Raw genomic sequence first — 144,179 nt, forward strand, 5'->3', positions numbered from 1 at the left:
TCTATTAAATTTTTATTATAATACCACTCAAACCGCTATAAGTGGTATTTATTGCAAGTAGTTTCAATGTCGTTTTGAGAAAAATTGTACTTCACGTATTCTGAAAGTTGTGTCAGCTGCTGTAGCCTCCCGACGTCACTCAGAGTATATCTGTGGAGTAGTGGAAGTGAATTAATATCTGTCTCATGACGATTGATGGATATTGGTTTTAATATTTGTTATTCCCCTCATAGATTTGAACGTATAATACTATGTACCGTATGCAAAAGAGCTTGTCTGTTATCCGCAGCAATGCAGTTCGGCAACGTGGACTTTGTTTGCCCGCTCTCTGCTGCATCACATGCCCAGTTCTCATCCCCCCCCCCCTCGGTTCCTTTCCCACCACCTCCACGCGCGGAAGCGCCGGGGCGACGCGGGTCTCACCTTCCTGCAACAGACTTCATTGTCGAGTTACTGCGGCGCACGTAGCAACGTTGCAGATTTTCCAACAACGTAATGAAAGTAAGGAGAATGAATAACATTGACGCCGATATGTAGTGAGTTTTATGAACATTTATAGTGAACAACGATGACAGAGTTTGCGTTGTGTTCTACGGCAACCGCAGAACTTGCGTGATTACGCAGCACCGAAAAGTAGCAAACGAAATAAAACATTAATCTTTAGGAAAGGTCATTTCCCTTGGCTAAAAACTTAACGGATCTTGCAAATAAGTACAAAAAAACTTTAGCTGTGTATCTCTAAACTTGATTTCAAGAACGACAATTCTGTATTTTTAATCCCGTGCCGGTGAAATATGTCACTTGAGAGCTAGCGTATGGTTGGCTATACTGCGGTTGCGAGGTTGCAATAGCTGCCTCCGCATACGCTCACAACTCCTACATACGTTTTGTAAATGTAAGCTACAATCAACGTTTATACGTTAAGTGCAACAAAGTATGTTTTTCTAACAATGGAGAGAACGACGACGGAGACTAAGCATTTGATAGTATATGAAACCGGGAAATAAAAACACCCGAAGTTATTGACAATATCTATGAACAGTCGCTCCAAATTGTTACCGTAATAGCTTCACGTAAAATGTCGCATAATAATGTAAACGCAAGCATACCAGAGAACACGCTATCCACACTCATAGAATGAAATAAAGCAAAACATGCATAGCCTACTCGATTGCAGGGAGAAAGAATTAATTCTGTATAACTTTGCACTCACCAATTTACAATGTCAACGGCGCAATTCCATCAAGTTCTCCCCTATCATCGGAATCGGCGCCAAAACCGTTGTCTTCGTCATCATCATCATCCCTGCCGCCGTTGGATAAGCAGCTGCCAGCAGGAAGTCGCATGCTACTAGCTCACATATTTGTTACATAGTTTAATTCTTAATTTCTTTGCGTGTTTGGGTACTTGCATTGTTTAATCCATACATTTCGGGCATATTATAATATTTGAGAGTTGTAGCATCGCGCTTTAGTACATGAAAAGTGTAATTCGCGTAGTCGTCTGTCATCTGTTTTTGTTTTGCACGGCCAGTGTCGGATGGTCACAGCCAGTGTGCTCCCTGCCGCCGTTGGATAAGCAACTGCAAGCAGCAAGTCGTATACTCTTAGCTTACTTACTTGTTACATAGTTTAATTCTTAATTTCTTTGCAAGTTTTTGGGTACTTGCATTGTTTAATTCATAAATTTCGGGCGTATTATAGTATTTGAGAGTTGTAGCATCGCGCTTTAGTGTTTACTTCGTAGATTCTAACTTAAATTGCGTGTGAGTTTCGTATAGGAGGTGTAATTTTGAGTTTTAGTTACTGTAATCGTAAATTCAGGCAGACTGTAGCGCAGTCGTTAGGCATTTGTACAGGTTAGTTCATAGGTTCTTTGCGTGTTTCCCTTGCGTTATCTAGGCACGGACTCGTGTTTCAGTAACTGTTGTTCAACATCGACTAGAATGGACTGGGACTGTGATTGCTGTGTTCGGATGAGGGCTGAGTTGGCTGAGTTGGCATCCCTTCGCTCACAGCTACAAGAGGCGCTGACTTCGGTCGCGCAGCTTGAGGCTGTTGCCAATGGGCACCACTGTGGGGAGCCGGACTTGGGTGTCACGGAGATGTCAACCTCGTCCCGTCTGTCCCCAGATCAGTCTGCCGCTATGGTTTCCCCGGTTGCTGCCCGCAGTGGAGCTGAGCTCTCGCCTGTGGTTGATTGGGAGGTCGTTCCAAGGCGTGGCAGGCAGCGAAAGACGTCCCCGGAGGCTGATCAGAAAGCCTCCCCAGTGCGTCTGACAAACAGGTTTCAGGCACTGTCTCTGGCTGAGCCAGATGCAGCTGCCTGCCCTGTTTCAGAGGATCATTCTCAGCCTTCAAAGTCCGGGCAATCGCAGAGGTTGGGCTTATTGGTAGTTGGGAGCTCGAATGTTAGGCGCGTAATGGGGCCCCTTAGGGATATGGCGGCTAAGGAGGGGAAGAAATCCAGTGTGCACTCCGTGTGCATTCCGGGTGGAGTCATTCCTGATGTGGAAAGGTTCCTTCCGGATGCCATGAAGACCACAGGGTGCAGCCAGCTGCAGGTGGTGGCACATGTCGGCACTAATGACGTGTGTCGCTTTGGATCTGAGGAAATTCTCTCTTGATTCCAGCGGCTATCTGAACTGGTGAAGGCTGCCGGTCTTGCTTGCGAGATGAAGGCAGAACTCACCATCTGCAGCATCGTTGACAGAACCGACTGCGGACCTTTGGTGCAGAGCCGGGTGGAGGGTCTGAATCAGAGGCTCAGACGGTTTTGCGACCGTGTTGGCTGCAGATTCCTTGACTTGCGCCATAGGGTGGTGGGATTTCGGGTTCCGCTGAATAGGTCAGGAGTTCGCTAAACTCAGCTGGCGGCTACACGGGTAGCAGAGGCTGTGTGGCGTGGACTGGGCGGTTTTTTAGGTTAGAAGGCCTCGGGAAAGTACGGAGTGGGCTGCAATTTCAAAGGGTGCATGGCAAATACAGGACGTGCTTGGATCAAGGAACAGTCGGAATTGTAGTTGTAAATTGTTGTAGTTGTGCTGGGAAAGTCTCTGAGCTACAAGCGCTAATAGAAAGCACAGAAGCTGAAATCGTTATAGGTACAGAAAGGTGGCTAAAGCCTGAAATAAGTTCTGCAGAGATTTTTACGAAGTCTCAGACGGTGTTCAGGAAAGATATATTAGGCAGAATTGGTGGTGGAGTGTTTGTGTCTGTCAGTAGTGGTTTATCTTGTACTGAAGTCGAAGTAGATACTCAGTGCGAATTGGTATGGGTGGAGGTTATACTTAACAGCCGAACTAAGTTAATAATTGTCTCCTTCTACCGACCCCAAGACTCCGATGATATAGTTGCTGAACAGTTCAGAGAAAATTTGAGTCTCGTAACAAATAAATACCCCACTCACACGGTTATAGTTGATGGGGACTTCAACCTTCCCTCGATATGTTGGCAAAAATACTTGTTCAAAACCGGTGGTAGGCAGAAAACATCTTCCGAGATTGTCCTAAATGCTTTCTCCGAAAATTATTTCGAGCAGTTAGTCCACGAACCCACGCGAATTGTAAATGGTTGCGAAAACACACTTGACCTCTTAGCCACAAACAATCCAGAGCTGATAGAGAGCATCATGACTGATACAGGGATTAGTGATCACAAGGTCGTTGTAGCTAGGCTCAATATCGTTTATTCCAAATCCACCAGAAACAAACACAAAATAATATTATTTAAAAAAGCGGGTAAAGTGTCACTAGAAGCCTTCCTAAGAGACAATCTCCATTCCTTCCGAACTAACTATGCAAATGTCGACGACATGTGGCTCAAATTCAAAGATATAGTAGCAACAGCAATTGAGAGATTCATACCTCATAAACTGGTAAGAGATGGAACTAATCCCCCATGGTACACAAAAGGGGTCCGAACGCTGTTGCAGAGGCAACGGAAAAAGCATGCGAAGTTCAGAAGAACGCGAAATCTCGAAGATTGGCTAAAATTTACAGACGCGCGAAATTTGGCACGGACTTCAATGCGAGGTGCCTTTAATAGGTTCCACAACGAAACATTGTCTCGAAATTTGGTAGAAAATCCGAAGAAATTCTGGTTGTATGTAAAGTACACAAGCGGCAAGACGCAGTCAATACCTTCGCTGCGCAGTGCCGATGGTACTGTTACCGACGACTGTGCCGCTAAAGCGGAGTTATTGAACGCAGTTTTCCGAAATTCCTTCACCAGGGAAGACGAATGGAATATTCCAGAATTTGAAACACGAACAGCTAATAGCATGAGTTTCTTAGAAGTAGATACGTTAGTGGTTGCGAAGTAACTCTAATCGCTTGATACGGGCAAGTCTTCAGGTCCAGATTGTGTACCGATTAGGTCCCTTTCAGATTACGCTGATACAATAGCTCCCTACTTAGCAATCATATACAACCGCTCCCTCACCGATAGATCTGTACCTACAGACTGGAAAACTGCGCAGGTCGCACCAGTGTTTAAGAAGGGTAGTAGGAGTAATCCATCGAACTACAGAACTATATCATTGACATCTGTTTGCATTAGGGTTTTGGAGCATCTACTGTATTCAAACATTATGAATCACCTCGAACGGAACGATCTATTGATACGTAATCAGCATGGTTTCAGAAAACATCGTTCTTGTGCAGCGCAGCTAGCTCTTTATTCGCACGAAGTAATGGCCGCTATCGACAGGGGATCTCAGGTTGATTCCGTATTTCTGGATTTCCGGAAAGCTTTTGACACCGTTCCTCACAAGCGACTTCTAATCAAGCTGCGGGCCTATGGGGTATCGTCTCAGTTGTGCGACTGGATTCGTGATTTCCTGTCAGGAAAGTCGCAGTTCGTAGTAATAGACGGCAAATCATCGAGTAAAACTGAAGTGATATCAGGTGTTCCCCAGGGAAGTGTCCTGGGACCTCTGCTGTTCCTGATCTATATAAATGACCTGGGTGACAATCTGAGCAGTTCTCTTAGGTTGTTCGCAGATGATGCTGTAATTTACCGTCTAGTAAGGTCATCCTATGACCAGTATCAGTTGCAAAGCGATTTAGAAATGATTGTTATATGGTATAGCAGGTGGCAGTTGACGCTAAATAACGAAAAGTGTGAGGTAATCCACATGAGTTCCAAAAGAAATCCGTTGGAATTCGATTACTCGATAAATAGTACAATTCTCAAGGCTGTCAATGCAACTAAGTACCTGGGTGTTAAAATCACGAACAACTTCAGTTGCAAAGACCACATTGATCGTATTGTGGGGAAGGCGAGCCAAAGGTTGCGTTTCATTGGCATGACACTTAGAAGATGCAACAAGTCCACTAAAGAGACAGCTTACACTACACTCGTTCGTCCTCTGTTAGAATATTGCTGCACGGTGTGGGATCCTTACCAGGTGGGATTGGCGGAGGGCATCGAAAGGGTGCAAAAAATGGCAGCTCGTTTTGTATTATCACGTAATAGGGGAGAGAGTGTGGCAGATATGATACGCGAGTTGGGATGGTAGTCATTAAAGCAAAGACGTTTTTCGTCGCGGCGAGATATATTTACGAAATTTCAGTCACCAACTTTCTCTTCCGAATGCGAAAATATTTTGTTGAGCCCAACTTACATATGTAGGAATGATCATCAAAATAAAAGAAATCAGAGCTCCAACATAAAGGTTTTGGTGTTCGTTTTTCCCACGCGCTGTTCGGGAGTGGAATGGTAGAGAGAGAGTATGATTGTAGTTCGGTGAACGCTCTGCCAAGCACTTAAATGTGAATTGCAGAGTAATCATGTAGATGTAGATGTAGATCCCCATCATCATTAAGAGAAATCATTAATTGTTCGTCTCCATTTATAATGCCGTCTATAATCTGTGCTTCTTTTATGAGTTTAGCAACATGGTCTACTTTTTTCCTCCATGAGGTAGCGTATACAGCAGCAAGATATTCACGTAGCAGTCTTTCCACTTCTGTTATAGTAAAAGTATTATTGTTGCTACTAATGTACGCCTTGAGTTCACTGCAAACCAATTAAATTAAATTAAAACGGCAGTCATAAGGCGGTAGCCTACTTACCAAGTGACTCTGTTCGCTTGCAATTTCATCTACAACGTATTTAGGCGTCACAGGCTCATTTTGTTTGGCTCATATGAGAGCTGATTTAAATAACTTAAATTACAAACTCCAGAAACAAGGGCAGTTAATTCACGAATTATACAGCCATCTAAAAGCTTTTCAAACGAAGATGCGCTTGTGGGATATGCAATGAGAGCTGGAAAATTTTACCATTTTGCAAGGTAGTTTTCCCGAGTCACAGCGCCAGAGATTGCGCCAAAGATTACTATTCTGCCGCCTCCACTGGAGCAGTAGTAGTTCAGAGGATGTCGAGTGCAGTTGTTGTTCTGTTGCGCGAGAGAGTTGAGGCTATTCGATTGGTGTAATGTATATGTTGTGTCTAGACAAGACAGTCTAGACACAAGGCAAGGAAGCCGAAAGGGCACGCGCTTAATTCACGCAGGCTTGCTTAGGTCTGAAACAGGATACGTAATGAATGCTATAAAGAAAAGTACGTAGCTGCTGGAATACTTAACTTTAATCCATCATTTGTATACAGCATTCTTGATGATACAAGTGAGACTCTCTCTAGAAATGGTTAATGGCGCCTTGCTAGGTCGTAGCCATGGACTTAGCTGAAGGCTATTCTAACTATCTCTCGGCAAATGAGAGAAAGGCTTCGTCAGTGTAGTCGCTAGCAAAGTCGTCGTACAACTGGAGCGAGTCCTAGTACGTCTCTCTAGACCTGCCGTGTGGTGGCGCTCGGTCTGCAATTACTGACAGTGGCGACACGCGGGTCCGACATGTACTAATGGACCGCGGCCGATTTAAAGCTACCACCTAGCAAGTGTGGTGTCTGGCGGTGACACCACAGTATTGATGGAAGATGTTGCAATTATCACAGTGTATTTGAAAAGGAGATGGGCTTTTGATATTTTATGCTGGTGTAATGGAAAAATTTCGTCAATATGTAATGAGGTAAAAAGGTATTACTGTTTTCTTTAATGACAATGCCTCTTGGTCACAGGTACAGTCAACAAAGCATCTGGCTCCTGTTCATGTATTATGCTTGTAATTCTGGTTTCTATGTGCAATTATAGTATTTCTGGTTTTTCAGTTAGTTCATTGTAAATGGTGTTTAAAATATTTTGTCGTTTTGAGAAAGAACCGAGCCAGATACATGTACGTTGAGTCACACTACCACACACAGAACAGTTACACTTGTGCTTTGTTGTTTCGTAGCTTTTATAGTTGCAGGGGACTTAATTGATCAATTGTGTTAATGGAAATTCCTTGTCCTTCTTTATTTTTATTTTATGCAGTCAGATTGCGTGCTAATACAAGTCAGGGCCAACCGGTTACGAGACTTCGTAACCGGTCATACAGCTACTAAAATTATTGCATCTTATTCTTTTTAATTAAGCCCCCATGCACGTGGCAACCGGTGCTTCGGGTCAACTCTTGTAATTCTTTTGATAGTAAAAATAGTACACAGTAGTATTGTTGTAATAATTTGTAGTTTACTGATTGTACTCCATATTGCACGTGTAGATTTTTTAAGTGAACATTTGTAGTTGTCTTGTCATTCTTCTGATGGTATTTTTGTAGAAATTAATTTTTGATGTGTCGTATACGGGTTTGACAATTTTGTGCAATTGTGAAGGTTGTAATTGTTCGTTAATCGTGTTTGTCGAGAAGCATTTCGTGGGAATGGTGTTGTTGGTGATTAAGTGTTATACTCTGTGTAATTTTCGTATAGCGACAAGTTTTGCATGTTTTGTAAATGATTGCGCGATCGATGAAAAACGCAAGAATGATGGAGTGTCAGAATAACGAAATTGTTAACATGACGAATTCGCCAGTACAGGAGAACAGTATGGTGAATAATGGAGTAGAAAACAATTTAATAAGCAGGGAAAGTAGCCCGGAACCAGTTCAAATTTTTTCACAATCGGAAAATTTTCAGAATACGAGATTAACGATAGAAGATTCTGAAATAGTATCGAACATAGATAGCTTTACGGCTATGCCGAAGGAAGTTAGTTTTACGGGAAATGTTAGGGGCGAAAAAAATTTCGAACCAGTTTATATGGAGCTATTGATGAGTGCAATATTAAATTTGGGATCACAATTAGGATCTGAATTAAAAACAGAAATGGGAACATTGGCAACACGGTTAAACTCACGAATAGGGACATGTTTTGAAAACATGAAAGAGGAATTAAAGAAAGAAATTATAGATGAAGTACAACCGATTTGGAATGCTCACAATATCAGATTAACTTCAATAGAAATTAGACAAAAGGAACAGGATAGAGAACAGGAAGAAAGAGATCGCGTGATAGTACGAAAATTTTCAGAGTTAAATTTTCAACGTGCACACGATAAGGAAGAAATATTTGAAAGAATCGAGGAATTCGTACCAAAAGACAGAATAAATAACCTAACACAACAATATGAACAGTTAACTACTAAATGAGCCAATAATGAATCCCGAGTCGCGACACTTACGGAAGACGTAAATAAACAGAAAGAACAAAGAGGTGGTTTATCGGAAAGAGTTATATTTCAGATAAATTGACAAGTCTTAGTTTAAATGGGGACAGAGATGCAGATGATACAGCTCCATTGCCATTTGCAGAAACAGATGAGTACCAGTATCTAAATAAATATGTTGAAAATCAGGGAAAATTTAATGAACGCGTTAAAAGGGAATTTCAGGCTTTGCGAAAGCAAGTTAAGCAAATTGAAAGCGAAACTTTAGGAAAAGAGAGTAGAGGAAATTTAGAATCACCGATAGCGGGGGGTTTTGAAGAAAATAATTTATTTCATTTACGAGATGCAACAAGAGAGCGCCAGGGGCGCCAACTTGACAATAATCGACATTCGGACTGGGACAGACGCGGTAGGTCTTTGTCGCCACGAGGCGAAAACATTGACTATAAACACTTTTTAACTGTTCGGAAATTTAAGATCTTTCGCAATTCTAATAATGACATACATCCATGTTCATGCTTAGATCAATTTATGTACGCACTTCCGCCAAATTGCACACTAACTTACAAACTGGAATTTATGTGTGGATATTTAGAAAACGAACCGGCGACGTGCATGCGCGCACTTATTAGAGATTGTGATAACTTAAATGATTTTTATCATGCATTTCTATCGGCATATTGGTCCGAAAACACTCAAGACAGAGTCAAACATTGTCTTATTATGCAGCGTAATTTTAAACTGTCTGAGTTCCGCACGACGGCGGAATACTTTGAAGACATGATTCGAAAGAATCAATTCCTTTCCAGCCCTTATAGCCCGACTGAATTAATTCTCATTTGTTTAACTAAGCTGCCAAAATCGATAAGATACATTGCTTTAGCCGGAAGATGTAAAGATGACATTGAAACTTTTAAGACTTTGCTACAAGAACCTGAGTATGACAACGACGACGGAACTCCTTGTAATTTTTTCAGTAACGGTAAAACCACAATGGACTTTCAGAGAAAAGGGATAATGATCGGAACGGACGTTATAGCGGTAATTTTGAAAATGACACACGAAACAGACAGGACAATAGATACCAGCCTTATGACAATAATTACATTGACAAGTATAATAACAGAAAGTCTTACCGGAATGATCAATCATACAGAAACAGTAATCGGTATCATCAAGACAGAAATTATTCATACAATAATAGAAATTCTTACTACAGAACTAACGAGGTTAGTAGACCTAACAATAATTTCTGAAGTGACAGTCGAAATTACACAAGAAGTAGTCATGCAGATAGTCAGGAAAATAGAAATTTTAATAACAGACACAACCAAATTTACATGTAACAGACAGGAGGGACATAATTGGCATCTTCCACGTGACAGCAATACAGAGAGACAAGTGCAAATCGTAGAAATTGATCCGCGAAATGACGCGAATAATCAAAGACGTGACGCAAACAATCGACAATGACTTGTAGCTTCAGCTTCTGGCAGCAATATAAACGGTTCAGTAAGTAATGACACTAAGACTTTACACTACGTACGCTTGGAAGACATGAGAGATATTTTTCTAGGCGAAAAGGAAAATAATGTAGACGCATTTTTACATCCTATTATTGAAGTATGTGTGAGTAAGAATAAGTTCACTGCAGTTTTAGATTCTGGGAGCCCATTGAATGTTATTAGTGAATCAGTTTTTCGTGTATGTGTAAGAACTATTGCTTGTCCTGTGTTACCTGTTTCTAAAACTACAACTCGAGGAGCTATTTCTGGAAAAAAGTGTGGAAGTCAAACAACAGACCAACTTAAATTTCATTTGTCAAGGATATGAATTTGCTGCTAATTTTATTATTGTTCCATTACTCAGTACACAAATTATATTAGGTTTGGAGTTTCTTAACGCATATAAGGCAATTTTAAACATTAAGGAAGGAAGTGTGAACTTGACTGTTGCCGGAATGCCGAGATGTTTGAAATTTTTCGAGTATGTAACGAAATGTGAATCAGAGACAAATTGTTTAAGGTGTCTTACTACAGATGTTTTCGCTGAGTATTATGACGACAATGTGTTCATTCATGACAGCGACAATAAATACAGAGACGCGATGGATGATATGATTAATAGTGAAGAATTAATTAATGAAAGGTTAACAAAGCTGAAGTGACAGATGACGTTGCAAGAGAAGAATTGCACCAAATTTTGACTCCACATGCTACAGTATTTAGTCATCACACAGGAACTATAAAAGGCTTACAATACTTATTTAAAGTAAAAGAACACACACCATTTCGGGGTAAAACGTACGCTATTCCTTTGGCTTATAGAGACAAGGTTAAGGGTGAACTTCAATACATGTTAGATCAAGGCATTATTGAGCCAGCAGTCAGTCCTTTTACCAGCCCATTACATGTCGTTCTTAAAAAGGATGGGTCAATTCGTTTGGTTCTGGATTCCAGACAGATAAATAATATCATCAAATGGTTCAAATGGCTCTGAGCACTATGGAACTTAACATCTGAGGTCATCAGTCCCCTAGAACTTAGAACTACTTAAACCTAACTAACCTAAGGACATCACACACATCCATGCCCGAGGCAGGATTCGAACCTGCGACCGCAGGAGTCGCGCGGCTCCAGACTGAAGTGTCTAGAACCGTTCGGCCACCGCGGCCGGCAATAATATCATCATTCCTGAAACTGACCGTCCACAAAATTTAGATGAATTTCTTCAACGTTTACATGGAATTAAAGATTTATCCACAGTTGATATGCGCGCAAGTTTTTGGCAAATAGAACTGCACCCGGATTGTAGAAAATACACCGCCTTTTTAGTCTTTGGTAACTGTTATCAGTTTCGGAAATTACCGTTTGGACTTACTGTATCTTCAGCAGCATTCAATCGTGGTTTACACGAAATTTTACCTGTTTATCTTCGTAACAATATTACTTCATATGTTGACGATATTGTTATTCCTAAACGTTCTTGGAGTGAGCATAACAGAATTTTGGATTCATTATTACGTCTTTTTGCAAGAGTTGGCATTACAGTGAACTTGGAAAAATCTGAATTTGGTCGTTTTCAGGTGAAATTTCTTGGTCATATTTTTTCTACAGAAGGTATTCTTCTTGATCCAGAGAAATAAGTCGCCATTGGTAATTATGCTGTTCCTACTACTAAACGTGATGTTCGTAGTTTCCTTGGTGTCTGTAATTTTCTTAGACGCTTTGTTAGATTGGACAATTTGGCCGCACCTCGTTTATGTGAACATTCTGGAAAGAATTCTAATTGGTTTTGGCATGAGGAAGCTCAATTAGAATTTGAACAACTTCGTGATGCTTTAGTTGCTGCTCCACTTCTTTCACATCCGGATTTATCTAAAGATTTTTGTTTGGCGACGGACTCATCATACAAAGGCCTAGGTGCTCACTTATTTCAAGAGACAGAAGTAAACGGCGTTGTAGTACAGAAAACTATTGCATTTGGAAGTCGTGTTCTCTCTAAATCAGAAAAGAATTACTCGATTACGGAACTTGAAGCTTTGGCTGTTGTTTGGGCTTTCACAAAATTTCGCATCTTTTTGTATGGCAGACATACTAAGGTTTACACCGATCATCGGCTCTGGCATTTCTTATGTCAACAACATTAACATATGAAAGATTATCACGATGGGCACTGTATCTACAGTAATTTGATTTTAGTATTGTTCACATCCAGGGTTCTTCTAATATTATTGCTGATGCTTTATCACGTGCACCTATGGGTTTGAAACAAAGTGCTGATGAGGACTGCAAAGAAATCAATTATTGTTTGATGTATATTCAAGGTGTTGCATTTGAAAATTTTATTTCGTCTTCACTCCAGAACACCACTAAGGAGCAAAACAAGGATCCAATCTGGAAGGACATTAAGGAGAAGTGGAGGAGAAAGGAAAGCGTAGCGATTAGACAGTATTATTTAGTTCGCAATGATATTCTTTTTAAACGAAAATCGGTGGACAACTATGGTTAGTTGGCATTTCTAATAAGTGGGTTAATAAATTGATTTGGTATACACATTTCAGTTATGCACACTTTGGTCCCAAGAAATGCTTTCATAAATTGCGAGAAAATTTCTACTTTAGTAATATGGAAAAACGTATTCGATTTGTTCTTGCCAAATGCAAATTATGTCAAAAGGCTAAGCCGCCAACTATTTCTCACAGAGCACCGTTGTTTCCTATCATTCCAGCAAAATTAAAGGAGATGGCTGCAGTCGATTTGTTCGGTCCAGTGGTTCGTTCTACTAATGATTTTGCGTACATTTTGGTGTTTTACACCTTTACGCAAAGCGACAGCTCATTCAGTATCAGTTTCATTTTCTTAAAGAAGTGGGTTATGTTGATAAATTTATATCAGGTAATGGATCACAGTTTCACCCTAAAATTTGGCTTCGTACTCTACGGCGTCATAAGATTAAACCAATTTTCATTTCACTTTTTCACCCTCAATCCAACGCTTCAGAGAGATGGATGAGGGAAATCAATAAATTGTGTCATCTTTATTGTCATCATAATCACAGAACATGGGATCAGTATCTTCATATTTTTCAGAGCATTCTGACTGAACTCCTTAATGATTCAACTTCTTTACCCCCTATATTGATATTAAAAAAATAAAGCACCGACAAATCGCATTTCTGAAATGGTTTTCTTTCTGCCTACACAGAAACTGCGGCATTCTGAAGCTGTGAACCTGGCTCTGCAAAATATTGCATCTGCGGCTGTTAGAAGAGAGAAATCAGCTAAACGTCCTGGTCGTTTAAAAACTTTGTCAGTTGGTCAAAAGGTTGTTAATTAAGTCTCATCGTTTGTCTCACAAAGGAAAAGGCTTGTGTCGCAAATTTTTTCTGCTTTATAACGGTCCATATAGAGTTCGCAAAATTATTCATGATAACACTGTCGAAGTAGGAACTGTTAAATCACGGCGCTCTAAGGGAATACATCATATAACGAACGATAAAATTTTTGTGGCATGACATGCTTTTGAGAAATTAACAGTTACACGTAAACAAGCAGAGAATACAGGGATACCGAGCCGTGTCCTAGCTGTAGCACATACACAAGGCGACAATCAGTCCGCCCGCCGCACAAGGGAGCCGTTGACCGCAAACAATTACTTCCTACGGCACGCTTACCTACAGCTGATCGGGCGCTCAGTGCGAATGCACTGACAGCCATAGACAAATACACAGTTTAATTTCTCCGATTAAATTCAGTATAAAGCTATAGTGTCTTGATAACTTATGTCATTAACGATCAATTTTTCCAGGATACAGTTGTATAAAATATTTAAGAACTACGGGTAAATTCTCTGCGTGTCCGACGTTAAGATGACTTGCTATCGAGAAAATTTCAGGAAGAATGTAATTTCGAGGAATAAAGTAAAAGCAACTATTAATTGAATTTATTTCCAGTTAACATATTTCTACTTATGTGTGTACTTTATACGTAATTTGCTGCTCGCGATTACGTGATTTATACTTTGTGTTAAATTTTATGCTCGCGTACATTTGCTGATCTTGACAATGTTTTATTAATGAACAGGGTTGTTACTTGTGTATATTATGCATCGCTTGGCTGCTACGCTTTTTCACTGATGTCATATTTTTTATTACGTGCCTGCTGTGCCTATTTATTTAAATTATAATTGTCACCTGATTAGTTGTGCTGATATGGTTATGTACGTAAGTTATACTTTGTAGTTTATCTGCTTGCGCCTTGATGTTTACTTATTAAGATTACATACGAACATTTATTTGCTTATGCTGATATGATGCTAATGACCTATTTATTATGTAAGATATATACTTGCTGCTTTGTGTATGGGTTGCATATTTACACATTTCTGTTTTGTTGTCATAACTACTCTTTAATTTAGTATAGAGAAATACTTATATACTGTGTACGAACATAGAGTTCAGGTTACACTATGGTATTAATTATAGGTTGTTCGCTTGGCAGAGCCTCGTTGTAGGGTTTGAGCTGCATCCACTTGTTGACATTCTGTTCTCTACTGGTACTGCTGTAACTTCTTTGGTGGGGCAGTTATATTTCCGTGTCATGGTGTGTGCGGGCAGTTGGTCGGTTGCGGCGGAGCAGCTTGGAGGTCTCTTCAGGCCGGGGCCGCTGGCTGTGCTTACGCTCCGTCGGAGTCATGTGGCACTAGCTGCGAGGACTGTTAAGTTCGTCGCCAACCGTACTTGCATACTGGAGTTGAGTAATCAGTGAACCTGCTACGAAAGCTCAACCGTTGTGATATCTCTTCACTGATTGCTGGTTGTCGCATCCTGGGCTGTCGCCGCAAGCAACAACGTGATGGTGTGTTGGAATCGGCAAAATTTTGCAGCTGTCTCATGGTATGGTGTTTAACCTTTGAAATGATTATAATTTATTAGTGAAGTTCGCTGTAGCCGTTAACGTTCCGGTTACGTGCCCTGGGCGTTTGCGTAGGTTTGCGGCTGTGTGTTTACCTCGCCGTGTTGATGCTGTCTGGCACGGTGTGGAGTTCGAGAGCTTGGTGTTGTTCTCTTTTTTTTTTTTCTTTGAGTGTTTATTGTACCTTGACTGTGTTTGTACGCCAATTATCAAGACATAATCCTGCTGCTAGCCTCGTCTTCCTTGATACTTTTGGTTGTCGTGCTGTTGGTCGGGTGGAAGGAAATTGATTAGGCAGTTGGTTGGTTCGTCAGCTGTCCGTAGGTCGTGCTGCAACCCGATTGTTTAGTGTTACGCCTCGCTGTCTGTCACACTTAAATTGTGATTAGAGTTTCCTCCCCAGGCCGACCCTTGGAACACTTCTGAGCTCCACTGTTTGTTGTTTGTGATTGATATTTTATTTGGTAGTAGGTACTGTGCCACGACTTCAGCTGTGTATTAATATTGTCTGGGGGACTGATGACCTCAGATGTTAAGTCCCATAGTGCTCAGAGCCATTTGAGCCAATATTGTCTGTTTTATGTTTAGTATATGGCCTTCAGCCGAACTTCATAACAATTTTAAGATTATTCCTTCAGCCGTTTTTCATTTAAAATTTTTGTTGCTCTGTATTTAAGCCTTGAGCAGCGTTTGTTTCACAGTCTGTGGATTTAATATGTAAATCCTTGTCAGTAGGTTGCCTTCAGCCGTGTTCTGTAAATATTTATCTTAAGCTTGTCTTTAATTATTCTTGAATAATTGTTTGGAACTTCAGCCAACAGGATACTTCAAGTTTTCTTAAAATATTTTTCTGTTGTACTGTGTCAAAGTTTCTTTCATGCCTCTCCTTTAGTATGTAAGAAAAAATTTTTTATTGGACCTTCAGCCCCAGAATTAACTTGAATTTTCCTTAATATGGCCTTTAGCAGGAATTTGTAAATGCTTCGCTTTTGAAGAACTCCTTAGCTGATGTGAAATATTGTTTCCGCATTTAGCCTAGAAGACATTGTGATTCTGCTTAAGACCTTTAGCCGTTCCTTTAATCCTGATGTTTTAAATGCAATCATTTAAACTTATTCTCGAGAAGTTACTTGGGCCCCCAGCCGTGAATTTATCTTTGTTGTTTTAAAGAGAAAACTGTGCATTGGTTTGAGGTATAACGTTGTGTGTGCTCTTTTATAGCTAACAGTAATTGACCTTGGCCCCTTTCCACAGCCTGATCCGCTCTGTCCTGCGAAACCAGATTTCAGTAGTCAGTCTAGAAATATATTAAAATAGTAGAGTACCATAAGTAGTAGTTTTCAGAAAAGTTGAATTAACTAGTTCAATCAGAAGATTAGGAGACTCAAAAACAACCTATGAGTACATTTTATGGTTAGAAAATGTGAAAAGTTCTGAAGTGATTTACGTTCTGTGAATTTCTGAAGACCATGTAAGCTCAGGGATAGACAAGTAAAAGTTAACGGCTTGTAGAACAGCAATATTTTCATGTAGACTTCACTACATTCCATGTTGAGTTCTAACATATATACATGCACACAGTCAAAAACAATGAAAGAAGCTATTTTCGTTGAAGTACGTGCTTCAGATTTGTTACTGCGGAATATTTCTCTTGTGATTGTAACAGTCTACCGATCACCTCTAAGAAGAGTCTACTGTTTGTGAAAAATATAAATGCATTATTGAGTTACCTGTTAAACAAGCAGTAGTTAGTAATTTGCGGACAGTTTCGTGTATTTCTTAAAATATTATGCGAAAAAAAAGAATTGGAAGCATAACTTCTCTATTTGAATATAGTTTCAGTGGTAAATTTGGCATCCCAGTTGCATAATAATTAGAGGTTCGTGATTGATAAAATTTTTATATACAGAGCTCAGTTATAAACAATTCTTGTGTATCAAATTGCTAATGTGCTATCTGTTTATGATTCACAGTTATTGAAAATAAACAACGCATCACCTTCCAGCTCTGAGACATGATCATAAAGAGCAAGCGGATTATTAATGGAAACAGGTAACAGTATTTTAAGAATAAGTTAAAGAAAGAGATGTTAGATGAGAATGTGAAATTCATTACATTCCATTGGAAAATTGCTTCAATCCTAAATAGATATACAGAAATTCCACCAAAAAACATATGAGTGAAAGATAACTAAAGGGATTAAAGTTTCTCGTAAAATGAAAATAGAAATTTATTATAGGCTGTTTGCATTCTACACGAAATACCATAATACTTTAAGGAAACTCATTAAAATTCCCATAAACATGCAGGTCGTGGAAAATATTAGTAACACCGAAAATAAGATAAAGGTATATGGGATACTGTGAAACAGGACACACGACAATGTGTACAAGTATACAACCAAAGAAGTACTGCTATGAACACGAATGGCACCACAGACGATCACTCCTGGTTCTCAAGCCGTTTGGCAAGTGACAGCAAATTCAGTGTAGCACCACCATCCCAGACACATCTTCGCATTTCGTCGGGTCTCAGTTCGAAGCCCTACTCATCAATGAAGACACGTCTAGAATGAGATTTTCACTCTGCATCGGAGTGTGCGCTGATATGAAACTTCCTGGCAGGTTAAAACTGTGTGCCCGACCGAGACTCGAACTCGGGACCTTTGCCTTTCGTGGGCAAGTGCTCTATCATCTGAGCTACCGAAGCACGACTCATGTCCGGTACTCACAGCTTTACTTCTGCCAGTATCTCGTCTCCTACCTTCCCAACTTTACAGAAGCTCTCCTGCGAAACTTGCAGAACTAGCACTCCCGAAAGAAAGGATATTGCGGAGACATAGCTGTGAGTACCGGGCGTGAGTCGTGCTTCGGTAGCTCAGATGGTAGAGCACTTGCCCGCGAAAGGCAAAGATCCCGCGTTCGAGAATCGGTCGGGCACACAGTGTTAATCGGCCAGGAAGTTTCAAGACACGTCTACTTCAGTCAATGAGACCTCAGGCCAAAGACGTGTTTGCAGACGCCCCTCATAGCAGTGGCATACCAATGTATCGCCCGTAAGATGGCCCGACTACAGTATTTGGTGGTCTGAGAGGTCATTCCATTTCATAGCAACACCCTTTGGGTTTCTGCCGCGGAACCCTTGCAGCACAGCGCTACGTCGATGAAATTATACGCCCTTTTAAATTCCCCTTCACGCCCAGCCATCCTGGGCTTACATTTCAACAAATAATGCTCGGCCGGTCTCTACTGCTTGTCTTCATGCTTACCAAACCCTCCCTTGGCCAGTAAGGGGACTGGATGTCTCCGAAAATGAGAAGGTTTGGAGAATTATGAGAGGTTCCCTACTATCATCTCGGGATTATGACGATCTGATCCGCCGATTGGACAGAATCTGCAACGATATCCCTCAGGGAGACATAGAACAACTCTAGCAATGGGTGCCAAGCCGAATAACAGCTAGCTAAGACCAGAGGTGCACCCACACGTTCTTGATTTGTCAAATCTGCGAAGCTCTTTCTCTTGAACTAATCGCCCAATTCTTCTGAAACTGCAATCATTTGTTTGTCTGCACATGTAAATCACGTCAACCGATTTCAGCCGGACGCTGTGGCCTAGCGGTTCAAGGCTCTTTAGTCCGGAACCGCGCTGCTGCTACGGTCGAAGGTTCAAATCCATCCTCGGGCATGGACGTGTGTGATATCGTTCGGTTAGTTAGGTTTAAGTAGTTCTAATTCTAGGGGACTGATGACATCAGATGTTAAGCCCCATATTGCTTAGAGGCATTTAAACCATTTTTTGAACCTATTTCAGCCCAGTTCGGGTAAGGGACAGTATGATATGACATATGAAACATCAGAGAATAACCTCCATAGTATTGGAAGGACCCATAACGTGTACAATCTATAGCAGAAGACAGACATTCGAGTAGAACAAGCAAATATTTGAGGACGAAGTGTATAAGTACTATTCAGAGATGAGTAGTTGGTATAGGAGAAAAAGTCGTGGCTGGCCACATCAAACCAGCCAGAGGACTAATGAGCCAAACAAATATGTCAATTAGTGCTGCGTCCTGATCGGTTTTACAAACACTGCTCTTCGGCATTGGCATTTACTTTGGTTGCGCATGTCGCTAATCTCTCGTCCTGCTAGAAGTTGCAAATGACTGGAAAAAGCGCAAATAACTGTGGTATTTACGAATGGTAAAAGAACGAACCCGCAGAATTACAGACCAACGAACCTAATGTTGGTGTGCTGGAGAACTCGTAAACAAATTTGAAGTTCGGTTGTAATCAATAGAAAGAAAATTCTGCCCAAAATCAGGATAGATTTGAAGCGAATTTCAGCTTGCCCTTTTAACGCATGGCACCTTGCGAATCATGGATGAAGGACAAGAGGTGTATTCCACATTCATTTCTTTCCTTATAGCGTTTGACACAGAGCGCCACTGCATCGGTTAGCAAAGTTCTGTGCATACAGATACCTGAGTGTCTCTAAGACTTGGCGAGTTTTCATCAAGCTCAAGGAGTGCCCCAAGAAACTGTGATAAGACCGTTGTCTTTGTCTGAATACATAAACGATCTGACGTACAAGGTGAGCAACAGTCTGCTACAGTTTCCTGATGACGCTGTAAACCTCGGGATGTTTCGTACTTGAGAGACTGCAGGTGATACAGAATGACTTGGGCAGAAATTCTATTTGCTGTAATTAAAGACAGCTTGTCCTAAATGTGGCAAAATGTAAGCTAGTGCAGCTGAACAGGAAAAAAATTCATGTAATTTTCGACAAATGTATTAGTGGAGTGCTGCTTGACACAGTCACGTTGATTGCGTTTCCAGGCGTAACGCTAAAAAGCGCTATGAAATGAATCGAGCAGGTGCACAGTCGGTAACTGGGAAGGTGTAAGGTCGACTTCCGTTTACAGGGAGAATTCTAGCGACCTGTAGCTCATCTATAAAGGAGCGATTTTGTAGAACACTACTGCTATTGTGTCTGTGACCCACAACGGATGAGATTAAAGCCAATGTATTAAAAAAATCCAGCGGCATGCTGCTATATTTGTTACCAGTACATCCAGCCAACATGCGAGTGTTATGGAGATGCTTCATAAACTTCAAATTGTTACCCGTTGAAGGAAGACGACGTTATTTCCGCGAGACTCTATCGAGAACAGTGAACCGGCATTTGGCACTGACTGCAGAATTATTCCTCTGCCACTGACGTAACGACCGTGCAGACAGGAAACGAGAAATTAAGGATCGGGCGGAGGCATATGAACAATCGTTTCTCTCTCACTTTATTTGCTAGTGCAACAGAAAACGGTACAAGGTGTCATCAGCCATGCACCGTTTGGTGGGCTGCCGGGTATTTAAGTAGTAGTAGACATGCTGAACAGTAGTTTTGCAGATAATTAGCACTACTCTTGTTTTACGAGGATCGTTCAATAAGTAATTCCCAACATTTTTTTTTTAAAAAAGCTATTAATATACGTAGACAAACGTCCTTGTTGCTGCTTTCCATTTGATGTTTGTTCCATGCGCCGGTGGAGTTTCGAACCGTTCTCGCGGATGTTAGAGCCGTAGTAAAGCGTCAAAATGGCGTCTACATACGGCTGAGGTTACAAGGAGCGTGCTGTTATCGAATTCTTGTGTGCAGAAAAAGAAACTGCGCTGAACATCGACAAACGTTTGTGTGCAGTGTATGCCGATGCTGTAGTTGATAGGAGTACAATTGAGCGATGAGTAAACAAAGTTACAGCCTCAGGAAACGCAGGAACTGAGCTCCTTGATCAGCCACGCTCGGGACGTCCTATCATAGTGCTCTAGACATGCTGAATGGGGCGGATGCCATTATTCGTGCCGACCGGGGCATCAAAACTCAACAGTTATCGATCAGCTTTTGATGTGCTCCTACAATCATAGAGACCCTCCAATATCTCAAGAGGTATTCACGATGGGTTTCACGAATGCTCACGGTGGACCTTAAGATTCATAGAAATCCCATTTCATCTGAATTGTTGAAGTGCTTTCAGTCCGATGGAGAGGCTTTTCTGTCACGGATCTCTACGGGGAACGAAAGGTGGATGCACCAATTTGCGCTGTAAACAAAAAGACAGTCTATGGAGTGGCATCATCCTAATTCACCACAAGCGAAGAAATTCAAGATAACCCCTTCTGCTGCAAAAGTCATGGTGACAGTCTTCTGGAATTGTGATGGCGTCATCCTCGTGGATGTGATGCCAGGGGGGTGAACCATCAATTCAGAGGCATATGTGAAGACTGTGAATAAACTCAAGAACCGATTCGGACGTATCCGATCGGACAAGTATCCAACAGAAATCTTGCTACAACACGATAATGCACGCCCACGCACAAGTCTAAGAGCCCGGGAACACATCCCCAAATTGGCTTGGGAATCATTGCCCCATCCACCCTACAGTAGAGAACTGGCACCCTCAGACTTCCACCTACAGGGAACACACTTTGAAGATGACTAGAGCGTCAAATGGTTCAAATGGCTCTGAGCACTATGGGACTTAACTTCTGAGGTCATCAGTCCCCTAGAACTTAGAACTACTTAAACCTAACTAACCTATGGACATCACACACATCCATGCCCGAGGCAGGATTCGAACCTGCGTCCGTAGCGGTCGCGCGTTTACAGACTGTAGCGCCTACAACCGCTCGGCCACTCCGACCGGCACTAGAGCGTCAGTGACGCAGTGAAAACATGCCTACGCCTAAAGGACAAGAGCTTCTACGAGCAGGGAATACATGCTCTCCCACAACGTTGGCGTACGTCGATAGAAAGTGATGGAGGCTACGTAGAGCGGCTGGCTGGGCTGTTTTGAGGGAAGAGACCAAACTGCGAGGTCATCGGTCTCATCGGTTTAGGGAAGGACGGGGAAGGAAGTCGGCCGTGCCCTTTCAAAGGAACCATCCCGGCATTTGCCTGGAACGATTTAGGGAAATCACGGAAAACCTAAATCAGGATGGCCAGACGCGGGATTGAACCGTCGTCCTCCAGAATGCGAGTCCAGTGTGCTAACCACTGCGTCACCTCGCTCGGTGGAGGCTACGTAGAAAAACAGGACATGCAGAAGACATGTGGATGTATATTGTCGCCAAATTCTGACTCTTAACAATAAATAAGTTCTGATAAATAAAATGAACGACCCTCGTAGATGGATGTGATCAGCGATTTCTTCAAAATACTGGCACAATCTTTTGCTCGAGAAACTGATAACGTACTATAGTTAATTGAGGGCAAAGTCACCTGAAAATTCTGTATAGAATCTGCTAGGCATTCCTTAGGGTCTCTGAACGCAGTTCTGTTTTAGCGACTTCAGCTAAGGACCACTGAAACAAATATCAATTCGGATTTATTCATATGAATTAGACACAGTAAAGGCTAGTGTCAACACGAGACTGTAATAATAGAGAGAACCGATAGAGGTACTCAATGTACCCTCCGCCACACACCGTCAGGTGGCTTGGGGAGTATGGATGTAGATGTAGATGTAGAAAAGCCTTGTAAACTACAGTACTACCCTGTTGCTCTTAACGCATGTTTGCATTATTGCAGGTGTATAAGACTGTTAACTACAAACGCATTTGATGTGAACGCTATCCTTAGCTTCGCCCATATTGGCGTTCGATTACAGGCATCATTTACGTTTTCATGTTCGATAATTAGAGACGTAAATTCGTTTATGTATGTTGGTGTTCGTTAGTGTTTTGTATGATTTAAGTCGAACACGCGTAAGGCACGTCGTGGACTACTGATATACAGCTACTTCATGGTCACAGGAATAGATAACTTTCCAATAAACCGATCTCCCAGATTTACGGTACCATTACTGCCTTGACCTCCAGGTAATAACGTAATCGTGCGAGCATGCACTCGACGTCAGTTCCCGTCCACTTTCCTGAGCGCAGGGACGCCGCTCACTACTATGGAATACAGGATAGTGGGGTTCTTGTGTTTACTTTTCGCCTTGGTGGTACGTACTGCATCAAACTAACGTAAACCACTGTCGTACTGCGATGCCATGTCACACTCATAGACAAATTTGTCGATAGCATTTGTGTTCTAATTTTCTCTTTCACCTTATGGTCTATGAAAGGCAAAATTTATCATAACTTCCCACACAGTTATATCATCTTCTTGTAACACATACAGTTCACAAGTTCAAATTTGTGTGATTAACTTCAGCAGTTTAAAACGTTTGCTCATAGCGTGGAGGGCACTTGCTTACACTTAATACAATGCTGGAAAGTGTTACACCACGAAACACTATTCCAATAATTATTAAACGTTGTAGGGATCTTAAAGACACAAGCGATATTAAATAACGCAAGTTTCATTCCATTCGGAACAGATGTCCATAATAGGCGTCAGTATGAGATGTCACCCGACACGCACCTGTATTGAAGCAAACGCCCTCTGAACGTCTATTTGAAGGATAACATGCCGTGCCTGAGACTTCTGCTATGTAGGTTCACGTTAGAGTTAGCCTAAAGCCTAAAGTATACTTCCCGTCTCGTCCCAGGCTCTATGGTGACACTGTAATGGACTGTATGCCAGACAAGGATCTGTCCATTACTGACTGTATCGTTATGATGTGAACTGTAGTGTGGGGTCCGGCTTTATACTACCGCATGTGTCATTTCGTACTATGATCATGACGGTATGACAAAAGAGCTTACCATACTTCATACATACTGACAACTGTCAGTTGTCCTTCAGCAATTACCCAATCGGTCCCGTTGACACGCCCAATAGTTTCCTGGAGTTGGACAGGTGTGGGTCTCAAGGACCTCCCCTATATAAGACATTCCACCAGCTCGTCTATGGACGCGATGACGTCTGTCTCCCCACCCCACCACAGCTGACATGGCCCTGCGTCATGCACCCCCTTGTTGTGCGTGGGACCGCGCCCGCAGTAATCGATGTATGGTAACTCGCTATCTCACCAGTTTTTCCACTAACTTTACGCGATGGTGACTTTCTGCCCGTAACCTTTTCCCGAATTCGGCTGCTGCCATCCCTGTACTTGTCGGGGCAGCAGAAAAACCTTGGAAACATGGAAAGTCTGGAGTAAAAGTTTCGTGGTGCAGGTTCAGGTTTTTGGCAGTGTAACACATTCCACTGCCGCCGGCTTATGCTGCAAAGCTAGCTCCACCTCTACCACATATTCACTGAAACTATCTCTTTTAGTCAACAGTTCCGTGTAGATAAACAGCCACCGGTTACTTGCGCTTACAAAAATGCACATAACTACATACCAGTACCCGTCTCTGGCAGAATTCTGTAGCATATCTGGAAACCACTGGACTAGTTCCAACCACACAAGCTTCACCTATCACGCGCTGCGTGGAAAGAATCGTTGTTGTGGTAAGAACCAGCTGTCCATCAGAAGGATGGTGGTGGGAGTGAAAAAGTAGTGTAGCTCACGACACGCGAACACCCAGATTTTATTCATCCAGTATTTGAGACAGTGAGTACTTAGTGACTTCCAAAAAACCTTACACTCACAAAACCTTCACTCTCTGACAAGTGATAAAAGTAAAAAGTTTATCGCTGACAACCCTTTCGCTGTCGGTGCAGTAAACCTATTGCATCAGGCCTGATGCATTAATACATTATTTGTTTACTACCAACCGTATACAGACAGTATTCACATTTCTTTTTTCAATTTCAATACTTTGGTGATAGGTAACCGGCAACTTTATTAAATTTCTGAAACCGTTTATTAGAGATTCTGTCAACAGTTGCATTATTTATATTAGGCGACTAATTTCAAACCTTAGAGGTCAATTTTCAGGCCTTGCCTACTGAGGCAGGGCTGACAATGCTTGATCTTTATTACAAACATGAAAGTGGTAACTCATGCTTTATAAATGATTGCAAGATGATTGCCAAAATTTACACCTGCCCCTTACTAACACGGAGAGGCCCCCAGCGGTGGTATCGACTCTTTTGAAAATATCTATACGGTGATGTAGGTTAAGATCCTCTGTACCACACACTGCAGCCATTCACTCTGATGGTCCTGGGTTTCGGGTAGTTGAGGAAAAAAGAAAATCGGAATTTGGTGGGGCACTAAACATCGTTAAAAATGTTCCGCTATACATCGCCTGATAATACACTCCTGGAAATTGAAATAAGAACACCGTGAATTCATTGTCCCAGGAAGGGGAAACTTTATTGACACATTCCTGGGGTCAGATACATCACATGATCACACTGACAGAACCACAGGCAAATAGACACAGGCAACAGAGCATACACAATGTCGGCACTAGTACAGTGTATATCCACCTTTCGCAGCAATGCAGGCTGCTATTCTCCCATGGAGACGATCGTAGAGATGCTGGATGTAGTCCTGTGGAACGGCTTGCCATGCCATTTCCACCTAGCGCCTCAGTTGGACCAGCGTTCATGCTCGACGTGCAGACCGCGTGAGACGACGCTTCATCCCGTCCCATACATGCTCAATGGGGGACAGATCCGGAGATCTTGTTGGCCAGGGTAGTTGACTTACACCTTCTAGAGCACGTTGGGTGGCACGGGATACATGCGGACGTGCATTGTCCTGTTGGAACAGCAAGTTCCCTTGCCGGTCTAGGAATGGTAGAACGATGGGTTCGATGACGGTTTGGATGTACCGTGCACTATTCAGTGTCCCCTCAACGATCACCAGTGGTGTACGGCCAGTGTAGGAGATCGCTCCCCACACCATGATGCCGGGTGTTGGCCCTGTGTGCCTCGGTCGTATGCAGTCCTGTTTGTGGCGCTCACCTGCACGGCGCCAAACACGCATACGACCATCATTGGCACCAAGACAGAAGCGACTCTCATCGCTGAAGACGACACGTCTCCATTCGTCCCTCCATTCACGCCTGTCGCGACACCACTGGAGGCGGGCTGCACGATGTTGGGGCGTGAGCGGAAGACGGCCTAACGGTGTGCGGGACCGTAGCCTAGCTTCATGGAGACGGTTGCAAATGGTCCTCGCCGATACCCCAGGAGCAACAGTGTCCCTAATTTGCTGGGAAGTGGCGGTGCGGTCCCCTACGGCACTGCGTAGGATCCTACGGTCTTGGCGTGCATCCGTGCGTCGCTGCGGTCCGGTCCCAGGTCGACGGGCACGTGCACCTTCCGCCGACCACTGGCGACAACATCGATGTACTGTGGAGACCTCACGCCCCACGTGTTGAGCAATTCGGCGGTACGTCCACCCGGCCTCCCGCATGCCCACTATACGCCCTCGCTCAAAGTCCGTCAACTGCACATACGGTTCACGTCCACGCTGTCGCGACATGCTACCAGTGTTAAAGACTGCGATGGAGCTCCGTATGCCACGGCAAACTGGCCCACACTGACGGCGGCGGTGCACAAATGCTGCGCAGCTAGCGCCATTCGACGGCCAACACTGCGGTTCCTGGTGTGTCCGCTGTGCCGTGCGTGTGATCATTGCTTGTACAGACCTCTCGCAGTGTCCGGAGCAAGTATGGTGGGTCTGACACACCGGTGTCAATGTGTTCTTTTTTCCATTTCCAGGAGTGTAGTTTCACATGCAAGAGGCCGTGGATTCGTAATTAGTGAGGTGCAAAGACTCTTTTTAATTTTTAAAGCTTCACCGAAAAGACTTTGATCATCATTAATATTCAGGTAAGTGATTTAAATATAGTTTTTAATTCCATTGCTTTGTCACATATTTTTAATCATAACATTATCTTCATTTCCTCTCATTTTTCTTCCTATCAGACTTGAAATCTTTGTTCAAGAGGTTTTAATTAATTTTATGTATTATTTTCGATTTAATCTATTCTGTTTTATCAAGATGTTTCTTCAACCACATTAATGAGGTCAATATATCTACTTCTTATTTTGCTTAATTTCTTTTTACTCATAAACCCATCTTTCATTTAAATTTCCAACTGCGTTATTTTGTCCATAACTCAATAGGTATTTAGGTTACGTTTTAAATATTTGTGTGACAGTTACTGGGCAAAAAAATTGCAATCTGGTAACAAAAATACATTTTTCTCACCGCTACACAAATATAAACACATTATTTCGTATTTTGTCTTTTAAATGATAGATCGGAATTATCAGATAAATGAATATTTTAGTAGATAAATATAACTAAATTCATACTCAGTAAAATTCCGACTGGAAAAAGAATGACATGAGAAAATGAAACAAATTAAGAAATTGGCACGGTGATAAAAATGGTGTGACAAAGCAACTGAAATAAAAAATTGCATTTAAACAATTAAGTGAATAAAAATAGTTATTTCGAAAAATGTTTAAAAATAAAAGGAAGTCTTTCCATCTCACATGACTCAAACCCATAATCTCTTGCTGTACAGTTCTTATTCTTTCCATTGCAGCACACAACCAGGCCGTATACACAGTAGAGCTAAAGAAACTGGCATAGGCATGCGTATTCAAAATAAGAGGCCGAACACGGCGCTGCGGTAGACAGCGCCTATATAAGACAAAAAGTTCCCGGCAAAGTTGTTATATCGTCTACTGCTGGTACAATGGCAGATTATCAAGATTTAAGTGAGTCTCAGTGGTGATATAGCTGGCGCACGAGTGATGGGACACAGCGTCTCCGAGGTAGCGATGAAGTGGTGATTCTTCCGTACGGCCATTTCAAGAGTGTTCACCGGGGTGAACGGCTGCACTGTGTGATATCTGGGATTTTAACCTACATCACCGTATGGATAGTTTCAAAAGATCGATCGCACCCTTAGCGACCTCTCTCTGTAAGTCAAAATGAAATAAAATTACTGCAACTCTTGACAGAGTCATCAACAAATGCATTATGTAGTCACATATTCTACCGTTGTGCTTGGAAATTATATCATTTTGCGAGACATAATTGAGGCGACATGACGTAGCAAACATTCAGAACTACAAGACGATATTCGCAAGAGATACAGGTGCAATATACGCACCAACGTGCATCAAATATTTTAAATACACGTGAAACATATGTGGACAAAGCTCTGGATAAAAACATGACCCAGACCCCTGGATCGACTGCAGCCAAACCTTGTACTAATATTACTTGCTGTAGCAGTAACAACCAGGAACCTCCTTTTCGGAATGAGTAATAATAAGGAGAGAGAATGAGGAGATGGAGAGATGGACAAACAGAGAAGTTGGAGTAGCGCACAGATATTTGAGGAGGTACAGAGAGAATGAGAGCGGGAGAAAATAGACAGAGGAAGTGAAGAGGAGCAGAGAATGGAGGAAAGGAAGATATCGACATGGGAAGGAATAAGGAGTAGATGGACCACCAGGGGGGAGAGGGGGCGATAGACAGGGACATGATAAGAAGGAGATGGCGAGGAGGAAATGGGATGAGAGAGGGGGAGATAGAGGGGGCACGACGAGATGGAGTTAGAGTAGGAAGAGATGGGCACAGAGAGGGGTAGGAGGAGATGGGCAGGGTGTAGGATGAGGAGGAGGTGGACAGAGAGATGGGGCAGATGGAGATTAACCCAAAGAGGAGAGGAGGAGATGCCGAAAGAGGGGAGGGGAGAATGGGCAATAGACAGGGGATGAATACTTACCCGGAGGACACCAGGTGCTCAGTTACTTAAATAACAAATAAAACTGGAATATGCACGTGCCTAATGAAATCTACAGCAGGTAGTATGAGTTCTAATCTCTCATAGTTAAACATGTTTCCTTGCAGCCCTTGTCAGCTTAGTGGCAGTGCCCGAACAGAGTAGTTCAGACTCTCTATGTGGAGGCAAAAGTGGCGGAGATCGCATGTGGCCTCGCGTATACCTATGTACATAAAAATTTGATGACAGCAAGAAACGTAAATGGATGTAACACTGAAGACTAGAATCGCTTACTGTACATAAATGTTTGTACACATATGTTCACAATCGTTTTGTTTTCATTTATGCAATCACTCGTTCACTTCATTCCTCCGAAGGATACAAGAACATACACTCCTGGAAATGGAAAAAAGAACACATTGACACCGGTGTGTCAGACCCGCCATACTTGCTCCGGACACTGCGAGAGGGCTGTACAAGCAATGATCACACGCACGGCACAGCGGACACACCAGGAACCGCAGTGTTGGCCGTCGAATAGCGCTAGCTGCGCAGCATTTGTGCACCGCCGCCGTCAGTGTCAGCCAGTTTGCCGTGGCATACGGAGCTCCATCGCAGTCTTTAACACTGGTAGCATGCCGCGACAGCGTGGACGTGAACCGTATGTGCAGTTGACGGACTTTGAGCGAGGGCGTATAGTGGGCATGCGGGAGGCCGGGTGGACGTACCGCCGAATTGCTCAACACGTGAGGCGTGAGGTCTCCACAGTACATCGATGTTGTCGCCAGTGGTCGGCGGAAGGTGCACGTGCCCGTCGACCTGGACCGGACCACAGCGACGCACGGATGCACGCCAAGACCATAGGATCCTACGCAGTGCCGTAGGGGACCGCACCGCCACTTCCCAGCAAATTAGGGACACTGTTGCCCCTGGGGTATCGGCGAGGACCATTCGCAACCGTCTCCATGAAGCTGGGCTACGGTCCCGCACACCGTTAGGCCGTCTTCCGCTCACGCCCCAACATCGTGCAGCCCGCCTCCAGTGGTGTCGCGACAGGCGTGAATGGAGGGACGAATGGAGACGTGTCGTCTTCAGCGATGAGAGTCGCTTCTGCCTTGGTGCCAATGATGGTCGTATGCGTGTTTGGCGCCGTGCAGGTGAGCGCCACAATCAGGACTGCATACGACCGAGGCACACAGGGCCAACACCCGGCATCATGGTGTGGGGAGCGATCTCCTACACTGGCCGTACACCATTGGTGATCGTCGAGGGGACACTGAATAGTGCACGGTACATCCAAACCGTCATCGAACCCATCGTTCTACCATTCCTAGACCGGCAAGGGAACTTGCTGTTCCAACAGGACAATGCACGTCCGCATGTATCCCGTGCCACCCAACGTGCTCTAGAAGGTGTAAGTCAACTACCCTGGCCAGCAAGATCTCCGGATCTGTCCCCCATTGAGCATGTTTGGGACTGGATGAAGCGTCGTCTCACGCGGTCTGCACGTCCAGCACGAACGCTGGTCCAACTGAGGCGCCAGGTGGAAATGGCATGGCAAGCCGTTCCACAGGACTACATCCAGCATCTCTACGATCGTCTCCATGGGAGAATAGCAGCCTGCATTGCTGCGAAAGGTGGATATACACTGTACTAGTGCCGACATTGTGCATGCTCTGTTGCCTGTGTCTATGTGCCTGTGGTTCTGTCAGTGTGATCATGTGATGTATCTGACCCCAGGAATGTGTCAATAAAGTTTCCCCTTCCTGGGACAATGAATTCACGGTGTTCTTATTTCAATTTCCAGGAGTGTATTTGTAGTAAATAGCTCTTCCACTATCATTTCGTCATGAGTTTCGATACGCCTTTCTCAGGGACCCGAGACATTTCATTATTGACCCCCAGCTGCTCACGAAAAAGTGAAAAGTTTCACTGAGACAACCAGTACACCTAAAGACGCATTAGTCGCGTAAAACTGGATTCGCCACGTCTCCAAATGGTGTGTTGCAAATAGCAGTCACTATGTAAGTCGCCTACCCTCACTGCTGGATCTTAATCAGTATACGGTGGCACTGATAGCAGATATACAAAGATAATAGAAAGGAGCGAAATTGTACTTATTGTCTTCATACAGTACAGGATGTCCCACAATGTACGTTACCTTACAATTATCATAAAGAGAAAAGTAAAGTTTGTCTGACGCATCATTTCAGCAAGTTTTATTCTGGGTCTTTAATCAAGTTTTACAAGCGTTTCTTTTGTGGTAAGTACAGTATTTAGCCTATGAAGACGCTCATGTAGTAAGTGGTGCACCGTCGTAAAAGGGATCTGATGCTTTGCGGAAAGACGTCTGTGGTGAACGCTGATGTACCTGTCGAATTCTCTTCGTAACCTCGTCACTTCTATTTAGCCTTCTTCAGATCCATAATCCCTGTTTTCACGATTGTCCTGCTCCATTTTTTATGATGGCTGAGAAGTTGGTGGTTTCCTGTATCGCATTCCGAAATTTAATTGAATTTCGGTATCTGACATCGTTTCCATAAACCAAGCAACCTCTTGTAGCTTTTTTTGCACTGACTCCATTCGCCAACTCATTTATGGTGCTCCTATTGCCCTGCAACAACAAAGAATTTTATTCAATTATGTTGCTCTTTTCACCTGGAGAGCCAAATAGATTTACATAGTACCTCACATAAAAAGAACTTTTTGAGTTGGTGCATCAGACATACTTTACTTTTGTCCCTTAAGTTTTCATCAACTCGAGTTACATGACGCTGTAGCTGTAAAGTAATTTATTGACACCTGTGTAGTACGATGAATACGAATTATATTTGTTTACAGGGTGATTTAGATGCCCTTACTGATGGGTTTTATGCAACTCTCAACGCATTCAAACACTCTGGCACGCTTTGTCGAAACTGTTAGTCCTACAGAAAAGATGAACTGAAACTTAGCGTGTAACTGAATTTTGTAATGGAATACGTTTTGCGTTAGAGGCTGCAGTTTTCAAGTTATTCAGGAAAGGCATACAAAAGTAAACATACGCACCCCTGCTTCCACACTCAATCCCACTGTTCAGGATTTCTATTACGTTGTTCATGACACTCCATCCTACAAATGTACAAACATTTGCGACTACACGAGTTATTTCCCACATTCGAATGTTTCTTACCTTCATTGACTGGTCTTATTACATCACTGGGTTTGCCAAGCTCCTACAAATTGTAAAATTTAGCTTTGTGTAAATATTTATCTGACAATTTTGTGAATTTAAGCAGCACAAAGTGAACAGTTACATCGTTGTATTCGTCAGGAATCTGATTGCGATACATATGCTTGTAAAAGTTATGTTTGGGTCGGATTTTCGAGGGAACTAGTTTTACCTTGACGTTTACAGAAGATGTTTTTCTTTCATTACACCAATGGGTACTTTTAAATTAATAACATTATTGAACTATCTGACTATGCTGTTGGCATAATTGCACATTCAATAGATAACTAAAGACGTTAAATACTGGGAACAGTTCGTGTAGTCGGAAATTTTCGTAAGGTGGTAGGATGTACTGACATAAAAAAACACTATAAATCCTGAATTTTGAGGGATGAGGTGTATTTGAAATTCAGTTTTGTGCTTTGATCTTGAATAACATCTAAACCGTATACTCCAGTGAAATTGTATCGTAGTACAAAATTTAACTGAATTACATTTCCCAAGAAAAGATGGTTTTAATTTTTTTCTGTAAAACTAATAGTGCGAGAATTATCACACAATCAGCTTAACAGCTCATGCGCCGAAGCTGCTTACAACAATAATATACAGAAGAATGGAAAAGAAAATTGAGAATGCCCTAGGTGACGATCAGTTTGGCTTTAGGAAAAGTACAGGGACGAGAGAGGCCATTCTGACGTTACGGCTAATAATGGAAGCAAGGCTAACGAAAAATCAAGACAATTTCACAGGGTTTGTCGACCTGGAAAAAGCGTTCGACAATATAAAATGGTGCAAGCTGTTCGAGATTCTGAAATAAGTAGGGGTAAGCTATAGGGAGAGACGGGTCATATACAATATCTACAACAACCAAGAGGGAATAATAAGAGTGGACGATCAAGAACGAAGTGCTCGTATTAAGAAGGGTGTAACACAAGGCTGCAGCCTTTCGCCCCTACTCTTCAATCTGTACATCGAGGAAGCAATGATGGAAATAAAAGAAAGGTTCAGGAGTGGAATTAAAATACAAGGTGAAAGGATATCAATGATACGATTCGCTGATGACTTTGCTATCCTGAGTGAAAGTGAAGAAGAATTAAATGATCTGCTGAACGTAATGAACAGTCTAATGAGTACACAGTATGGTTTGAGAGTAAATCGGAGAAAGACGAAGGTAATGAGAAGTAGTAGAAATGAGAACAGCGAGAAACTTAACATCAGGATTGATGGTCACGAAGTCAATGAAGTTAAGGAATTCTGCGACCTAGGCAGTAAAATAACCAATGAAGGATGGAGCAAGGAGGACATCAAAACCAGACTCGCTATGGCAAAAAAGGCATTTCTGGCCAAGATAAGTCTACTAATATCAAATACGGGCCTTCATTTGAGGAAGAAATTTCTGAGGATGTACGTCTGGAGTACAGCATTGTTTGGTAGTGAAACATGGACTGTGGGAAAACCGGAACAGAAGAGAATTGAAGCATTTGAGATGTGGTGCTATAGACGAATGTTGAAAATTAGGTGGACTGATAAGGTAAGGAATGAGGAGGTTCTACGCAGAATCGGAGAGGAAAGGAATATGTGGAAAACACTGATAAGGAGAAGGGACAGGATGATAGGAAATCTGGTAAGACATGAGGGAATGACTTCCATGGTACTAGAGGGAGCTGTAGAGGGCAAAAACTGTAGAGGAAGACAGAGATTGGAATACGTGAAGCAAATAATTGAGGACGTAGGTTGCAAGTGCTACTCTGAGATGAAGAGGTTAGCACAGGGAAGGAATTCGTGGCGGGCAAGTGAGTATAAATATCTCATGTGTGGTTTTGAAGGCATTGGGGCTTGCATAAAACCCCTCAGTAGGGGCAGCTGAGTCAGTCTGTATAACATGAGAGAGAGGGGGGATGCGAAACCGAGTATCAGAACACAGATCTGTCCGCTCTAGGAAGAAGGTCAGCTGGAACCCAGCTGGGTATGGAGTGGAACTGAAAAAAAGATGTCCCATATGGGCACATGACCGTAACACAACATATAAAGCATTTTAGATTGCAAAAGGTGGAGTAATTTAGATTTTGAGAGATGTTGTATGGATTACCCCTTGTTGCACTATCTGCCCATTTTCAAAAACCGCTAAGGAATGCCACTTTTTCCTGTTTTTCTATGGCATCCTAGCACGCAATGCCAGTACCAAGTTGCAGAGCAAGTTTCAAATATATAACATGTTAGAAAATTTGAAACAGCTGCAGAGACACGAGACTGTGACAATCTGCAAAAATGTCGTGAAATTGCAAAATGTTGGGTACATCAGTGCTTTTACCTATATTACTTTTTAGTCCAATTTAGTACAAAGTGCATAAGGGCCAGTGGAGTAGTAGATTTATTTCCTTTAAGATTTATGCAAAATATGTGTAATTACTCATTTTACACGCTGGGAAATACTGCACTAACAATTTTAGTGAAAGTATACTTCAAAATACTATCCTTATCAAAAACATTATTCCAGAAAATATCATCTGTAAGCCACTATGTATGAAACCGAGCGAGGTGGCGCAGTGGTTAGACACTGGACTCGCATTCGGGAGGACGACGGTTCAATCCCGCGTCCGGCCATCCTGATTTAGGTTTTCCGTGACTTCCCTAAAATCGCTCCTGGCAAATGCCGGGATGGTTCTTTTCAAAGGGCACGGCCGACTTCCTTTCCCATCCTTCCCTATTCCGATGAGACCGATGACGTCGCTGTCTGGTCTCCTTCCCCAAACAACCCAACCCAACCCACTACGTATGCAACATAGTCAGTTTTTAATTCATAAGGTTCATGTAATTTCTCTGGGACAAGTATATTCAAAAACGAAAAACAGAAAATTTCAAAAATAAATCAAACATTGGAAACTCCAAGTAGGATGTCAACAATGCAGGGAAAGACAGAGTGCTACTTAAAGAAGACACGTCAAGTTGTAGACAAGTACAATTAAGACACTTACATAAAGCTTTCGGCCAGAGACTTCATCAGTAAAAGCGGGACACACACCATTCACAAACAAGCAAGCACACCTCCAGCACACACGACTGCCAACTCCAGCATCTCCAGCCGGAGACATGCTGGCCGAAAATGCTGGAGATGGCAGCCGTGTGTGCATTAGATGTGCTTGGTTGTGTGTGTGAACGGTGTGTGTCTCTCTCTTACTATCGAAGGCTGTGGCCGACAACCTAATGTGTCTTTTAATTGTACCTGGCTGCAATTTGACGTGTCTTCCCTACGAAAATTTTAAAACTTATAGACATAATTGTATTTCAATAAAATTTGTTATAAACATTGATATGAAATTTTAGTTTAATGGTACATGCAACATTTTAAATTAAAAATTAATCATTTTCCACTGTTTTGGCTCAGCTATGGTTGATGTGTAGAATTTCTATTTAATATGTAGGCAGTAGATCACATAACATGTCTTCTTCCAAGTTGAATTCCATGTCTGTTGCATTATTTCATTATTCGAATCAACAACGAACACACAACGGACCATCGAAGTCCTGCTTTTTTGTAGCTGCCTTTGTTGCCATGAGCGTCCTTGTACTGACATGAAATCATGTAAAGCACTGCCTGTAAAACTGGTTCTTTATTGACTGGATTGCAGTTAGACCACAACTATCCTTCTTCGAGCCCCTGTTTCATACCCAACCATGTTTGAGCTTACAAATAATTTGAATATGCATGATATGGAAGTGCATCCTTTCTTGGAGGCTGGTGTACCAAATCGAATTTGGTGTTAGTAGCAGCTGTAGAAAAGGAGAGATATCCTAACTCATCTATATAACTGTTCGAGACACCCCAATAACACGCTACAACGAAATTTTTAGTTGCTTCCATAATACTCTCTTTTGTTCAGCGAAATCTTCGAAAATTCACTGATAGAAACAATTGCAGTACCTAGAAGAAGTTGTGCGACACAAACGAAAGTTTGTAGAAGTGTTTCTACAAATTTATTATGATAGCTATTCAGATTTCGCATCAATCGCATGAGAATGGTGCTAGTAGCGTCAGTATAAGGATGCAAATCAGATTTGCTTTAAATGCACGCTGTATCGGTCGGTGAGTTGATGTTAGGCAAGGCTACCTTTAAGGCGACAAAGACGCCACTATCGACATCTCGTTGAGTTTGAACGAGATCGTGTAATAGGTCAACGAGAAGCTGGAATTTCCTTCTGTGATACCGCAGGAAGACTTGGCAAGAACGTAGCCACTGAATACGATTGCTGGCAACTATGGTCATGGAATGTATGGGCGCAAGAATACCTGATTCTGGACGGCCTCATGGCCCTACCGAGAGTGAAGATAATCGTGTTTGACATTTTGTTCTAGTGCATCTTACTGCATATTCAGCTTCAATTTGAGCACCAGTTCGTACAACTGTGATACAACGAACTATTACAAATAGGTTACGTCAAGGATAGCTTTAAGCCAGACGTCCTGTAGCGTGCATTCCACTGACTCCAAAGTACCGTCGTTTGGGTTCAGTGGTGTCAAATGGGAGCTCTTTGGGGGGGGGGGGGGGGGGGGAGGCAGGGTGGAAGTCAGTTTTTTCCTGATGAAAACTACGAGCTGCATTCAAGTTCTAAGGCCTCCGATTATTTTTCTAATTAACTACTCACCCGAAATCGATGAAACTGGCGTTACTTCTCGACGTAATCGCCCTGCAGACGTACATATTTTTCACAACGCTGACGCCATGATTCCATGGCAGCGGCGAAGGCTTCTTCAGGAGTCTGTTTTGACCACTGGAAAATCGCTGAGGCAATAGCAGCACGGCTGGTGAATGTGCGGCCACGGAGAGTGTCTTTCATTGTTGGAAAATGCCAAGTCACTAAGAGCCAGGTCAGGTGAGTAGGGAGCATGAGGAATCACTTCAAAGTTGTTATCACGAAGAAACTGTTACGTAACGTTAGCTCGATTTGTGGGTGCGTTGTCTTGGTGAAACAGCACACGCTCAGCCCTTCCCGGGCGTTTTTGTTGCAGTGCAGGAAGGAATTTGTTCATCAGAACATTTTCGTGGGATGCACCTTTTACCATAGTGCCCTTTGGAACGCAATGGGTAATGATAACGCCCTCGCTGTCCCAGAACATGGACACCATCATTTTTTAAGCACTGGCAGTTACCCGAAATTTTTTTGGTGGCAGTGAATCTGTGTGCTTCCATTGAGCTGACTGGCGCTTTGTTTCTGGATTGAAAAATGGCATCCACGTCTCATCCATTGTCACAACCGACGAAAAGAAAGTCCCATTCATGCTGTCGTTGCGCGTCAACATTGCTTGGCAACATGCCACACGGGCAGCCATGTGGTCGTCCGTCAGCATTCGTGGCACCCACCTGGATGACACTTTTAGCATTTTCAGGTCGTCATGCAGGATTGTGTGCACAGAACCCACAGAAATGCCAACTCTGGAGGCGATATGTTCAACAGTCATTCGGCAATCCCCCAAAACAATTCTCTCCCCTTTCTCGATCATGTCGTCAGACCGGCTTGTGCGAGCCCGAGGTTGTTTCGGTTTGTTGTCACACGATGTTCTGCCTTCATTAAACTGTCGCACCCACGAACGCACTTTCGACTCATCCATAAATCAATCACCACATGTCTCCTTCAACTGTCGATGAATTTCAGTTGGTTTCACACCACGCAAATTCAGAAAACGAATGATCGCACGCTGTCCAAGAAAGGAAAACGTCGCCATTTTAAGTATTTCTAACAGTTCTCATTCTCGCCGCTGGCGGTAAAATTCCATCTGCCGTACGGTGCTGCCATCTCTGGGACATATTGACAATGAACGCGTCCTCATTTTAAAACAATGCGCATGTTTCTATCTCTTTCCAGTCCGGAGAAAAAAAAATCGGAGGCCTTAGAACTTGAATGCACCTCGTAGTTCTGTCTCGGTGCCATTGATTACCGTGTGTTGGTTAGTAGGGGGCCAGTTCTGGGCCTGCAACCAACCTGTCTGGAGTTATCATCTGAGGTGCAATTTCATAGAATTGCATGCGCACTGTCGCGGCTATAGCACGCATCCCGACCGAAAATTTGTACGTCAATCTGGTAATTCGACCTGTTGTGCTGCCACTCATGACCAGCCTACCAAATAGTGATAGTGCTCGCCCAAATACTGCTGTTGTAACCCAACACGCGCTACAGAGTGTCGACATGCTGCCTTGGCTCTCACTAGCACCGGATCTGTCTGCAATCGAGCTCGTATTGGATAACATGGGACGACAAAACCAGCGTCGTCCATAAACAGCATTACAAGTCCCTGTATTGACCGACTGGGTACAACAAGCATGTAACAAACTGGTACCAGGAACTACTCAACACACTGCATTCACATTTGCACACCGGTATTCCACATTGTGGCAGTAACACTGTTTGTTGCTCTTCTCGCACCTTTATTAACTTGTCGGCTTGCCGTGTTAATTACTTGAATATGTTACCTAGACAAAAGTTTCCCGAGGTTTCACTGCACTACATCAATACTTTTTGGTGTTGCGATTGTTTTACATCGGTGTAGAAACAGTCTAACTGTGGGAAGCATCAGTATCAAGAGTGTGGAAAAATTTAGTTTCCCTCTGTTCAAAAGGAGCAGAGGTATAATGGTAATTAATTATCGCATGGAGGAAAAGAACTTTTCCCGCTATATCTTCATATCTGAATGATGCTGTGGAATACAGCGCCTCTCCTATATTACACCTTCTAGATTTGCCAAAGAAAATATTGTGTGGCGCTATAGCCGTCATGAAAGCCAATAGATCAATGTCTGCTCCAGCAACAACAAAATCGTCTTCGGAAGGCATCGAAAAGATACTTCTCACAGTTAACACACCTGCGTCTTATACTGCCTGCTTAGTGACCATTTGTGATCGCAGAAATTCCCTTTGATGCAATGAGATGAAGCGAGATTTGTTTTCTTTCTTTTTTGTCATTCGACAACAGTTTATCCTTCGGAATCTGCGGAAAAAATTAACCTAGCACGAGGAGCTCTTTCAGTGCTTTTCGTGCTCCTTTTATTTCCTTCTGTGGATTCTGTGGAGTATCCACCCAATACTACCACAGAATTTTGATGATGATGTCGCTGTACGTTGGTCACAGATCTTTTCAAAATAGCATACAAACATTCTCTGCAATTCCAGCGAACTCTGTGTAGGAGGTAGCCACCATTCATAAAATCAGCTTTGTTCTTTCCCATTTCTGTGTCTCTTGGTAAGGACGTGAAGGAAGTGTGAAATGTGGACTTTATCCCTTTGTGAATGACTTCCTCAGACAGCAGTGACAATGGAAATGGAGAAAATTCGTATTGGAACTACTTTTTCACGACATTATCAGTGTGCTTAGAGACGAACATACTGTGGAAAAGCATAAGCGGATCCAGAGCTACATTTTCTTCCTTCTGGCACTTTATGGAGCTGTCCCCAAGAGTTCTATAGATAGGTTGCGATATCTTCGCTTTCCTAAAGCTGCTACAAACATCAAATTCGATTTTGCCATGCATATCGTCATCAGCGAATGCAGTTCAGAATCATTCTCACTCAGCTTATCCGAAAGTTCGAAAGTTGAAGGGGCAAGAAAAACATCATTGTCAAGTGGAGTTGGAAGAAGTTTGGTTTAATTCTAGTCCCACTGATTAAAAAAATCAGCTCCACAGGCATCGCCGAGCACGGTTTCATGCCACTGAAGAAAACTGATCGCAACAAATGCAGCTACAAAAAAGCAGGACTTCAGTGTTCCATTGAATGTGTTCATTGTGGATTCGAATAATGCGGTGATGCACCACAGAGTGAATTCAACGTGGAGAAAGACGAGTTAGGTGATTCACTGCTTATTGACCGAAGTGATGAACTGTACACATCAGCCACATCTCAGACAGAAAAACAAAAATTGATGTATTTTTTTCTTAAAACTCCCTACATATCATTAAAATAAAATTTACAATCTATTTTCAATCTGTGTTTTGTTTGAATATAAGTACGTGTAAATGAGCTGAAAATTTGTGTTTTTGTTTTGCAAAAATACCTATTCCCTATAAACTGCACGACTCTCACAAACTACATGTATAATTAAGTACATAACGGTTTAAAGATGATGCAACGTTTCAGAGGACTGCTTTTCACTCTGGGTGGTATTTTGAGGTTTGGTGCCCTTTTCAATGAAAATGTTAATTTTAAATTTCTCTGTGTGTATAGTCAGTAATTACAAATACTTTGTAAGAATCTTGAAGAAAATTAAAAGCTCCACAGCAGTGGTTATTATGCGTTGTGCACAAATTACCCTAAATAATTTATAAAGACGAAACAACTGATACACCTAACTTTCGGCGATTTCTTGATTTTTTGCATATTTTTTCAGTCTCGTATCTCAGTAGGTGTTTGTTCAGCATTTCTTAACATGTTACATTTGAAAGTTGCAGCAAACTTAACGTCTTATAAAACTGATATTCGTATATTTTTGCCTAAAATGAGTCACATGCGAGTTACTGAGGTGAAACTGAAATAACTTTGATTTGTTACACTTGGTGGTTTCTTAAAGATGATGGATCACGCATAAGGGCGAGGAAGTCAGAAACTACGGCTTTTCTCGAGAGACGTTATCCATACATCATACCTGAAAATCAAAATTACTGCATCTTTAGCAACTCAACACCTATGTCAGAGCTACCTCTGCTGTGCTGTTAAATGGAAGTTGAATTTTATGGCAGAGTTCATCAGTCGCTGTGGCTGGCTAGCGGTGGCGTGCCAGGGCTTCGACGGGTCATAACCAGCTACTTTCAATGGATGAAACACGTTGAAAACATGCCGGACAGAGCAACAGTTCAACAACCTCTGTATAGGTCCTCCTAAACCACAAGACAGATTTCAGCCAACCTTGGTACACGTATCCCTTATAGTCACGCAACAATCACTTGGAAAATGGGAACCAAGAAAAAAGCCAGCAAAAGATCAAAACGAACTGCAGTAATATTGAAACATGCATTACCATACGAACGAGAAGCCTCAACAGAGAGAAGGGAAAACACTTTAAAGAGAAATACGGATGTTCTGCGTAAAACTATTTCCTAAAAGAAAGTGGCCATGATGAAGCTAAATCATACATAAATTTCTCAAACAAAACACAGAAAGTAAGCAGGTATTCTGAAGAAGGCTCTGCAAGGTGAAGTTCAAGATTCCCGGTATGTTAGATGTCTGAAACCATTCCCTCACAGCAATCCAGGATATGAGTGGATTAAATGAACAAGTTGTACGCAGTAGGCCCATCTGTCAAGCGTTAAAATTGAAATCAAAGCTGACTTTTTTATCAATGTTTCAACTTTGAAGATACTTTCGGGGACTCAGACGGAGACTGATAAAAATCCTGAACATACTTTCCTTTCATACTTTTTCCAACCACGCTAACACAATTTGTGATCGTAGTTTTTGTAATATATCTGTAGGAACTGATCTTAAAGTAAACTGTGAGTACGAAATTCGACATATTTTCAGTTAAATGACCAATATCGTAAGTAAATTAATGATACCATCATATGGGCCAACTTGCCACAAGCGCTAGGCCATCTTGCTATGTGGATAGGGTATGTTGTGCAGGTAGTATTGCTGTAGTAAATATATTTTTTATGATTAGGCAAACAGTCATACGCCTTAATTATCACTTGTTAATGCGCTGAAACAATGTACTAATGTTTCCACGAATAAAAATCAAATGAAACATTTATAATACAAACTGGAAAATATCAAGCAGAAAAAGTGGACCAACCTGTCCCGGTCTCCCCTACTGTACTTATACTTTTGCATGTTAAGCATATTACTTTCTACGAATGTTTCATAACTTCAAACGTGTTCGCACGAATACATGGGTTTTCCGATATTAACTACATACACATTTCATTTTTAGGGTTCCATACCTCAGTCGGTAGAAACGTAACCGTTGTGGGATCACTTTGTTGTTCCTCCGTCCATCTGTCTGTCCGACTATTATTGTCCTTTTTCTAAGGAATGGGTATTCATATCACGCTGAAACTTACGTCACATACTGAGGCCGATAGAAACTTGGCGGTGTAAAACAATTTAGTTTCTAAGCCAGTTCAGTGAACAAATACGTCCATTTATGTTACATATTTTAATACTCACAAACTCTCTCATCGAAACTTACAGGATATTTCCCGTCCGTCCAGGATCATGAAATTTGGCGTAAAGTAAAGTTTCACGGCACCACCAGGGAGCAAAAAATCCGAATACTGTACATCTGTAATGATATCAGACGAAAAAAAAATTTTTTTTGTCATTTCACACTTGACACACTGTTCGTCCGTCTGTTACGAGTCCTTTTTTTTAGGAAAGTGTAGGCGTCGAAGTACAAATTTCTGTCACATTCTGTGGCCTACGGTCCCCAGATTGGGTAAAAAATTTAAGATTCAGAGTCAATGCTGTCAAAAGGTGATTTATATAATTTATATCACATATTTTTATGTTCGCAAACTCACTCATCAGAGCTTCCCGTTGGACTAGCAGCATGAAATTTTGCAAGAAGAAAGGTTTTACAGTAAGTGCAGCTAAAGGGAAAAAAACCTGAAAAACGTAAATTTGTAATTATACCACACGAAGAAAGATGTTTTGCATCATTTGGTATCTGACTAACTGCCTCTCCGTCCGTCTGTTAAGACCTGTTTTTCTCAAGAAAAGGCAGAAGTTTCGCTTTGCAATTTATTTCACATACTAAAACCTATCGTCCCTCGGTGGCGTCAGAAACTGAAGCTTCCTAGCCAGTGCATCGAAGATAAGGCCACTTGTGTCACATATGGTACCTCACGCTGACCTGGAATCATGAAATTTAGTGAGAAGCAGGTTTGCTCAGTACAACAGAAGCAGAAAATCAGAAAATTTTTGATCTTTGTTTATATGGCACGATAAAAAATATTTTTCTATCATGTGTTATCCAACGTCAAACATAAAATTTAAACGATCAGTAGTTTTACATTCAGGCTGCCTAGGTCGCAGTAATAAAAGTCAAACATAAGGCAAGCAATGACTTTATTGGTCGTAAACGTGTTCCGGAATTTATCCATGATCAGATATCCCGAAGCGGTTACTGCACGTAATGCGGCGTTTGGTTACCGTACCGCCAGTGCGTAGCGCTCCACACGCCGTAGCATTGTCTGTGCGGACACAAGTACGTTAAACAAAGATTCTCAGACTATTAAAGCCAACTACTGGTTATTATAATAATGGCAGGCTGCCTCCGGCATCACTTTATGTCACATTTGTATTATTGAAATTAAAACATTCTCGATAATCTAGGAATCTCTGGGACCGATATCTTGCCAGTATCATTCTCGATAACAGGAAAAATGGTAGAGCTTCTAGATTCCAGAAGCCATCGAAGACCTTTCAAATTGTACATCATCTCATGGAAAATCGTAAACTCCATAACAGAAGTGAACATCAATTTTTAAAAGCAGTTTCGAAAGCTATTAATTTCCGAAGATTAGAAGTATGTTGCAGCCACATCAAATAGAGAAAAGTATCCCACAAGTTCTTTGATCTCTGCGGGACGAACTCGTTTCACGGAAGGATGATAACTGCCAGTGACATTTCACTACGATGAAATAACTAATTTCAAATGAGTAATAATTTTGAATGTGTTAATTTAGAATAAGAGATTGCTGTAGCGTGAACTGCAAATTTTTGTGGTAGATATTAAGAAAAGGAGGAGACATAAGTCGCCCAGTGGGAACTGAATGACTCAGAATGACAAAATAACTGTGTTGATTTTGTAACACTATCATAGCAAACAAAGGAATGAATGAAATATCGTCTGCTGCAATATGTAGACAGGTCGCACAGTGAAGCCACATTTGATTTACAGACAAAAGTCCAGTGCGTCCGTTCCCTACTTCTCGTGACTGAGTTGTGGTCAAATTGCTTATCACGCGCCTCGCAGACAGTCACAATTGGTTTCTTCTCCGTCGGTCACGAGATGTAACACCTATTCAATAAACAGTGCATAATAATGTCGCAAGAGGATAGATTTGATGCTAAGCATAAGAAGAATAGTAAAAGGTTAGAATATCAACTGATTTGACTTTATTTGGCCAACTGAAAAATTAGAGACGATCTGTCGATAACAGGATTCCCGGCCATTAATCACTTGCCGCGCAGTCCCGCAAAAGCCACGAAATGCGTCACATTATCCTATAATCCACATGAGACCAGACAAATACGTTTTCCGAGGCACCTTTACCAGTAACTTCCCTCTTTACTCGAAGCTGCACTTCATTCACTAGTTCGCGTGTTTCAGTGTCGAAAGATAATCGTAGACTGGCTTGGATTAACGCAACACCGCAGAAGTACGTAATCCGAGGCACTTTTCAACGAACTATTTTTACTTGATAGCAGATTTTATACACGGATCTGTGTATTATTTCCTTGGAATCCGATCGTAGACTGATAGTGAGCTATCTTAGAAGTATGGCGCCTGTCCTCTCACGCCGCACTTGTGATTTGTCCATCAGTAAGCACTAACAGTAACTAAAATTTGCAATTAACATTTCCTGGTGAATTGACTGGTACTGAATTTATTATTAACAAGTAACCTGTGCAAGGTAGGTCATCGGCTCGGTTGGAGCTGAATCTTAGTATTTAAGCAGTGAATATAAGTAACAGAAGATTTGCTCCTTGGCGCTCAGCGTTTTTGGTAGTCCCCATGTCCTCTCTCCACTACTAAGATGCGGCTCTTGCTAACCTGGCTTTTACCACGCTATGTGAGCAGCTGGCGAGTAGTCCGATGAGTCTGCTTTGTGATGCTGCCCACTTGCTAGCCTCCCTTAACGAAATATTCCTATAGTGTACATTAAATCCTAGCAGCAAAAATGTAATAAACGTGGGCAGGGATGTGGCAAAAACGCCACATATACCCCAGCATGAATGATTTTGAATACTATCTGGTTTTGAAGAAACTAGAAATTAAAAAAAAAGCATTGAACTCCAACCCTACTAGGACCTTTAGTTCGTTGATCCATCAAATTTCTCTACTATTTGTCTTTTCAGTATTTTAGATTTCCTTTAACTCCGAAGGTGCTCGTCCCCGGTGTCTGTATGATCTTGTTCAAACTTACGCCATTACACCCATTTATTGATTTTCTATGGCTAATTGCTGAATTATATGCTGATATGGTAGTGTCCTGATGTTGCTGGCGTACTCTCTGTATTCCACTTTGACAGATTATTTTTGATATAATGAAATTTTTTGACATTTATCTTATTCCGTGTAACAGCTTTCTAAATTTCATCGTTACTGCTTGACAAGTGTGTCAACACGACATGGTTTACGTTAGCATTAACCTCTTGTTCCCCATTTGCTTCAACATTATCATTATCGACTATAATATCAGTGTAATTTACTCTGCCAATGACATATTATACTCTTCCCATCTATCCGCTGTTTCCTCTGCATTTTACAGTGGAATTCTTAATTTTACATCATTGCTTTCAATTTCATCAATATTGTTTCAGGTTTTCTGTATGCTGAGTCACTCTATCCGACAGTCGGTTCTTTTTCCATTTCTTCACACTTTTCATGCAGCCATTTCACCTTAGCTTCCCTGTACTTCCTATTTATTTCATTTCTAAATTTGTCGTATTTCTGAATTCGTGAATTTACCAGAAAATTTTTGTACTCCCTTCCTTAGTCAATCCGCTTAAGTCCTTCTGCTGTTACCCATTATGCCCCTCAGTTACCTTCCTTGTAGTTACGTTTATCCTTCCTACTTCCCTGCCTGAAAACTAACAGTCTCAGTTGCAAAGTTTACCTAGCTTTACCTAGGTTTCAGTCGGGATAACCCAACCTTCTTCCGAATAAAAGTAACTATCGTTAGTCCGTAGAGGACATCGTCAAGCTAAAACTACAAATCCATAAATTATCGTCCAGTACAGCACTCGTGGCTGACGCATCACGGTCGCTAAGTGGGACCGAGGCAGTTTCTGGAAAGTTTTTACAGTCTCACGATATTTTGTGGATTTGTGGTTTTAGCTTGACGATATACACTATAGGCAAACGATAGTTACTTTTATTCTGAAGAAGGTTGAATTATCCCGACTGAAACCTAGGTGCCGGCCTGTGTGGCCGTGCAGTTCTAGGCGCTTCAGTCTGAAACCGCGTGACCGCTACGGTCGCGGGTTCGAATCCTGCCTCGGGAATAGATGTGTGTGATGTCCTTAAGTTAGTTAGGTTTAAGTAGTTCTAAGTTCTAGGGGACTGATAACATCTGTCGTTAAGTCCCATTCTGCTCAGATCCATTTTTTGAAACCTAGGTGAAGCTAGGTAAACATTGCAACTGAGGCTTTTGGTTTTTAAAATTACAATTAATACACTACTGGCCATTAAAATTGCTACTCCACGAATCTGATGTGCTACAGACGCGAAATTTAACCGACAGGAAGAAGATGCTGTGATATGCAAATGATTAGCTTTTCAGAGTTGGCGCCGGTGGCGACACCTACAACGTGCTGACATGAGGAAAGTTTCCAATCGATTTCTCATACACAAACAGCAGTTGACCGGCGTTGCCTGGTGAAACGTTGTTGTGATGTCTCGTATAAGGAGGAGAAATGCGTATCATCACGTTTCCGACTTTGATAAAGGTCGGATTGTAGCCTACCGCGATTGCGTTTTATCGTATCGCGACATTGCTGCTCGCGTTGGTCGAGATCCAATGCCTGTTAGCAGAATATGGAATCGGTGGGTTCAGGAGGGTAATACGGAACGCCGTGCTGGATCCCAACGGCCTCGTATCACTAGCAGTCGAGATGACAGGCATCTTATCCGCATGACTGCAACGGAACGTGCAGCCGAGTCACGATCCCTGAGTCAACAGATGAGGTCGTTTGCAAGACAACAACCATCTGCACGAACAGTTCGACGACGTTCGCAGCAGCAGGGACTATCAGCTCGGAGACCATGGCTGCGGTTACCCTTAACGCTGCATCACAGACAGAAGCGAGATGCGATGGTGTACTCAACGACGAACCTGGGTGTATGAATGGCAAAAGTCATTTTTTCGGATGAATCCAGGTTCTACTTACGGCATCATGATGGTCGCATCCGTGTTTGGCGACATCGCGGTGAACGACAATTGGAAGCGTATATTCAGCGCTTTACTGGCGTATCACCCGCTGTCATGGTACGGGGTGCCATTGGTTACACGTCTCAGTCACCTCTTTTTCGCATTGACGGCACTTTGAGCAGTGGACGTTATGTTTCAGATGTGTTAAGATCCGTGGCACTATCCTTCATTAGATCCCTGCGAAACCCTACATTTCTGCAGGATAATAAACGACCGCATGTTGCAGGTCCTGTACGGGCCTTTCTGGATACAGAAAATGTTCGACTGCTGCCCTGGCCAGCACATTCTCCAGATCATTTACAATTTGAAAATGGTGGCCGAGGAACTGGCTCATCACATTACACCATTCACTACTCTTGATGAACTGTGGCATCGTGTAGAAGCTACATTGACGGCTGTACTTGTTTGACCCAATGCCCAGGCGTATCAAGGCCGTTATTAGGGGCAGAGGTGGTTGTTCTGGGTACTGATTTTTTAGGATCTATGCATCTAAATTGCGTGAAAATGTAATCACATGTCAGTTCTAGTATAATATATTTTTCCAAAGAATACTCGTTTATCATCTGCATTTATTCTTGGTGTAGGAATTTTGATGGCCAGTAGTGTATTTATACAGTTGCTGACAGAGCCGCGAAATGTTGAAAATACTTCTTGCCCGACTTTTTGAGGGCTGTCAATTTCTCTCCAAATGAACTGCCTACCGACCTATTCATTATTGCTGTATCTGTAGGCTCTATTTCAAGAATATCTCGTCATTCCTTCAGATTTTCGTGTCTCGTCTCTTTGCACATTGGTATTTCCTGACTAGTTTCTTAAACTTCAGCCTACTCTTCATCATTACGGAATTGTGACCTGAGTATATATCTGCTCCTGGATACGCCTTACAATCCAAAATCTGGTTTACGAAGCTCTGCCTGACCATGACGTATTATATCTGAAATCTTTCCCTATTTCCTGGCATATCCCTATACTGCCTCTTCTAGGGATTCTTGAGCAGAGTGTTCGCTATTACTAGATGAAATTTATTGGAGAACTCAGTCAGTCTTTCTCCTCTCTCATTCCAATTTTTTTTCTTTTTTTTTTCGTCAAGAGTCTACTGACTGCTTTGATGCCGCCCACCACGAATTCCTTCCATGTGCTAACCTCTTCATCTCAGAGTAGCACTTGCAACCTACGTCCTCAATTATTTGCTTCCCGTGTTCCATCTCTGTCCTCCTCTACAGTTTTTGCCCTCTACAGCTCCCTCTAGTACCATGGAAGTCATTCCCTCATGTCTTAGCAGATGTCCTGTCATCCTGTCCCTTCTCCTTATCAGTGTTTTCCACGTATTCCTTTCCTCTCCGATTCTGCGTAGAACCTCCTCATTCCTTACCTTATCAGTCCACCTAATTTTCAACATTCGTCTATAGCACCACATTTCAAATGCTTCGATTCTCTTCTGTTCCGGTTTTCCCACGGTCCATGTTTCAATACCATACAATGCTGTACTCCAGACGTACATCCTCAGAAATTTCTTCCTCAAATTAAGACCGGTATTTGATATTAGTAGACTTCTCTTGGCCAGAAATGCCTTTTTTGCCATAGCGAGTCTGCTTTTGATGTCCTCCTTGCTCCGTCCGTCATTGGTTATTTTACTGCCTACGTAGCAGAATTCCTTAACTTCATTGACTTCGTGATCATCAATCCTGATGTTAAGTTTCTCGCTGTTCTCATTTCTACCACTTCTCATTACCTTCGTCTTTCTCCGATTTACTCTCAAACCATACTGTGTACTCATTAGACTGTTCATTCCGTTCAGCAGATCAATTAATTCTTCTTCACTTTCACTCAGGATAGCAATGTAATAAGCGAATCGTATCATTGATATCCTTTCACCTTGTATTTTAATTCCACTCCTGAACCTTTCTTTTATTTCCATCATTGCTTCCTCGATGTACAGATTGGAGAGTAGGGGCGAAAGGCTACAGCCTTGTCTTACACCCTTCTTAATACGAGCACTTCGTTCTTGATCGTCCACTCTTATTGTTCCCTCTTGGTTGTTGTACATATTGTATATGACCCGTCTCACCCTATACCTTACCCCTACTTTTTTCAGAATCTCGAACAGCTTGCACCATTTTATATTGTCGAACGCTTTTTCCAGGGCGACAAATCCTATGGAAGTGTCTTGATTTTTCTTTAGCCTTGCTTCCATTATTAGCCGTAACGTCAGAATTGCCTCTCTCGTTCGTTTGCTTTTCCTAAAGCCAAACTGATTGTCACCTAGCGCATTCTCAATTTTCTTTTCAATTCTTCTGTATATTATTGTTGTAAGCAGCTTCGATGCATGAGCTGTTAAGCTGATTGTGCGATAATTCTCGCACTTGTCAGCTCTTGCCGTCTTAGGATTTGTGTGGATGATGCTTTTCCGAAAGTCAGATGGAATATCGCCAGACTCATATATTCTACACACCAACGTGAATAGTCGTTTTGTTGCCACTTCCCCCAATGATTTTAGAAATTGTGATGGAATGTTATCTATCCCTTCTGCCTTATTTGACCGTAAGTCCTCCAAAGCTCTTTTAAATTCAGACTCTAAAGCTGGATCCCCTATCTCTTCTAAATCGGCTCCTGTTTCTTCTTCTATCACATCAGACAAATCTTCACCCTCATAGAGGCTTTCAATGTATTCTTTCCACCTATCTGCTCTCTCCTGTGCATTAAACAGTGGAATTCCCGTTGCACTCTTAATGTTACCACCGTTGCTTTTAATGTCACCAAAGGTTGTTTTGACTTTCCTGTATGCTGAGTCTGTCCTTCCGACAATCATATCTTTTTCGATGTCTTCACATTTTTCCTGCAGCCATTTTGTCTTAGGTTCCCTGCACTTCCTATTTATTTCATTCCTCAGCGACTTGTATTTCTGTATTCCTGATTTTCCCGGAATATGTTTGTACTTCCTCCTTTCATCAATCAACTGAAGTATTTCTTCTGTTACCCATGGTTCCTTCGCAGCTACCTTCTTTGTACCTTTTTTTTCCTTCACAACTTCTGTGGTGGCCCTTTTTAGAGACGTCCATTCCTCTTCAACTGTACTGCCTGCTGCGCTATTCCTTATTGCTGTATCTATATCGTTAGAGAACTTCAAACTTAACTCGTCATTTCTCAGTACTTCCGTATCCCACTTCTTTGCGTATTGATTCTTCCTGACTAATGTCTTGAACTTCAGCCTACTCTTCATCACTACTATATTGTGATCTGAGTCTATAACTGCTCCTGGGTACGCCTTACAATCCAGTATCTGATTTCGGAATCTCTGTCTGACCATGATGTAATCTAATTGAAATCTTCCCGTATCTCCCGGCCTTTTCCAAGTATACCTCCTCCTCTTATGATTCTTGAACAGGGTATTCGCTATTACTAGCTGAAACTTGTTACAGAACTCAATTAGTCTTTCTCCTCTTTCATTCCTTGTCCCAAGCCCATATTTTCCTGTAACCTTTTCTCCTACTCCTTCCCCTACAACTGCATTCCAGTCGCCCATGACTATTAGATTTTCGTCCCCCTTTACATACTGCATTACCCTTTCAATATCCTCATACACTTTCTCTATCTGTTCACCTTCAGCTTGCGACGTCGGCATGTATACCTGAACTATCGTTGTCGTTGTTGGTCTGCTGTCGATTCTGATTAGAACAACCCGGTCACTGAACTGTTCACAGTAACACACCCTCTGCCCTACCTTCCTATTCATAACGAATCCTACACCTGCTATACCATTTTCTGCTGCTGTTGATATTACCCGATACTCATCTGACCAGAAATTCTTGTCTTCCTTCCACTTCACTTCACTGACCCCTACTATATCTAGATTGAGCCTTTGTATTTCCCTTTTCTGATTTTCTAGTTTCCCTACCACGTTCAAGCTTCTGACATTCCACGCCCCGACTCGTAGAACGTTACCATTTCGTTGATTATTCAATCTTTTTCTCATGGTAACCTCCCCCTTGGCAGTCCCCTCCCGGAGATCCGAATGGGGGACTCTTCCGGAATCTTTTGCCAATGGAGAGATCATCATGACACTTCTTCAATTACAGGCCACATGTCCTGTGGATACACGTTACGTGTCTTTAATGCAGTGGCTTCCATTGCCTTCTGCATCCTCATGTCGTTGATCATTGCTGATTCTTCCGCCTTTAGGGGCAATTTCCCACCCCTAGGACAAGAGAGTGCCCTGAATCTCTATCCGCCCCTCCGCCCTCTTTGACAAGGCCGTTGGCAGAATGAGGCTGACTTCTTATGCCGGAAGTCTTCGGCCGCCAATGCTGATTATTTATCAAAATTTAGGCAGTGGCGGGGGATCGAACCCGGGACCGAAGAAGTTTTGATTATGTATCATAGACGCTACCCCTAGACCACGGTTACCTCTCATTCTTAGTACAGAGTACATATCCTCCCGTTACGCTTTCTTCTACTCCCTCCCCTGCAAGTGCCTTCCAGTAGCTATGCTTATTACATTTTCGTCTTCCTTTACATAATGAATTATTCTTTCAGAATCCTCATGTGCTTTCACTTCATCTTCTGCTTCTGATGTTGACATGTATACCTGAATTATTGTAGTTGTTGTTGACTTGCTGTCAGTTCTCATGAGAACAACCACATCATTGAACTGTTCACTGAAATTCATTCTTTGCCATACCTTCCTACTCACAACGAATCCTAGTACTTTTATGCCATTTTCTGACGCTTTGGTATTACCTTGTGCTCTTCTGACCAGAAGTCTTTACGTTCTTTCCATTTCACCAGACTGGTCCCCGCTGTATTTAGTTCGAACCGTAGTATTTCCATTTTGAGGTTTTCTGGCTTGCCTACCACGTTTACCCTTTTGATATTCCGCTCCCCGGTCCGTAGAGCATCATTCCTTCGTTCGTTATGCAACGTTTTTCTCATAGTTACCTACCCCTTGGCGGTCCCCTCCCATAGGTCAGAATGGTGGACTACTCCGTCATCTTTTTCCATTGGGTGGTTTTCAATTATAGGCCGCATGTCCTGTGGATACAAGTTCTGTGTATTTAACGAAATGATTTTTACTCCATTTTGCAGCTTCATTCTGATGACCATTGTTCACTCTTCCACATTTTAGTCGCAATTACCCACCTCAAAGGCAAGTGAGTGCGGTGAACCTCAGATCGATTCACTGCCCTCTTAGGCAAGGCCGCTTATGCCGAAAATCATCTGCCGCCATTGCTGATTATTTTTATTCAAAAATTTCAGCAGTGGCACGATTCGAGCTCGCGACCGATGACGTTTTGATTACATGTCACATACGCTACCCTCTCACCACGTGTCTACTATGTGGAACTTAGGCAAATACAGACAAACATTTTCATAACATGGATGGATGTCATTTGCAAAACCATTATTTCTGCCGACAAGTATGACCTTCCGTAATGATAAACTGCCATTCCACGCCCCGATGGGTAGAACGTTATTCTTTCGTTGGTTATTCAGTCCTTTTCTCTTGTCACCTCCCGGTTTGGAGTCCCTCCTGGAGATATAAATGGGGGAGTAGACTAGAATGTTTTGGCATTGGAGAGATCATTATGACTTTTTACAGTTACAGGCCGCATCTCCTGTGGATACACATAACGTGTTTTTAATGGATTTGTTTCCACTGCCTTCTGCATCCTCATGCCGTTAACTATTGCTGATTCTTTCGGGTTTTAGAAGCAGTTTCCTATTTCAAAGGTAACAGAGTGCCCTGAACCTCGGTCCGCTTTTCTGCCCTCTTTGATAGAGCCATTGACAGAACCAGAGTGACTTCTCATTCCGGAATTCCTATGCCGATTTTGCTGATGACTTTTATTCGAAAATTTAAGCAGTGGTGAAAGTCGAGCCCCAGCCCGAGAACATTTTGATAACTAGCCAAAGACGTTACCTCTAGACTTCGTATCTAATATGGGGAGAATACGCACATCCGTTAGTAGAGTTTTAGAGTATCTATGGATATCATTTGGAAAACTATTATCTGTGCTTAAATCAGATGATATGTTGCTGATGAATAAAACCACGAACAGCTGTTAACTTATAGTTTATTCACACTGTAACGTTCTTTAATAAAAATAACTGAGTATAACGTTCTCTATAATGATTTTGTGCTATCCAAATTTACTGTGTGATGTGTTGTTGAGCAATTGGTGTGCTTTATCAGTTTTACTGTGTTCCAAAGTTAAAATAAACAACTTAATCTGGAAAACCAGTATGTAATGTCTATAATGAAGTGAATCCCTCTGTAACTTGCTCAGTCTCGTGAGCACCGAGTTCTATGGCCCTGTGCAATAAACTGATCAAATCCCCTATTCAAATAAACAATGAAATACATTTTCCTTACCTCTTGAGTCAAAGGGATGTAAGCTAAGCATTCTGTACTCTCCACAGTAGGCATAGAAGATATTCAATCTTGGCACGGCGAAGTGCAATGCCGGCCGTAAAATAGCTTCATACAAATAATGTCACTAGATTAGTTGATAAATGAATAATCTTGATAATGTTCAGTGATAATTTAGGATATTTCTCAGAGCTGAGCAGTGCTGCCTGCATTGAAACTGTTATAAACATTAATAAGTTTCTCATTCCTGCACATTATTATTTTTCTGACTGTAATGCAAAAGTCAAGTCTTTTAAAAAACACTCATTGGATTTAAACAAACACGGCATGGAAGAGGATGAGCCACTGATAACGGGGTATGCTAAGACCGAATTCTTTAGTTAAACATTGTATTCAAAATAAAGTTTCTCCTTCACAAAATCTGACATGAAACATTTTACGTTATCTTCAAAATTAGTGAACTTCTCAACTATTCTACAATTCTCACTTACGGACGCAGTTACATGACAGAAGGTCTTACATCGTTTGACAAAATAGATTCCAAAAATTAACTTGTTAGAATCTATTCTGCCACTCAGGCAACATCTTTGGTTCAGTGTAATAGCGATTTCATGTCATTTTCATGAAATATATCACAAAACTGGGCTCCATGTACAAGTGGACGCCTCACAACATGATCGGTTTCGCTGCGTTAATACAGCATCTTCGGGTGAGACTACATAGAAAGGAAAGCATCCTTGTAACCGATGTACGTAAAATAATTAAGGATAGCCAGTATAAATAAACTTAAATTAAAAGTTCGCGGATACGTAATGCCTCTTATTATTTTTATTCATGGACACTGCAGGAGATAAATAAATCACAACCGCAGAGCAAACTTAAGCAACATTTCAGCTTTAGACTGCAATTTTTGCACATAGTTATCACCATTCGTTATCCACTTTTGCCAACGATGACCCACAGCGGCGCGTGTAAAAGTCGGAACCAGCTGAAACTAACCACTTCTGTACAGCTCAGAGAACCGCATCCCAGTCTTGAAAAATGTTCGTCACGTAGTCCATCTTTCAGAGGCCCAAAGAGATGGATCTCTGAAGGCGCTGAGTCGGGAGTGTACGGTGGATGTAGTAAGGGAGTTCTGTCCAATTTTTCAATGTCTTGGGTGGTCTCAAAACTGGTGTGGCACCTAGGGTTATTATGTTGCAGATGAAAGTTCGTCCTCTTCTCTGGCCTTACCCAGGAAATTCGGGCTTTGAGCTTAGTCAGTGTCGTCTTATAGATTTCTGAATTGCCAGTTTGTAGAGGTTAAAGGACATCCAAAAAATCACCCCTTGGCTATTCCAGAAGACTTTGAACATCACTTTGCCTGCAGACGGCTGTCTTGAATTTCTTATTTGACGTAGAATTTGCATGTCGCCATTCCAACGACTGTCTTTTGGTTTCCGGATCGCAATGGTGACACCGCGTCTCAACTCCAGTGAAGATACTAATCATAAAATTGTCACCTTCAAGGCAATACAGCCGACATTCAGCTTTGCACACAATTATCTGGTCGTTATCCGCCAATAAGCGCCGAATTGTTGATCAAGACGCTCTTCATTGCGAAGGATAACAACTGTCCATGGTCGACTGGGCCATGGCTTGTCATGAATACCCTTTTCACTACCTTGACTACGTCGTACTCATCGCCTCACATTGCTCATGTCTATTTTATCGTCTCCTTTCACTTTTAGCAAGCGCCGACGTATTTAAATCGGCGCAGTTTCTTCAGCAGTGAGAAATTCAATCACACATCGCTGTTTCATACGCGCATCCATATCAGACTCCATTTTGGAACACTCCTCTGCTGGCACCAACTACCGCAGAACAACGGAACCACTTGCAAATGAAAGAGGAAGGTACAAGCATTACCACTACACCAACGACATCTGGTGCGCTAACCCAAAGTCACCACAAAACAAAACAAATAACAAAAAGAAACAGGAGGCATAACTTTCGCAAAAATCCTCGTACTCTAAGCAGAGTCACACAAATTAGCATACAAAAGCGCCCTGAACGTTCGTTTTCATAGAATCCAACCCTATGAAGTTAGGAAGCAGTCAGTTAACATCAAACAGCAGAGCATGGGTCGAATAGTACATGCGATGAAACAATGTGACAGAAAGAACTGTAGTTAAATGTAATAAATTTGATTAAAATAAAAATTTTATTTAATAAAAGAAGCATAAAATACGAGCGCGTGTCTGAGCAACGTAACACATTAACCTGCCCGTTGCTTCACAAATAAGGATCCCTGGTATGGAAAAATTATGCAAGATTAAAAATCGGGAAGCGAGAAGTTAATTGAGCTATTGGTCCGACATGTACATTAATGTGCAAATAGAATGCAGATAAGGGACTAAATTCATAAACATTATTTAACACGCTCACAAATAACAAACTATTCACAACCGGAAATGAAGTTATCAGACAGTAGGAAACCCCATATTTCATGCAAACCCATGAAGGCAGATCGGATTAATAACTGTCTAATATAACCTGAATGTTCAAATATACTAATACACAAAATTTGCATACCCTTTAGTTGGTTATTATTTACTAGCGATTCATCAAGAGCATTAACGCAATATGTGAGCGTGGAAGTAGTTGCCAAGGAATAATTGATGTAAACAAATTAAATTTCAGCCAATGGAAATTTTATTCAGAAAAGCCTTTTCAAAAACAGATTTAAAATTTATAAGCAGAAAAGCACCGTCGAAATATCAAGTTATAATTTAACAAATGTGAACTTTCTTCCTAAAAGCCTTTTCAAAACAGTTTTAAAATTATAAGCAGAAAAACACCCTCGAAATATCAAGTTACATCTATTCAGAGGGAGGACAAAAATTTTTTTGTTACAGTAGGAGCCTTCGGGCTGAGAAGCTTCTGCTCCCTTAGTCACGACCGCTCAAACCAACCTCTGAAAAACTACACTGGTGCAAATCTGCAACACACCAGACTATTTTAAACTAAAATTTTGTAACAACTCACACAAACACATTAACTATGCACCCCGTAAGAGGGATGGAAATGGTACAAACACTCACACTAAGAATTTATTTTCCACCAAATGTGCAACTTGTTTTTAAATGGGCTCTTACGATGGAAGGGTGGCAACTTTATAAAAATGGCTATTTAAGTAAAACCCATGAAAGTCAGACTCACATAAAGTGTACAACATGCTCTACGTTACACATACACCGCCTCGCAAGATGATAGGCAAAAACATACTTCATGAATTTGGCCTTTACCTTAATTCTATAAATTCGTTAACACCGAATCCGACAAACATGACAGAGGCAGCTGTGAACGTACGGCAGACTGGCAGACAGACAGACAGACACTGCCTGCCCGACACTGAGCCGCCTGATCAACTGACTAGACTCAGACTGGATGACTGCAGAGCTCATAGCGCACCTTAAATACACGTGAACAGGTTACCTTTCCCCTTTCACACCAGAGGGAGACACCAAAGCTGCGATTGCTACAGCGGCGCCACCGCCAACAACGGAGGGCGACAGCTTTACACTTCCGCGCTGCGGCGCACTTTTCAAAAACAGCAAATTTTTACTACGGCTAAGCGCTGTTGCAACGATAAATCTTGAATGGACTGGAAATCTCTAAAAGGGTGTACTAATTTGTTTTCCAGCAGTGTTATAAGGGTCTTGTATCAAAACATCAGGATGCTACAGACCAAGTTTGCCGTGGAATTCGAGGTTTAGTATGTTGAGCGTAAAGACACATATAGCTTTGAATGTCACTATTGCCACCCTTTCACCAGTGTCTAGTGACTACTCGCACTTTACACCACGACAAATTTGTATGCTGTTGTAATATTGTGTGGTAGTGTGACACTGGAGCAATTTTGGTATTAGCTGTCTGGCCGTGTCATGCTCCTGCGCTTTGTACAACACCACTGTAACTGAAACATTCTGGAGTTTAAAACAGTGTGCCGGAGCGAGACTCGAACTGGGGCTCTTTACCCTTCGCGGACTAGTCGTCTACCATCTGAGCTACCCAAGCACGTCTCACGACCCGTCCTCACAGCTTTAATTCTGCCAGTACCTCGTTTCCTACTTTCCAATCTTCACAGAAGCTCTTCTGCGAACCTAGCAGAAGTAGCATTCCAGGAAGGAAGGATATTGCGGAGACATGGCTTAGCCGCAGCGTGGGTGATGTTTCCAGAATGAGAAGATTGGAAAGTAGGAGACGAGGTACAGGCTGAACTGAAGCTGTGAGGACATGTCGTGAGTCGTGCTTGGGTAGCTCAGATGGTAGAGCACTTGCCTGCGAAAGGCAAAGGTCCCGAGTTCGAGTTTCGGTCTGGCACACAGTTTCAATCTGCCAGAAAATTTCATATCAGCGCAGACTCCGCTGCAGAGTGAAAATCTCATTCTGGAACAACAGTAACTATCTCATCTGCCCTCGACACTTGAACTTTCTACCCATAGCTTCAGAATTTTTGTCAACTTTCCAGGCTTGTGCCATACTTCACGATCATATTCGCTAAATCGTATAGCCCACCGCATCTCTGGAACAACGTGAGGGCCGTTTAAAGAGAAACAGACTGATTTGTAAAATGAATAGGATCATAATTCCACAGCCTGCAACGGAATGACTGGTCTCTGTGAAAGTGCTAGCACCCCAACTGACCTTTAGAGGTACATGGGCCCAAAAACACATCTCAGTCGTCCACTACATACATCATTGTTGAAAACAGATCAATAGCTGGTTCAGAGAAAGTAGCGAAGGGGTTCATTGCGTTCCTTACTCTGGAAGGAGCTCAAGGAATGAATGTCATTGAACCATGGCACAGGTGTACAGAGAGCACTGACTATTGTTGCAATTCTGGTGCTCAGTTCACTATCCGGAACAATGGCTGCCACAATAGCTCACTGGTCCTTAACAATGAGGGTATCCATGTGTCCGGAAATGACATTGATAATGCCGTGTGGCGTTCCATGTAATATGTTCTTAGCAAACAACATCCCTCCATCCCTGAATGGCTTGCGTGATGCTTTTATCCTTGCAACAGACATTCAGTGCCCTTCGTACACTTCTTCCATTCTTCGATGAATTATGCGAGTAGTTATGATAGCACCAGGAAGTGCCCAACGGCTCGAGGAACACTGCATAACTGCAGCTTGTAATTGTTGCTGAATACCTTCTTCGTCAAATGATACGCAATCGGATGTGGGATTTGCACTAGCGTCTTCCCATTCCCTGTTGGGATTTCACGGTACACTTAATCTACGGCTGTAAAGAACTGCCTATCTTTAAAGAGCCATTTCTGTAACACTACATGTAACAGGCTTCTCTTTGATTCTTACAGACGATACAGCTTGTAACTCGTTTCTGAGGGGTGGTGTGACTGTGCAAACTTCCGTAAGTGGCGACGTCCTATGCTCTGATCTGCTCACAAATTGCATTGCACCCTTTGGAGGCGTTGTCCGCCTTCTTCTCCATCCATTATGTTCTGTATCCTGGTCAGGACTGTTACACGAGGAACCACATCTACTTTTCCAAAATTGTCTATGTAAACACAGACACATTTTACTAACCATGTTGTCGCCCCTAGAGAGGCCTCATTTGGCGTTAAGGGGCTCCGGAACGCCCTATACTTGCAAATGTTAAAATAACGCTTATAAATTACATCTTTCCTCACAAAGTATTTGAGGTAGGAAGTTGAACTTTTTACAGATTATTTATTAGAATATGGGCTACAACTTAACACAGGGATTTTACAAAATTTTAGTTCAGTTATTAAAGATGATTTTTTTTCAATTGTAATGAAAATTCACAACACTTTTTTGCAATTTTTTATTTATGTATTCAAAAATATACAGTTTTTTGGAAAAAGGCTGTGTTAAATTATGCAGAAGGTACTGTGTAACATTTACTGAAAGTTTGAAACAATTATGTTTGGAAGATCCTTAGAAAACATGTAATTAGTATGAGAAAATAAAAGTTTTGGGAATCGAGCGACAAAGATTGGATTAACTTTTTAGTGCATTCCAGGTCCATAGGATGGATTGTCTTCATCCTCTGCAAACTCCTCCTCCAGCTTCCTCTTGTTCCTCCTCCTGTTTACTCTTGCTTGTATTTCTAGACTCTTTACAGCCCTGTCTGCAGCCCGAAGGCGTTCCTTGTCTAAAGCAAGCATCGCTCTATCATATTTCTAAATACCTTGCACCTTACAATGTTGCCATCATTGAAAGTCGCAACAGCATCATACACACCAAAGTGAAGTGTTTCTATTCCAACAAATACAGTCTTGGGGATTCTCGACCATATACCACTATTTACACTTTCATTGGGGTTTTGAGTTTTTCCGTGAATACAATTTTTCAGCAGTTCAGGTGCTACTAAGTCTCTGAAAATAGGTTAGCCACAACACATACTTTATCTCACATCACTAAAATGTACCTGATGAACACGGACGTTAATAATAACACCATTTGGCAGCAGTTTAACAGCGCCACAGTGGGTCACGCCCATGTAGAACACATTTCAAAAAAAAATTAAAAATTGTTGTAGTCTTCGGAATTGAATAAATTATATATCTATTAAAAGGTAATAGTCTGGAGATTCAGAAAACGCAAAAAAGTTAAAATTGAACTTTTCATGATTTTGAGCCTTTCCGGAGCCCCTTAATCGTAGTCGACACAAAACTTCATTATAGTTGACCAGTATCTGTTGAACTTTTCATGATTTTGAGCCTTTCCGGAGCCCCTTAATCGTAGTCGACACAAAACTTCATTATAGTTGACAAGTATCTGTAGGCTTGCAGATTTTGGTTGCCACCCACGGCAAACTTCCCGTCCTGCCAAGTATGGTTTGTGATGTGCTGGCTTGTAACACTAAAATACGCAGTTCAGTGTAAATTCATGGGAAGTGTCAGTTTCTCAGAGTTTCTCCCATCTTTCAGTGTTGTCACTACCAACTCGCTGATTCAGATCACTGAGCTGACACCACGCCCCTGAACGGCAGTGGAACACGCAGCTTGAGGAGATGCGCCCATGCCCAGGACTGACGGACGCAGACAATACTTTGATTGACTGAGCTGCGGCCTCCTTCGCTCTTGGTCAGCATTTATGTTCAGATCATGGTAGTTATCCACAAAACTGTGGCCACCCGTACAGACTGAAAGCTGAAAGGTCTCACCCACACTTCTGACACCAGACTGTACCTGATAGTTGGTGGGCATCTTCAGACGTTCATGAGAAATACGTTGGGTGTAAGAAGTACAATGTCCGCTATGGTTTACATGGCCCTAATTCTGCTGTTTGTTCATGCTAATGTTTGCGCTCTTCGTCATCCATGTTTAGGGAATTCTATCAACATCGTATTTTTTTTTTCTAGATCATTGCCGCTCCCATCATTAAAATTTAAAAAAAATGATTTTTAAAATTTTAACTACCACTTTCACCAGATGACTGTATGTTGGACGTGAATGGTGGGGAGTGGCAACAGGGCAATGTTCAACGTTAACATGCTACAAATAGCGTATGTGAGTACTTTCTTGTCTCATTCAAAAAACTAGTGGTTTAAAAGTTCAGTTTATACCTCAGAATTTGGGGATCGAATAGTTTATATGAGCTTTTATTATATTATTTTTTGTACAGATTGCCTGAGGATGCACCGATAAGTGATGCGAAACCGGTCACCGATTTAATAAAACACACTTCTTCCAATAAGAGGCTCGTTTGTTGAAACTGTCACTGTAGAATGTTTGCCTTTGTTGGCGGAGCCACATCACCTCTGCTTCCACTGCTTCATCAGTATCAAAGATAAGTCAACGACATTGTTCTTTAAGTTCTGGAAACAGATGAACATCGCATGGGATCGAGTTGGGACTGTATGGTGGATGACCGTTGACAACGAAGCCTATGCGTCGGATTGTTGCAGGTGTCGCAATGTTTCTGCGTGTTCCGGCATTGTTATGATCATGCTCAAGGGGGGAGGGGATGGGGGGAGTGTAATAGAGATGGACGAGGATCATGTGTAGTTTGGGTGGGTGATCGAACACCACTTTAGGAAGGGTGGGAAGGATATTGGGTAAGACATTTCTCAGTTCCATGCACGGTGACACCTAATAAAAGCCCTGGCGAAGGATATGGTTCAGTTGTTCTAGTCCATGGTGATACTGAGTAATGAGAGGGCAATCCTCTGTGGCTGATAGTCGGGTGTGGTGGGAGGATTAGGGGTATGCGAGAATACGGCAGTGGAAACCCGTTTGCAGATTAGGATGGAGGGTAGCACCTGTCCATGAAGGCCCTCGTAGAGTCCTACAGCGTACTGGGCAAGGGGGCTCTCATCATTGCAGATACACTATCCACTGGTGACCAGGCTGTATGAGTGTGGAAATGATAAGAGCTGTTGAAATGCAGGTGGGAGAGTCATGGTTGAATACAGTGACACTATGAAATCCAAAAGGGGGGGGGGGGGGGGAGGCTTCAAGTGTGGACGAACTCTTCTAATTCGAAACTCAATTAGAGAACACTGTTTCTCACGCGCCGGCAAAGTTACGTTACACGACACTATGTTATACGCTACAATTCTGCGCCCTCAAGCGGCAAAGGTCTGCAAGTATGTAGCCACGAAGAACGAAGATCCAGGATGTTAACAACATTTGTTTTATTCAAAATGCTTTAACAGTTTTCATATAAAAGATTCGGAGGTGCTACTTTTCAACATCCCCTCGTTCATTATAAGGATAAAATGATTGGGGCAGACAGATTCGAGACTATGCCAAACAGATTGGGGAAGAAATTGGTGTAATATATATTTAAGGTTGAGAGAGATGTAGCACAAGATAGAGCTGGAGAAGGGCGGCGGCCATTTGATGTACTGATGACATACTACATACGGTAACTTGATATTGATGGATATAATCAAAGCAGTTGGCGGTCGAAGATTTCCAGTATAAGAAGTCACCCTCATTCAGCTAGTGGTCTTGTCAAAGAGGTACCCCATGCGGTAGGAAACTGCCCACAAAGGCTGGAGAATAAGCAATGATTAACAGTATGAGGATGTAGAAGGAAAAGGAAACCGCTGCATTAAAAACACATATTGTGTATTACCTGCAAATGCCGCCTATAATTGAGAAGATTCATTATGATCTCTCCATTGGCAAAAGATTCCGGAATAGCCCCCATTCCGATCTCCTGGATGGGACTGCCAAGGGGGAGGTGACCACGAGAAAAATGCTGAATAACCAACGAAAGGCTAACGTTCTACGAATCGGGACGTAGAATGTCAGAAGTTTGAACGCGGTAGGTAAGCTAGAAAATCTGAAAAAGGAGATGCTAAGGCACAATCCAGGTATAGTGGGGATCTAAAGTGAAATGGAAACAAGATAAGGGTTTCTGGACAGATGAGTATACTAAAAGAAAAACAGCAGCAGAAAATGGTATAACTGGAGGATTCGTGATGGATAGGAAGGTAGGGCAGAGAGTGAGTTTTTGAGAACAGTTCAGTGATAGCGTTATTCTCATAACAATCGACAGCAAGCCAACACCGACAATAACCGTTCAAGTATATATGCAGACTTCGCAAGCCGAAGATGAAGAGATAGAGAAAGTGTATGGAGATATTAAACGGGTACAGTATGCAAAGGAAGATGAAAGTGTAATAGTCATGGATGTTTGGAATGCGGTTGCATTGGATGGCCTAGAAGACAGGTTACGGAAGAGTATGGGCTTGGTAGCAGGTATGAGAGAGGAGAAAGGCTGAGTTCTGCAATTAATTTCAGCTACTACTAGCGAATTCTCTGTTCAGGAAATCACAAGGGCAAGCGATATTCTTGGAGGAGACCGGGTGATAAGGTGAGATTTCAGTTAGATTACATAATTGTCAGGCAAAGGTGCTGAATTTTAAGGCATACACAAGAGCAGATATAAACTCACATCACAATTTAGCAGTGATGAGGAGTAGGCTGCTTAAAAATATGACAATTTGTGGTAAGGTCTTACGGGGCAAAACTGCTGAGGTCATCGGTTCCTGAGCTACCGAGCGAGGTGGCGCAGTGGTTAGACACTGGACTCGCATTCGGGAGGACGACGGTTCAATCCCGCGTCCGGCCATCCTGATTTAGGTTTTCCGTGATTTCCCTAAATCGCTCCAGGCAAATGCCGGGATGGTTCCTTTCAAAGGGCACGGCCGACTTCCTTCCCCGTCCTTCCCTAATCCGATGAGACCGATGACCTCGCTGTCTGGTCTCCTTCCCCGAAACAACCAACCAAGGTTCCTGAGCTGACTCACTACTTAATCTAACTTAAACTAAGTTACGCTATCGACGACGCACACACCCATGCCCCAGAGAGGTACAGTGTTAATTCTAGGCACTTTCGAGTGAAGTACTCTTTCCACGGGGTGACGTTCCAAGAGACATTACAACGTGCAGGGTAGTTAAAACGAAAGTTCCAGGTTCAAAACGCAGTTAAATATAAACTGCCTCTCAGTTTGATGTCAAATTTGAATTTGATGTCAAATTTGAACCGAATGTTGTTTACATAATGTTGCCCTCTTCTCTGACAGTATTCCGTTCAGTTTTCACGTCATTCTGAGTAGTGTTTTTCTTTTTACAGAGTTTTGAAACAGGAACATCAATAACCATTACCCTGCATTTGTTACCAGCACGATATAGCTGAGACACAATCGCGATTCTAAGTTGACAAACCCAGTAGTTTGCTGTTAGCTGCATTTAAAGAGGCTAGCCTATGCGTTTTCTCTGTCTTCTGTTTCTGACTCTTCATCCAGATTTTTAAGCTATTCCTGAACTTCATTCTGTTTTATTTGTAAATCGTTCAACTCTTGGTACAGAAATGCTGCATAGCAACAATACCAAAACAAGCACACGTCTGCAGCCACTAGACTGCTTTGAAAACGGTAGTCTCTGTGTTTTGCAGGATTGTCAAGAGACGGTCGACTATGGACTACTGGAGCCTGATACTCCGGTACTGTCTCCAGAAGATCAGAGTGCTGTCTGTAAGTATATAGGAATCTTTGGCAGTAAGTACATGTCTCCATCTCACGCAGTGGAAGCTTCAATTCAAAATATTCGTAAACACCTCTGCACTTGCAAAAAACAGCTGCAAGAAAATTACAACACATGCTGGAACAGAAATTTATCAGTTGACAGAAAATCTCAACAAGTTTTTAATTCACACTCTACAACTTTTTTTGATGAAGTGGCAAACGTCGGTCAGTGCGTACTGGTAATTGTGATAGCTGCTGCTACTGCCCGGTAATACATATCAACAGCTCACTTTTGAAATTGTTCACTGGGTTGCTCGTATACAGGGTGCTAACTAGTTCAATGTGATGTTAAGAAGTGGATCTATATGTTCTGATAAATTTGCTCCGATGTGATGGGCTTTATAACTATGTCACGGTGTGTGTTACGAATCTAAACTTGGAAAGATTCTAGGTCAACAGATGTGTTATTTTCGTGCCGGGTTGCCGTAGTTTTAGCTCAGTCTTCTTCTGAAACTCTGGAAGTATTTATAAATAACTCTGCATATTTGTGTTACGTCAAAATTAACCAGTTTTTCTTACAAATGGGAACAGGAAGTGGACAAAAATATGGAAGCAACAAAAACCATTTAAAACTGTTTCCACTCCCCTCGTAATTGATAAGTACTGGTCGTTTATTAATTTCAAAGAAACCTTACACCATTCTTCCAGCCAAATAGTGGCAGCTCTTGCTGCGTATTTGTGAAGTTAGTTAACGGAAGAAATATCCCCTTTTAGCCTCCAAAATTTTGAGAAATGTTATCACTTGAGAGTAACGTACTGAGAAATATTTTTTTCAGCGATCGAGTTGGAGAACGCGAGTATGAACGGCTCTCAAAGGTAGCCTCTACATGCTGTATCACGCCCTGACATCAACTAAAATATCAAAAGGAAAAATACAAGAAGCATATTATTTCATCTCCTCTCGGGCGTAAGACTGTCACCCGAAATGTAGGAAGTACAGTTAATAATAACCCGCATTCACGCCCTAAAGACGATGAAAAATTCAAACTGTCGTGGAAAGTTTAGGAAACACAAGAAGCAAACTGTTTATTCTGCGAGAGAATTAAGAAAAGTTAAATTTATATTTTAATATGAATTCAGTCACAGATGTAAGCAAATGTTAAGGACTCCTAGCGCTTAAACACAAGGCGTATAAAATTTATTTTGGTTAGTAACAACACATGATTCTAGGAAATGCGGTAGGTTAGTGATACAGTTTCTGACGTTACGTCAATGAAAATGAAACAGAAACCATATCCGTGTAGCGAGGACACACTGGTAACGTAAAGTGTCGTGCAATATGCCCTCCTCGCGATGTGTTAAGTTACCGATCACATACCGGTGGTTATTACTGAGTATATATTTGAAACATACATTTGACTGTGGAGCTGGTACAGGATTCGAGAAGACAAACCCAGACAGTATTGTTCAGCAAGAAATAATAAACTATAGAATGCACCTTTATTTTCCTCCATTAGAATCGGACAGTATATTTGAATACGTGGAGCGCAAAACTTTTTTACTGCATACAGCTTCATTCATAATTATGGCTGTAATACTCTGCTTGAATAAATCACTATAGTAACGGCCTCCGTCCATTTGCGTAGGCTTCTTCCTATGGCTGACCAGAATTCTCGTTATACACTCGCTTTGTACAGACTGTTGATCAAGAAAGACTATTCAAGATAGATAATTCATAATTCCGTCTTCCATTATGGAAAGCAGAAACATAGGGAAGAAGGCAAACATATGTACTCTACCGTATCTGCGGCTAACAGCTTGACGAGCCGAGTTTAATCACTGAATTATTAATCTGACAGTTTATTAAAATTTTTGTCGCTATAAACCGTACCCACGATGAATGTAGGAAACCATAAGACATTTTACGAAAGCTTCTAGCAACTTTTCAAAAGTAATATTTATATTGAAGTGTATGATTTCTACCCTTCCATGGAGATCTTTTAATCCTCAACTAACAGCCTCCCGTTAACTTTTCTTTGGCCTTATGTGTGATTTTTTTTTTTGAGTCATCAGTCTCTAACACTTGAAACCTGCGTCCTCAATTATTTGCTGGATGTATTCTAATCTCTCTCTTCCTCTACAGTTTTTGTGTTCTACAGCATCTCTACCTCCATGGAGGTCGTTCCATGATGTCTTAACGGATGCCTACCATCCTGTCCCTTCTCCTTGTCAGTGTTTCCCTTTCCCCTCCGATTCTGCGCAGAACCTCCTCAATTCCTCACCTTATCACTCCACGTAATTTGCAACATTCATCTGTAGGGCTCATCTCAAACGCTTCTATTCTCTTCTGTTCCTGTTTTCCCACAGTCCATGCTACACTACCATACAATGCTGTGCTCCAAACGTACATTCTCAGACAGTTTATCCTCAAATTAAGGTCTATGATTAATACTAGTAGACTTCTCTCGGCCAGGAATGCCCTTTTTTCCAGTGCTAGTCTGCTTTTGATGTGCTCCTTGTTTCGGCAGTCATCAGTTATTTCACTACCTATGTAGTACAGATCTTCAACTTCATCTACTTCATGACCAATATTGATGGTAAATTTCTCGCTGTTTTCATTTCTGCTACTTCTAATGACTTTTGTCTTTCGTCGATTTTCTCTCAGTCCGTATTCTGTGCTCATTAAGCTGTTCATTCCATTCATAAGATCATGTAACTCTTCCACACTTTCACTGAGGATAGCGATGTCATCAGGGAAATGTATCATCGAAATCCTTTCACCTTGATTCTTAATTCTACTTCTCAACTTTTCTTTTATTTCCAACGTTGCTTTTTCGATGTGTAAGTAGGCTGTTTATGATTTCTTATTGGCAACGTTACGTAGCGCTCTATATGAAAACACTGGCTGTGCTGTGTGCAGTCTGTGGCTAGTTTGCATTGTTGGCAGCCATTGTAGTATTGGGCAGCTGGATGTTAACAGCGCGTAGCGTTGGGCAGTTGGAGGTGAGCCGCCAGCAGTGGTGGATGTGGGGAGAGAGATGGCGGAGTTTTGTAATTTGTCATGAACTGCTATATATATTATGACTATTAAGGTAAATACATTGTTTGTTCTCTATTAATATCTTTCATTTGCTAACTATCCCTATCACTAGTTAGTGCCTTCCGTAGTTTGATTCTTTTATTTAGCTGGCAGTAGTGGCGCTCGCTGTATTGCAGTAGTTCGAGTAACGAAGATTTTTGTGAGGTAAGTGATTTCTGAAAGGTATAGTTTAATGTTACTCAGGGCCATTCTTTTGCAGGGATCTTTGATAGTCAGATTGCGTTGCGCTAAAAACATTGTGTGTCAGTTTAAGCACTGTCTTGTATAATTGTTCAAAGGGGACGTTTCATATGTACAGATTGAACAACAGGGGCGAATGACTACATCCCAGTGTGATACCCTTTATAGCCCTACACATCGTTCTTGGCAGTCCACGCATATTATTTCCTCTTGGCTGTTGTACATACTGTATATCACCAGTGTCTTCATATAGATTATCAATATTTTTTCTCGGACTTTCCAACATCTTGCGCCAATTTACAGTGTCAAATGCCTTTTCCAGATCGACCAATCCTACGAACGTCTCTTGATTTTTCTTTACTCTTGCTTCCATTATCAACCGCATCGTCAGAATTCCCTCTCTGGCGCCTTTACTTTTCCTAAAGCCAAACTGATCGCCATCTAACACTTCCTCAATTTTCTTTCCATATTTTCAGTATAATATCCTTGTCAGCTACCTGGGTGCATGAGCTTCTCAGTGGATTTAATGAAAATTCTCGCACCTGACAACTCTTGCAGTCTTCGTAATTGTGTGGATATTTTCCAAAAGTGAGATGATATGTCGCCAGATACATACTTCTACACACCACTTCCCTCATTGATTTCATAAATTCTGATTGAATGTTATCTATCCTTTCTGCCTTATTTGATCTTAATTCCTCCAAACCTCTTTTAAATGCTGATTCTGATACTTGATCCATTATCTCTTCTAACTTGACACCTGTTTCTTCTTTTGTCACATCACAAAAATCTTCCCCCTCATGGGTTGCATGGTTAGGAAAAAATACTGGTGAGCAGGGATGTATGAGGAATTATGACAGTGACCATACGGGCCGCAATTCGGGACATCCACCGTCATAAGTGCCTTTAACAAAAGGCAGAATTTTATGGCCAGCCGCCTGCGAGGCTGGTGAGCTGTCTGCGTGCTGCAATCAGGAACAGCTGTAGAAACGAATCGGAGGACGATGGTTTCACGAGTAGGCGACAATGACTTGTCGTCCATGCCTCTTCACAGAGCTTGTTGGTAGGAGTCTTGTACATCAAGAACCGAAAGATCCACCGTGAGTGCATTCACAGAAGTGGAGTGGCAGACTAAACTAGAATTTGTACGTCAAGAAAACATTCTGACAGTAAATTTCGTGGTGGCCATCAAATTAATTACGGGTACAGGTTTTCTGTATGATAATCAAGCAGTATTAGATCTTGGATGTTGGGAGACGGTTTTACAGGTAATGGCGAAAGTACACATCTGTTTTGAGGAACAGGCTCTATGAGAGAGAGTTGCTTGAAGCTATGCTTTGAACATGGAGACTGTGCAGAAGTAAAATTTAGCAGTAACTGCGATCAAGGAAGACAATTTTAGGAAGAAGAGATGTGAAATCGCTCCAAAAAGTAATCAGCAGGTGGAACAACTCCAAAACATTGTTTTGTAAGAAAGGAAAGAACTATACAAAATATTATTTAGTAATGAAGGCGTCTTCTCACCAAATCCAAGAATGATCAAAAACTTCCAATAAGAATTTCAAGTAAAACATCATCAGAAATTTTCATATCCTTCTATCGTACCCCACTTGCTACAAACGTGAAGTGTTTCTGGAATTTCGGCTAACGTTAGAAAATGCAGTGATTGAAGCAGTTCTGTGGACTTATACTAATCTGTTGCAGGTTGTTGATAAGAAGGATGGATCTATTCACACATATCTATATCCCAAGCACCAGAAATAGACAGGCCAGTGGAACTCAAAAGATTACCAGGAAAGTTCCATGGAAAAATGACTTTTTCTCTCAAGAGTATTCAGATAAAATTTTTGGCAGATAGAGCTACATCCTATATCCTACATCCTATAACCTCTACTGCATTTCAAAGATTCTATCAGTTACGTCGCCTCACATCTGGTCTTAACGTATCTTCTGTAGTGGATTAGATGGGATCCTTGATGAGTCATGGGAACAACATGTGACGATCTATTAATATTAGACGTGTCTTGGAATAACCATAAAAGAGTTTTAAAAGTGCTGCTCAAAGCCTTAAGCTGTCATGGAGTAATCACCAACATACTAAACTCCCTGTTTTGTGACAACCAAGATAGAATTCTTGGGTCTCGTTATTCTGGAACAGGGCATAATGTGTGACAATTATTGAAGTATATGCAAAGAAACGTAAATTAGTTACAAACTACGGCGTACATGCGTTTTATTCAGCATGTAAACGTCACTACAGATATTAGGGTTTAGGTTATGACATGTTCGACATGCCTACCATCACTGGCGATGATGTAGCGCTGACGAATTACGAAATTCTGCATGACCCGATGACGTGTCGGAACACTTGTCAGTGACCTCCTGGACGGCTGTTTTCAGCTAAGCAATGGTTTTGGGTTATTGCTGTACACCTTGTTTTGAATGCAACCCCACAAAAAGGAGTCGTATATGTTCAGACCTGGATAATATGGTGGTAAATCGAGGCCCATACCAGTGCCCTTTAGGTGCCCCAGAGCCAGAAATTCAGTCCTCAAAGTGCTCCTCAATGATATCAAACACTTTCCTGCTTCGATGGGGTCGAGCTCCGTCTTGCATGAACCACATCTTGTCGACATCAGAAATCATCTTCCAAAACCTTCACATACCGTTCGGTACTCACTATGCCATGCACAGATTACGCCGTGACTGGACGTAGCATACCACACAGTCACCCATTGAGGGTGAAGAGACTTCTCGATCGCGAAATGCGGTTTCTCCGTCCCGCAAATGCTCCAGGTTTGCTTATTGCTTATTGCTCAATGACGAAAATATTCAAGTGAAAGTGGGCTTCGATGCTAAATCATGCTCCGCGGCGAACCGTGGAGTTTGAACGTCCTAACGCAAACTGTTCAGATATTACAACGATTTTATTTCATATAGTTCAATAATTTTCATCCTGTGTCATCCAGGCCGGATAATGTCGAGGACATTGAACAGTTCCTGTTACCAAGAACAAGGAAGAGACCAAGAGGATTCCTGGGTGCCCCTGCACGCACTCACTTCGCTATTGAGCTCACGAGTCATGCGTCGGTGGGAGGATGAGTGAATGGAAGTGACTGACAATAAGCTCCGTATAGTCAAGCCCACAACGTGTGTGTGGTGTACTTCCTTCCAGCCCCGTCGACGGGACGAGGTGTACTGCCGGTCCATATGACGCATGGCTTCCTGCTCCGGCGGGAGGACCCTCCAATTGGTGGTGCTTATGGCGTCCAGGTCACTGTGCGCCACGTTTTATTGGATTGCGTTTTATTTTCTGAGCAGCGGCCCGCGGCTGACTTGCCAGCGGACCTGCCATCTCTTTTATGCAACTCTCGGACGAATGTGGTTAATGTTTTAAAGTTCTGTGTCATGTCAAATGTTTTTACAAATATTTTAGGAAGAGGGTCTTAATTTGCTCACTGTGTGACAAGCTAGCCCATATTTTATGTAAGTGGCCAGCCAATGACTGTGGTATTCTTGTTGCTACGTTTTCCCTTTCCCTTTCCTTACGTTCTACTTTCTTATGTTGCATTTTCCATCTTTTCCTGCTTTCTTTGCGTGTGTGTTTCAGTTTTATTATGTCTGTCCACATTCGTTCCCTTTAATGTGTCTCAGGGCGCTGATGACCACGACGTTGAGCGCCCATGCGCCCCAACTCACACACACACACACACACACACACACACACACACACACACACACACACGATATTTGTAAGCATTTCGTAACGTTAGGCGCTCTGACAACACCATGGTTCGAACAGTCCTCGTGTGTACTGCCGGTCCATATTGTCCAACGGGCACAATATCTCGGCGATCAGACATGTCACCATCGTCAGGTGCGCTGACGACCTGAGCTCCTGAGGGCGGGCGGCCGTCCTAAATCCCCTTCCCCCGCGAGTCGTTCTCTCCGCGGTCCGCGCCCTCGGCCGCGCGTCGGCGGTCGGTGAGGCGCTGGCGTCGGCGTCTGTGGTGGCGTCGGTGTAACTGCCTCGTCCGGTCTGGTCACTCGTTCGTTTTCTTTGCCGAGCCTCTTTTTAATTAGACCCACTGCTGGTTCCCATGCCTTGCTGAGGTTATAGCCACAATCACTGTCGATGAGTCCGTCCTTGGTACGAATTTCGATAGAGTCTCTAACGACGCTGTCCTAATATTTAGATGTTTGGGCCAAGACTCTGGTATGTTGGTTGTCCATTTCGTGATTTTCGGACAATCAGTTCTCTGCGACAGCCGAATTGTTGCGGTACATAAGTCGAGTGTGCCTCTGATGTTCTCGGCAATGATCTTCGATGGTGCGCACTGTCTGTCCAACGACAGGGCGGCCGCCCGCCCTCAGGAGCTCAGTTCGTCAGCGCACCTGACGATGGCGATATGTCTGATCGCCGAAATATTGTGCCCCTTGGACACTATGGACCGGCAGTACACCCGTGGACTCTTCGAGCAAGAAATACGCCGGGAGAAGTGGAAGAATCACATGATATACCTCTACGGGGAGGAGATGTATCGCAGCATGAAGAAATTCGACAAGCTGCGCCACCGAAGGAGCCGTTTGCTGAGTGCTCTTGCTTTTCCGAAGAGATGTCGTGCCGATCAGGTTGTGCCAAACTTTGCTAAGGTCACGCATCACATCGACTCTGCAGCAGCTAAGAGAATCAAGAAGCGTGCTAGCCTCGCCTTGGTTCGTGAGAGGGTGCACTTTACTCTCCGCAGCCTTGAGTACAACTCCCAGGAACTACTTAAACTACATCTACAACTAGCCAATAATTTTAATTCCGGAACCTGGGACTGGATTGATGGTGTTACCTGGGTGACCGCCGATGCTGCACATAAGAAGGCCTCAGGACGTCAGATATCTAAATTTTCTCGTGTCTCTGACAAACCATCGCTGGAGGCCCCACGCAAGACGGTCATCCATCTCACAGTCATTGAGCTGACAGGTAATGCACTCTCTGTTCTGGAGACGGGACTTAATTTGGCGCCCACACTTTGTTCATGCCGGTAGCGGACATCGTCAGTGCAGTTGAACATGTTGCTGCGCGTCTGCCATCTGAAGCAACTGAAGAAGTGCGCCGGGAAACCTGCCTTGCTCTGACGAGAATTAAACCGATCAAGTCGAATATTACCAGCAGGGAGAGGGCAGCCATTCGAGACCTGAGCCCTGAGATTGTTGTCTACTAGCTGGCAAAGGCAATGCTACAGTTGTCCTTTCCCATAAGGACTACATTGAGAAGATGCAAAGCCTCCTAAGTGACGATTCTTACAGGAATATCAACGCTGACTCCACGAAGAAGGTGGAGAACAAGGCTAGGGCTCCTCCCAAGGACCCCAATTTAGCAGAGGGTGTCGCCAAGAAACTGACACCTCAAGGTCCTGTACCGCCAAGACTTTATGGACTCCCTTAAGTCCACAAAGGAAGGGTGCCGTTACGCCCAATTGTCAGCAACATTAGGGCACCTTCATATTTGCTGGCCAAATACCTGGCAGAACTACTAAGCTCTTACGTAGGTAAATGCCCTTATCACGTTCGGAATTCTATGGATTTCGTAAAACGTATCGAGAACTTCAAGCTGAAAGACTCCGATATCCTGGTGAGTTTTGGCGTTGTCTCGTTATTCACCAGGGTGCCTCTTCGAGAGTCAGTTGAGCTCATTGCACAGAAATTTAACGGGAAGACGACCGACCGTTTCAAGCACTTTCGGACCTGCACGTATTTTATGTTTAATGGAGAATACTATGAGTAATGGGGAGCCCACTTTCGCCTGTGGTCGCGAATTTCTATATGGAGTATTTCGAGGAGGGAGCTTTGGCGTCATCCAAATGGAAACCTACTTGTTTTCTACGTTACGTTGATGACACGTTCGTGATATGGCCCCATGGAAGGGTCAAACTCATAGACACCCTTACACACCTGAACTCCATACATCCGAACATCAAATTCACTATGGAGACCGAAGCAGAAGGAAGTTTACCATTCCTGGACGTCACGATCAATATAAGAGCGGATGGCACCCTGGGCCATGGGGTAAATAGGAAGAAAACGCACACCGACCTGTATTTGCATGCAAATAGCTGCCGCCACCATTCGCAGAGGAATTGGGTACTAAAAACACTGGTACACAGGGCGCTTACCATCTCGGACGCAGAGAGTCTGCCTCATGAGCTGGAACACCTCAAAACTGTATTTCGGAAAAACGGGTACTCTGAATCGCAGATCAGACGCGCTCTCCGCCCCACCTCTACAATAAGCGAGTGGAGATGGACGAAGTCACGTAGGAAGAGATACACATCGCCTATATACCGTATACTGGCGCACTATCGGGGAAAATAGGGCAAATATTGAGGAAACACCGAGTAGAAACTGTCTTTTGTCCGGCCAATAAAACACGAACATTATTGGGAAGTGTCAAAGACGATCTCGGTTTGCGGGAGACCACCATATACCAGATTACCTTTGAGCGTGGGAAGACTTACATTGGACAGAGAGTGCGCACCATCGAAGATCGTTGCCGAGAACATCAGAGGCACACTCGACTTATGTACCCCAACAAGTCGGCAGTCGCAGAGCACTGTTTGTCCGAAAATCACAAAATGGACTACCTACATACCAGAGTCTTGGCACAAACATCTAAATATTAGGACAGCGTCGTTAGAGACTCTATCGAAATTCGTACCAAGGACGGACTCATCGACAGTGATTGTGGCTATAACCTTAGCAAGGCATGGGAACCAGCAGTGGGTCTAATTAAAAAGAGGCTCGGCAAAGAAAACGAACGAGTGACCAGACCGGACGAGGCAGTTACACCGACGCCACCACAGACGCCGACGCCAGCGTCTCAGCGACCGCCGATGCGCGGCCGAGGGCGCGGACCGCGAAGAGAACGACTCGCGGGGGAAGGGGATTTGGGACGGCCGCCCGCCCTCAGGAGCTCAGTTCGTCAGCGCACCTGACGATGGCGACATGTCTGATCACCGAAATACTGTGCCCGTTGGACACTATGGACCGGCAGTACTCCCGTGGACTGTTCGAGCAAGAAATACGCCGGGAGAAGTTGAAGAATCACAACACAATGGTTGTGTGTACTTAAAGCAAAGAAAACACACTAAGTATGGGATGTATGACGAAAAAGCAAAAAGGGCTTGGTTGTATCATGTATTTCATTTACACACCTCATTATTGACTCTTACCCTATTTCGTAATTAATCATACATTAAAAAATATGTTTGAAACAAATATACATTCTTCTTTAGAAGTATCATATGTGATATTAAGTTGACATTACAGCTCTTTAAAGCGTTTTATTTCATAATCGCTGATTACCTTCAGTGGGTAATACTGTGCAAGCTTATTTGTAACCTTGTGAGGGTGCCTCAAACAAATTCCCTACAAGTATATGCTATAGGCCAATTCTTTCCGAAATGTGCCTGGCACACACCATAAATCATTCTCTTTCATAGATATGTGTATCCGACAATTTATTTTCATCTTCTTCTGATGCGAGATATTTTAAACTAATTGCACAGCATATCCTCAGCATTTCTCTTAGTTTTCTCCCTAGATCGGTTCCGACAGTTTCCATCACTTGATCGTACCCAGATATAAAAAAAAAAAATGTTTCAAATGGTTCTGAGCACTATGGGACTTAACAGCTGTGGTCATCAGTCCCCTAGAACTTAGAACTACTTAAACCTAACCAACCTAAGGACATCACACACGTCCATGCCCGAGGCAGGATTCGAACCTGCGACCGTAGCAGTCGCACGGTTCCGGACTGCGCGCCTAGAACGGCGAGACCACCGCGGCCGGCGTACCCAGATATCAACCTATACTCTTCCTCATTTCATATCTTACATATACTAATACTGTAATTACCTCCATTTAGTAAAAAAAAATCCACATATTTATAATTTTTTGTTAAATAAATACCTATCCGACATATTTAATTAAGGGTCAAAGATTTATGCCTGCCCTCGTATTACATACAAAAGCTTACGCTTTTCCCTACTCAACATTATTAACGACGTTATTCGTTACTACATGTGAGACACTGTTACTCTGTTTTCGTAATTAGTGTATGTATTGGGTGCATCTTAGCGTGCATCTTAGAGCGTATTCTGTACGTATTCTGCTTCGAGCCTGTCTATTTCTCCTAAAATTTTTCCCACGTGTAAACCTATGACCACCCAAATCGCTTGTCAAATTTGTCAGCGTTGTATGTCACGTGGGAGTCGAGCAATCTCGACTGTACTGTGAAAACAGATTAAACGTGTAAATAACTTAACGGGAATGCAACTAGGTGACGTCATCGATAGCCGCCGATATTTCGACAAGAGCACACACTGCCATTTTCTGTCCAAAACTGCAGCACGAAGGAGCTGTTCAAGCTCAGTTTTCAGAAAAAACTGTGTAGTTTCCAGAATGAGATTTTCACTCTGCTGCAGAGTGTGCGCTGATATGAAACTTCCTGACAGATTAAAACTGTGTGCCGGACTGAGACTTGAACTAAGGACCTTTGCCTTTCGCGGGCAAGTGCTCTACCAACTGAGCTACCTAAGCACGACTCACACCCCGTCCTCACAGCTTTACTTCTGCCAGTACCTCGGCTCCTACCTTCCAAACTAGTAGTTGAGGTGCTGGCAGAAGTAAAGCTGTGAGGATGGGGCGTGAGTCGTGCTTGGGTAGCTCAGTTGGTGGAACACTTGCCCGCGAAAGACAAAGGTCCCGAGTTCGAGGCTTGGTCTTGCACACAGTTTTAATCTGCCAGGAAGTTTCAACTGTGAAGTTAAACTCACTCACACATACACACACACACACACACACACACACACACACATAAACACACACACACACACACACACACACACACACTCTCTCTCTCTCTCTCTCTCTCTCTATGTAAACACGAGCCCCATCACAAACCAAAGATGACCGACGTCAAAAGTTATCGAAAGTGAAATAAATAATAATCAATGGATGAGGTAGCATAAACTCTGTCCCTGTGTATTTTGACAAGCGAAAGAGCAAGGTTCCATGCAGATTTTAAACAAAAACCACCATCTCAAGTTATGTTTCCTTGCTATTTTAATTTCAACAGCTTCCTTTAATAAAACCTGCATGTCAGAATGTCCATGTAGTTACCAGAATGAGATTTTCACTCTGCAGCGGAGTTTCATGTAGTTATATTCCATCGTATTCCCCGTGAAAGGGCATTTTTCTGCAACGGTCGATATGCATGGTTGTTGTAAGCGTGTGCGCCGCTTGTGCTCAGAATACCTGTGCTCCGCAGTCTTAATAGTCTGATCAGTGTATGACATGCCACAACTGCAAGGAATATGGCAGACACTCGCCTCAGCAAAAGATCATTCTTTACGGAACCTAAGAAAACCCTTATCTTAGATGTTGGTCAAGGCACATACCTCACATCATATTTCCGCAAAATACCATCAATCCTGTACATAGTGCTCCTATATAAGGCATACAGGCCGTAGACCTTGGTGCCACCTCGGTATTACCATTGCTCACACAGTGCGCAATGGTCGATAGCGCAACGCGGCTCTAATCTGTCTTTAATTATAACTATTTTGTCGAACGGTGACCTCGAGTTGAGCTAGCTCATTTGGCAAACTCTCAGGCTCCGAGATGACATGGGCCCCGTGAACCAAGGTAGGAAGGAACCCTGCACGTTGAGGCGATTGGTGACAAGTATCTGGTTACAGATAAAAGTCAGTGTGAGCAGACTTAATACAAACGGCGTGTCTCAACATACCATCCATCCTCCCACTGACCAACACGTCCAGGAAGAGAAATCAGCTATCGAGATCCATCGTGTTACGAATATTCGGATCAATTGAATTCAAGTGTTGTAGAAAGTCGTTCAGATTCTCATTGTAACGAGGCTAATCAACCAAAGTATAGTCTACATACCTGAAAAACCACGCAGGTTTCAACGCCGCAGACTCCAAGGAACAGTCCTCAAAATCTTCCATAAACAATTTGGCATTAATTGGTGACAACGGGCTTCCCATCGCACCTCCAACTCTCTGCTCGTGGTACTGGTCTTTGAATAAAAAAATAAATGGAAGTCTATACATGTCAAAATCGGTTCGTTAATTCAGAACCAACCGAACTTCAATCAACCGTAACGAATCAGACTGAGGAACACGAGTAAACAGATGGATCACATCAAAACATAGCCAGCCGGTGTGGCCGAGCGGTTCTAGGCGCTTCAGTCTGGAACCACGCGACCGCAACGGTCGCAGGTTCGAATCCTGCCTCGCGCATGGATGTGTGTGATGTCCGTAGGTTAGTTAGGTTTACGTAGTTCTAAGTTCCAGGGGACTGATGACCTCAGATGTTAAGTCCCATAGTGCTCAGAGCCATTTGAACCATTCAAAACATACTAGAACATCAGAGTCATTCTAAAAGACGTAAGAAATCCGCCAAGTCCTTAATGTGGTTCTCACATTTGCCTACTATAGGCTCAACAGAGTTGCAAGGTGTTTTGCTGCACAATATGTCAGATCAAAACGTTACTTACAATCAGACGAAGACGAACCCCTTTCTTATAGACGGTGGGGAGGCCATATAGTTTTGGGGAAACAGCATAATGAAAACTGGGACTCTCGGTAGTGTCCTGAGATAAGGTACTTTTCATCAAACGGTGTTAATCTTACAACACTTCTTCTTGTGTCAGCACCGAGCCTGACATACGCTGAATCAAACAGTAAACACAGCATCTTATCAACGTAATTCTGCTTGTCCCAAACAACGGCATCATTGTCCTTGTCCGCAGGTAAAATAACAATATCCGGGTCAACTCTAAGTGAACATAAAGCAGCTCTCTCAGCCGCTGTGACGATACTCTTGGGTCGACGCGCCCTAGCTAACGCACAACATGCCTTCCCCCTGTGCTCCTCTGTCAAATCAGGAGGTAGTTTAAAAACAGCCTGTTCGATACAACCAATAAAATCAGCCAATGGCAAACGCTTGTCAGTCGCTTCAAAGAAAGCGGTTGCAATTAAATAAGCAAGCATGTTTATACGTAGAGACGGTGGTTTTTGGTTAAATTCTGCATGTAATCCTGCTTTCTCACTTCTCAAATAACAGACGGATAGAGTTTATACAACCTCACCCGTTGCTTATTGATTTCACTTTCGATAACTTCTGATGTCAGTCATCTTTGGTTGTGATGGCGCTAGTATGTGTGTATGTTACCGTTACGGAGATATCTGAAAATGAAGCTTCAAACTTGTTTGAACAGCGCTTCACTGCTGCAGGTTTGCTTTGAAAATGGCAAGGTGTACTCCTGAGGAAATATCGGCGGTTATATAACCCGGTGACATTTCCGTAAGTTATTTGAACACTGGATACGCCAGGAGAAGCTAAGGTCTTACAGCTTGAAGACAAATGGAAACATGTAGGGTTCCACAATTGAGACTTCTGCTTACGGAAGGAGCGAAAATAATACCAAACCTCTTAAAGGAGAATAAAGGAAGGAAAGAGTAGAACAGATTTGTTGAAATCGAAGAAGTAAAGAAGACAGACCGCAAAACAGACTTCCATCCCAATCCCCACCCTAAAAAATGATGATGAGTCCTTCACTGCAACGCCAGAAGACGAAGAATGTTAATGTGCCTTACAGAATGGCCTTTATCGTATACACCCCAAAAATGAATTCAACAATCTCCTCTTGTGCGCCTGGAGAGAGTGGTCTAACACCAAATGTAAAAAAACCTTTGTAAACCATAATTCGTCAGCCGTAAATCGTTCTTGTCTCAAGTCATGTCCACCATCCAAGTCTTACCAGTATATTCCTACATTTTCTTCCAAAATAACCTCTTTCTCGTAATTCCTCTGCAATGTATTTGATTCACGTAATAACTGTTATAGGAGATTGGTCCCAGGCACCTGTTGTCAGAAAGGCCAGAAAGGATGCAGCAGTGAGGATTTAGTTAGACTAGTTATACTCGAGAGTGCCGAGAAAACATAACTGACAGTGACACATTTATTGGACAGCAACACAGCATTGTCTTCCAAAGCGTTGCACTTCAGCGAGGCAAGCGGAGTAGCGCCTTGTCAGCTGCAGAAGACTGGCATGTGCTCATCTCACAGTATGGGCAGCATAGCGAAGTGTGTGTGTGCTGGGGAGGGGGGGGGGGGGAAGGGGCAGCGGCTATGTCACGGGGTGGCCGTCGACCTATGGCTTCTGGCAGCCTCCAACTCTATGTATCGATCTGCAAAGTGCTCTCGTTGACGATGAATATTTACACTCAGAAGTCTCGCCCTAAGTCCACCTGAAATACTGGCTGGCTCACACCTGTCGGCTCTCACCCCCCCACTTAGGAAACAGAAGCCAGCAGCATTGGTGTCTGCCACAGGAACAGGATAACCAGCTGCAGCGACCCCATCTCGAAGGCGGATGATGTACATCATCCAGGTCATGCAGGTAAAGCCTCCAGGGGGCCTGAAGGGTGATGGCGGTCTCCACACCCTATCAGTGTTGCTTCAGAAACTGGCACTGCAGCTGGAACGTCCTCTCAGGCAGATTCATGGTTCCATACGATCTAAGACAGCTGGTGTGCCAACAGTCAACCTACATAGCCCTCCCTCTCACTGGATAATTACAACTGACACAGGGACTACACACTGGGCGGTCAGAATCACCACTCAGTAAACAGACCTTTGTTAATAAAGGTCATGTATTTATGTTGTCGCTTGCCAAGCTCTCTGCTTTAATGAAGGTGGCCATAGCATCGTGTGTTCTAGTTTTTCCTCTCCTCTCCTACGGACTACAGACTTTCGCTACTTCACTTTCCAGAGGCTCTTTTCTAATAGCTCGACGCCTGAACACTTAAAGTTGCCTTCCTGACGAAACTCAGCTTGGTCACTAGTATAACAGCATCTCACTATTTCCATGACGTCTACTATCTTCATCTAATGTATCCCAATTAATAATTAGTTTATGTTTCTTAATAATGACTGAGCTTTAAATGTACTGCAACGTTATATAAATTACACAGGAATGATGTGCTTAATTCCAAAATCACTTTGTACTTATGTAATTAGTCTAAACCAAACAGTATTTGCCTCTTCATACTAGGCTCTACAAGTAACATCTGTGTCGAACAGAATAGTCCTATATTTATGGTTGTTCTGATTTTCTTTCTAATTAATTTACCCCAAGTACCAGTAGTTCCTATTATCCGTGTTAATGGTAAAATTCTTCTGAGATCAAGGAAATCTCGCAACCTGAATCCCCATTCACTACACGTTTTGGTGTAATTTCTCTGTTTCCTGAGCTTCTTATAATAATCGTTCTCTCCAAGCAATCTGTAGATCAATGTTATACTCTCTCTCTTTCAGAAGGCTTTTATTTCTATCTGTTAGCTTCTTTTTTAGATGATGCATGTACTTCAGTTATTGTTGTAGTAATGATGAATGTTGTGTACTCAACACTTTTTGTTATGATACCACATGTTCCTAGCACTTTTAAATAAAGATTACGGACGGACGGCATTTTTCTATTTGCTCTCTTTTGTGGCTATACTAATTATTTATCATATTTTGGACTATCAGTGTATAGTTTACAAATAATAATAATAACAACAACACGGCATGCATAATGCCAGCTTATATTTTTTATAGTAATTGTCACAGCAAAATAATAGCACACGCAATGTTTTCACGTACTTTCTAGTTAGATTTCGATGTCTCATTAATTTTCTGGTGTTGCTGTTTGTTGCCACTAAGGGTTGCTTTATAAATAACATCAGCATGAAAAATTGGTAGCTCTAGGAGTATGACTGATTATTTTGTAAAATATAAGTTAAAGTATTTGTTTTGTTGGTTTCCAGCTGTTTTCTGTATGACAATATTAGTGTGTAGCATTATGTCACATTTCAGTTGTTTATTATTATAACAATATTTGATTAGTGTATTATAAGTAATCTTCGCTTACGTAGCACCATTATTTTTCGTAACAGTTTATCAGTATTGTGAAGCATGTATTCCTTTTAAAACTTTTATACAGCAATAGTGATCAATATTGTGTGTGACTGTTATGACTTGATCTTGAGTCAGTTGGTGATTAGCTGTATTAGTTACAGAATAATTAGACAACCACTGTTAAAGAAAGAGCAGAGTAACAAAATAACATTGTAAAATAATTTACGCTTTAGCCTAGGTAAAGGAGTGAATACTTACAACAGCTGGACATTTGACGTTCAATTTTTAAAGTTGTGGATGAAGCACAGTCTTCTGTAGCATCACCGAGTAGCTTTCAGCAACATGAACATCTTCAAGAACGAAAATGTCAGGAGGTGGTTTTCCTGAGGATTAATATGTGGTTTTTATTTGGGGTCGTTATTTCCGTGTTCTGGGTGGCGAAGATACCTTTTGTTTGTTATCCTCTTTCCAGATAATGACAATGGGAGTCATGTACTGAAACTTTTCCAAGTCGTTGAGGAATGCTCACTGAAGTTTTGGTTGTTTATGACGGGCTTTTCTTCAACGAGAAAACTTCTGAGCAAACTTTTTGTGCAATCTGGATGTCGTTAAAAGCGACAAGCTATTTGACTGATCTCATTTCATTCGTATTTGCTAAAATAATTGGACCATATGCGAGGTGAGCTAGAAATGTTCTGAATATATACATTTTAATATGGATTAGTACGATTAGATTGGTTTTATAAACTGATTTCATTTCCTTTTTTAACATTATTTTACAAAATCGGGTGTAGGCTATTTCTGTGGCTTTTGTGGGTGAGCCTTACAACTGAGAAGTGCTAAGGATGGGATAACAGATGAGTCGCAAGTGTGACACGACCAAACCGACCCACTGTGCAGAACTGTTAGTGAGTGACAGACAAGCAGAAGTTGGCTTTGTATTGTCGTCAAGGAATTCGCCGTGGTTAGCATCATAATGACGCCCGGCCAATTGTGCAGTTAATCGTACTTATCCGCTTAGTACGGCGAAGTTGAAAGCATTCATTTAGGAGGAAGGGACTCTGCCGGAAGGAGGTAGGCGTCCAGGCCATGCTAAAAAAAGTGCATAAATTTGATAATCATTTTCCGACTGTCTAAAAAGCATGACAAAACAACCCTGAGCTATTACAGATTCACAAGAAACCGGAGAGCTGCAGATAGCCTGGAGTATTGGTTTTTTAGCATTCCCCATGGTGTATACTTTTTGTCATAGTGAGGAGGAAATGTATATTATTGGCTTTTACCTTTAGCTTCTTATGTAAAGAGTTGTTGTTATTAGGGAACAATTACACCAGTGGCAGATGTGATATAAAATTAAGAGGATTGGTTGCCGAGATTCTTTGCAGGAATAAAGGAGCTGTCAGTTCTTTACTGACTAGAAATTAACTGAACTTGGAACTAAGTTCAACGATACTCCACGTACATGGCTCTTGAGTGGATCCGTTGACTCCATTAGTGCAGTGAGGTCGAATGTTCTAGTCCTCAGCAGAAATGTTCTAGCGGCATACTTGATTACAGGTGGAGACAGTGCCACCCATTTGATCATATCGGACTGTCCCTAATGGTAGGTATAACTTGCAGATGGGCATGTTAGGTCCGTCACAAACCAGAAGTCCCTAACCGTGTCCCTGCCATGCCGGCCGTAGCGGTTCTAGGCGCTACAGTCTGGAACCGCGCGACTGCTACGGTCGCAGGTTCGAATCCTGCCTCGTGTACGGATGTGTGTGATGTACTTAGGTTAGTTAGGTTTACGTAGTTCGGAGTTATAGGGGACTGATGACCTCAGCAGTTGAGTGCCATAGTGCTCAAAGCCATTCGAACCATTTTGTCCCTGCCATGTTTTAATATCTGATAGTGCCATGGCGTTTACGTCCGGAGTCTTCAAGGGAAATAATCCTTCGACCACCTCATCACACTACACTAATCTAGAAATCGCAGAGAGGGAGTTAATCATTTTCTGAGGGCAGCAACGAGTGCGTAGTGTCATATAGACCACGCTCGCCAGAAAATTGACAAACATTCGTTCTGTGTTACCAAGAGGTGAGTCTGCTGGAGGTAAAAGAGTTTCTAGGTTGCTCTACGAAACACAGTTTAAGGCACAACTGCAAGTGAAATTAATTACTATAAGCATCTATGATTTCATACTATTCTAAATGTCTGCAAAATTCTTGGCACTGCAAAATGTGTGATTTTTACATATATTGCAGATGATAAAATAGAGTTTAAGCACAATAAAAATCGCTATAACGCTCAAAGTATATATCTTACGTCATCTATGAGGTCACAATATTCTAAATTGCAACAAAAATTTTCTTTTTCTTTTTATGCAGTATTTCAGTATGTAAAGAAGCATGGTGGACTGTCACCGTGTGTTTACTTCGAATTTATCCTGCACACATTTTATTTCTGAAAGTAGGGTGGTTTTATTCAGTATTTCAGTACACCATGTTATTTCCCCATTCTTTCGCTGCAAAACACATTTTTTTTTTCGAAAGAATCTCCGTTCAGAACTACGGCCTCACACCACCGTAATGGGAGGTACCACTTTACTTATCGACGTCAGATCGAAGGCCTCTCGCTACATCTATAACCTCCCTATTACACATGTCTTGCTTACTACTGAGTACATCCTTCGTTGCCTTTTATGTTCGTCTGTTAGGAAGGGAGGAATCCAGCTGGTATATACCTTGCAGTAACCCAAATGACTGACGGTGTGTTAGCAATACCAACACATGCGCCCAGATGTGCTGCGAAGTGTATAGTTATGACCTGTCAGTCACCTCGAATGAGACTGTCTGCATGTTCCTATATTGCAGTGGTGACAGATGTGTGGGGGTGGCCGGGACGCAGGAGATAGTTTGCGCAACCTAGATGCGATGATGAAAGACGTCTCAGACAACGACTCCTCTTGCTTTTGTTCACTACCAGGTCTCTGTAGACATTTTGCAAGAGCCTATGAATATATTGCGATGCCCTGGGTTTTCGATATTTCAGTTACTGTGTTGCAGACATATGGTTGCCGAGAAACGGAGGTTTCTGTCTGGTAGTGATCTTTGCGCAGATACCCTGATGGTAGGTCGAGCGCTCATAATAAGCTGGGACTTGCAGTTCGAGTGACGGTCCGCCACAAATTTTCACTGTCTCTAATTCATTATACAGCTGACTCTTGTCCATGTTCGCAACTGCAAAGACATTTAATTCTTTGGTTTCCACCAAGAGAAACCTAACGCCAGTTCTCTGCTTCGAACGTATCTATATTACAGATGCCATTATGAAGACTACGTTCATTGTCTGCAGGTATCGGAAGTTTATGGAACTATAGAGGCTTAAGCGTGTATATTCCACTTTGTCCCAAAGGAAATTTCGTATTTTCCAAACTAAACTGGCCGTGAAAAAAATTAGTGACAATAGTTACAGAACCCCCATTGTATTTGCTGGGGGAGATGGAAGATAATGTATCGATAGAACTGTATAATGGGTAATAATTATCGCACAGTTTTTTGAACAGCTAGTTGAGGTCAAGTAGACGAAAAATATTGGAAGTATCAAATTAATTACTTTAATCTGCTATGATACGTACTCCAAAATGCGTCAGAAGATGTAAAGTACGTGTTGTAACAGTATCCGAATACATTTAATGTGTTGCAAACCGATAATGTGTGTGTGTACTGCCATCACTTATAGGATGTGGATAGAATAGATAATGGATCACAAGATAGAATACACTCACTGAAAAGTATTACTAAGAACTGCTACTAAATTTCAGGAGTGTATGGATCTCTAAATCAGAAACCATAATCAGCTACGTCAACATCCAAAGAAAGGTACCAGCACAAACAATCACCAACGACTTTGTTCGTGGAAGGAAGGTTTTCAGGTGTTCGATTTTAGGAACGAATAAAGTGTTTAATTATGATATGCCACCTAAACTGTAGAATGACGTGAATGGTTTAGAAACACACACAGAGACGGTAACAGTGAGAGATATACCAACTCCAAAGACAATGTCAAAGACGATATTTCGAAAATAAATCAAATTATTTATCATTTATTGTGAAATTTCTAACGCTTTGAAAGCTCAAGGAAGTTTCAAAAATTAAATATTTTCAGAATCTGCAGCGCTGTCCATTCTGGTTATTGAAATGCATGCTCGTAATAATATATACATATATATGTACATGCACCTGTACAAAAATACAAGCTAAATATAGTTGCATTAAATGTAAAATTTATCACATACTGCAAGCACAACGAAACTTCAGCGTACATATTTCTGCATCTAAACTTCGGTATTATTTATCAAAATGCACACAGTTGCACGCTAATCGTAATATATACAAGACCTCTAAGAAATTTCGAACGACAGTAAAGTTGTATTATATGTAAGTTTTTACTTACTAGATGGAAGCACGATGAAGCTTCAAATTAACTATTCCCGTACATAATATATCTGTCGTAAGGAAGCTAGTTATCACTTCAAAAACATATATGTTCCGTGATGTGTAACATCAATTGTATAACACAATTTGTGACATTTGTATTTCAATTTTTGGCTAAGATGATACAGTTACTACTGCCGTCGAAACACAATTTCTACCAATTCTATTCTAACTTCTTTAAACTATCAACTTTCCTGATGAAATCACACTGTCAAGTTCATTAACCTTACAGGACACCACTTGGTTGGAAGGTGACTAATGGCATCATAGGAAAAGTTCCCCCAGCATCAGGACATGAAGTGAGGACGTCTAGATCCAAACGCCTCCAGTTCTGAGGGATGTGCTGAACGCCCAATGCGCAGTGCATAACAAATAATGCATAACTCCTAAAAGCTCAGATACATTACATAACTCATAATGTGTAATAGCTAACAGATAATGCTTAGTGCCTAATGGCTAATTGTCTAATACCTGACAGCTAATGCCTAATGCCTAACATCTAATGGCTAACATGTAATTCCTAACAACAAACACCTAGTCCCTAATACATAATGATTAATACCTAATGTCTAAGGTCGAACTTTTAATGGATAGTGGCTAACAACTAAAAGCCATTGTGTAACATCTAATTTCCTACACATACTGTATAATGTAAACGCCTAGGGGCTAACATATAACGTAAGGCCTAAATCATAAGGCCAACTGATCATCATTTATCGCTGACCATCATTGATCACCAAGGAGCAGTTATCCTAGATAACTAGCCCATCACTGTATCAATGTGGCACTAGTAGAGTTAATACTCCCCAAAATACATCAAATTGTCCATCGAACTGTATTAACTTGCCTCTCAAACAATCTCAACTTTCCCCTCAAACTGTATCAACTTCCCCCATAAAATGTATCCTTTTATCATAAAATGTATCAGATTCCCCCAACCAACTGTGTCATTTTACCAAATAAACTTTGTCAAACTGTCTCTCAAGCTGCATCAGTTGGTCCCAGAAGTGTATTAAATTATCCTTCAAACTGTATCAAATTGCCCCATGCATTCTGTTGCATTTTTGCAGCTATTAACATCATGAGCTCCCGTGCAACCAAGTTCCACACTTTCCTAGTGTCAATAAGTGAGCTGCGAGAGTTGTAACGAGTAAAGTGGAGGAGTGGAAGTATTTAATTTGAAGCTTAGTTGTACTTGAGATGTTTGAGAAATCTTACATATAATGCAACATTATTTTGCTACAGTTTCTTGGAGATATGTCATAAATTATGATAAGTACGTGTTTTAGTAATTAATGCTACCAATGTAGAAGATGCTGAAGACATATATTTTCTGATACTTAATTGTGCTTAAAAATGTTAAATATCTCATAAGCTACAAACACTTTTATTTATTTTCGAAATATCAACTGTGAGATTATCTTTTGAGAGGTCAAGTCTCTCAGTGTTGTCGTCTTTGGTCATCTCTATTGTGAGTGTGTGTTTATAAGTGGTGTATGGCTTTCCGCAATTTCATTGATATATCATAATAGTTCCCTCCTATACATATGCACCGACTCGTTGGAAAGAGAAGAGTGTGTGGCATATAATGCACACAAATGGTCTACCATCACTTGCTTGGGTTCTTAATATCATTCTATGATTGTTTGGAGGTACAGCGAAAGGACTTGTTAAATTCCCATAAACACAGCTTGACTATTTCTGCTGTATCGTAATTTTTTAATACCACTCTGGAGATAAGAAGTACTTCAGTGTGTGGATGGTTGCAGATATGGCAAGGACAACATGGTTTTCAATTTTCCTCTAATGAAATTGGACTACGTTTCATTTCTACGATTTGTTGGAGACAGAGTGGGGTGAAGGGTAAGGGAGGGAGGTGGGAGTTGGCAATGGAGAGGGGTTTGATTACATCATGAGGTAAAGGTAAGGGTCAAGGTCAAGGGAAAGGTCATTGACCACTGCCCCAGTATGTAGGCAACCCACTCAAAGGTTTCCACTTTTCAAGATAATTCAAGTGTCGCAGTTCGCCAATGCCATTATTACGTTCAAGATATATCTCGAAGTGTTTCTTCCTAACTGTAATATAACTGTCCAGTGCCAGATTTATGCAAGGATTCGCTCTGTGCAGTATATAATCTATATACAGGGTGTTTCAAAAAGAATAACCTGATTTGAAAACCCCATATTTATTAGTAAAAAATACTACAAACGTAGGATAAGTGGCAAAATAGTCACAAAATCGTAAACTTCTAGCTATGCTTATACAAATTCTCCACCTGTCCATGAGCAGGAGCATGGACAACATCTAGACAATAGCTGCAGTCATCTTAAACTATGCACAAGATATCAGCTTTTACAGAAGTCACGGTGGCTGCTATTCTGTTAGTCACTTATTCTATGTCATGAGGTACAGGGCGGATGAATACACTTTCCTTCTCATACCGCCAGAAGATAAAATCGAATCTGGTCTCTTCTGACGACCTTGGAGACCAAGAATGCAGGACAATGTCTCGGTCCTTCGTGTGCCCTGTCGAGCATAGAGGCAAAGCGTCATTAACACACTGACATAAGTTGTTGTGTGAGTATGGTGGAGCTCCTTGCTGTTGGAAAATGAAGTCATCTGAGTCCTCTGGCAGTCCTGAAAGTAGCCTGTTCTGCAGTGGTTGAAGACCGTTCTATGTTCGATAGGGCGCATGGGACTCGGAAACCCTGCCCTGCATTCGTCGCCTCCAAGATCGCCATACATGACCCATTGCGATTTTTTCTTGTGGGGGTATGTTAAGCAATGTGTGTTCATCTGCTCTTTACCTCGTAGAAGAAGTGAAGAACAGAACATAAGCTGCCATAAGTTCTGGAAAAGCTGATACATTGTACAACGTGTGCTACGAAGTTGTCTATCGTCTAGATGTTGTTCGTGCTGTTGCTGCTGGACACGTAGAGCATAGCACGGCTGAAACCTTAAGATTATTTCACTATTTTGCAGTTCATCCGACGTTTTAATATATTTTTATCAACAAATATGAAGTCTTGAAATAAAGTCATTGTTTTTGGAACATCCAGTATTATTAATATTTAACATATGGTTCATGTTATTTAGATTGTGTGGAAATGTTTCTATCTGTAATATATATAGGTTTGGCAAAATAAAGTAATATGTGCACAACCCCTACCTCAGTCCCATAGTGCCTAGAGCCATTTGAACCATCAGTCCCCACTACTTGCAAACGCTACTCTACAGTGCTTTTTAACATACGTCCCATTAATATTTAACATATGGTTCATGTTATTTAGACTGTGTGAAAGGTTTATATCGTTAATATATATAGTTCTGTCAGAATAAGGTAATATGTGCACAACCCCTACCTCAGTCCCATAGCGCTTAGAGCCATTTGAACCATCAGTCCCCACTACACGCAAACTCTACCCTACAGTGCTTTTTAACATACGTCCCATCACAGGACCCCACTGTCGACTCAGCAGACAAATTCCACCACTCCTGGCACCTGTGCGTGAGCGTACGAGTAGGTAATGATGGAGCATGTCATCTATTTCTTTCTCGGAAGGGTACATATTTCAATCGATTTGACAGACAAATGCCATATATTTCAGAACCATCATATGCGTCTGTGACAGTCCAGCTTATTTCTTGATATCTTGTCTTCTATCATAGATTGTACTATAGTTTTTCATCAAAATTTTGCACACCTTATGGGTGACACGAAGTACGATGTCATCAACGCCGAAAGAGTGTTAGGTCAAGCCAGTTGCAAATGCCTCACCACTCAAAGAGCAGAACACAAGATAGATCTAGAGAAATTCAGCGTCATTCAGTTTCACTAAAGTAATCGAGTCAGGAGACGGCATTTCGTGAGTGTACGGAAAGTAAATAAGGTTAAGATTCTCGTACACCACAAGGTCACTGGAGACAGAATACAAGTACAAACTGGTGCTAAGGCAGGGAGGGTAGTGGACCCTGTAGTTTTCAAATGAACTATCCCTGTTACGGCCTCAAGCGATTTAGGGAATCACTGGAGACCCAAAATCTGGAGGCCAAATGGGGATTTGAAACGGGGATCTCTACGTTAGGATATTCCTACAAATTGCATTCTTTGTCTCGCTGACCTAGGTCAGTTAGATCAGACACTCCACTCAGTGCCACGTCATTGAGGGACTTACATACATCTTGTATGGGATTATAGCCCACTCATAGCTTTATCATCTCATTTTAGAATCTTCTGGGCTCAACTGACCTATGGTGACCTTTGTATCGTGCAGTATGTGAACAAGAATTATGTAAAAGACGGAACATGTGTAAAATGAACACACTTCATACGCTGAGGTCGTAGTGTACACACGTGTATTGCTCCAAGACGACCGGTTTCAACAGTGTTATGCTGCTATCATCTGGACTAAGGGAAAAACGAAAATAGTAGGCGGCGGAAGGGTGGTTGATCTGGGAGAGGGGCCAAACAGCGAGGTCATCGGTCCCATGGGATTAGGGAAGGAAGACAGCAGAGCCATTTCAAAGGAACCATGTATTTGCCTCAAGCGATTTCGGGAAATCACGGAAAACCTAAATCAGGATGGCCGGGCGCGGGTTTGAACCATCGTCCTCCCGAATGCGAGCCCAGTGCGCTCACCACTGTACCTTCTGGAACTTGCTATAAAATTGCCGTATTACATTACACGAAGTAAGGCGCTCCCGACTTATACTTCTTGATTTCCAGTTGGTGAAATACACACAGTTGGTAAAAAACTCACAGATTATAAAGGGCACACTGTTAAAATCGTCATGTCGTCCATGCGAACATGATTGTCACAAGCTTGCACCACAGCACCACACTTCCGGTAGACTATTGACTTAGAGGCGGCAGACTCGTTACCAATTATCTCCTCGCCGCTTGATAGCGTGTGTAACAGCTGTTACATCATCACATACAACCAATGAATAGCGGTGGACCATAAAGTGCTCAATTTAACAATTAGGAATACCATTTGGCCATACAGATATAACTAACGTGGGCCTATACCCGTACAAAGTCTGATGTAATCATACACTGTGTACTTACTGACAGTGGGAAAATAACAGTAAAAATCAAAAACTTGAACAACCGGTATCTTTAATTGACAATGTAATATGACGTAAAAAGAAGAAAACCGCTCTGGTGCCTGAGGAAATGCTAACTGACCAGATCTGGAATGGTCCCGTGAAGAATCCCCAGGGGCACAAAAAGGGGACGGGGGGTGCGCAGTGCCGAATGTATTTCAGAAGTCATCCAATCCAAGAGCAGATTCAAGCCTTACTGGGTGTTTACTACAGAATCAATCGAAATGATGTATAAACAATGGTTGAAATGGCTCTGAGCACTATGGGACTTAAGGTCTGAGGTCATGAGTCCCCTAGACCTGAGAACTACTTAAACCTAACTAACGTAAGGACGTTTCTAGAATGAAATTTTCACTCTACACCGGAGTGTGCGCTGATATGAAACTTCCTGGCAGATTAAAACTGTGTGCCGGACCGAGACTCGAACTCGGGACCTTTGCCTTTCGCGGGCAAGTGCTCAACCACTGAGCTACCCAAGCACGACTCACGGCCCGTCCTCACAGCTTTAATTCCGCCAGTAACGCGTCTCCTACTTTCCAAACTTCAGAGAAGCTCTCCTGCGAACCTTGCAGAACTAGCACTCCTGGAAGAAAGGATATTGCGGAGACATGGCTTAGCCACAGCCTGGGGGATGTTCCTAGAATGAGTCTCGGTCCGGCACACAATGTTAATGTGCCAGGAAGTTTCATAAACTAAGGACATCGCACACATCCATGCCCGAGGCAGGATTCGAGCCTGCGACCGTAGCGGTCGCGCGGTTCCAGACTGTAGCGCCTAGAACCGCTCGACCACATCGGCCGGGCGAGATGATGTATACCATAAAAATTATCTTAATGACAACAGCAATATCAAATGTATGAATGGGTCGTAATAGCATATGTGAATACATCATATAGAGCGTAGGTTGATTGGCTGTTTGATCTGGGGGAGGGGCCAAACAGCGAGATCTTTGGTCCCATCGGATTAGGGGGAAGGAAGACAGCCGTGCCCTTTCAAAGGAACCATCTATTTGCCTCACGCGACTTAGGGAAATCACGGAAAACCTAAATCATGATGGCCGGGCGCGGGTTTGAACCGTCCCTCCCGAATGCGTGTCCAGTGTGCTCACCACTGCGGGACCTCGCTCGCTCAGCACGTAGAGTTTGTCTGTATCCCATGCTGTGTGTCAAGCACTGCTGTAAATGGGGGCATTCAAGAAAGATAGCGGTAACGAAACTCAAGTAGATGAGATGAGTGTGAGGCCATAATTAATGTTATGGCTAAGGGATGTGACGGGGTCTGCAATATCTGCAACACCCAAGGTTATATGATAACCAGGCTTCAAAATAATTCAGTCGAGATGAAATAGTAAATGACTGCTACATGGGACACCCATTAATAACGGGCACTTTGAAAAATCCAGCTTTCTTCCTGGCGCAATGCTAATCTGTGCTTGTAGTCATTGTATGTGATCATTTAGCATGTACTACAGAAGGCATCCAGCGGCGAGATAGATAACTTTGTAGTGGGTCTGCTGCCTCTATGTCAACCTCTGCCGGCCAAGTGGTGCTGTGCGGCAAGCTTGTGAGAATCGTATTCGCCACCTGCTTACATGGCGATAAGAGGATTTTAACTGGGTGATTTTTATTATTTGTGTGCTTCTTATCAACTGCGTGTATTTTATCGTCAGGAATTTTGTCAAGACAAGCATGTATTGGGGAGTGAATTTTGTGCTTTGTTCATGTAATGAAACATGGCAGTTTTATAGCAAAGTTCCAAAAATTATTGTGGAATATTGTATATTTTATATATCCATCACGTGAATTCTAGTCTCCTTCAACAACCCGCTCCTTATTATCTTTGTTTTTCCCGCAGATCAAATGACAGTAGCATAAAACTGTTGAAACCGGTCACCTTGGAGCGACAAAAGTGTCTAAACTGCCCTCGCGACGTATGAAGTGATTTATTTTCAAACATACCGATCGTCCCACAGCACGTAATATGTACCTTGCAAAAGAAACATGAATAACTTAGCAGCTGCAAACGCCAGAACAATTCTCATATTTGTCCATCGTTCATGTTGCGTGGTATTAATAAAAAAAAATTTCTTTGCAGTGTATGACGGCAATGGGGAAGAAGATGCAAGTCTAACCGCGACCGTGCAAGGAGCAGGTTCCGAGACAGATCCGGAACAATTCAGCGTGAGTGAAGCCGTCTCGGGAAATGAACTCGACATCTACGTTACGCAGTCACCGCAACCAGATTTTGACCTTGCAGATCTCTTCATCAGTCTGATTCCGATCTTGTATGAAGCCATCGTCGGGCCGCCACAGGATTTTGGCAACAATTGCGACGTGGCGAATTTTGGTACTTACCAGCTTCTGGCAGAGTTGGCAGACCTGGCACAGCACGGGCAGGCCACAGGCTTATCATACGGTACTTCTGTTGCAGGTTCCACGGTCACCACTCCTCCGGCAGTACAGGGATTTGGCGACATGTCCCATCCTTTAAACCTCGATAGTTACCAACTTATGGACGAGTTGGAACAGTATCAGAAGCCTGATGACTTCTACATGGCCCCACAGTTTTCTAACTTGCCAACTTACACTGACCCACTCACAAGTCTTCCAAACTCTCAGGGTCTTGGCATCACGACTGACCCTTACATCCTCCAGAGTGCTGAGCTTCTGGATCAGGTGGAAGACTACCAGCGGCCCACAGGCTCATTCGACATCGCCATCCTGCTAAACAGCTTGTTGACGGACACCAGCGGAGTGGCCATTGCTCCAGCTATACCCACTGCATACAGTGCGCCACCGACCTATGCATGGCAACAGACATACGGAGCTCCATCTTTATTATTAGGCAAGCTCTCGGGTTATCCTCAAGTACTTGGCACTGGCGGGCTCGCCAATCCTCCAAGACCATCGACAATATCTGGTGGGCTCCAGACCTATCCTGTCCAACAGCTGTATGGAGCTCCATTTCCGCCATTTATTACGACGATGAGGTCTCCTCTAGTGGACCGCTTCTCTCCAGGGTTCCACAGTGCCGTTTCTACCACCGGGTGCCAGCGGCGTCAATAATATGCCGATTCCAGACCCAGGTATGTCAGGTAAGACAGTGCCCGCTCCCTTCCCGATTGCGAGTATACCAGTGGATGGTTGCCTCTGCTTCCCACAGGGTGCTGGAGGCGGCTGCTTCTGCGCAACAGACGCTATGGCCGCGACGCCGACAGCAGAAGAGGAAGCAGCATCGCCTGGTGCAACCGCTGATATGCTAAACCAACTGCTATTGGGACAAGGAGCCAGTGGCACTCGAAGAGGGATGAGGAAACCGTGTCTCTATGGCTGAGCAGCTTGTGGTTACAGTTAAATGACTTACAATAAATTAAATTTTTATATCTCATGATTATTTTTCTCTTATTTTTTGCCTGTGACACTTCCCCTTCCTCAAGCGTAACTACATGTTCCTCTACACTGCATAAACAGTCTTAAGGTGTGTGGTGAAGGGTACATTATGTACCAGTATTTAACTCATGATTTCACAGGATCTGTAAAATTTTGTTAAAATTAAAAGTTAAATAACATCACTTCAGAGAATAACAGCTACTAATTCCTTAACAAATGATACTTCCAGAAGCATATAGGTTCAACTCATTTCAGCAATGACCATTTTTTAGACTACCTCAGCGTATACATCAGATTCCGTATACTGACGGGCTACATGCCATTTCTACGTTGACATTCTGCAACTTTATCAGTTGTGTACGTTATACCCAAGTTGATACATGAACTGCAAAAGACGTTTCAAAAACAGTTAAGCTATCTCACAATACTTCATCCTCTACATCAATGTAGATTGAAGTGTCGGTTGAATTTTAACGTACCCATCGAAATTTATTAATTTATTTGTTTATTACGCTGCAGCCTGTCATCTGCACTGAACAACTGCAGAAAATGGTACATCTGCCTAATATCGTGTACGCCCCTCGCGAGCACGAAGAAGTGCCACAAGACCACTCCGCATGGACTCGATTAATATGTGAAGTATTTCTGGAAGGAATTGACACCATGAATCCTGCAGGGATGTCCATAAATCTTTAAGAGTACACGGGGGTGGACATCTTTTCTGAACAGCATGTTGCAAGGCATCCAAGATATGTTCAATAATGTTCATGTCTTGGAAGTTTGGTGTTCAGTGGAAGTGTTTAAGCTCAGAAGAGGGTTCCTGGATCCACTCTGTAGCCTGTGGGGTGTCGCGTTGCCCTATTGGAACTGCCCAAGTCTGTCGGAATGCACAATGAACAAGAATGGATGCAGGTGATCAGACAGGATTCTTACGTACATGTCACGTGTTAGAGTCGTATCTAGACGTATCAGGGGTCCCGTATCACTCCAACTGTCTATGTCCCATAGAGCTTCCACCAGGCTGAACAGTCCCCAGCTGACATGCAGCGTCCATGGATTCGTGAGTTTGTCTGCGTAACTATACACGTCTATCCGCTCGATGTAATCTGAAACAAGATTCGTCCGACCAGGTAACATGTTGCCGGTCATCAACAGTTCATTGCTGATTGACGGGCCCAGGCGAGGCGTAGTCGTGTAGTCATCAAGGGTACACGACTGTACCTTCCGCTCCGAAAGCCCGTATCGAAGATGTTTCGTTAAATGGTTCCCACAGTGATAGTTGCTGGTGGCCCAGCATTGAAATCTGCAGCAATTTGGGACAGAGTTTCACTTCTCGATTCTCTTCAGTCGTCGTTGGCCGCGTTCTTGCATTCCGGCGGCAGCGATGTCGGAGACTGGATGTTTCACCGGATTCCTCAAATTCATGGTTTTACGGGCAAACCCCACTTCATAGCTACCTCGGAGATGCTGTGTCATGTCACTCTTGAGCCGATTGTAACACCACGTTCACACTCACTCAAATCTTGATAATCTGTCATTGTAGCAGTAGTAAGTACAACTTATGGTCTTATCTAGGCGTTGCCGACCGCTGCGCCGTATTCTGCCTGTTTACATAACTCTGTATTTGAATACACATGCCTATACCAATTTCTTTGGTGCTTCAGTGTATAATGTAAACAAACGGGGTATTCAATCTCACTATACTTACTGCCATCAACAGTTTATGTTTTTCCTATGTTCTGATACGTAATACCGAAATATGCTCTATTACTGCTACCACAATATTATTTCCCATCACCGTAACTTTTTCCGCCTTTAATGAAAACTACATCGGTTAATATACCTAATTGTATGACTCTGAGCACTTTGGGACTTAACATCTATGGTCATCAGTCCCCTACAACTTAGAACTAATTAAACCTAAATAACCTAAGTACATCACACACATCCACGCCCGAGGCAGGATTCTAACCTGTGACCGTAGCGGTCACGCGGTTCCAGACTGAAGCGCTTAGAACCGCACGGCCACACCGGCCGGCATATACCTAATTATACCTAACACTAGTTATGTGCCGGCCGAAGTGGCCGTGCGGTTCTAGACGCTGCAGTCTGGAACCGAAAGACCGCTACGGTCGCAGGTTCGAATCCTGCCTCGGGCATGGATGTGTGTGATGTCCTTAGGTTAGTTAGGTTTAACTAGCTCTAAGTTCTAGGGGAAAAATGACCTCAGAAGTTGAGTCCCATAGTGCTCAGAGCTATTTGAACTAGTTACGTGCTGCAGCCTCTACCATTGTATCTGCCAATATGGTGCCCTGTAACTAGTTGAAATAATTTATAAACATTACAAACACCAGTTTTTTGCTAAAGACATACCACTATCATCTCCATCGGTTCCCCTCTCTGGGCAAACATTGCCGGTTTCTCAGGTGCTGCGAAGTTCTCTGAGGTCGCACGTGCCTCTTCTGTTGTCCGCCGGCTCCTTGGTTGCGAGCGACCACTCCCCTGTCCAGCCGGAGCGTCGCTGCGGCCAATGAGGAGCACAGCCACACTGCAGCTCACGTCGTCCCATTCCTACACTACTGGCCATTAAAATTGCTACACCAAGAAAAAATGCAGATGATAAACGGGTATTCATTGGACAAATATATTATATTATAACTGACAAGTGATTACATTTTCACGCAATTCGGGTGCATAGCTCCTGAGAAATCAGTACCCAGAACAACCACCGCTGGCCGTAATAACGGCCTTGATACGTCTGGGCATTGAATCAAACAGAGCTAGGATGGCGTGCACAGGTACAGCTGCCCGAGCAACTTCAACACGATACTACAGTTCATCAAGAGTAGTGACTGGCGTATTGTGACCAAGCAGTTGCTCGGCTAACATTGACCAGACGTTTTCAATTGGTGGGAGATCTGAAGAATGTGCTGGCCAGGGCCCATACAGCACCTGCAACATGCGGCCGTGCTGAAATGTAGGATTTCGCAGGGATCTAATGAAGGGTGGAGTCAAGGGTCGTAACACATCTGAAATGTAACGTCCAGTGTTCAAAGTGTCGTCAGTGCGAACAAGAGGTAACCGAGATGTGTAACCAATGGCACCCCATGCCGTCACGCCGGATGATACGTCAGTATGGCGATGACGAATACACGCTTCCAATGTGCGTTCACCGCGATGTTGCCAAACACGGATGCGACCATCATGATGTTGTAAACAGAACTTCGATTCATCCGAAAAAATGACGTTTTGTCATTTGTGCACCCATGTTCGTCGTTGATTACATCATCGCAAGCGCTCCTGTCTGTGATCCTGTGACGAGGGAAACCGCAGGCATGGTCTCCGAGCTGATAGTCTTTGCTGCTGCAAACGTCGTCGGACTGTTCGTGCAGGTGATTGGGTCTAATGGTTCAAATGGCTCAGAGCACTATCTGACTTAGCTTCTGAGGTCATTAGTCCCCTAGAACTTAGAACTACTGAAACCTAACTAACGTAAGTACATCACACACATCCATGTCCGAGTTAGGATTCAAACCTACGACCGCAGCGGTCGCGTGGTTCCAGAATGTAGCGCCTAGAACGGCTCGGCCAACACGGCCGGCGCAGATGGTTGTAGTCTTGCAAACGTCCCCATCTGTTGACTCAGTGATCGAGACGTGGCTGCACGATCTGATACAGCCATGCGGATCAGATGCCTGTCATCTCGACTGCTAGTGATACCAGGCCGTTGAGATCCAGCACGGCGTTCCGTGCTACCCTCCTGAACCCACCGATTCCATATTCTGCTAACAGTCATTGGATCTCGACCAGCCCGAACAGCTATGTCACGATACGATAAACCGCTATCACGATAGGCTACAAACCAACCTTCATCAAAGTCACCTCCTTACACGAGGCATCACAACGTTTCACCAGGCAACGCCGGTCAACTGCTGTTTGTGTATGAGAAATCGGTTTGAAACTTTACTCATGTCAGCACGTTGTAGGTGTCGCCATCGGCGCCAACCTTGTGTGAATGCGCTGAAAAGCTAATCATTTGCATATCACAGCATTTTCTTCCTGTCGAATTAATTTCGCGTCTGTAGCACGTCATCTTCGTGTTGTAGCAATTTTAATGACCAGTGGTGTAGTTGTTGATCCTTGGGTGTCGAGTCTCGGCCGAAGGCTGCACGTCCTTGTGGTGTTGTTACGATCGTCTTGCATGGCCTGTTGGCTGTTGGTGGCTCGTCTGCTGCAACGGTTGAGGCGTAGGAAACAGGAAGTCATCTCGGCTTCATTTGTAACGTTGTTGTTCATGTGGTGCGAGTAGAGCTTCTCTGCAGGAACAATCTCACTCTCATATTCATGTGGATTTTTTATACAGTTGCGAGAGCGTGCCGACGCTTCATTCTTCAAGTGTGTGGAGCTCCGATGTTCTTTAAACTCTGTGTTACAGACCTCCTTAACAGTAAGTTACCTCAGCCATGGATGAGCCCTAAGGAGAGCATTGATCTCGTGATGCACCCAGGCCACTTCATACCAACTGCGTCGGGAGATCTATCACGCGGCTTACAAACAGAAGTGATAAGTATATTTCGAAGCATACATGCAAGAGATGTTGTGACGAAGTTCCGAGGACATGGGTTAGGTTTCCAAATACGTGACTGGCTCGAACACTTACGATGTGGTGGAATCCAGTACTTTGTCCACGTGCGCGAGTGTTCAGTATGAACTAGGGTATCGTGCGAAGTGCCCCAGGGAAGTGAGATAGGATCGCTCTTATTCTCTAAGGACACAAATAATCAGTCGGACGGGATGAGCAGCAATTTACGACCGTTTGCAGATGAAGTTGTGATGTTCTGGAAGGAGACGTCGACAAGTAGTGTGAAGGACAAGACTGGATAAGTTACACTGAATTTATAGTTAGTGTGACGGTTGGTAGCCTGCTCTAAATGTACAAAAATGTAACGTAATGGAGACGAGCAGGGAGGAACTATCCAGCAAATTTCGAGGATAGTATTAACATCGTGCTGCTTAAGCCAGTCACATCTATTTACACTACTGGCCATTAAATTGGTACACCACGACGATGACGTGATACAGACGGGAAATTTAACCGACAGGAAGAAGATGCTGTGATATGCAAGTGATTAGCTTTTCAGAGCATTCACACAAGGCTGGCGTCGGTGGCGACAACATGCCGACAACATGCCGACATGAGGAAAGTTTCCAACCGATTTCTCATACACAAACAGCAGTTGACCGGCGTTGCCTGGTGAAACGTTGTTATGAAGCCTCGAGTAAGGAGGAGAAATGCGTACCATCACGTTTCCGACTTTGATAATGGTCGGATTGTAGCCTGTCGCGATTGCGTTTTATCGTATCGCGACATTACTAATCGCGTTGGTCGAGATCCAGTGACTGTTAGCAGAATATGGAATCGGTGAGTTCAGGAGGGTAATACGGAACGCCGTGCTGGATCCGAACGGCCTCGTATCACTAGCAGTCGAGATGACAGGCATCTTATCGGCATGGCTGTAACGGATCGTGCAGCCACGTCTCGATCCCTTAGTCAACAGATTGAGACGCTTCCAAGACAACAACCATCTGCACGAACAGTTCGACGACGTTTGCAGAAACTTGGACTATCAGGTCGGAGACCATCGGTGCGGTTATCCTTGACGCTGCACCACAGACAGGAGCGCTTGCGATGGTGTACTCAACGACGAACCTGGGTGCACAAATGGCAAAACGTCATTTTTTCGGATGAATCCAGGTTCTTTTACAGCATCATGATGGTCGCATCCGTGTTCGGCGACATCGCAATGAACGCACATTAGAAGCCTGTATTCGTCATCGCCATACTGGCGTATCACACGGCATGAAGGAATGGTGTGCCATTGGTTACACGTCTCGATCACCTCTTGTTCGCATTTACGGCACTTTGAAGAGTGGACGTTACATTTCACATGTGTTACGACCCGTGGCTCTACCCTTCATTCGATTCCTGCGAAACCCTACATTTCAGCAGGATAATGCACGACCGTATGTTGCAGGTCCTGTATGGGCCCTTCTGGATACAGAAAATGTTCGACTGCTGCCCTGGCCAGCACATTCTCCGTATCTCTCACCAATTGAAAACGTCTGGTCAATGGTGGCCGGGCGACTGGCTCGTCAAAATACGCCAGTCACTACTCATGATGAACTGTGGTATCGTGTTGAAGCTGCATGGGCAGCTGTACCTGTAGGCGCCATCTAAGCTCTGTTTGCCTCAATGCCCAGGCGTATAAAGGCCGTTATTACTGCCAGAAATGGTTGTACTGGGTACTGATTTCTCAGGATCTATGCACCCAAATTGCGTGAAAATGTAATCACATGTCAGTTCTAGTATAATATATTTCTCCAATGAATACCCGTTTATCATCTGATATCTTCTTGGTGTAGCAATATTAATGGCCAGTAATGTAGTTAGTTTTATGGTTGGTAGCGTGTTCTAAATATAGAAAAATGTAACGTAATGGTGGCGAGTAGGAAAAACTGGATCGTAACTTTCGAGGACAACATGAGTATTATGCTGCTTGACGCAGTCACATATATTAAATAACTAGGCGTAACGTTGCAAAGGCATACGAAGCGGAACGAACACGTCAGGTTGGTAATAGGGATGGCGAATGGTCGTCGTCCTTTTATTGGGAGAGTTTTGGGGAAGTTTAGCCCATCTGTAAAAGAGACGGCATATACAGGCGTAGTGCGACCCATTTTCCGCAGTGCTCTAGTGTTTGGGATCGCCGCCATCTCGGATTATAGGAAGTCGTCGGTGCAGTTCACAGCTGTTCTAGGTGTGTTAGTTGAGGGTGCGATCAGCACTCAAGTAGGGAGATGCTTCATTAACCAAAATGGCAATCTCTGGAAGGATGACGATGCTCTTTCCGCGAGGCACTGTTGGGGAAATTTAGTGAACTACCATTTGATGCCGACCGTGCAACGATTCTCCTGCCACCAAAGTACGTTTCGCGCAAGGACCACGAAGATAAAGTGACAGAAATTAGGGCTTGCAGCGAGGCTCATAGACAGACTTTTTCCCCTCGTTCTGATGGGAAGTGGAACGGAAATGAAAATGCCAGTAAATAGTACGTTGTGCCTTCCGCCATGCTCCACGCGGTGGCTTAAGGAGGATTTATCTGCAGGCAGATGTAGATATTGTACGTCTGATGTTTGATCCTAGAATGGAATAGATAAAGTATCCCAAAACTATAGGCGCATACATGTAAAAGTTATGTCATTGTCAAATTCTATAGTTCTTTTAGGAACATAAGTTTCCACTGCTTTGCGTAATTTAAAATTGGGTCTACGTTTTGGTGTTCCTTGGCGTAGAGGATCTAGTTTTGTGAAAAGGGAAGAATTTCTCTGAAACATGGTGTTTGAAAGATGTATTAGGGAACGTGTCAGTGCTCAGGCGTACTAAGTGGTCAGCGTAGATGTTGTTGATGCGCATTTGATAGATTAAAAGTAGCACTTTACAATAACTTAAAGTGTGAGTGCAGTGGATTTGTAGCACAACAGTAATGCTTAGAAAATGAAGTCACAGCTCCGATTGAATCAATCGACGAATAGTTCGAATCTGCCGAACTCTACGTTAAGGAAACTGCCAATGTTATGAGGGAACTTTGTGTATGAGCCCAAATGTATCTACTTTTAGGTCCTTCTCGGTGCGAGTGACGTATCGTGTGAGAAACAGCGTGCTTCTTGTCTCGCTTTGGAAACTGTGCCTTCGACATTTTGAGAGAGGTTCGTCCACGATGGACAATGTTTTAATGCCGTTTGTTCATTGTTTTCGTAAGGCCCGTATGCTGCGCGGAGAAACCAGTGCACTTAGTTTGCATTAGAATTTTTTCCTTTTTTCCCATTAATCAACACGTTTTGAGTCCCATCCCGGTGAGCAACAATCACAGATTACGGGTGCGAGGTCTCGTATATGTCGCCTTGCATGAGTGAACACATTTTCCCATGAGAACTTACAGTTATCTGACTTAAGAGTCTGTCTGTATTTTTGAATGGTTGTTCATCCCTCTTTCGCTGTGACAGGAACTATCATCCCACTTAAAGTTTGTGACCTATTGCAGTGTGCCGGCCGGAGTGGCCGAGCGGTTAAAGGCGCTACAGTCTGGAACCGCACGACCGCTACGGTCGCAGGTTCGAATCCTGCCTCGGACATGGATGTCTGTGATGTCCTTAGGTTAGTTAGGTTTAAGTAGTTCTAAGTTCTCGGGTACTTATGACCACAGCAGTTGAGTCTCATAGCGCTCAGAGCCATTTTTGCAGTATCTCAGAGCAGAGATTTTGGTCAAACGACACTAGAGGTTCCTGTAAATTAATGTCCAGTACATTACGCTTTTGGTGCTATTTTGTCAAACATCGAGAGTTAAGGAGAAACGCCGCTGTATATTGTTCACAGTATTTATAATATACACCAACAACCAGGAATTATAATTTTTAGCCTCGAAAAAAAAAGCTTCAAATGGATTACGCGCTTTTACGCTGAAAATATTGGTACGTTGATTTTCTTCTGACACAGCATCGATAAATTTGAGGAACTACGTCATTCTACCTAGCTGTATTTGAAAACAGTTTATTCCGCAGTTGGTAAGTTGTTTTATATAGGTCTTGTTCTACGAAGAACATAATTTAAGGATATGTCAAGATCCTCCCTGTAGACATATACACTGCCAAACAAAGGAGTGAAGCACCCGTAGAACGTGGTCGGATGTTAATAAAACTTCGTAAACGTACGAACCATCGGCTCTTGTCTAAACGACCGACGTTGCAGTCATCTGTGGCAGGTAGGAGGGCCACCTTAGTACCAGGCTTGGTACGGTATAGAAGCTGTGCGAACGGCATCATATATCGGATGATCAGTTCGAGGGGCAGGGAAATGCCGCGTGCTCTTCTCACACAGTATTATAAGCATCTGAAAAACCTGTGGCCACATCATGGACCTTCAATGCCCGGTTGGTTGAATACTTCAGTATCAAGATTTTTTCGGCACTTGTATGTGGCACTGTCCCGATTTTGGCCTGCGTGCGAACGTGTGGCCAGGCATACTCATCATGGTTTCGTTCGACTACATCTAACAAGGACGGATCGTCGTATTGTGCGCCAAGCACGTTCTAACCCCACCGAATCTGTGGCTGCCATCCGGGAACAAGTAATAGACCAACTCTAATATTCTGTCTCACCCAGCATCACTGGTTGGACGCTAGTAGAAGTAGGACTACGGAATTACCGTCCCGCTCTTAGGCTGCCACTAACACCACTACATAAGCGACTGCGTTCAGGGTGGTGCCCTGACGCAGAAGCATGTACAGCTAATGAATGCTGCCACACTGTGTACATCGCTGAATCCTCGAATAACAATCATCGTCGAATATGGTGACGACCTAATGTTTCGGTGAGGCACAGACGTGTTACTCCTGGTGCCATGCTATGAAGAGCCATCGAATATGATTTCAATACACGGCTGGTACCCACTGAGGGAAATCTCACGAGACTGGATGATGATGATGTTTGGTTTGTGGGGCGCTCAACTGCGTGGTTATCAGCGCCCGTACAATTACCCAACCTTTGCTCAGTACAATTTCGCCACTTTCCTGGATGATGATGAAATGATGGGGACAACACAAACACCCAGTCATCTCGAGGCAGGTGAAAATCCCTGACCCCGTCGGGAATCGAACCCGGGACCCCGTGCTCGGGACGCGAGAACGCTACCGCGAGACCACGAGCGGCGGACTCTCACGAGACTGTCACTTCATGCACTACCTGTGTCTTTTCCTCATGCAGCGGTATCTTGATGCCATTTTTCGATAGGACAATGGTCTTCCACACATGGAATGTGCCTCAGTGAACTGTCTGTGTGATGCTAATATACTCTCGACGCCAGCAATGTCTCCAGATCCGTCACCAATGGACCAAATCGACCATCAACTCTAACCCATGACAATTACCAAAGACGTGAAGGACCAATTACAGCAGTTGTGTGCTAGCTTTCCTCACAAGGGCAACAACCGATCTTTTGAGTTAGCACATCCATCCAGACCAGAGAGCATGCACCGTCATACTGATAATTTAGCTAATATTTCCAATTCCTCGTAAACTTGACTCAAATTTATTATCACAGAAATGCTATCAAAATGTTCAAATGTGTGTGAAATCTTATGGGACTTAACTGATAAGGTCAGCAGTCCCTAAGCTTACACACTACTTAACCTAAATTATCCTAAGGACAAACACACACACCCATGTCCGAGGGAGGACTCGAACCTCCGCCGGGACCAGCGCACAGTCCATGACTGCAGCGGCCCAGACCGCTCGGCTGATCCCGCGTGGCAAATACTATCACATACTATCTTCAATGCTGTATTTTAATTTCGTTACCTCATCTATTTTTCCGTGCTTCATCTTCTTTGACTGGCTGTGTCATATGAAGGACATGATATCATTAGAGCTGCATATCATTGGGCACAGGTACAAACATTTCCGCATAATTTTTTGCATTAATTCACTGAAAGAGAAGCAGATTAGGGTATTGGTGCAGCCATAATGGAATCAGTAACTGAATTTCACCTATCCTTGCGCTATGGATACCCAAATGATTGCCTTCTGGCGGAATAACTTTCCAAACATAGCAACACTAGACACCGACGCTTCGACAAATGAAGGTAGATGTGGTAGTGGTTAGTGAGTGTGATCGGCCGTTCCCGTTTTGGCAGCCACATACTTCCGCCAGTAGGAAAATTCCTTCTAGAACAGTCAATTTCCCTTGGATTCGCTACTGTCTGGCAGTGTGTCTAAGATTATTTTTCCTGTTTCCAAATGGATGAACTGTGGTACAGGGAGACATTTTATGCTTTCTGTCGACAAACTTACAATGTAAAGTTTCCAAGAAGACCTCCTCTTGATATAACGGTATGCCTTTCCTTCCCTCGAACTTCTGTTTCGGGCTGAAATGTACAGGGCGTATGTCAATGGGCGAAATATTGTCTCAGTGAAACAGAATCAGCCGCACATCAAATTACTATTTACCACCACATACCGAAATATCTGTCATCAGTGCTCTGTACTGTTACAAGATTGAAAGGTGTTGCAATGATAACGATTACAGCCGTTAGTGTCAAACATTTCAGACTCCTGCACCAATGCTGACTCGCTGGCCAGAGACTGGTCATGTTGCGAACATTTACCACCCGAGGACACAGCTGTCGCAAGCCCGTGGTAACGAAAATACCCTTTGAGTGTACTATTAGGCCGCCTCCCTTTGCTATCCGGCATAGAAATACGGACGTTCCAGGATGAAGGCCGGTAAGAAATTCACCCCATGGTGCCTGCACACTATAATGTCGCTAGCCGAGAAACTTTCGATTCGTCAGCAAAGCAACCTGTCACTAATTATGACTGAAACGGTCCTCGGCGAGCATTGGCAAGTAGACTTTCTGTTCATCTAACAGACTCTCTTTGACAGCCGCTGGTTCGTCTCCTCTTCCCAGTATATCTGAAACCGTAACCCAACCACATCCATTAATCACAGAAAAGCATTAGTATGTCAATTGAGCTGCACTTAAAGAGTGTACTATGCCATTGTACTGTCGTTATTGCAGCGCCCTGGGCTGCTACTGGTGCACGAGACGTACCGTCCCGACTAGAGATGCGAAACGAGCACTGTGAGTTCAATTTCAAATCGCCGTCTCCGTCTGATCGGAGGCTCTGCTCATGAGTACGATGGGATACTGTTTTTCAGAAGACATGCATGTCCGAAGGAACTGCGCAGCGTACTTCTGAACAAGACAGGCCCTACCAATATCGTATAGAAGGCGGTCCATTGACAGTAACCGGGCCAAATATCTCACGGAAAAAACATCAAACGAAAAAACTACAACGAACGAAACTCGTCTTGCTTGAAGGGTGAAACCAAATGGCGCTATGGTTGGCCCCCCTAGATGGCGGTGCCATAGGTCAAACGGATACCAACTGCGTTTTTTTTAAATAGGTACCCCCATTTTTATTACATATTCGTGTAGTACGTAAAGAAATATGAATGTTTTAGTTGGACCACTGTTTTCGCTTTGTGATAGATGCGCTGTAATAGTCACAAACATATGACTCACAATTTCAGACGAACAGTTGGTAACAGGTAGGTTTTTTAAATTAAAATACAGAACGTAGGTACGTTTGAACATTTTATAATTCAGTTGTTTCAATGTGACACATGTACCTTTGTGAACTTATCACTTCTGAGAACGCATGCTATTACAGCGTGATTACACACGACAATGCCCGAGTGAGGTCGCGATCCTCCGGCGGAAGGGGTGGCGAAATCCGTGACATGCAGAATCGCGCGGCGACTCTGCGCGGCATCACTCAGCTCGCAAGTGTCCTACGGTAGCCACAGTTCACTTGCGGACCTTGGGCAGACAACAATGAAGACGATTCTACGCCCACTGTGGTGGATGAGGAGAGCGGCCTCTCGTCACACACCTGGGCCCCTCCCAAATAGAAGCAGACGATGGCGTGAACGCGGTCTGCAGGTAACAGGCTGCAGATTTTACGGCGACGCTGACGGAGACCCTCATTGCAGTAGATGATCTACAGGCCTGTCGCTTAGCAACCGTTAACGTTAACACCATTCAGACATGTACGAAGTTATCGCTAGCAAACAAAGACATTGTCGTTCTCCAAGAGATCTTCGTCGACGATTTTCAGGGTATGCGTGATTGTTCAGCTAATGTGTCCCACGCCTCGCCGACCAACAGTGGTGTCGCAGTTCTCCTCAAGCAGGGGTGGGAGGAGGACGAAGTGCGATATCTCCCCGACGCTAGAGTAATGGCTGTAATCGTGTAGACGTCCAGTTTATCAATGTGTAGACTCCTTCCGGAAAGAATCGGAGTCTAGACCGATCACTCTTCCTCGTGGAAGGAATAGTGCCGCTTCTTCAGGGCAGGCACGACGAGTTAGGGTTATGGGATGATTTCAACAGCGCGCAGGCGCCTAAAGTTCAGTTGCCCCACCATTCACCATGCCCCGAACTTGGGACACTCATCAGCGATCTCCAGGTGGGAGATACAGGGGAACATGTCCAAGGAAGTCGACTTCAATTCACTCATTTCATGAGTCACTCGTCTAGTCACATCGATAGCATTTACGTCTCCCGTTCTCTCGCGGCAACAGTGAGCGACGCGGAGGCGTATCCAGTAGCCTTTCCTGACCACGCGGCCTCGATACGTGCCATCACGCTTCGAGGCCAACGGATGTGGCGCAGCTGACATCTCTGGAAGATAAACCTCGTACATTTCGCTTCTCCGGATTGTCGCCTTGCTGTTGAGGACACGTGGAATTCGTACATTCTCCACCTTCCGACGTACCCTACATCGATCAGTTGGTGCTTAAACTGCGTCGGCTTTACGGGGAACCTCCATTACGTATGCTCGTGAGACCGCTCCTTGGATGCGATGCACGCTCGATTTTTATTTCACCGTCCTTCGCCAGTGGGCCTCCTTGCCACCCACACCGGAACGACAGATGACAGTATGGCGTGCGAAGGCACATCCTGTAGCCCATATGCGCCTACACATCGAAGGGACGAATGTCGAAGAGCGAACACATGACAGACTAGCCACGGAATGACCCACCATGTACCACGTCATTCGAGAACGTAAACTGCAAAGAAGGACGCTGATACAGGCCATCACCATTGCACAAGCCATAATACTGTCACCTAATAACATGCACTATCGAATTATAATAGTGAAACAAGTTTTGTTGGTGTAAGTCTAAAGATCACGCAAAATAACACACAACTTCACAGCTGGGACAGGTCTCACTGCCACGTTTCTGCTGCAGTGACTGCTGTCGCTGGGAAACGAGAGGTTGTTTCTAGAAGGCTCCAGCTGTAAGCAGGCTGTTTAGGTTTTTATGTTGGTAATGCCACGTAGCGCTCTGTATGAAAATCACTGGCTGTGCTGCGTGCAGTCTGTCGCTATTTGGCATTGTTGGAATATTCGCTATTGTAGTGTTGGGCAGTTGGATGTGAACAGTACGTAGCGTTGCGCAGTTGGAGGTCAGCCGCCAGAAGTGGTGGATGTGGGAATGGAGATGGCAGAATTTTGAGAGCGGACGATCTGGACGTGTGTTCATCAGAAAGAGTGAATTTGTAATACTAGATATTATGAGCTCATATATATGATCATTTTTGATCATTATTAATGTAAATACATTGTTTGTTCTCTATCAAAATCTTTAATTTGCTAACTATGCTTATCAGTAGTTAGTGGCTTCGGTAGTCAGAATTTTTTATTTAGCTGGCAGTATTGGCGCTCGCTGTATTGCAGTAGTTCGAATAACGAAGATATTTGTGAGGTAAGTGATTCATGAACGGTATACGTTATTGTTAGTCAAGGCCATTCTTTTGTAGGGGTTATTGAAAGTCAGATTGCGTTGCGCTAAAAATATTGTGTGTCAGTTTAGTGATGATCAGAATAAGTAACGAGAGAAATGTCTGACTGCGTTCTGTTTCGGTCGGCTGTTTGAAAATAAAATAACTTAAGAGGTTTATCAGCACAGTAATTCAATAATTTTTCTAATGGGAAGTTTCACAGTGAACTATTACGCTTGATAGCATGCAGCCCGCAGTGAACTCTCAATTCGCCTATGGATCCAATGAAACTATAGATTTCAACGATTTGTTGTATTCCGTCACCAATCGTTAAGTTTTTTTCGAACTTTTGGACAAGGTAAGCCACAGAAGTATCTGCAGAGTTTCGCCTGTGTAATAAAAACTTAAACACTTCCACTAAAATGTTATTTTATGATGGGGTTATGACTCACATGATGTCCCTTCTGTTGGATCTGCGCCTGTAATGAAAAATGTAACGCGTCTGTTCAGATCAGAATTTAGACACGCGGATCAGTCACTGTCTGGTGTAAGCATGGGGAAAGTATGAAGGTACGAAAAGACGACGAGAGGAGAAACACAGGGCCGCAACAAGGCAACAGCACATCGTTAGCCTTTCAGCTAAGCCAGCAGGGAGGACGCAGCAGCAAAAATACGCTTCATGACTGTCTCTACAGCGGACGCCACCAACAAGTGAAATTAAATTAAAAAAGTCACAGTTATGTATATATTTATATTTCTCATTTTTCTGTATTATGACATCCATAATAATCTTTTATTAGGTGAACTATATATGATGATATTTCCTGATAATTTCCCATGTAAACTACTTGTTTGTTACTGATTTCGACGTGTGTGCATAGAACATTACCACCAATTAAAATGTAAAGATTAAAAGTCAAGTGAAGTCAAATTTTCTCCACTTCAACTGCGTCAAGCTTGGTAAAGTATTTTGCGTGGGTTCTTAATCATCTAGGAGAGGAATTCACTCATTTGAGAGATGCTTTTCCCCATATCACTGGGCCCTAGTTATGATAAGTTGTGTTCATTTGACCACAAATCAGGAAACTTTTGCTGACTGAGATCTTTGAAGCAAACAACACAAATGTATATTAGAAGGTTATACTTTTCTCAGAGTCAATGTTCATGGCTTTTTGGACAATAGCAGAGAAGGGAGTTATGTAGCTACAGTGAGTGAAGCCCTGGACAACTACAGAAAAGTAAGGTGTAGACTACAACTCATAATTCAGTGTTTACATTATTGCCTTGTTTTTCCCCTCAAAGCATTGGCGCTCTTAACGATGAATATAGTGAGTGGTTCAACCAAGAAATTCTTATCTCGGAACAGCGCTATCAAGGGCGCTGGATACCTTCAATTATCTGCAATTACTGTCACTTTTTATTTGGAGATATTGTTGAGAAATCCTCAGCAGAAAAGTACCATTATTCCATTGCTCCTAGTGAACTGATTTTAAACTTTGTAGTACATTAACACATTAAATAGTAATTACTGTTTTCATAGTACTGTGATTCTTGGTACTTTACGATGACTATTTGGATGTTTTATGCAGATTTTCTAATAGTGCTCGTGTAATTCACGACATACTTACGGTATATTGGAAATAAAATCAGTACTATTTTACTGATAGTTTGTGTCTCAGACGCGTGATGTGACACAGGACATCTGGTGCATGTCACAATTCAACACCTCAAAATTTGATAAAGTCAATTCATGAGACAACAGACGCAGAAAAATGTTTCATTTTATTGAATATTGTTATTGTTATTGATTTGGAAGCCAAACTATTCCCCGATCTCAACTTCGACTTTGTGCTCCTAACGGAAGAGGAGCACAACGATTATTAGTTTTGGAATGTGCATCAGTGTCGTAAGATAATATTTATAATTTTATGGGATCTACCTTCTTAAAAACTGAAACTTTAAAGTACACCTGAAAATTTCAATGAATTTTCCTGGGTTCGTGACCCCGTTGTCAATATACATAATACTACCGATGTTTCGGTCTTTGTTGCAACCGGCCTTCTTCAGCATGTTTTTGTTTACTACTGAATGAATTTTTTTTCCTGTATTGTAATTTTCATTCCTCATCAGGTGCAGACTCCCAGCAGCAAAAGCGCTGCTCTTTAACCAAGAGACATAAGCAGACAGGAAGACATCTGAAACAATGTAAAGAAGAAAAGATGGCGGAATACAGAAACAAAAATGGCGGAAATATAATAAAAGAATGCACTTAAAGTGGTGACTGCAAAATGAAGGTAAAAATGTAAATATATTTTACACAAAAAGCACACACTGGATTAAAGTGTACTACGCAAAGTAGGGTCAGAGCATAAAAACTCGTAGAACGATTAAAAGAGCCACGTCACGCACGGCATAGCACGGAACAAACATGGACGATATACAGGTCGACACATAATTAAAACCACATCATTAGATGACACTGCATAACACCACCGAAACACAACACTAATGCAGCACACTGATAAATGATAAAAATCTAGTAGGATCTGCTGGGGGAGGGAGAAGAGAAAAGGAGGCGAGGAGAAAGGGGGATGAGGTAAGGGCCACACAGAAGGATGGCCAAGGAGGGAAAGGGATGGGAGACGAAAACAGCTCAGGAGGGTATGCATGGACTCAGGGAGGGAAGGAGAAAAAACCATTCTGGGAAAAGGAGGGGAGAGGAAAAAGGAGGCTCTGTGAAAGGGGGCAATAAGGCCAGGATACAGCGATTTTCAACATCTGGGAGGTGGAGGTGCTGTAAATTGCCCTGATGAAGGAGATGGAGTGTGTGGAGGTGAAGAGAGGGAGGAAGGATACAGTGATAGAGGTGTGGCAAAGGGTGGGGATTGGAGAGAAATGATGAAACCTGGGGCTGGGTGGTTCAAGCCTGTTGACTGTGTAAAGGATGCAGAGATGGAGGAAAAGGAGGAGGTGGGGGAAGGGGATGAGGTCATACAGGAGTCATGTGGGGGAAGGAAGGTGGATATGGAAGGCAAGGCGGAGTTCATGGTGTTCGAGGATTTCAAGGGTCTTCTACAAGCAGGGTGAAGGTTTGGAGGCTACACTGGCTTAACAGAGGATAGGATGGATGAGGGATTTGTAGGTGCGGAGAATGGTAGAAGGATGCAATCCCTACGTCTGGCCAGACAGTAGTTTCAGGAGGAGGAGGTGGGAATAAGCTTTCTGCTAGATTGTCAGGAGCTGAGGGATCCAAGTGAGGTGCCGATCGAAGGTGAGGCCAAGGTATCTCAGAGTGGGGGTGAGCTGGATGGGACAACCATAAATGGTGACATAGAAATCGTAGAGACACAAGGAGTGGTTGGTGGAGCCTATGATGATTGCCTGGGTTTTGGAGGGATTCATACGAAGGAACCACTGGTTACACCAAGTGGTGAAATGGTCGAGGTGGGTTTGGAGGGTGCAATGGGACTGTTGAAAGGTTCTATAGAGAGCCAGAAAGGTGGTTTCATCAGCACGAGTTGGGCAGGTGGGGGTGGCTTGGGCATATCAGTGGTGTACAGGAGATAGAGGAGAGGGGAGAAGACATAGCCCTGTGGGATGCCAGCAGTGGGATAAAAGATACAGGAGGTAGTTTTGTGGTGGGTGACATAGAAACGACGGCGTGAGAGGAAGGAAGCGACCAGATAGACAATATTGATAGGCAGCTCGTAGGTTTGGAATATAAAGAAGGGACCGGGATGCCATAAATGGTCATAGGCATTGGAGGGAGAGAAGGTGGACCAGGTTAAGGAGCTGATCTATAACGGTGAAGTAGGGTCAGAAGCCACACTGAATAAGGGAGAGCAGGTGGTGGTGATTAAGGTGCTGATGGATATGACAGGAGTGGATGGATTCGAAGACCATACTGAAGATGGTGTCACAGTATAGGAAGAGGTGATGGTAGGGAGTTTGTTGGGTTTGAGGAATAAGATGGCATGGGAAGCTCAGGGTAGAAGCCGGTAGAGAGGATGACATTGTAGAGATTGGCAATGGCACTCAGGGAGGAGAAGGGGCTTTCTCTAATGTTGCAGTAGCATTAGGTGACACAGTCGTGACCATGGGCCATGTTGTGTTTGGACTGGAGGATACGTTTAATGTCTTGTGTCTTGATTGGAGTGTTGATGTCAGAGGGGGCCAACTGCCTGAAGTACTGAAGACTAGGAGCAAGTGGAGCAACCGAGGTATCAGCACATCCATGATGGTGGGGAAAAGAAAGTAATCAATGTGGGGATCATGAGTGATGGAGAAGACCTCAGAAAGGTGAAAACGAAAGTGGTTTGCTTCACTGAGGTTGTCAGGAAGGGGGTGGTCTTTGTGGAGAAGGGGGCGATGGAAGTACTTTCAACAGTTGATAGGGAGAGTGGTGTTGAGTCATGTACAGGTCTGGTTGTAATAAGGTTCTGTACATGTCGCTGTATTTGCTGGTGGCATTGGAGTGTATGCCTGTCACGAGTGCACAAGAAGGAGTAACAGAGGTGGTGGGATTTTCAGAGGATGAGTACAGCATGGGATGGTCGGGGTGGATGGTTTTACTAGGAATATGGGCCTCCACTGCATCAGTAATGGCCTTCTGAAGGAAAGACGAGGTGTGGATGATGTCATCAGGATGGTGATGGGTAAGGAGGTGCCTTTCGGCCTGGGTGGTGATATATTCCCAGTAGGCATCCCAGTTGGCACAAACAGTAGTCATCGACTACCTTGGGATGGAGTGCAGAGCAGGGAACCGGAGGAGAAGTGGTGAGCATATGTTATGGTGACAAGGACGGGGAGATGGCTGCTACCTGTCGGATCAAGGATGTCAATGGTAGTATGCCCAAGGAGGTCATCAGAGGCAATGACAACATCGGAGGTGGTGTCACTTTTGGGGCGGGTGTGCTGGGGCAGGGGAACAGGGTCACCTTGGATAATGGGAAGGAACTGATGCCACTGCCGAAGGGTGGCAGTGGAGTGGCTATGGATGTTGATGTCGGTGGCAGTCACAGAAATGGTGTGGTTAATGTGGGAGATGTTGTGAAAGAGAAGAGGAGCAGTGGAGTGGACATAGATGGTGGCGCAGGTAATGGTGAGGGAGGGGAACAAGACACTGAAGATATGGTGTCATTGAAGATGGATTTTGGCCAGACAGGGATAGCTCAAGGTGGCTGATGATGGCTCCACCCTCTGCTCAAGGTCCAGGAGCATCAGTGTGGTGGAGGTTATAGGGAGAGGTATGGATAGTATTGTGGGGCTGGAGAAAGGCTTCTTTCAGGAGGAAGGTGTTGGCCTGGTGGTGGGAGAGGGTGTTCATCAGTAGATATTTGTTGGCGCAGAAGGAGCATATGTTCTGGAATAGTATGCAACACTCATACTACTCCAAGATGGCAGAGAGGGGGGGGGGGGAAGAGAAGGAAGGGAAGAGGCTTTAACTCAGGTGTAGGGGCAGGTGAAAGTAAAGTGGGCTTGGTTGAGGCAAAGGTGTTAAGTGAAAAATGGAGCAGGCAGTGAGGGAGATCTGTAGGAGGATGTGAGGGAATTGAAAATGGATCCTCAGCCATAGGGGTGGACAGAGGGCTGTTGGGATGGATGGGGGATTGTTAGAACAGACAGGGACAGTAAGCTTGGGAGTGGCAGGAGGAGGGCTAGCATTACACTTGTGGGAGTAGGTGGGATAGCGTCATTGCAGGTATTACAGGAAGAATGGGTGGCGAGGTTGAGGCAGTTTTTGGGGAAGTGGAGGACTTGCAATGGGGACATGTTTGGGGGGAGGGGATTTTGCAGTTGGAGGTCAGGTGATCGTTGTACATGAGACAACACTGGCAGTGGTAGGATTCGGGAGGGAATTTAGAGGATTAACATGGTGGCAGCAGTGAAAAATCAGGGCAACCTGGTGGAGGAGTGGTCGATGGCGGGGAGAGACTCCGAAAAGTTCCACATGAGATAGATGGGACCAGAGGCACTGTGGATATGGCAGGTAGAGCGGATTTCCCGGTCCGAGTGGGAGTTCTGTTCCGGCAACACCTCATCATCCGTGATCATTGGGCTGAGCTTGGTGATCTTGGCAGTGTAGGTGGCGCAGCGACAGGGATTGTGGTGCTGATGTGGAGAAGCAGAGAAGAAGAAGGGTGTCAGGGACATGTGGGGGCCAAACATAATGTGTGTGAGTTTACAGAGGAGGTCTGTATGAAGGCTGGGGAGGGGGTATGGATGAAGGCTGAGTCCCTGTGGGGAATTAGTTGGGAGGTGGGAGCACCAAGTAGATAAATATCTCCATGGTGAGGGTACAGGCAGGAACTTGGGTTTTGGAGTGGACAGGACAAAGGAGGCGGAGTGGTGTCCATGGAGATGATGGTGGGAGGGGGAGGATGTGGTGACTTTTTTATGGGAAGTGGCGGGAGCAGAGTCAGTAACGATTTGCTTCTGGGGTTTTTTGGACATTGGGTCCTGGGCGGAGGGGAGAGAGATGTGGAGGAGATGGAGGTGGCAGGCAGCAGATCCTGTAGGTGGATGGAGCTGCTTGGAGGTGAGGTTGGTTAAGTTGGTGGCCTGGCGTGACGTGATGTGTGTGGGGGACGCAGATGATGGAGCTATGGGGGGGAGGGATGATAGAGGGGAAGCTGAGAAAGAGCAGCTGCGGGTATAGAGGCTGGGGGAAGGGTGCAGATGTGGGCTGGTAAACAGCAGTGGAGAAGATGGGGGATGGGTGAGTCAGGGGTGGAGAGGTGAGGTTTAAGGAGGGCAACCAGGGGCAGCACTCCAGGAAGGGACAGTGGAAGTGTGGGAGGGGGAGGTGTAGGTGACAGTGGAGGTGAAATGGCTCATGATGGACGGATGGCGACGGACAAATGGACGGACAGACGGATGGCGACGGACAGCAGGCGACGTCGATAATGGACGGCGTAAGACGGACAGCAGGCGGCGGCGAGACCAGGACGGCGGCGATGACCTCCGGGCGCCGCCTAACAAGCAAACGGGCGACAGCGGCACGCGGCGGCGAGCACCGGGCGGTGAACACAAGACGGAGCGACGGCGGACGGACGAAAATGGCCGGCTAGCACGCAGGCAGCTGAACAGGCAGGTAGGCAGAAGGACAGACAGGCAGCAGCAGCAAGAGCAACAGCAAGGCACGCTTCAAAACCGTTGATTGCTTGCTGAGTGTAGCCAACGCGCGGTAATCAGTCGACTTCGAAATGAGGGAATCGAACCCTCGAGATGCTGGATGCTGCCGAACGACAATACTTTATTTCTTAAATACCTGCTGACATGGCTATTATCTCATTCTGATAGGCTGTTTAGGATGAAGGGGAGGGATGTTAGAAGTCTTTATTGGTGTTTTCATTATTTGTTTTCATTAGTGGAAGCCGGAAGTTTTGATTCGTAATTGATGGAAATCGGTGAACGGAAAACCAGATGGCAGCTGTAATGTGGCGTTGTTTTACTGCTTTATAGCGCCGGCCGAGGCGCGCCCGTACTCTGTGTACCTCCGGCCGCTGCGGTCGCCTGCGCGCCTGTGTGTGTTGCTTCACGTGAGCTACAGTCCCGGGGCCCTGTTATTGCTGTCAGTCAAGACCTCGGAAGTCGGTAGCCGTCTTCTCTGTTCATGTTGGCCGGTCGGTTGGCTATTTATATTGCCTCTCTTTTCTTCCTCCTGAAAGTAAGAGGCTGTTTCGCCAGAATGCGAGCTTCACTAAAAGCAATGTTTGCAGTACTCGTCCTGGTGTTCTGCCATCGCTGACTTGGTGTGCTGTCTTAGTCGGATACGTCCTTTGTGTTCTGATATCAGTGTGCTGATTTTTCGCCCCGTCTCGCCTACATACACTAATACACACTCGCACCTGATTTCGCAAACGCCAGCAGCATATAGTTTGTGAATTCTATCTGCCTGAGCCGTGCGTGGCTCATGCCAGGATAATCAAATCGGCGCAAGCACTGCTAAAGAAAACTAGAATGAAGACTTGTTCAGAAGACTCATCCCACACGTTCCACAGGCACCAAGAATTATATTGTGTACCAAAGATCCATAAAGAGGCCTTTCCTTTACGACATATTGTGAGTACCATTAACTCACCGACGTACCGTCTAGCGACGGAGATGGCTCCAAAGCTCCGACATTTGCTGGGCCACACAAATTCAAACGTTAAGGACTCCACCAATTTTGTGGAACTTATGAAAGAAAAGTGTATCTCGTCCACAGAAATGATGGTTAGCTTCGACGTGAAGTCTTTATTCACGAATGTACCGGTACAAGACACTGTGAACATCTTAGAGGGCCGGCCGAGGTGGCCGAGCGGTTATAGGCGCTACAGTCCGGAACCGCGCGACCGCTACGGTCGCTGGTTCGAAACCTGCTTCGGGCATGGATATGTGTGATGTCCTTAGGTTAGTTAGGTTTAAGTAGTTCTAAGTTCTAGGGGACTGCTGACCTCAGAAGTTAAGTCCCATAGTGCTCAGAGCCATTTGAACCATCTTAGAGGAACGCATGGCACCCTATATCTGCGATTTAATGCGCCATTGTTTAGCGACCACCTATTTCAGGTGGAAGGGGGAATTTCCCGAACAGACAGATGATGAACCTATGGGTTCCCCTCTCTCACCAATTGCAGCAGATATCTTTATGTAAGTTTTCGAAGAAACAACCACCAGTCCGCAACATTACGCCCAGAATGTTGGCTCCGATATGTTGACGATACTTTCGTTATCTCGCCACAGAACTACAAACCTGAATTCCAATTATTTTCGCCAGTCGTTATGGGATGAAAGTAATAGATAAAACTGTGGCGACAAAGAATGAAGGCAATAGACAAGAGCAAAATGAAACACAAAATATCGCTCTTTTACCTTGTGTTCCTGGTGTCACTGAACGGGTGAGCAAAATTCTCCTCCGAGCAGGCATCAAACCGATAATCCGAAGCAGCAACAGAAAAAAAGACATTCTTCGCACAAAGAAAGACACAATTCACAAACTATATGCTGCTGGAGTTTACGAAATTAGATGCGAATGTGTATTAGTGTATGTAGACGAGACGGGCGACCAATCAGTACACGGATATCTGAACACATATCCGCCAAAGACAGCTCGCCAAGTCAGCGGTGGCAGAACACCGGGATGAGTGCGGCACACAGATTGCTTTTAGTGAAACTCGAGTTCTGGCGAAACAGACTCTTACTTTGAAGAGGAAGATTAGTCAATGGTTTTCCATTCGCCGATTTCCACCAGTTACAAGCAGTAATGCAAACACCAATCAAAAGTCGGGTTTCCACCAATGAAAAAAAAAACGCTACTAAAGACTTCTAACATCTTCATCGTAAACAGCCTATTTGAATGAGATAACTGCTATGTCTGCAGATATATAAGAAACAAAGTTTTCTCATTTAGCAGTTAACAAAGCACCCTGAAGATGGTTGCTTCCAACAGGGACCAAAACGTCGGTAGGGTGTTATACATATTAACTATGCGGTCACGAACACAGAAAAATTTTATCGACTGTGACAATGGCTGCGGAAGCCCACATTTATAACTGAAAATTCGTTCATTAATTTTCTCATTCGTAGACAGAAGAGTACACAATCGGCTAGAATATTACACTCCTGGAAATTGAAATAAGAACACCGTGAATTCATTGTCCCAGGAAGGGGAAACTTTATTGACACATTCCTGGGGTCAGATACATCACATGATCACACTGACAGAACCACAGGCACATAGACACAGGCAACAGAGCATGCACAATGTCGGCACTAGTACAGTGTATATCCACCTTTCGCAGCAATGCAGGCTGCTATTCTCCCATGGAGACGATCGTAGAGATGCTGGATGTAGTCCTGTGGAACGGCTTGCCATGCCATTTCCACCTGGCGCCTCAGTTGGACCAGCGCTCGTGCTGGACGTGCAGACCGCGTGAGACGACGCTTCATCCAGACCCAAACATGCTCAATGGGGGACAGATCCGGAGATCTTGCTGGCCAGGGTAGTTGACTTACACCTTCTAGAGCACGTAGGGTGGCACGGGATACATGCGGACGTGCATTGTCCTGTTGGAACAGCAAGTTCCCTTGCCGGTCTAGGAATGGTAGAACGATGGGTTCGATGACGGTTTGGATGTACCGTGCACTATTCAGTGTACCCTCGACGATCACCAGTGGTGTACGGCCAGTGTAGGAGATCGCTCCCCACACCATGATGCCGGGTGTTGGCCCTGTGTGCCTCGGTCGTATGCAGTCCTGATTGTGGCGCTCACCTGCACGGCGCCAAACACGCATACGACCATCATTGGCACCAAGGCAGAAGCGACTCTCATCGCTGAAGACGACACGTCTCCATTCGTCCCTCCATTCACGCCTGTCGCGACACCACTGGAGGCGGGCTGCACGATGTTGGGGCGTGAGCGGAAGACGGCCTAACGGTGTGCGGGACCGTAGCCCAGCTTCATGGAGACGGTTGCGAATGGTCCTCGCCGATACCCCAGGAGCAACAGTGTCTCTAATTGGCTGGGAAGTGGCGATACGGTCCCCTACGGCACTGCGTAGGATCCTACGGTCTTGGCGTGCATCCGTGCGTCGCTGCGGTCCGGTCCCAGGCCGACGGGCACGTGCACCTTCCGCCGACCACTGGCGACAACATCGATGTACTGTGGAGACCTCACGCCCCACGTGTTGAGCAATTCGGCGGTACGTCCACCCGGCCTCCCGCATGCCCACTATACGCCCTCGCTCAAAGTCCGTCAACTGCACATACGGTTCACGTCCACGCTGTCGCGGCATGCTACCAGTGTTAAGGACTGCGATGGAGCTCCGTATGCCACGGCAAACTGGCTGACACTGACGGCGGCGGTGCACAAATGCTGCGCAGCTAGCGCCATTCGACGGCCAATACCGCGGTTCCTGGTGTGTCCGCTGTGCCGTGCGTGTGATCATTGCTTCTACAGCCCTCTCGCAGTGTCCGGAGCAAGTATGGTGGGTCTGACACACCGGTGTCAATGTGTTCTTTTTTCCATTTCCAGGAGTGTATTTTTACACGGGATCAGTAAATGTTACACGTTAAGTAGATGTTCAGTAAGGTATAACGGGATTTTACGTAAATTTGCACATGTATAACTATCAGATAAGCTATGCACATTGTCACAACCAAACAACGGAACGCAAATTTATTTCTTATAGTTTCATCATACAGATGGCCCATAATTGGTGATATATTGCTGAAGACGTTCGCGAGTGGCCTTTATTGCGGCGGATTGTGGTTTTGCATTCCTAAGTACTGTTGAGTCACCGTGAAAAAAAAGCTTTGTTCTTGAGAATGCCATGGTGAAAATCACCAGGGTCTGAAAGGCCAGGTGATATTATAAATCGTGAGAGTAATCAATACAGAAATTGTTGCCTCAGCGTAGTCAATGAATTACAGGCAGTGCGGACTGTAGCTCCATGTTGTTGAAATCATATTCCGCTCAGACAGAAAAACTGCCCCTGCTTTGGAATGAAGAAACTATTAATCGATGTCGCGTACCGCTCCGAATACACTCAGTGGTTGGTCCTTGTTGTTCTCAAAGAGTGTCTTCCTAAGGCTGCAGTTGATTGTCCGATAGATAACCAGACGACGACCTGTGGGGCTACCAAGAGAAGCTTAATGAATGAGGTAAAGGGTTACGTCCGGGTAATATTGGAGGTTCTGTTAACTGACAAACATAATAAGACGAAGGTAAACCATATCAGATATCACAAGATTTGTCAGAAATGCTTAGACCAATTCTCTCAGGTGAAGTTTTGCAGAAATAACACCTTTTCACTTTATTTCTCGCTCGTAACCGTTAAGGCTCTTGCAGTTTGTTATGGATGAAACATTAAAACTTGTTTCACAATCCTCTGGAAACATGTACAAGAGAACAGTAATGTTGAGGATCGGTGACGGACAGACCGCCATGGTCTTCGTTGCAGAGTTACACGAAAATGTCGGATTCTTCCTGCGTTCCAACCATCATCTCAAGTCCCTTACCTCTCAAAATGTTTACAAAAGATGCCTAAGGCCATTCTTTTATTCAGTAGAGTATTGTCCTTCTCTTACATTAAGAAATGAAATGTGTGTAATATCTTATGGGACTTAACTGCTGAGGTCATCAGTCCCTAAATTATCCTAGGGACAAACACACACACCCATGCACGACGGAGGACTCGAACCTCCGCCGGGATCAGCGGCACAGTCCATGACTGCAACGTCTAAGACCGCTCGGCTGATCCTGTGCGGCTCTTACATTAAGAACTTCTTTTTCTACGTCATTTTCTCATTATTGTTGTATTGTGAAATTTTTAGTTGACATTCCACTGTTGTAAATACTGCTGGCTCTATGGTCATTGCTGCTCAAAGGGAAAACACACAAATAAATTAGGAAATTGTCCTCCTATGTGGAAGACGGGAACAGCTGTCTCTTCCACACTGTATTGCGCGTTGCATGGCTTTAACGCTCTGCACACGAAAGTAATCCTCCACTACCTCAGTACTCATCGACACTGACAAACTTTCCATTCTACACGGAATGGCATCACATGTGGGTCCGATTAGATGAAGTAGATGCCGCGAGAACATTAACGTCTTAGCAGGATATCCATTGAAAGCCTACTATTTTCCATGGTCACCACTCAAATACAAGGCGAGTCAAAAGTTTAGAAGTTATTAATGTGGTTGCGGCAACAACAGTTGTGCACTGCATGGGATGGACAACACGTGGAACTTGTGTTGTAACAGTCGGTATGAAGGTAATTTCCCAGCTTTGAACATTAATAACCTCTAAACTGTACAAGACAGACAAAAACAAATTACACCACTAAATTCCAGAGCTCAAACGAGTGTTATTTGATGTGTCATCACCCCCCTTCCCATTTAAAAAAAAAATGACTTGAATCCAAAATGGCGGATTTCAAGATGGCGGCCATAAATGACTTTCAAACCCAAAGTTGCGGCCCCACATCAAACCTATGTTTCCGTCATCACATTTCAATTTTCCCTTTATTCTTCCAACTTATGAAGGTGTCCAAGGATTTTTGACTCGCTCTGTATTATAAAGTCTCTGTATGGATGCGGAGATGTAAAGATCTTTGCAAGAAGATGTCGTGCATGTCTGGCGGAATAATCCCCCGGTACGTCTATTGGTTACCGCCAACGCATGCGTTATTACAGTGGTAATCACAGGTAGTAGACGTGAACTGCCACACTATAAGGGACAGTATGGTCTGTGCCTCGGCTTCATCACCTTCCTCCTCCGCCTCCCATTTCTCCTCCTCTCCGGCCCAAGGCTCCCCCCCCCCCCTTCCCTGTCACGGACGGCTCGTTACAAAGGTAGGTGTGGGGGTGGGGATGGTGGTAGGCGGTAGGCGGTCTCCGATAGCCGGCGCGGCGCCCATTGTTCCATCACGCACGGGCAGCACGTAGCTGTGAGACCCTGCAAATCGAAGCCCCCGGCGACCTGCTTAGCAGCTGGCAGGGCTTATTGAGATGTCTCGCGACGGTCCGCTCACTACCATCAGAGGGCACGACCTGAATGAGCCTGAAACGTTTCCGAAGCAGATGGCAGCACGTAGGCGTTGTTCTCGCGTCTGCCCATAGAGATGTAATATTTTGCTGGTCAGGCAACTGCCTCGTCCGCTACGCTACGTACGAATGAGTACAGGACCTAAAGGCAAGACCGTACCGAGCAGAACTGCGCCGAAGCAGAGCGGGCGGACAAGGCGCGACCATCTATTGTTTATATACAGTGGTACGACGCAGAACTCACTACGTGGCAGCGGAATTCGCGGGACTGCACTGCGAGGCAAAGTTGGCCTAGTCCCCAACTATCACGCGCCCCACGGCGTCGCTTGTTTTTGTTGTCGCTATCGCGGTATAGCAAGTGTCATTTCGGAAACTGCACGGATTATCAGCTGTTCGAGGTGTGCTGTGGTGACTTTCTCCAACACGTGCTGAAACCACGTGCTGAAACCACGTCCAGATGTCGTGAGGTTGGGCGGCCACCCCTCGTTACAGATGTCGGATGCTGGACAGACTAGTAAAACAGGACAGGCGTCGACTGTGAGAGAACCAATATCAGACTTTTATGCTGGCAGACTGCAAGTGTTTCTGAACACACAGTGCACCGAACACACCTAAAGATGGGCCTTCTTAACCAACGGCTCATCCATTTGTCAATTTTAACACCATGACATCGGCAACTAGGAACGAATTCTGATTCATTCGTTTTCATGGGAGGGTGCGAAACGTCTTCTTCCAGGGGAGACGCCCATTGACACCTGTATTGAGGGAATTTTCTGTGAAATATGAACTTCTGTAGTTTTAAGGATATTGAAGTATTGTTGTGTCATTGGATGTGTCTCATATTTCTGAGATCGCAGACGTATTCCATTTAATACGGAACTGTCGAAGTTCAGAAAGCTGTAATTTTGTCATCTTTAAGGATGTCTGAAACCTCGCCATTTTTTGGAGGAGTGTCTGTAAACATAACCAACCGTGCATGACCAGAATTCCCCGCACAGGTTTTAACTCACATCTGACGCTTCGTTGACACACCGGGCCCTCCTAGAGCGGCAATGGCTGCCCGCCCAGCCGTGACGTGCTCTCGGCTCTACCGCCACCTAGCTTTGGAAAAAAATTCACCTTGCAATGTGCCAATTCTAGGCTACCGATTACCTCGCCTACATACGCATAACGTTATTCTACTCTTCTTCTTCATCTTGTGCACACATCACTCAAACTATTTGTATCTCATATCTATGAAGAGATGTTTTTTCTCATTTAATGTCATAGAATCTGTGGCCCTATCGAGCAGCTGGGGATGGAAATCTCCAATATGAGGGAGACCCATTAACTTCTTCGTATCATGTTACAATATTTGAGAGAAACGATATAAATGAATCTATTAATGTGTATTCACTCAATAATCTGAGCACAAGTGAATGTCTACAGGAGAAGCAGAAGAGAAACATGAAGGAAGATTGTCTAAAAGAGTTCCACTGCATGTGTGAACATATCACAAACGGGAGAAGCGCGTGAAATTTTTAATGCTACATGTCGCATTTCTGCTACATCAACAACCTCTCGCGACTGGTACAAAGAGAAGTCGGTCAGCACATTTACTTAACTGTTAACAGTTCAGACCAGTGAAGAGCGAAATGCCTCAAGAAAAGATATAGTTTACTATATTCGAGTCCTCTAGCAAAAAATTAATATTGAACTATTCTCCTGACTGGTTTGTTGCGGCCCGCCAGGAATTCCCCCCCCCCCCCCCCCCCTTGAGCCAACCTCTTTACCTCAGAGAAGCACTTGCAGCTTGTGTCCTTACTTACTTGCTGGATGGATTCCAATCTCTGTCTTCTCTACAGTTTCTCTTCAGTTTCACACTCTACTGTTCCCTTTGGTATCATGGAAGTGACTTCGTGTCTTAGCCGACATCCTAAGTCCCTTCTTCATGTCACTGTTTTCCATACATTCCTTTCCTCACTCAACCTCCAGAGAACCTGATAATTCCATATCGTATCAGTCCACCTAATGTTCAACATTCTTCTGTAGCACCACATCTGAAATGCTTCGATTCTCTTCTCTTCAGGTTTTCCCACAGTCCATGTTTCACTACCACACTATGCTATACTCAAAACGTACATTCTCAGAAACTATTTCCTCAAATTAAGGCCTACTAGTAGACTTTTCTTGGCCAGGAATGTTCTGCCGTCTTAAGTTCTCCCTGCTCTGTCCGTGATAGGTTATTTTGCTGCCTAGGCAGCACCGTATACCTCGAGATCACCAATTCTGATGTTAAATTTCTCGCGGTTCACACTTCTGGTACTCTCAGTCCATATTCTGTACTCAACAGATTGTTCATTTCATTCAACAAATCCTGTAATTCTTCTTCACTTTCACTGAGTATGGCACTGTCATCAGCGAATCTTATAATTGACAATCCCTTCACCTTGAATTTTATTTCCACACACGAACTTTTCTTTTATTTCCGTCATTGCCTCTTTGATATATAGATTCAACAGTGGGGGCGAAAGGCTACACGCCTGTCTTGCAGCACTTTTCATCCGCTCTCTTTTGGTCCTCTGCTCTTGTTGTTCTCTCTCTGTTCCTGTAGATGTTGTATATCACCCTTCTTTCCCTATACCTTACCCATTTACTCAAAATTTCGAACGTCGTACACCATGTGACATTGTAGAATGCTTCTTCCAAGTCGACAAATCCTATTGACGTGTCTTGGTTTATCTGTAGCCTTGGTTCCATTATCGACCGCAACCTCGCAGTTGCCACTCTGATGACTTTCCCTTTCATGGAGCCAAACTGATAGTCATCGGACAGGTACTCAATATTCTTTTCCATATTTTTGTATGTTACCCTTGAGCTCATAAGCTGACTGTGCAACAACTCTCACACTTGTCGGCACTTGTAATATTCGTATTTGAGTGGGTGACGTTTCTCCGAAAGTCGGATGTTATTGCGCCAGATTCCTATATTTCACACACCGTCGTGATTAGTCATTTTGATGCCACCTCCCCCACTGATCTTAGAAATTCTGATAGAATGTCATCTATCCTTACTGCATTATTCGATTTTACGTCTTCAAAGCTGTTCTGATACTGGATCTCTTATCTCTTCTATATCGACTCCTGTTTCTTCTTCTATAATGTCATCCGACAAGTCTTAGGACTCATAGAAGTATTCAATGAACCCATTTCATCTGTCCGTTCTCTCCTCTGCATTTAACAGTAGAATTCTCATTGCACGCTCAGTGTTATCACCCTTGCTATTAAGTTCACCGAAGGTTGTTTTGACTTTTCTATACACTGAGTCAGTCCTTCCGACAATCGTTTCTTTTTCGATTTCTTCACATTTTTCATGCAACCCTTTTTCCAAATCTTCCTTGCACTTCCTATTTATTTCATTCCTAAGTGACTTGTATTTCTGTATTCCTGAATTCCTCCGAGCATTTTTGTGCTTCCTTCTCTCGTCTATCAATGAAATCATTTCGTCTGTTACGCAGGGTTACCTTTTTTGTACTTGTGTTTTTCCTTGCAATTTTTGTGGCTCCTCTTTTTAGAGATGTCCACTCCCCTTCCACCGAACTGCCTACTCAACTATTCCTTCTCGCAGTGCCAACATATTTGAGAACTTCAAGCGTCTATCATCATTCCTTAGTACTTCCGTAGCCAACTTCTTTGCGCATTGATTCTTCCTGACCAGCTTCTCGACCTTTAGTCTACTCTGCAACACTACCAAATTTTCATCTCAGTCTATATCTGCTGCCGGGAGGCCTTACAATCCAGTATCCGGACCTGTGTCTGATCATGATCATGATCATGATCTACCTGATCTACCTGAAGTCTTCCTGTACCTCCTGGTCTTTTCCAGTATACCTCCTCCAATTGTGATTCTTGAACAGAGTATTAGCTCTTACATACTGAAATTTATTGCGGAATTCAGTTAGTCTGTCTCCTTTCTGATTCCGAGTACCAAACCCACACTCTCATCTTCTACTCCTTCCCCTATAACCGCATTCTAGTCCCCCGTGATCATTAGATTTTCAAATCCCTTTGCGTACTGAATTACCTGTTCACCCCATCTTCATATAGTTTCTGTGTCTCATCGTCTTCGCCTTGCGATGTCGGTGTGAAAATTAACTACCGTTGTCGATGTTGGTTTGCATTATAATGACGAAAATTCAGATTTTCAGCTGTACCGATGTGCAGACCGCACAGAGTGGCTTAGCAGTGTCAGATTTCATCTCAAATAAAAAATTACCTTTTGCAGAGTAAGCAGATGATTGTTAGCTCCAAAGGGGAGAAAGTGTTTCAATAGCAAAAATTTGTGACATCTCCAAAGAACGCTTTACGACAACAGATGTGAGACACAGGGATCACTTACCATTATACAGGCACATTTCTTGGTGCCACACATGATTGATGCAATGTAAATATAGACCTAACTATACGGTGCCCGTTGTACTTCGCAATCTCACGAATTAATGACGCACATTTCTTAATCATAAGAATCTGTGAACGAGTGGAAGAAACAGCTTGAATGTATCGGTGAGGACAGTGAATATTAAATAATACACTGGAGAGCGAATATCGCGTAGGGCGCCCGCGAGCAGGCGGAAGTGCCGCAACACGACGTGACATGAACTCGACTTATATCTGAATTAACTGACACCATGAATCCTGCAGAGCTGTCCATAAAACCGTAAGAGTATGAGGATGTAGAGATCTGTTCTGAAGAGCAAGTGCAAGACATTCCAGATACGCTCACTAAGCTTCATGTATAGTGCATTTGGTGGCCAGCGGAAGTTTTTAAACTGAGAAGAGTGTCCTGTAGCATTTTTGGATGTGTGGGGTATCGCATTGTCCTGCTGGAACTGCCCAAGTCCGTAGGGATGCACAATGGACATGAGTGGATGCAGGTGAGCAGACAGGATGCTTTCGCAGTCGTATCTAGACGTATGAGGCGTCCAGTATCATTCCAACTGCACAAACTCCACATCATTACAGAGCCTCCACCAGCTCGACACAATTTGAAACGAGACTCGTCCGACCAGGCAACATGTATCCAGTCATCACCAGCCCTATGTCAATATTGATGGGCCCAGATGAGGCGTAAAGCTGTATGTCGTGCTACACGAGTGGGCCTTCGTCTCCGAAAGCCGATATCGATAATGTTTTGTTGACTGCTTCGCATGCTGACAGTTGTTGATGGCCCAGCAACTCAAATCTGCAACAATTTGCGGAAAGGTGTATTCTGTCCCGTTGAAAGATTCTCTTCAGTCGTTGTTGGTCCCGTTCTTACTGAATCTTTTTCCGGTCGCCGCGACGTTGGAGATTTGATTGTGTCCGGATTCCTGATATTTACGGTAAATTCATGACGTGTCCGTACGGGAAAACCCCACTTCATCGCTGCCTCCAATACGCTGTGTCCCATCGCTCGTGCGTCGGCTACATCACCACGTACAAACTCACTTAAATCTTAATAAACTGCCATTGTAGCAGGAGCAACCGGTCTAACAATCTTCCGATATTTTTTTTCTTATATAGGCTCAAATGGTTCAAATGGCTCTGAGTACTATGGGACTTAAACTCTGAGGTCATCAGTACCCGAGAACTTACAACTAATTAAATCTAACTAACGTAAGGACATCACACACACCCATGCCCGAGGCAGGATTCGAACCTGCGACCGTAGCGGTCGCGCGGTTCCAGACTGTAGCGCCTAGAACCGCTCGGCCACCCCGGCCGGCTTATACAGGCGATGCCGACAGCAGCGCCTTATTCAAAAAGTTAAATTGGCTCTGAGCACTATGGGACTTAATTTCTGAGGTCATCAGTCCCCTAGAACTTGGAACTATTTAAACCTAAGTAACCTAAGGACATCACACACATCCATGCCCGAGGCAGGATTCGAACCTGCGACCGTAGCTGTCGCGCGGTTCCAGACAGTAGCGCCTAGAACCGCTCGGCCACTCCTGCCGGCCGCAGTGCCTTATTCTTCCTGCTTACATATCCCTGTATTTTAATAAGCATACCTATACCACTTTCTTTGGAGCTTCAGTGTACAAAACATTCACTTAATCTATAGTTCAGGGATGTTGAAGTGAGGGAAAACTTTGCTTTGTGCAATCACTCAACTTTCAGCCTTGCTCTGTGGAAAAATAAATATTATATTAAAAGCAGGGAGAGTTAAAAACAACATGAGAGTATTTTCCCAATAGGGACCAGATTTATTTGATCAACAAGAAATGCGTCCCTCCCTACGAACACGTAACTAATGAGTCTGTTTTGTCGCAGGAATGATTACCACCAATTAAGGCACTTGAAAGCTGCTGAGCAGTGAGTTGTCGATCAAATAACAAGATAACCAAAGAGCGTGAAAATTGTGTATTCATTTGAAGGTGAAACATGGGAGGAAAACTCAAACATATAATTAAATAAAAACGATGTCTTGCTTCTGGACGACGTGTTTGAATTCTTCCACACACTGCGTAACACATACCAACTAGAAGCACCTATTATGTGTCTTCACGTTGCGTGGCGAGGTACACTTTGCTCAAAACCATCAAAGAAAAATTGCAACTTACTATCGATATTCATCAATAACAGTCTTTTAGGAGTTTTATCGCAGGTGGTATCACTCACTGCTAATACAGAAATGCAGTTACAAGCAACGTGTACGTGGTACGAAAAGATCAGTTGTACACTTCGATGTTAACAGCCCGTAAAACTTTGCCGTCATGCAACGCCTACCACACTCTCATTTTGCATGGATGCCTGTTGAGTGATTCGACACAGTGAGTGTACCCAATTATTGAAATGTACCGCATATTGGAGAAGAAAATCTAGAGTACCCAGAAAAGTTACAATTTGACCACTCATATCTTCATTTAAGTTTCGAAGAAAATTATAGAACCACTTAGCTCCAAAAACCCGGGCATTCCACAGAATTTCATTTACACATTCTACAACAAGGAAAGTTATGTAATTCATTACAGAAATTTAAAGCAGTGTCTTAACAGTAAACCAATTCTATGCAAGATAGACGCAAGCTGTCCTTCTGTGAATCAGCCATGATGAAATTGTATATAGATATTAATATTGGGAAACGTATGAATGGATAAAAACAATTTCTAAAAGAATTTCTTCGAACTTATAAACACAGCATTTTCGGGAAAGCTATCTAAAACGTGAGGAGAATGAGCAACTTGAAAATAGCAACGAATTGGGAAGGGAGTTGGAACTGCTGCTCCGATTTCAAGACCTAAATTCAAGTGCAGCATCACGTTTAATGAAAGGTATGGTTGCAACTGAAATGAGCAGGTCTAAAACCGATTTCAATAGTTTTATAGCTATATGAATGGTCTTCCTAGACATACGGCACACGTATCTCGTAGACTTTCATTATGACTACATATTCAAAAAAATGACACAATGAATGTTAAAATGTGTTACCCAGACACACATAGTGTAATATATATCAAGAAAGCACATCGGATATTTACGTACTGCTAAAAGCTACGTGCAGAGCTGATTTCATTCGTCGGCTTACGCTGACAAACTACATTTGTAACATCCAACGTGTAAACAAAAAGGAAGTGGGTCAAACGAAGGAGCAGTTATCAAAGGAGATAGTTACTGAATTCATCGAGCTGAGAGCAAAAATCTACGCTCTGGAATCTGAGATGCAATGCTTAGTGCGTAGAGCGAAAGGTATGAATCGCTCATCCGAAAAAGACCTTACCATCGATGACTATCGGGAATTTTCGTTAAACGACAGTGAAATATTCACTTTACAGTACATACTGAAATCGAACAACCTCCTGTTCCTGCTTTTATACAACATAAAGTTGTTTTATCTGCACAAGCTCTTCAAGTGATTCTTACTCCCTGAGTACTTATTTCCGCATCGTAGCTAACATGACTACCAAATTTGGTGGAAATCGTTGAAGTGGTTTATAATGAGCCTTTTACGCTTGGCTTTGCCTCCGTACACGCTTGTAAAACATATTTCGCACGTATTTAACACCTTTCACACGTATTTGCAAACTTATTTTACCTGCATCTCTAGCGAATTTCGCCCTGCAGCTCAATGTTTATTATGTTGTACCTCTTGAACTATGTGTCGCAAAATAATAAAATTTAGCAGGTACACTCAATGACATATGTGGCTACCGCCGACGAAACGTACGGTGAACACAGTTAATAATGAAGCAGTAATAAATTAAAACGTCATATATGATGCGGCAGGTTTTCACGTATCTCAGCATTTTATGCCATACCTTCTGAACGATGTGTCGCAGAATGTAGATATATTTAGTGACATATGTGTCCACTACCTCCAAAATGTGTTACGAATAGAGTTTGTAGCAAAAAGGACGTCAGTCATAATGTGGCTGTTTTTCACGTATCCAACTATATGTCGTACAGTTACATCATTTGGTTGATTTATCAAGTGGCATACTGGAATACTGTTTGCCAAATGTGTCACGAATACGCTTACTAGTAAGGGAACAGTAAATTTCAACGTCATGCTTGATGTAGCAGTTGTATTCCACGAACAACGAAAGCTTAGTAAGCGATAAACTGGCATTGTCGGCGATAAAAGTTTCTTAAAAGTTTCATATTATATGTGAAGTTTGTTGCAAGTCATAGAGTCCTCTCATTCTCAAATACTAGATGAATAAATTATGGCTATTCGCGCTTCATGGACTACATTTCTTTATCATCTCCACGCCGAGTCCTTTCATAGGTAGGTGTATGTAAGATAGCCTACGTGTTAATTCGGGGTATAAGCTATCTCAGTTCCGAATTTCATCCAAATCCATCCCGCCGTTGCTGCGTGAAGGAATAACATACACTCTAACTCACACACACACACACACACGCACACGCACACACACACACACACGCACACACACACACACAAACTTCACCATTTGTAATTATACAGGGTGAAGCAGCTAAGTCATAACACCCCTTGTATCTGCCCAACCGTAATAGATACAAAGATGCCGTTTGGACAGTGAATTCCAGGGACAGGTACTACGTGAATACATCACATTTCATATTTGTGCTATTCTAACAGAGATATGAGGCCATGTTTTGTTTTTTTAATTGAAACCCTATGTTAAATTTTAGCGTAACATGATGGTCTTAAAAAGACGATTTCAAAAAAGTGTATATCATAATATATAGGCGAAAAGATTTTGAGATACAGATATGTTCCTGTATCGTATAAGTCCTTTGAAGCGTCGTTGTCCAGTGCGGTTTTCCTGTTGTGTAGAGTACATGTTAAACGTTGCGAGTCCGTCCTTACACAAACCCGCCCATTTACCCGACAATAGTAATACATACTGCGATGTTTTGCGCAAAAATTAACTGATGAAGTCGCACGAATATTATTCAGGTCTTTGAAAACTGGGATACCAAAATAGTAGACATAATACTGTATTAAAATACTACAAGATGATATACATTTTAAGTAAGAAAAATACAAATTTAAAGAGGTCATTATTCGTCACAGTTATTTCGTACGTATTTGTTTTTTATTTGAAAATATTTACTATTTATTGATCACAATACGAAGCAAATAGACACAAAGATGCAAAATACATACTGTATATGATACAAACCTTTACTGAAGCATGTGCGCGTAATGCTTCCCCTCTGGTGCAACGCACATTTGTAGTCGCCGTTCGAATGATTTGTGAAAGGATGAGAGGGTGTCACGTGAGATAAAAGCGCACGCTTCGATGATACGTTGCTTCATATCGTCTGGCGTAGTTGGTATTTGAGCATACGCTTTATGTTTGATTGCTCCCCACAGAATAAAACGGGCTGGCCGCTTCACATCAGCACGTCGTCCTATCCGACAAGCCGGGAACTTTTCATTTAACAGCTCTGTAGCCACACGGGAAGAGTGAGCAGGGCAGCCGCCATGTTGGAACGACGTGCACTGACGCAAAGTTTGTGGTACCTCTTCCAGCAAAATGGGCAGAACGTTTCGCAGGAACCGTGCATAGTCATTGCAATTTAGTATATCCGGAATGACGTACGGCCCCACAATGACATTTCCGACGTTGCCGCACCACACGTTAACAAAATGGTTCAAATGGCTCTGAGCACTATGCGACTTAACTTCTGAGGTCATCAGTCGCCTAGAACTTAGAACTAGTTAAACCTAACTAACCTAAGGACATCACACACATCCATGCCCGAGGCAGGATTCGAACCTGCGACCGTAGCGGTCGCTTGGCTCCAGACTGTAGCGCCTAGAACCGCACGACCACTTCGGCCGGCCACACGTTAACAGTCCACGGTTCCTGATGCTGTACCTGTCGAAGCCAGTGAGGGTCCTCTGTTGACCAGTATATCATATTATGCAAATGCACAATACCTTGCTTAGTGAAAGTCGCTTCGCCAGTAAAAAGAATCCGTTGAAAAAAGGTGCTGAAGAGGAGACCGGCAAATTTCCTGGCGCCGTTCGAAATGTAATGAGAGGTGAAACTGGTGAAATTTATGCGTAGAACACTTCTCTGACTTATACCACATTCCGAGGCGATACGTCGCGACGAAACATTAGGGTCGTTATGCGCCAACGATAGACCGCCCTCTTCATGTACCTCGCCAGCAGCAGTTTTCTGCCTTGTCCCCTGTATCGCGTTCCATGATATCGAATCAAGTAGTATCCTGTAAATACGTGCAAGAAGCTGGTGCGTAGGACGCTCACGATGAGGAAACAGGTCTCCATACCGCTTTATTGCTCTAACAGCATTTGTTCTGCTTTCACCATACACTAGAAGCATATCTAACTTTTCTTCATAGGTGTACATGTATGCTCCAAGACGGAAATGCGATGTCTCATTACCCCAGGCAGTACATTTGTACCCTTCTTTCCAGCTACCTCGTTCGTCACCTTGCGGCGTTATCGAGAAGCACGAAAACAATGCCTTCCCTGTTAAGTTCCTCAGTGGTCAACAGGCAAAGTCGCATTGAACAACGCCACTTCGAAGGCGAATACGATACGGGAACATATCTGTGTCTGAAAAACTATTCGCCTCAATATTATGATATACACATAAAACGTCTTTTTAAGCCCGTCATGTTACGCTAAAATTTATCACAGGGTTCCATTTAAAAAAACAAAGATGTCCTCATATCTCCGGAAAAAAAAAAAACAGAATCATGTGCCTTGCAATTCACTGTCCAAACGGCATATTTGTATGGTTGGGGAGACACAAGGGGTGCTATTACTCAGCTGCCTCACGCTGTATATACACTGCCTAGTCACTTTCAAAACCCTGAATAACCACCTTTTGCAAGGCACACCCCTGTGCGACGTACGGTGTGAGAGTAAGTGAGTTTGTGGTGGGTGTTGGCAGGGATATGGACCTATGCTGACTCCAGTGCCATGGTCAGCTGCGCTAGGTTACTCGGTTGAGGATCCATCAGTCGAGCAGCCCGATCGAGGACATCCCACAGATTGTCGATTGGGTTTAAATCCTGGTGGGTTTGGAGGAACCGAGAGCACAGTAAACTCTTACTGATGCTTTTCGAACCACGCGTGTGCACTGTGACCTTCGTGACACGCTTCGTTGTCCTGCTGGTAGATACACTCCTGGAAATGGAAAAAAGAACACATTGACACCGGTGTGTCAGACCCACCATACTTGCTCCGTACACTGCGAGAGGGCTGTACAAGCAATGATCACACGCACGGCACAGCGGACACACCAGGAACCGCGGTGTTGGCCGTCGAATGGCGCTAGCTGCGCAGCATTTGTGCACCGCCGCCGTCAGTGTCAGCCAGTTTGCCGTGGCATACGGAGCTCCATCGCAGTCTTAAACACTGGTAGCATGCCGCGACAGCGTGGACGTGAACCGTATGTGCAGTTGACGGACTTTGAGCGAGGGCGTATAGTGGGCATGCGGGAGGCCGGGTGGACGTACCGCCGAATTGCTCAACACGTGGGGCGTGAGGTCTCCACAGTACATCGATGTTGTCGCCAGTGGTCGGCGGAAGGTGCACGTGCCCGTCGACCTGGGACCGGACCGCAGCGACGCACGGATGCACGCCAAGACCGTAGGATCCTACGCAAGGGCCGTAGGGGCCGCACTGCCACTTCCCAGCAAATCAGGGACACCGTTGCTCCTGGGATATCGGCGAGGACCATTCGCAACCGTCTCCATGAAGCTGGGCTACGGTCCCGCACACCGTTAGGCCGTCTTCCGCTCACGCCCCAACATCGTGCAGCCCGCCTCCAGTGGTGTCGCGATAGGCGTGAATGGAGGGACGAATGGAGACGTGTCGTCTTCAGCGATGAGAGTCGCTTCTGCCTTGGTGCCAATGATGGTCGTATGCGTGTTTGGCGCCGTGCAGGTGAGCGCCACAATCAGGACTGCATACGACCGAGGCACACAGGGCCAACACCCGGCATCATGGTGTGGGGAGCGATCTCCTACACTGGCCGTACACCACTGGTGATCGTCGAGGGGACACTGAATAGTGCACGGTACATCCAAACCGTCATCGAACCCATCGTTCTACCATTCCTAGACCGGCAAGGGAACTTGCTGTTCCAACAGGACAATGCACGTCCGCATGTATCCCGTGCCACCCAACGTGCTCTAGAAGGTGTAAGTCAACTACCCTGGCCAGCAAGATCTCCGGATCTGTCCCCCATTGAGCATGTTTGGGACTGGATGAAGCGTCGTCTCACGCGGTCTGCACGTCCAGCACGAACGCTGGTCCAACTGTGGCGCCAGGTGGAAATGGCATGGCAAGCCGTTCCACAGGACTACATCCAGCATCTCTACGATCGTCTCCATGGGAGAATAGCAGCCTGCATTGCTGCGAAAGGTGGATATACACTGTACTAGTGCCGACATTGTGCATGCTCTGTTGCCTGTGTCTATGTGCCTGTGGTTCTGTCAGTGTGATCATGTGATGTATCTGACCCCAGGAATGTGTCAATAAAGTTTCCCCTTCCTGGGACAATGAATTCACGGTGTTCTTATTTCAATTTCCAGGAGTGTATATTCGCCTGTGCACGTCTTCGCAGTCGTCGTTCAACCCTGTCATCTATGGCCTGCAGTACACGACTGTTACCTCGGTGCTGCTGTTGGATAGTGCCATTTTTCCAGGCATGGTATTCCTTAACCATGGGAGCACGTGAATAGTTTGCAAAAACTTAGCCGTTTCGGAAATGCTTCCACACTTGGCCCGAAAGCCAACGATAGTGACGTTTCGGACGTCAGATAAATCGCTCCTTTTCCGCATTACTATGACTGCCAGGTATTCCGCGTCCCTGCCCATTCCGTACCCTCCAATGCTAGTGGTGTTGTCTGGAGTTGTGAGTGGTTATTGCAAGTTGATTTCAAAGCTAAACGGTAGTCATGGTAATGTGACAGAGCAGAACATAAGATAATGTAACTTGACGTGGAGAACACCTTTTTCCGATGAAAAAATTTAATGATCTAGCGTAATTTGCTCTTTTGTAAATAACCTAAATTGCAGGTTATATCTGACGGAAAAATTGAGTGATCTATTGTAATTTGACTATACTGTATAACAAGTAAATAATTATAAAATGTATGTAAATTACTGCACAGTGATGGCGCTCGATCTTCCACCATAATCGAGTCCATCAACATGAGGTGGCGAATATGAGATAGCCAAGGTGGTGGAAACGTGGGTTCTACTATGCCAAGACTGCTTGGTAGCTACAACAGGAAAACACAATTAATTAGCAGGAGTACAAAATAAGAATGTATTTATTACTTAACTTTGCTGTAGTCCATGTCAGTTGGTTGATAATTATAGAAGACCCGACTAGACTAAGCGCATGTAATCTTGCAGTCACGAATAAATCTCTCGTAATCTTGAATGTCGAATCCGGTGAATTTGAAGACTAACTTGGAACGGAGCTACAAAGACTTGATGGCAGCAATGACTGAGCTGCAGACGATGACTAACATCGGCGCTGGCTGACCACTGAGCGCGGCTACGAACTGTAGACTGGCACAACTGCACTACTCTGCTACTGCACATGAACTGGCCCAGCGGCGAGCATAGCTACTACGACTGGCTGTGTACTCTTTGGCTAGCACAGCCGTCCTTCTTTTTCGTTTATCGAGAGAATCGCATCCGGCGGATCGATTTCTCAGGCGCCGGTGTGGTCGTATGACTGACGACATCACATTCATTATTTAATGTCAATGTTGTAAATAACTGATGAAAAAATATAATAATTTTCATATGCAGCGTTCAATTTTTCTTCCTACTCACTCTATTCTTTGTATTCTTCAAATGATGTTAGCGAATGTCTTTCACCTGGGTTGCGTCTCATCAGTATAGTAGAGACGTACAGAGATGATTTTCCCTGTCTCTGCGCTACAGCTCTCTCTCCTCCGCCTTCCAGAAGTAAGAGTAGTCCCCACTGACAAAACTATGAGTGACTGACGAGATCGAAGTGTTTATAGTTTTTTGCAGGAAATCACGAGAGATGAGATTTCATAACACAGATGTATAGATAGATACAAAAACGTCTGTGACATTAAACTAATGAGGGAATATTCTAATTTAAATGATGAGACAGTACGTAGGGAAATTTCATGGAATAGTTGCTACAATTTCTGAAGAGGTGCGTCTTTAAGGATTACATAGTACATTTGACACACGAAATGTCGTGTTGGGTGAGTGTGTTTGTGGATGAGTGAGTGTGAGGGTACATGTACGAGTGAGCGAATGTGTGTGTGTGTATGTATGTGTGTGTGTGTGTGTGTGTGTGTGTGTGTGTGTGTGTGTGTGTTTGTGTGCGACACACACACACACACACACACACACAAACACACTGAGAGAGAGAGAGAGAGAGAGAGAGAGAGAGAGAGAGAGAGAGAGAGAGCATATTTACAGGGATCACCAAAACTGACGTAATAAATACAGAGATATGTATATATGTACACATTATCTTACTCCTATGATGTATATCTTTGACCTAGGAGTCACATTAGTATTAAGCCCCAAGTACTTACCTGTAGGTAAGTAATGCATAATACACCATAGACGTAACTTTAATATTATGTCAGAGTTTATGTAAGTGTACATAAATTATGTAACATGACACCATTTTATGCCAGAAATAAGGCATATCTTTGACATTGAAGGAAATAATGTCTATCTGACTTTCAAGTGGAGGTCATGTAATTGCAGCTTTTGATTGGTTGACGGTAAGGAGAGGGAGAGGCCAGAAGGGACGTCGCATGATGAGTACACTGGAAATAATGTAATTTGACACAACTTTTAAGCTTCATATAAATATTACACTCTGATTGGTTGGAGATAGAGAGTGAATGTGTGGGATATAATGCTTTATCATGCTGGGTTTTTGTTATTGGACTATGACTGGCTGCAATTAAGGAGGGGATGCGAGCGAGAGAAGATGTTTTTCAGTCTACCACTTTACCACAATTGGCATATGTACAGAAAATTGGAATAGAGATCTACATAAACATCATTTCCGCCCTTTTCATTGCTCATGAAAACCACACTTCGCATGTTGTACCACCATACAGCGAGACCTCCATAGGCGGTGGTCCAGATTGCTGTACACATCGGTACAATTAATACCCAGTAGCACGTCCTCTTGCATTGATGCATGCCTGTATTCGTCGTGGCATACTATCCACAAGTTCATCAAGGCACTGTTGGTCCAGATCGTTCAACTCCTCAACTGCGGTTCGGCGTGGATCCCTCAGAGTGGTTGGTGGGTCACGTCGTCCATAAACATCCATTTTCGATGTATCCCAGGCATGTTCAATAGATAGGGTTCATGCTGGACAGTCTTATCGGGCGATGTCGTTAACCTGAAGGATGTCATTCACAAGATGTCCACGATGGGGGCGCGAATTGTCGTCCATGAAGACGAATACCTCGCCAATATGTTGCCGATGTAGTTGCACTATCGGGCGGAGGAAGGCCGTAACGGTGCCTTCCACGACCACCAACAGCGTACGCCGGCCCCATATAATGCCACCACAAAACCGCAGGGACTGTACTTGCTGGACAGTGTGTCTAAGGCGTTCAGTCTGACAGGGTTGCCTCCAGACATGTCTCTGACGATTGTCTGGTTGAAGCCATATGCGACACTCATCGCTGAAGTGAACGTGATGCCAAGCCAGAATTGTCCATTCGGCATGTTGTTGGGCCCGTCTGTACCGCGCTGTATGGTGTGGTGGTTGCAAAGATGGACTCTGCCATGGACGTCGGCAGTGAAGTTGCCCATCTTGCAGCATATTGGGCACAGGTTGAGTCGTAACACGACACGAAAAGCATTGTTCAACATGGTGGCGTTGGTCTCACGGTTCCTCCGAGACATAATCCGGAGGTAGTGGTCACCCACTGCTGTAGTAGCCCTTGGACGGCCTCAGCGAGGCATGTCATCGATAGCTCCTGTCTCTTTATATCTCCACCATGACCGAACAACGCCGCTTTGATTCACTCCGAGGCACCTGGACACTCCGCTTGTCGAGAGCACTTCATGGCACAAAGAAACAATGTGGACGCAATCGAACCGCGCTATTGGCCATCTAGGCATGGTTGAACTACAAACAGAAACCGTGTACTTCCTTCCTGGTGGAATGACTGGAACTGATCGGCTGTCGTACCCCTTTCGATCAATATTCGCCTGCTAATGCATGGTTGTTTACATCTTTCGGCCGGTTTAGTGACATCTGTGAACGGTCAAAGTGAGAGTGTCTGTGATACAATATCCACAGTCAACGTCTATCTTCAGGAGCTCTTGAAACCGGGGTCACTCAAAAAAAAATTTTTTTATTGTATTGTACTCTGACTGGATGGAGGGACGAGAGGGAGAAGGCATAGATTACACAATTAGTCTGTTTCCACAATTAGTCTGTTTAGATTACACAATTAGCCTTTTCATGCAGCCACAGGACGTCGTGTTACGACTCAACCTGTGCCCAATAGGCTGCATGATGGGGCCATCGTCTTGAATTTAGAATAGTTTGTGATGAATGGCTGGAGAAACTAGGAGGAAGACATTGTTTTCAATTTCTCAAACACATTTGCACCAATTCGGTTATCTCCGTATCTTCGTTTTTTTGATACTGCGCTGTGAGTGAAACTTACTGGAAGATGAAAACTGTGTGCCCGACCAAGACTGGGACTCAGGACCTTTGTCTTTCGTAGCCAAGTGCTCTACCAGATGAGCTATCCAAGCACGATTCACGACCTGTCCTCACAGTTTTACTTCCGCGAGTACCTCGTTGTAATGTGACAGGACGTTTCATATCAGCGCACACTCAGTTGAAGAGTGAAAATTTCAGTCTCCAGTATGGTTGTCTGGAGGTATGGAGTACTGTGATTAGTTTTTTGGTGATACGGGAGGGGAGGACACGCTTTTTATTTGCCACCAAATGGCTATTTCTGCCATCTTAGATTTCTCACTTCTAATATTCATTATGGCTAGAGATAAGGCGAGGATGGGATAGGAGTGGAAGGGATAGGGAGGACTGAGATCTCAGCGATCAGGGTGACGACATTACAGATAAACATGATGACATCATTTATGGTGTCCTGCATAGCGCTGATGACAACATGTCATCCTTTCGAGTGCTAGTCGCGTGATTTTCTCGCAAAATGCCCATAGTTATGTTACTTACGTGATACTAAGAGGTTCCTGAATAGTTGTCGTGTAACATTCTAATATTTAGTGCAGTCGTAGACTGAGTTTAGTGCTGAGATACCTTGTAGCTAAATGAGCAGAGATAAAACTGAGTATCTTCAAAATTTAAGTAAAATTTGTCCATCTACGAAAGTAACATAGGATATGGATCTATCTTTGTTATTTCAGTTGAGGTAGATGATAATTTTTCTGAATGCGTGTTTCGGATAATGGCATCAGTACAGTTTTTCACAGAGCCAGAGAAAGAGTCTGAGGTTAATTTTTCCATTTTTGTTGTCACTGCTAACAATGCTAATGCATCAGTTATTCCTGTCTGTCTATGAATATCATTTGTGATGGTTTTGCGTAATTTCTTTCATACTCAGGGCTAGTGTAAGTTTTATTCTGCTACGTGCTGTTTCACTTGCAGCCTCATAGGCGTTGCTGTTTAAATTTTATGTGTACATTCTTTTACAGTACCGGCCTGAGATACCGCAGCGTGAACTGCAGCATTCTCTCTTCGGCATGTATGCATTATACTTAATAAAGTGTTTAGCTATTATAATGACACAACCGCTACCCATTTACGAGACTTCAGATAGTGTTTTTGCTCATGCACATAAGACATTTACTTCGTACTGATTTATAGTTCATCATCACCTCTTTTTATCTGCTCTGCCTACAGATGTCAATTGATGTGTCACCTGAAAGTCTATTGATTCTTGGTATGTTTTTTGAACATGTGTTAACTAAAAAGGTTTTCTGTCTGTTTTAGAAGTACATGAATTCGTTCTGTGCTTTATTGAATTTATTTCGAGTTAGAATCTCAACGGAATATGTGGTGTCACCGCCAGACACCACACTTGCTAGGTGGTAGCTTTTAAATCGGCCGCGGTCCGCTAGTATACGACGGACCCGCGTGTCGCCACTGTCAGTAATTGCAGACCGAGCAGCACCACACGGCAGGTCTAGTGAGATCCTAGCACTCGTCCCAGTTGTACAGCCGACGTTGCTAGCCATGGTTCACTGAGAATTACGCTCTCATTTGCCGAGACGATAGTTAGCATAGCCTTCAGCTACATTTGCTACGACCTAACAAGGCGCCGTATTCAATTTATATTGAGATTCTATTAATGTATAATCAAGAGCGATGTTCTGCAAATGTGGATTAAAGTTAAGTATTCCAGAAGCTACGCACTTTCCTTTATAGCATTCTTTACGTATCGTGTTTCAGACCTCACGCCAGCCTGCGTGAGTTTAAGCGCGTGCGTTTCGGCTTCCTCTCATTGTGTCTAGGCTGTCTTGTCTAGACACAACAGAATACATGATGTCGAACCTCATCTCAAAATAGATCAAATCTCAAATACTAAAACTTTACTATCGATTACCGCACATTAGTTTGGCTTACGAAATAGCACGTGTTAAAATAAAGGCATAGTAACTGTTTGCTTAAATACATTTGTGTCTTTTTGGGTGAAATATTAGCTTTTTGGGACCTCGCACGTCACTACCCTTAGCTCGCAGCATAATTATTTCACTAGCAGAATTTTCCTCACATTCTCTCTCTCTCTCTCTCTCTCTCTCTCTATCTCTGTCTCCTCTCTCTCTCTCTAATTTTTTTTTCTTTAAGACGTATCACACTCCTATTTAACACACAAACAGCTGGTCTTAGGGGTTACAGAGAGGGGTTCAATATATCAATACAAGTGTCAAAATATTAAGACTTAACAACTTAATTTTCTCCGGTAGTAGTAAAAGAGTTGGATAGCAACTAAGGTATGTTCAATAAAGAATGAACGTTTTGACACAGGATACACACAGCTGAAGTAAAATATAAGAATTGCATTATTTGTAGTTTCATGCAGCACCTTCGGTATGGCTTCGGATGCTCATACCGACGGTCCTCACAGCTTCGCAAACGCCTAGCTGCACCACGTCCTCCACATTCCATACCTGCACACCCACCACCAGTCTAACTTCCACGGCTACCGCCACCCCAAAGAAAGCATCACCACCGCAGCTTTCTCTGAAACCTCCTCCAACGCCGCCATCGCAGTGTTTGCCACTACAGTGTCTTATGCAGGAAAGACCGTCCGCTAGTGTTGTTTTCCTCTTTTCAGAAGTCGCCCAGGAACAAACACTTGTTTCCGACGATCTGAAACGGACACACTGAAATACTGTACTTGTACAGCCAATTCTTGACGGCCGCTGTGACCTAGCGGTTCTAGGAGCTTCAGTCCGGAATCGTGCTGCTGCTACGGTCGCAGGTTCGAATCCTGTCTCGGGCCTAGATGCGTGTGATGTCCTTGGGTTAGTTAGGTTTAGTTAATTCTAAGTCTAGGGGACTGATGACCTCAGATGTTAAGTCCCATAGTGCTTAGTGCTCAAAATGAACCAATTCGCAGTGAAACGCTGTTAAATAAAGTAATAATAACGATAGTAAGTATTAAAACTCACCTAGTGTTTTCACTGAAACTACAACAGCTAGTGGGAAGAAGAATACACGCTCCTACAGCTTCCAGTTGCTCGAACTGCATGCCACGTGTAACAATCGAACGGCAAGTTCGAGTTATCGTGTCATAGTTAAAAGATGACGATTTTATAACTTGTTCATTGATTCAGTAAGACTTTTGCCCCATTGTCCTCCCACAGAATTGGGTGTGTCTTCATTTGTGTTTCCTAAGATACGGAAAAAATCTGGTGAAGACGCTAAGTTACCACGTAGAAATATCGTGTTGGTATGAAGCTGATCACCGGCAGTACACCCGGTTCTACGAGATGACAACGAATTGCCGGGGAAGTCTAAAAAATTACTTTTGACCCAATATCTCCTGACGTTTTGATTCGTCACCTGACTACTCGTAGACAGCATTGTCAGACAACTCAGCCCTGTGGTTCACGAATCACTGTAACACGTTCTATAACCGGGTGTCCATTTGAGTCGTGTCGTCTCAATCTACTATTGCCACTCATCAGAATAAAAATCTCAGTCAACGTACTATGATGAAAAGGGATTTTGAAAGTAAATCATGGTTATAGTAAGTTGGTCTGAAGTCTACCCACAGTACATGATCATGAACACTATTCACATTTTCGCTTGAGTTAACCATTGCCCTGTAAGGTTCCTTACGGTTGCCGTAAAGAGAAATACATCATAATCACTAGGTTTTCTATATACTGCCACATTTCTGACACCATGGCTGTCTCCATTTGATCCTGTTCCGGACCTTCTGCTTTACTGTCCTTTTTCATTAGTGTTTAAGCCTTCGAATCATTCACATATCTGGGAACCTGTTCAGTGGGCATATAGTTTCGTTAGCAGTCTGCAATGCAGCATTGTCAAATGCTTTCTTGCTATCTGGAAATGTGGAATCCGCGCGTTACACTTCATCCATGGTCACAGGAGATCGTGTGAGAAGTGGGCATATGAATTTCGCACGAGTGATGCTTGATAAACACATACTGAACTGTGGGCAGAAGCTGTTCTATCCCAAGGAAATTTGTTTTATTTGAATATGCTTAAACATCTGCTAGAAACCAATGTTAGGGACATCGGTCTTTATTCAGGTCTGCTCTTTTACCGTTCTCGTATGCAAGAGTAACCTACCCTGTTGTCCAATCGGATGGTACTTTGCTCTAAACGACAGTTTCACGATGTAAACTATGTAATGGGTCAATGCGAAGAGTACTGTCCGTAAAATCGGCCTCCACCCGGATCATGGGTGTAACTACTTCTCAACTCTTTCAGTTACTTCCACACACGAGGGACGGTGTTTCTATGCCGTCGATGTGGGAGTCTGGGCGACGGTCGTGGTATGTGAATAGTTTTGTAAACGCGAAATTTCTAACATAAACTTTCCTCGTCCTGTCTTCTAAGCCGCACTAAAAAAGTAGACGAGTGACAGCATAGGAGTCTTCGACCAGGTTACAGATTTGACGTTGGTCCAGATTTTTTTCTCGGATTCTTCGTATGATCTTCCTCTGAGGTATGCTGGTAGAATTTGACTTTTTCCGCGCATCGACCTTTTTGTAGACGC

This window comes from Schistocerca cancellata, chromosome 6 (assembly GCF_023864275.1).
Source record: "Schistocerca cancellata isolate TAMUIC-IGC-003103 chromosome 6, iqSchCanc2.1, whole genome shotgun sequence".
Lineage (NCBI taxonomy): Eukaryota > Metazoa > Arthropoda > Insecta > Orthoptera > Acrididae > Schistocerca > Schistocerca cancellata.